This window comes from Coturnix japonica, chromosome 1 (assembly GCF_054131305.1).
Source record: "Coturnix japonica strain WE chromosome 1, WE-NBRP24, whole genome shotgun sequence".
Classification (NCBI taxonomy): Eukaryota; Metazoa; Chordata; class Aves; order Galliformes; family Phasianidae; genus Coturnix; species Coturnix japonica.
The window spans coordinates 23,610,260-23,754,438 of record NC_140663.1 but is presented as its reverse complement, the minus strand read 5'-3'; the positions used below and the strand labels follow the sequence as shown (position 1 = coordinate 23,754,438).

At 39.5% G+C, this 144,179-nt stretch overlaps 2 protein-coding genes and 1 long non-coding RNA gene across 10 annotated transcripts; 1 reads left to right on the top strand and 2 right to left on the bottom strand.

Moving 5' to 3' along the window:
• Positions 1 to 26,944: 26,944 nt before the first annotated feature.
• On the bottom strand, positions 26,945 to 32,624 carry GPR85 (G protein-coupled receptor 85). 2 transcript variants are annotated; one of them, XM_015853895.3, is made up of 2 exons: positions 32,417 to 32,624; positions 26,945 to 30,931 (listed from the first exon to the last, which is right to left on the bottom strand). In XM_015853895.3, the coding sequence occupies exon 2, from the start codon at positions 30,754 to 30,756 to the stop codon at positions 29,644 to 29,646; it is 1,113 nt and encodes a 370-aa protein (XP_015709381.2). In that variant the 5' UTR covers positions 30,757 to 30,931; positions 32,417 to 32,624; the 3' UTR covers positions 26,945 to 29,643. The 2 variants fall into 2 exon arrangements, with proteins under 2 accessions (XP_015709381.2, XP_015709385.2); XM_015853899.3 differs by lacking the exon at positions 32,417 to 32,624 and adding an exon at positions 32,006 to 32,154.
• A 16,691-nt stretch (positions 32,625 to 49,315) lies between these two features.
• Positions 49,316 to 52,643, bottom strand: SMIM30 (small integral membrane protein 30). 3 transcript variants are annotated; one of them, XM_032442961.2, is made up of 2 exons: positions 52,489 to 52,643; positions 49,316 to 51,988 (listed from the first exon to the last, which is right to left on the bottom strand). In XM_032442961.2, the coding sequence occupies exon 2, from the start codon at positions 51,926 to 51,928 to the stop codon at positions 51,743 to 51,745; it is 186 nt and encodes a 61-aa protein (XP_032298852.1). In that variant the 5' UTR covers positions 51,929 to 51,988; positions 52,489 to 52,643; the 3' UTR covers positions 49,316 to 51,742. The 3 variants fall into 3 exon arrangements, with proteins under 3 accessions (XP_032298852.1, XP_032298857.1, XP_032298864.1); XM_032442966.2 differs by having other exon boundaries at positions 52,498 to 52,643; XM_032442973.2 differs by lacking the exon at positions 52,489 to 52,643 and adding an exon at positions 52,335 to 52,455.
• A 140-nt stretch (positions 52,644 to 52,783) lies between these two features.
• On the top strand, positions 52,784 to 99,058 carry LOC107309244 (uncharacterized). Of its 5 annotated transcripts, XR_014933626.1 has the most exons (12): positions 52,784 to 54,061; positions 54,450 to 54,567; positions 54,843 to 54,897; positions 59,902 to 60,006; positions 64,681 to 68,596; positions 73,657 to 73,919; positions 74,132 to 74,239; positions 77,052 to 77,286; positions 79,259 to 80,585; positions 86,766 to 90,740; positions 92,845 to 94,734; positions 97,986 to 99,058. It is a non-coding gene; the product is annotated as an uncharacterized LOC107309244 (long non-coding RNA). The 5 variants fall into 5 exon arrangements; XR_014933627.1 differs by lacking the exons at positions 52,784 to 54,061; positions 54,450 to 54,567; positions 54,843 to 54,897; positions 64,681 to 68,596; positions 79,259 to 80,585 and adding an exon at positions 56,384 to 57,548 and having other exon boundaries at positions 86,766 to 86,831; positions 97,986 to 99,048; XR_014933631.1 differs by lacking the exons at positions 52,784 to 54,061; positions 54,450 to 54,567; positions 54,843 to 54,897; ... (1 more) ...; positions 77,052 to 77,286; positions 79,259 to 80,585 and adding an exon at positions 56,386 to 57,548 and having other exon boundaries at positions 86,766 to 86,831; positions 97,986 to 99,048.
• Positions 99,059 to 144,179: the final 45,121 nt, after the last annotated feature.

Sequence of the window (144,179 nt, the reverse complement as noted above, 5' to 3'; positions counted from 1 at the left end):
ATTATAGGTCATCATTTTTTCTCTTTAAAATCACCTGCATGGTGGTGCCTTGATAGGAATATTTATCTTCCATATTATTCATCTCATCCGACACAGTCAGCTATCCCACTGTCCAAAATATCTTTCTAATCAAATCACAGTCCCCAGGAACAAATTTGCAGACTCTCCTAGAACATTTTCTCCAATACGAAATCTGAGTGTTACCAAATTTCACCAACACAACACGCTTGTAAGTCTACACATCTACGCAGCAAAGGTGTTTTCCTATACTCAATAAGAGGCAAGGTTCATCAAAGACCTCTTCTCCTGTTATATGGACAAGATTCTAGCCTTCCCCCTCTCTCCCAAAAGTTACCATGTTCCTAATCTTCCTAATCTTTCCCTTAGATTTTGTGAAGGTTAACCCTGGGAATGGATTAGAGATGTACAAATGCGGTTACTGAAAGCTCCTTTGTTTTTATTTATTTTCATGTGTGCTCACTCAGTTCTCCAAAATAAGTGGATATTGTACCAGGACACCTGGTTGTTTCTCTTGTACAGTCCCTGTTAGTCTGAAATTCATCACTGTGACTCCATATACCAGAGTACTCCATTCAAAGTGCCTTCAAGTTTCTACAAAGGAATCTTTTTCCCGGAGTCAATGATCCAAACTTACAGTAAAACCAATAAAAAACTGTCAACAACTGCTCTATTTTATTGATAAACACAACAATTCCAATAGATCAACAGATTATTTGTGTGTTTGTGGGTTGTTTTGGGTGTTTCTTGTTTTTTAAGCTTTTAATTACTTCTTACACCAAGAATGATCTTGAATTTGATTAAATCTTATTGATCCATAATTCCTGGGTCCACACTTTGAGTCTTTTTAACAGAAAAGTACAACACTTCCTCTACTCTAATCCTTATATATGTACAACAGATTATATATCACTGCTTACTTTTCCTCTTCTTAGACTTTCATCCTGTTTTCTATCTCCACCTCTTAGATATAGGTCACAGTATTTATCACTCCATGACTGGCAAGAAGCCCTGTATGTGAAAAATGACTTACAGGATTTGCACGGTAAACCTGTTTTCTTGGCTAATTTCAGAGAAAATAAGAAATGAAACTATTAAGATCTCTCACATATATTAATATTCAAGCCTGAATCAGAGCAGATGGCTTGTTCTTGCATTCTTATAGCAAATCTTACTGCTTGCAAAACATTCTACACCCCACATCACACTGTGATTCTTTCTAGTCAGTACTCCCTTACAGTTTAAAACTTGCTTAAGAGTTTTCCTTTTGATATATTTATTTCAGGCCATAAGTGGGAAAATAGATATTTTTAATAGATGATGTAGTTAAAGCAGTATTTTCAAAGAAGCTGTGACATAACTCTTCCTGTTGCTTGGAAAGGTTCCCATTCCCCAGAAACATACAAGTTTCTGGAACAAGTAACAAAATTGAAAGTACTCAGCTTTGTAAATCACTTCTGTAAACAAGGATGTGTTCAGATGTGCGCTGAAGTAGTTCCCCGAATTGCATTTCTCTGAGACATTTGTTTCAAAAAAAGTCTGTACGATCTTTACTGTTTCTTTGCTTATCTTAGAAGTTAAATATATAAACATTTATTTTCATTAATCATAGCTGCTCTCATTCAATCTTTAAAAATTTAATGATAATTTTAAGGTTAAAACAGATTAGAGATTTAGTAGGTATTTTTTTATCTCATACCAGCAAGGATTTTCTCTGGTGCTTTGCAATAAATCATTTTCGGAGTATATCTGTATCCAATACTAAAGGCAGCTATTGCCAGGAGTAAGAAATACCACAGTAAATGGCAAAATTTCCTTCTTATTTTACCCACATGAAAAAGGAACTAAAATATTTTCTGGAATGCAGTTCTGATTAATTTGCTGCTCATTGGAGAGAGCCTTCAGAGCTCCCAGAAGATGTCAGAGACACATTATAGAAAGGTGAACTTGTTATTTTTCAGAACAGTAAGCTTTATTTAAAAGAGTTCTGTAGAATTTGTTGACTTGAAATGACAAATAATCTTCATAAATTTACTGTTACAAAAAAGATATTTTACAACTCTGAAAGCCTTAATGAAACAGTGTCAGTGCTCATTCTATGGTGATTTCCAAAGCAAGTGATCTGTTCTTTATCATGTCTGAGCAAATCTAAAGAACAATTCTACTTTCCCCTAAATTCTCTATCGCTTTCCCTATGAGAAGACAGAACCACACCAACTTTTTGGAGCCCTAAGGGCCTTTAAGAAACAGCTCTGATGAAAATTTCTCATAGAAAAATACACAGATGGAAGAGTTTGCTATGATCACAGTTGGATGAAAACCATCCCAGAGATTTGCAAATGGCAGTTGGCAGGAAGTATGCAAATCATGACCCTGGTGCAGTACACACAGACATAAATTGGTTACGAGTTACTAATTTTTATAGATTCTTCTTCCTGGCTGCTTGTTTGCTTTAACTTGCTTTTATTGGAAGTCATGAAATTATGAAAAAACTTTGTGAGAGGGGCTGCAGTTACTGTTATTGTAAAAGGAGATGGGACTTTTTGTACTTTCTGTTTAACATCTGAAATAACTGCAAAGGAAAACAGGAGCAGAAATATTTCTTGTTGGAAACAACTAATTCTCTTCGATGGTGGTAGATGTGAAATAATATCAAAGATAACGGTGAGTTGTCACTTCAGACAATTCAAACCAGTGGGAAACATTGGCAAGCTACATCGACATCTGCAGCACTGAGAGATTATTAACAGCAGAGAAAAAACATTTTCAGAATGCTCTGGACCAGGAAGCTTTTGAAGTTCTCCACAACCTCTCTGGGCAAACTATTCCAGTGCTTTATTATTCATACAGTAAAGAAATGCTTCCTGATCTTCAGAGGTAACATCTTGTGTTCCAGTTTTGCCCATTGCCTCTTGTCTTGGCACTGGACACTACTAAAAAGAGCCTGGCTCTGTCCTCTTTGCACCTTCCCTTCAGGAAGAGGTGATCACTGAGGTGATCACCCTCTTTCTTTTCTTCTCTAGGCTGAACAGTCCCAGCTCTCAGCCTTTCCTCATAGACAATCATTTCTTAATCATCATTACGGTCCTCAGCTGGATGTCTACATTAAGTCCACATATCTCTTGGGAAGCCCAGAACTGTTACAGATGTGGCCTCACTAGAGCTGAGATGAAGGGGAGGATTACCTCCTCCAAGCTGTTGGCAACACTCATCTTAATGTAGCCCAGGATACCTACCATTAACCTCTGCCTTATGGGCACATTTCTGGCTCATGTCAAATTTGGGGTCTACAAGGACCCCTAAGTCCTCTTCTGCAGAGCTAATTTCCAGCCAGTTGGCCCCAGTCTTTATCAGATCGTGGGATCATTTCTTCTTCAGGTGCAGGACATCGCACTTCATACACTTTTGCTGAGCTTCATTTAGTTCATATCAGTCCATTTCTCCATCTTGTTGAGGGCCCTCTGCATGGCAGCACAACATCCTGATGTATCTACCACATCTCCTAGTACACTACCTTCAGCAAAGCTGTTGAGGGTACATTCTGCCTCATCTTCTAGATTGCAGCGAACAGTAATGTGTGCATGATTGACCCCTAAGGTACAGCACTAATTACTGGCCTCCAGTGAGACTGCATGGCATTGAACACATCCTCCAGATCAATCTATAAAGAGTTTGAAATCCATCTAATGCCTCATCCAGTCCATACTTCTTCACTGTGCCTCTAAAGATATGAGAAAAAGAGTAAAAAGCTCAACTGAAGTCAACACAGGCAGTATCCACTGTACTTCCCTGTTCCACCAAGTCAGTCATTTAATTGCAGAAGGATACTTTTGGTAAAGCATGACCTCCCCATTGTGATTCCATCCTCTTTTTGTCCATGCTCCCTCCCTTTGGTCCCACCACTCTTGCAGTCCTCCCTGCACTCTTCTGACAAGAGTTTTAATAATTCTTTTATTCAAAAAGTGCTTATATCCAGTGGCTTGGGCACCTTCCTAAGAGACATGTTGTAGCTTGAAGAGAATCAAAGTATTAATACACAAGCTTGATGTTTACTATGAAAATAGCCAGATTTAAGATATCAATAAAAAATGGAAAGCATTACACTTACATCCACTTAGAGATACTGTATATTAATTTGATATACTCTTTATACATACCATTTATTGCTAATGCAACATAATGTGAATTTCCAGGAATCCTGACAAGTCTGGGAAACCTGAATTAATACTGTGTATGTTCCAAGAATATGTCAAAGCTATCTTGAACCATATATGAAAAGTTATGTATGTGTTTTTAAACTACTCTTCCAACTTTCTTTTTAGTACTGTGCACTGGGCAACAAATAAAACTGAACGTTCTGGTAAAAAATTGCGACTTTTGGACTTTGAAGCACTTGCAGTTCATTTCCCTGTTCAATCTATTATGTTTCCAATTTAAACCCTCCATTAGAATGTTCAGAGTAAGTTAGCGTGACAGTTGTATTATTTTCAGAAAGGAGAGAATGATATTTTTAAGACTGTGAATTGAGATTTTGGGATGCCAAGCTTTCAGATTTCATTTAGACAGACAGTACTATAGTCCAAAAAACCACTGCTGTGGAATGCAACTCCTTGCCATAGGACCTGTTGCCATTTTCCCACCACTAATATACCATTATGAATGGTCATGTGATGCACAGTATAATATATTATCGGAATTAACTTATATGTTGGGTACTGCAGGATATAAGGATATGTGCAAATTTGTCCAGATCATTGTCAGACACCAAGTACAGGGTACCAGTGATCCTTGATTCTGGGATTTCAACTATAAACTCCACAGGATTGGCTCCACAGTTTATAGTTGTTTTGCATAAAACAATGTTAATTTCTTCTTCTTTTTCTAAAGAGAATGTACTGCTGCAACAGCAGCATTGTCTATGTACTTCTTCCTGAATAAACCAAGAATGTGTAATGTTTTGCTGGAGAAAAATGTGAACTCTATGTAGGCCAAACAGGATTATCTTCTTAATGACAGCAATTTGCATTACTTTTAATAGGATTTATTTTTAGTGGCTTGTAGAAGAAAATGAAAGAAATATCTCAGCTCTTTCAACAAGATGTTTCCTAAATGAGTTCATGAGGTTACATGTAATACCGGCATTGTATAGGCACCACTGTGAAATGGGGCTAAGTGCAATGGCATAGCCAAGAAGAAACAGGAAGGAATTAATTATTTTAGTCCTTCTGAACACAAGGAAACATTTTGTTAGTGAAAAGAAACCCTCAGGTAATTTTGGACATGGATGGGGCATGGAGAAATAAAGGCTTTTTGTGAAGAGCAGAGTGGAGCACCTGTGGTAGGTGCAGTACCTGTGGTAGGCACAGGGAGGGCCAGTGAGGATGGTTTTGCTCGGGCAGCAGAGCCAACACACCAGCTTCCTGCTGCCGATATTTTCTTCTCCACAAAGACAAAGCAATGGAACTGGGGAAAAAATAAGCTGAGACAACAAAGTTTTACTCTGCTTGATTGATTAAATTAATAGTACCTAAGACTCACACTCTGAACACCAGATAGGATTGTAATTCTGTGGTCTGTCAGATATTCGTGTTACCAAGAAAAGCATAAGAGCCATATGCCTCTGCCTCACTGCTTGGAAGCTGCTCTGCCAGCCTCCACAGTGAAGGTGAGGGCTGATGCAAAGAGCCTCCACTGCTGACATACAAAGCACAGCATAGAAAATATGCAACTTAATAGTAACAGTTTTTCAGATGTCATTTCATTTTTGTTATGTACCCACACACAGCCTGAAGTCTTTGCATAACTCAGGCCAACGTCTCTAAGTTGTGTCAAAAAGCAGATGCCACCTCTGTGCCTCACAGTGGGGATGTGTAAGCTGCATAGTAAAACAGCTAACCAGATAGCCTTAACTGTAAAACCTTGCTGATCTGTGAACTGTTGTTCCCCCTCTACCCTTTTCTTACATTTTATATGCTGTACAAATTTGCATTTTTAAAGATAAAGGAGATCAAGCCCAACATTTAACACAGTAACACAGTATCATATGGTTTAATGCTATTACTAGCTAAAATAAATTTAATGTATGTCATTGAAGAAGTTGTAACATAAAACTAAAGCTATCTGAAGGCAATTTGGTACAAGCTTCTTCAGAGGCCTCTGTAATCTGACCACAAAGTACTGCAAATATTGAACCATGTTAATTTAAATAGAAATATGATCTGCGTTTCACTTCCTTTACAACAATTGAATAGTTGATAAAGTACTTGTTTTAAACTGATACATTTAAATGAAAGAGACACCAATATGAAATACAAGCCTTTAAGAGGAACTGACTGCATGGCTTAAGTTACTGGGAGATGGGACTGGCAGTTGACTGACTCTGAATTCTTTTTTACTTCCAAAGTAATCATAAAAACTGTATCAGTAAAGTGCTGCAAGAATAAAAAATGATGCTTTCACAGATTCTCTCTTGTTTGAGTAAGCAGGCAAAACGTCAAATGGTTTCATGTCTGTATAAGACGCTACTGAAAAACTACAGGAGTATCAAGAAATACAGAGAGATGTTACATAAATAGTCTATGGTATCTGATTACTCTGTAGTCAAGAGCTTATTTGCTATAAAAATTGCTTAAGGAAGTATCCTTGTGTTACCTTCATAAAAGATGAAAGGAAATACTATGGGAGGGCAGGCTACTGACTACAGCTAACCTATCAGATGCTTTGGATAAGGACTAGAATATCATAGACTGTGGTGGCATCAGCTGTTATATGCAACAAAACTGCTTCACTGAAAACTCAGCAGTTACACCAGTCAAATCCCACCAGTCAAATCAGACTATTGAGGAAGGAGAAATTCACCAAGAAACTTCTCTACAGCATTTCTGTGAATGAGCCTGAGTGGACAAAGCCCACGAATCACCCAGACTTCATGGTGAAGAGCACAAACAACCACTAAGAATGAGTAAAAAGACACTTCGACTTGGCCTGAAAGCTAAAAATATTTCCTGTATCTCAGCTTTCAGGTGAAGTGCCAAAAGAACTCAAACTACTGAATAAATTCCAAGGAAAGGGGGTTTTCTTCACAATTATCAACAGAATGTTGTAGGCTTTTATGCGTGATATCACATATATAAATGACAAAAGAACCAAGTGGCCAAAAGGATTATCAGCTGTTAGCTGGCAGAGGTGGAGGCTGCGGTAAGGAGGTGTCATAATGCAATATAACCAGTCCATGGCACAGAGCATGTGCCCCTATGGATGGTACCAATGTAATCTTGCAAACCCCATTTAGTAGATATGGTCATTTTGAACTGACCTGAACTTCCTGTGTACTAAATATATGATATACACTCCTAATATGCTCAGAACAGCATAGGCAACCCTGTAACTCCACTGGCGCAGCAACTTACTGTCATGAAGCAAGGAGCTGTAACAGAAAATAGTTTCATTTTAGTAACAAAATCTTTTGCGTGACATCAGCAGAAACAATGAAATCTGAATTTGCAACAGAACCGAGATAAGACTGAGCTGAGTCATTTGCTTTTGAAAATATTAATGGCAAGCTCTAAGCCTGCAGTTTGCTTTAATTTCTTGTCTGTTTCAAGAACTATTTTAGCTAATGTAATTCTCTACTGTGTGCTCTAGCTAAAGCACAGCGATCCCAAGAACAATGAGAAAGCACAGAGAAGTCAGAGATCAGCCAAATGGCCTCTGCAGTGCCTTTTAGAGCTACTGCTATTCTCGGATACTGATCCTATTCCAGCCATCTCCCATTGCTGTGGCTGCATGTTCGCCCAGAGCACAGCACACCTGCACCAGGAATCCTCCCTGATTGCAGCTTCTGCCTTTGTGGATAGGTAAGGAAGGAATATTTTGGTCTGAGAGGACTTCTTTTCCTTAAACACCTGTTGCAGGTGGTGGTTCTTGTTCCTTGAAGTTTTTTTTCCCAGTTCAACTGCATGCAGACAAAATGTAGTGATGACAGAACCCCCGACAACAGCACAAAATGTGCTCGGTATGACCTCTGTGGGACAGATTGCTTCATATGTGTGGCTGAGGAGAGCAATTATGAGCTCTATCCTTGGGCAGGATCAAGTAGCAGAGTAAAATCCATTACGGTTAAGTGGCAATTGTGCTGTCTTACGACACAGAATAGCAGAAGCAACTGTAGAACCTGGGGGCTCCTTTGGTTTTGGCTGCTGAAGCAAAATGGGACTTGACACAGCACAGAAAAGAAAAAGAGGTATAATGAAGCCTAATGCCATTTTGTGTGAGAATGGCATAAAAAATGTAAGATATAAGACATCTGTGATGTTTCTTTTCATGTTTGTTACTGAGGATTCTTCTCAACAGCATGCAAGGATACAGACATTCACATTTTCCAGAGTTGTAAGGATGCCTGTAAAAATATTACCTGTTTCATCTTATCTGTGGAAATAGTTCATTTTTAATGGTAATGCTTTCAATAATGGATCACTTCCAGGGCTGGGAGTAAGAAACGACATTTTCCATTTGGTTGTTCGTTCTCTTCATTTGCAGAGGCCATGTAGGAATTCAGATTGAAGGAATCTGAAATGGCTGTTTTTTAAGATAGAAAAATGTAAACAACACATATAAAAATACTCTTACGATGGCTTGAGAAGACATGTATCCCTTAATGGAATCATACAAATTCTATCTACTTTTCTGCAGTTATTGTACTTTCTCCCTTCAGATGTGAATATGAGAAATAAAAACAGATCTGCTTTCCCAGTACAGCTTGAAATGAAATATTAAATAGTTGATTTACCAGGAGATGTAAGGTGTTTCCAAACAGTCTCTTTTTGCTTGAAACAAATTTACTGCAGGAACAGAAAAATGCATATTAGTCATCAAAAGCTGTTTATAGATGAGTTTAAAGCGCCATCAGCTAAATGATTCTCATCATGTAGACTAAATTCCAGACCAATAACACAGCAGAGAATTAGCAGAGTATGGATTAAATAGCCAGAGGTAACTGCAAATGAGGAACAGTAATAATTTGCATTTGGCTTATGACATAAATCCAATATAAAGGTTTGTATTATCTAACCTGGTGCGATCCAAATCCTACTTTCCATACTGAGGTCAACATTTCAGAAGTCAGTGTTTATTTTAGACATGTGTTTAGTGAAGGCCAAGCACTTTCCCAAATACATCGGGTTTTTGAACTTGGAAATAATCCTAACTTCCAGTGCTACTGTATCAGTGCAGGCTCCTGCTGTGAGGAGAGAAAGCAGAAGTCTTTAAATGGACAAGGCGTGAAAGCTGCATCTTGTCTGACGAGCATGGATGTCCTCTGCCCTGCAGCTCAAGGTCCCTCTCCTTCAATCCTTCACCTCAAGGGATCTGCTCAACTGTGTAGCAGCTTCCTTCCAGTCTCTGGATCCAGATTTCTATCCCTTCGGCATTCATTGCCCAGAGCCCTTTGCTCAGGCTCAACACCCACCATTGTCCTTCTCAAGGTGGAACAAGTCTCATGGTTTTACTTTAGCACAGCAAAAGTTGTCTGTAAAATCGAGTCTAACCCTTGTCCAGGAAGAAGGTGGCTTGAGTTTTAGCCTGCTTCATCGTCAGTGAGACCCAGTCTGTACATCAAAGCTGGAAGAAACTCATTTGTCTGGCTGTTTCTCAATTTCACACTGAGTCAGGACTTTATGGAAAGCAGAAAACTCTTCACCCCTCACTGCTGCTCTGACAACCACCTCCGAGAATGGATTCCTTCCATCACAGCTGTAATACTGTGCTTAGTACTGAGGTAAACTGCTGTCACTCTGCCTTAAGCTTGACCTAAACCTACTCCATGGAGCTGATGTTGGAAGGACAGAAGGTGGGGACATTCAAACAGTACTGCTGTAAATCCAAGAGAACGGTAAGATTTTCCTCCATCAGAATCCTCCTAGCAAAGGAGAATTAAGCATTTAAAATGAAGTGGTTTATTCTAATAGGAGGGGAAGTGGAGCCAAAGGCTGATATGCAAAAGTGAACCCATTACAGATGCCTGGGATGGTAGGAATGTTGGGGAGCAGAGGCAAAGCGGTTGGTTGAGGACTGAGATGGTTCTGTAGGATTTAAGTTATAAATTGTCCTTTGTGGTCCTGCCATCTAATATCTCTGTTCATAAATGTATTGACTGTAAGTAAATTAGATAAGAATACAGTATCTGCTATTGTGACAATGCTTTCTTGTGGAAGCCAAACCTCTCTCTCATCAACAGAAAGCTTTGCCAGAATTGCTATTACATTTAATGAACCAGAAAATAATACACAGCCAGGTTAATACTCTTCCAAAACTTCCACCGGAGGCCACAGCCAGGGGAAGGATACTGTATTAGTGACACTTTGCGGGAGGTCAATTACTATGCAAATTCATTTCACCTGGTAATATTTAGTGCACAAAATTTTGTCTGGCTTGCACTGACTGGAAGGCAGCTGGCACGTGAACACCCCACAAAACAGGGTTGTTTTGCAGTGTGTTACTGCATTACAGATGTTACCTTGCATTTTGCCATTTCCAAGCTAAAAATTGGTGAGGACTTTACCCTTTTAGTCACAATAATCTGTTGTCCAACCTCAACACCCTCCTCCCTATAGACTAATGTATTTAATTATGATTTTCCTCCCATTCTCATTTTTGCAAGCTGACGCACTTCCAGACTTAGTACTGAAATACTGCAGAAAAATACAATTTCCACAGGAAATCTTCTTTGACTAGATGTGAGAAATATTAAATGTTTCAGGACATTTTGTTTTAATGAGGTTAGGAACTAGTTCTGCTGATGGAAATGATTAAAGTAGGATATGACAAACACAGGGTTCAGATAAGCACCAAGGCAGTGCGGTGCTTACCTAATCTGACCTCTCTTTCTTTCGTCCACCTGGCTCTGCAGAGCAGAGAGAGCAGTGAGGGGCTGAGTTATGAGATCCTTCCTTTAATTTAGATTGTCCTTATGTGCTTTCGCTAGTAAAAACATGTGCAGAACCATTTGCTCCATCAGGGCCCCAACACTGAGACACTGCGGTCCTAACCCTCCTCACACACACACCGCTGACCCTCTGAGGACTTCTGGTACAGTCACTGATTCATCAGCCTTTCTATTGACTACAGACGGCTGATAAATTAATTTATCCCGGATGAGATTAAACAGTAGCCCCAAATAAAGCAGTTCTTGTAGATTTTCAGTTTAATAATCCTTTTTTGACTTTCTCTTAAGTACCAATGTGGGCTTCTCTAAATCTTGATTAGCTTTTCAGCATTCACCAAAGCAGCAATTGGTCACAGTTGTCTGCTGGCAGCCACGTCAGGACCAACTGTGCACAAGACAGCCTCTTTACTGGTGTTCTGCACTGCTTTGTTTGTATACTGAAGGATTTCCATGGTCTCCTTCAGCCACACTGGTGCACAGGAACCTGCATCTGCCTGACTATCTCCCAGGACATCAAGTCATCCTGGCAGTGACTGCACACCAGCACAGAGTTCCTGTTCTTCTCATACGAGCCAATAAACTGAACAGAATTATACACTGTTCGCTTGCACTGAGTCAGAAGCACACTCCAAATCCTTGCAGTGATCTGTCAGCCTCATTATTCACTGCTCCTCCATTTCTGTGCACTTTCTCAGTTGTGGTTCTTTTTCCCTTCCAGGTCACTGATAAAAAAAAAAATAATGGAGTCATCTGAGGCCAAGCACAAATCCTTGAAGGCCCCAGTAAATTTTTTCCTGTTTGATGCAGTTTCTCGGTCTACAGTTTCAGGCTGAGGTCTGTCAGTTACCTAGTTCTCAATAGCTTTAATCAGTTATTTTGGTGTCCCGTTTCTTAAGCAGAGTCATACAGGTCTAGGTCAAATGATGTGTAGAAATCTGTTACTTTCTCAACATCGCTTTTAAGAATTACATTTGTTATTTCATCTGAAGTACTGAAATTTCTATCTATAGGTCAATTTAAACTTTTAAAATATTAATCATTCATTAATCCCATAATGAATGCTGTCATTAGGACTAATTATTGTCTAGGTTGTTGTTTTGTTTTGTTTTGTTTTTTCCAGCTCTTCCTTTATGTGTTCTGACACTGGTATCAGGCTAATCACTTTGCAACTTGGGTAAACCTTTACAAGTATTCACCCAGCATAAAAGCTTCTTTGCAGGCAGTGATCCAAGTTTACCAGCAACAGTGTAGGGTTCTGTTTAGCAGGCAGGCTACACCTCTTAGCAAAGAGTGCAGAGGGATATTCACTGGGTTATATAACATCAATTTCCTCCACACTTGCTTTCCTTTTGGTTTCATCACAAAGCACTGTCAAAACAAGAATTTCATTTCAACAAATTATTCCATAGTCTAGTCTCAGGGCAAGGCATGAAGCAACTGAAGGTTGGAATTCCTTTAGACTAAAGAGAGATTGAATTATCAGATCTCTAATAATTCCTAGAGCCTTGTTTTAAATTTCTCTGGAGATGATTTTGTGTTCTGGATCCCCTTCCCACATGTATGACATAGCTGCCTTATTTTTAGTTATTCCAGTGCACCTCTGGAACCACAGACACTTGAACAGTCATTTTGGTTTCCCACTCCCTATCGCTGAAGTCAAGGGTAAAGAGTCATTCACTTTGCTGGCAGTGTGCCTGGGTGATACCCTGAATTCTCAGCTGATTTCCCTAATATCAGCAGACCTATGACAAATAAGGACTTACTCTCAGTCTACATTTTGTAAATATTATAACAAACGTTCTTTCTTTTCTAAATGTCACCATTCTGCTTTTAAGGAAAAGGTGGAAATTTTTCTATATTGAGTTATCATTAATCTTTCATCTCGTGTCACTTAAGTGCTGCACGCTCATATTTCCTGGTCAAATGAAAATATAATTTAATAACTATACTTAAAATTGTACTTAATTTTGGATTAAATTCAGTGGGGTCAATTCAATTAGATATACTGTAGACCTCAGTGAAAATGCCAGCTTCTGAAGAACGTAGTTATTAATCACTATGAGCCACATCATCTCTGAGTTAGCTAAATACATACACAGAGCTGGATTTAAACCAATATCCTTGAGGACAAGACCTTCAGCTCCTTTGAAGACTAGACCACGATAACAATGCTAATCATTTAGAGAGCTTGACTTGAGACAAATTTGACTGTGTAAACCTAGCAGGGAACAACCTAAAGTGTGACTGGATAATAATATAAAGCTGTTTGTGTAAATAATGGAAAGAAACAGAGGAAGTTCTGCAGTGATTTCTGATCACTGGTTCTACTTCGACAATTTTTTTTCTGAAAGGACACTCAGAAATAAGAAGTTTAAACTTTCTTCATTGTATCTATAAACCGAATATACAGCACTATGCATAGGGAGCATGGGAGGCAAAGAGCTCTTCACCTTGGAAAAACATCAATTTATCCTCCCATCTGGACTTTTATGATTAATTATTAACGTAAGAGTGAAATAAATAAACTTGTGAATACTGTACAGGAAATTTAGATTTTCTAATAAAACACTGAAATGAAAAACAAGCACCACGAATCTCAGTGATCTATTTCTATTTTAGGACAGGAATGAAGGAACCGGTCTACTTCATAAACCATCTTCCAAAAGCAGATAACTTCAAATCCTCTCTCATACCCAACCAGGACCTGTGCTCTACAAACCTTTTATTCCAAGATTTTGCAGTGAAGAGGAAAAGGTTTTTTCCAGTTTCTATCTCATAAAGCTTACACAATAATCTATGGGTGAAAGTCGCAGTTTTAGAGGGAAAAGGATTTTTTAAGAGACTCTTCGATATGCAGGTAATTCTGATCAGCAAAGCTGACCCATGGCATCCATTAAACATGTTAATGAAACAGTTCATTCACAGTAAAGATGAATTCTGCTGTTATCATTCCTATCGCATACTGCAGTGTTGGCATCAGTATTTTATGACTAGCCTCATAGGACAAAAGGCATAATCATTTCTCCTTCACTATTTGAACTGTGGTCAACAGCATAAAACACTAAACATGAATTTAAAACTAGTAGTGCCAAACTAGATTTTATTCCCTCAGTAGCAGAGAGAGGACAAAAGAATTTGTGTTATCACTTACTTCAAATATCCTTTCCCATGTGTGTATCAAAACTGCAAACATACATGCACATAATTAATTGCTTGCACTGCAGAAGTGCTACCGAGGCTAAGATTACTAACACTGTTACTTGACATTTTTACAGTTTTTTGTACTCTAACTTTAGAGTCAGCTTATGAGATGTCTTCAGAATTTCCCATTATTTCTAGAATTATACATTGCTGCTTGCTCATTATTAGCGGGACAGAAAATGTTATGCAACTTCTCCCTTTCTTCATGATACTTCTGGGTTTCCTTCAGTGTGCCCCAAAACCTTGGGGAAACTCTCACTTGCTTAAACAGCGACTAGATCAAGCCTGGAGTGAATCATTCAGGAGCTCTGTTCCTGTGATCAGACATTCACTTGCCAGGGGAATGCTGCTTCCCTTTTCTTGCCATTTCTGTTTGTTGCAATCCATTCCCCTCAGTCTACTGGTATTCAAATAACCTTTCTTTCAACTACAGAACACAAGTCATTTATTCCCAAGTCATTATCTCAGTTCTTTTCAAACATTGGCAGCTACTATTCTGCTGATAGTTAATTGCACTATGAATCCCTCTTGGGAGGAACAGCCCCATCCATCGGCACAGGCTGGAAGCTCTGATGTAAAGTTTGCAGAAAAGGCCCTTGGGATTTTGGTGGATCCCAAGCTGAATGCAAGCCAGCAACGTGCCCCTGTGACAAGGGAAACCAGCAGCCTCCTGGGCTGCTTTAGGAGGAGCAGTGCCAGCAGGTGAAGTGTGGGAGTCCTCTGCTTAGCACTCACTACTGAGATGCATCTGAAGTGTTGGGTCCAGTGTTGAGCTTCATGGTATACAACAGAGACCAAGAGATGCAGAAGTGAGTCCAGCTAAAGGCCATCTAGAAAACTAAAGGCTGTGACATATGGGGTGAGGCTAAGAGTTGAGACTATTTGGCTGAGGATCCCTAGGAAGGGATTTACCAGTGTGAGTAAATGCCTAACTGGAAAATAAAGAAGACAGGGCTTCTTCTTCTCAGCGGCAAGATAAGAGGAGATTGATGGGCACAAATCATAAAACAGAAAATGTCAGCTAAAAATAATAAAAAATCAAATCTCCTGTGTGGGTGGTGGAGCACTGGAGCAGGTTACCCACACTGGTTGTGGATGCTCCACTGTCAGAAGCACTCAGAGCCTGACTGGATGTGGCCCCAGCCAACCCACTCTGGCTGACCCCCAGCTGAGCAGACCTTTGGACCGGGTCATCTACAGTGGTCTTTCCCAGCCTCAGCTTTCCCATGGCTTCAGCTAAACAGATTCACAGGTGGGAAGCTGGTGTTGGAACGTGGTTCTTACAATGCTGAATCCAATTCCGTGCACATGTATTACTGAGAATAATATCTGCCACCAGGAGGACCAGCAGCAATAAGTTGATACTCTCTATATACTGTATTTGCAAGATGAAGCCCTTTGTAAATTGAAGAGACTCACTTCCATTGAGCCCATGCTTTCAATTACATGGTGTGGATTGTTCTTTAACAGGACTTAGCACAGGACTGCATTCTATACACACTTCAGTGGTTAGACAGGTTTGATGGAAGGAGAGAATCAATAATTTATGTTCTTTTAAAAATATCCATAAGTACATCACAGAGAATAGCAAAACTTTGGGGAAAGGTGATATTATTATTTAATGCCTTGTTGATGAGGTTTATTTTGGTAAGCTCTTGACAGCACAAGGTAACATATCATCGTTGTGTTGACACAAACACTATCAAAATGTGAAAGGATGCCTAGCAGTAAGAGATCTGCATCCAAAATAGATTTTTGAGAGAGAAAATTATTCTTCTCCTTCACAATAGCGTGTTGGTTTTTCTTTGTTAGAATCATGCCAAGACCTCTGAGCAAAATTAAAAAGCATTTTTGTTATTATAAACCATTCTCTCCAGGTCTGTTCAAAATTCCATTTCGTTCTGCCTTTCATTCAATGCTGAAAAATGCTTGTTGGTATTTGTGACAGGAATGAACGTCTTTATATTTTCATTGCTTTTGCAGTATAGCCGCTTTCATTACTCACTGCACTTGTGCTATTCATTTGTACATTGGAGACCAAGGCCTTTTTCTGTTTTTCTCCTGTTCGTCCTTTGTTTGGCTTGTAAGGAGAGTGATTCAGAATGCTCCAGAGGGCAGTGTTGCACTGAAAGCTTCGGTTCTGTGGGCTTTGCCTGGCTACTTTTTGGGCACCAAGAGACTTATTCATACGCAGACTTGCTAAATTGACCTTAGGCCTTAATTCCACAACAGCCTCAGATATACACATTTTACCATTGGGGCCCTTGCAACAAACATATATTAATTGTGATTGTGCACATATTGTGATCTTCAAGGTTTTTCAAACGCTGAGTGAGATGGAAGCAATTTAAAAAGAATATATGGTTAAAAATTATGGTAATCTTAAATAATGATGCGCTACTTTACCAAATTTCCCTGCTCATGTCATATGGGGGAAAGGGAAGAGAGAAATCATCCCAACAAGGGCACAAGACAGCGATGTTCCCACTCTCTCTGAGGAGCTCCGCGAAAGAACAGCATTTCTCAGTCCTGATTAAGGCCTCAGAGGAGCACACAGAAAGGCTGTTGGGGAAGTACTAAGTCACATATCTTTTCCAGTCATGGCCTACCATAATTTCCCTCTGCCTTCCCTGCCCTTGATGGAGTACGCTCCAGCACTGTTTGCTGGCCTGGAAAAGCCAGGGTCACTGGGTCCAATTGCCACTGAGCCCTAAACTCCTTGAGAACTTTCTAGCTGCATTTATCTTATTTCTTACGTATCTTTCAAATTTATCTCTAAACCAAAGACACCTTGGCTGTGCCTAAACTGTCCTCCTAATTAAAGAAAGGGTGGTCACTGCAAGCTGAAAAAAAATCAGTGAGGGACAGAAGAAGGGACATTGAACATTTTGTTCCTTAGCTTGCCCTTGAGCCTCCATATCACTGACCAACAGGAGGACTAAAGACTCTCCCCTAAATGCTTATGGATTTAAACAGTGCTAGCAAATAAAAGCTTGAAGTTGTCACCTGAGAGTGAGCAGTGCCATCCTGCAATGAGACACCGAGAAGCAAAGAGAGGAGCATAAAACAGCAGTAGCTCAAGCTAGGGATTTTTACTTGCTTAATTTTGTTGAACAGGGATGAGTAGTCTAGTTCTGCTGTTGCCCTCGAAGAGCACAGTTTCAAGCGTGTAGCATGGAGGAAGACAAAGGAAAATGATGACAGAAGTGGGGAGGTACTTGCACAGTGGAAGGATAATGCCCAGAATAGAAACACGTAACACCTGTACCTCTGGTAGCTACCAGCCTGCATTTACTTTCTTCACCTCAGTACTGGCAGAAGACTCTTATCTCTCTTATTTCTCTCCCAGCTGACCAGCCAAACCATCACTTGGACTGCTGGAGCTCTACTGAGAGCCAAGGGAACCCCAACAACTGCTCACACAGACCCCCAGGGGATGCAGCTGCAATCCACAGAGCTGCTGTTCCCACTGGGTTGTCTTGCACAGCCTTTTGTGGGTTGATCAGGTTTGAGTTCTAGCATTGTACTGATGCGATCAGTTTCAAATACTTAATGTTAGGCATCACTAAAATCACCTTAACTTGTGATACTGTTGCAGCCTGGCAAAAGCAATGAATGAATAAATAAATAAATCAGGTATCAATACTTGTATTTATCTATAATATTTTGTGGTAACCCAGATACTGAATTGCCCAGGCAACTGTGCTTTAATCGTGTGTAACTGCCAGCTTGTATTTTTGCAGGCATATCTACCCTGACAAAGGCTTTTAATATTTAAAATCATGCATATTATCTATTCAGTCCTCAGAAAACTCACTGTGATGAATTCAGTATCTCAGTTTCAGGCACTTCAATGCTGACACCTTTCTTCAGGCTAGAGAGAGAGAGACTTTATTAATTGTACTAGAAACCCTGTTCAAACATTTAAAAAATATTATTTAGTACTCAGTAAAATGTTTCTTTTATTTGAGTGTGCCACCATCTATCAGTGTTGTCACGAGTATCCAGATCTCAGAAGTCTTTTTTTTCTTTCCCCCACTCTCCTTTTAAAATGTATTTTTATTCTAAGTGCCTCTGTTTATGCAAATGTATCAGTCGTGTCTACTCAGAAATGCTTATATCATATCTGAGGTCAGGAATTCAGCTGTATTTAAATTATATGCCAGATGGATGGGCAACGCATAGATTTCAGTTCTCTGACAACTTAATGAACATATCTCTTGGCAATATGAGGCTATCTGAGCATCCCAAATCATCAGTCACAGTTGTCTCCTAACTTTTGGGCTGCAGTCTACTGTCAGCAACAAGAGCTGGCCACCACGCTATCTCATCAACCTTCAGCTGAAAAAGCTGTAACAATTATTTGCTTGCCTAGAGCAGCGACAGCCATCTTACAGGGCCTTGTCAATTACAGGGGTAAATCCAGATTTATAACGAGTTTCAAAAATCTAGAAACATTCGCTAATTAATTCTCCTATCCTTCCATTAAATGACATTATCAGTCATTCTATTCAACTGGCAAACTGTGCAGAATAAAAGTTTGAGGGGGAACCAAGCAAGCAAAATCCTGAACTAAACATTTTCAAGCTGACAAATTATCTGGCTATCTTATTTTTGGAAGTTTATCCTGAAATACTGCTTGGGTTAATCTACATGAAGATGTCAAGAAAAAGCAAGAAAACTTTTCTTCACATCATATCTTGAGCTTCTCAGGAAGGCAAATATCTGCAGCGAATTTAAACTTACACTTTTGAAAAGGCCAAGACTTAGCAAAGCACTCTAACCGTAACACTTTCAATCAGCTTTACCTCCTACATAGTAATTTCACTGACATAATCTATACTTAAGGGTGCTGTATCGCCATGCAAATTGGTTAACTAGTCTTAAACTAAGAATCCTCAAAGTCTTTGGGACGTTTAAAACTAGGGGATAACTAGAAAGTTGGCCTGTGTAAATCATGCAAGGTCACCCATACAATGATATTACCAGGAAAGCTGCAATGAAAACCTGGAACTTACTGGCTTCCTTCCTAATGGTCACTTCACCAGACCAAGATACCACCATTATGGGAGATAATGATAATAAAACACTGCAGTGCTCTAAAATTGCACAGAAATGGCACTTTCACTGTTCTGAAAAGCTGTCATTCAGTCTAAAAGTCATCAAAATTGCTGGGCCAACATGCTCTAAATACAGTGTCACTTAAGAAGAATATGTAGTTTTTCTTAGTAGAGTAACAAAAGTAGAATTACAAAAAAGAGAAAGAATAAGAATATGGGAATAAAACAGAAAAACCTATTAGAGTGTCAAAAAAAAGAGTGAACAGGTAAATAATGGATATTAACATTTCTTCAGGCTCCAATTGAACTCAGATATTATAGTGACTACAAGACACTGAGAGTACTGGAACCACAGCTGCCTGGGCACCACTGTTAGAAACGCTTATAATTGCTTTCTTTTGCCACAGGTTAACACAAAGTAGATCACAGAATCACAGAATTGTAGGGGTTGGAAGGGACCTCTAGAGATCATCGAGTCCAACCCCCCTGCCAAAGCAGGTTCTCTACACCACGTCACACAGATAGCAACCTGCTCCTGTCTGGGCAACCCTCATTCTGTTTCTTCCCAAATCTTTTGCAATACAGCAGCTCTTCACTTCTTTCACCCTCCCACTCTCCAATTAATACAATTCCTTTTCTCATTATTGTCACTCCTTCCATCCTTGTCAGAGTTCTTCATCTACTGGAATCTCAAATGCACATCTCTCCACTTTAACTCAAGAACACTAACTCAAGTTTGGTCATTCCTCCAACCTTCCCTTCAACTGTCCTCACCTCCCACCACTCTTCCAAATATCCATCAGTCTCTCTTGCTGGCTTCATCAGCATCTTTTCTCCTCTGACTCCTCCCATAACAATTCAGGGGTTAGGTAACTTCTATCTTAATCCGGAAAAACAAACATTGAAATCTGGTTTCTGTACCCCACTTATTCCTTATTTTCACAACTACCCTGCCATCTTAGTCTGCTTTTCCTTCTTAAGGTCACTGACTGCAGTCGCTACGTGGAATCAATCTCTTTGGCTTTCGCCAGCTGTTTTCACTGAGCCTTCCTTTCAACACGACCTCTGATGACCCCTTCCTACCTAATGCTGAGGATCAGTGGTTATTTTCTGTTCCTCATTCAGCTCCAATGACACTTCTTTCTGCTCTTCTTGGTCTATCATCTTTCTTTCTTTATCAAGAGGTTCCAATCTGCTCATGTTGACAGGCTATCACTGACAATTATCACTGACAATTACATTTTCAGGGAACAGCCTTTGTACTTTCTCCCAAGCTGCTCTTCTCTTCTGAAAATCCATCCTCTTGTTATTTTCCAGTCCTTTAAAAACTTGCCTTTTTATCATCTCTCTCCTCCATATTAAAAAACAAACCAACCAACCAACAACAAAAACCAACCCAATACACTGGGATCTATTCCCCCATCACGCTTACCAACCCTGCCTCAGAATTTCCTTAGAATCTCACTTATCTGTACCCTTCTTTTTGTGTGCTTTTACACAGATGCTGCTTTTTCACAGAACCTAATACAAAAAGGCACTTGTCCATAATGAAGCTGTTAAGCAACATGGTTATATAAATGTAAATTGCAACAGGAGTTCAGATTTCACTGCAGCAATCACCATATGAAAACCTCGATGTGATGAAAATAGAACCAAAATGCTTAAGAATGTGGTCTGGGCCTTTAAAACTCTTTTCTTAGACAATTCCAATACAAGCAAATCTATTGTCTTTAGAAATAAACGTTTATGCCTGACTTCACTGAAAGCAATAGGTATTTTATTACTAATTTCAGTATGGTAAGGGATTTTCCATCTGTCTTATCAATAGTCTTTTTCAATATTTGCAAAGAAGCAGTCAAATAGAAATAGTTATAGTTACAGCATTTCACACTTATATTCAGTGACTAGAAATTATCTTGACAGCTTGATTTCTAATTTTGTACTACGTTTGTATGCTAAATCTGACAATACCCAGGTAGAAAGCCAATGTTTAAAGGATCACAAACACGACTTAAGAAAACACAGCTTGTTTTGTAGTTTTACACTGCCTCTCCTGAACTTTAAATTAATACATTATTTAGTAGCCAGCACTTGTCCTTAGACAGCATGGTTCAGATATCAATACCACCTCAAACAACCACATTTGCCAAACCTGTTTTGTATGAAAGGGACTGAAGATGTTTGCGTAAGAAACACGTCAAAGCAGGAAATTAACTCCTTCAGCTGCAATAACTCTTACTGCATCAGCATTTAATTACCTAGAATAAAAGCATCACAATACTCGCACTGATACTGTGTTTTGCACTGAGTCTTGGGGTTCCCCCAGCTGGGAGAGGGCGATGGGCATTTTTGTGACACTGCCTTTAAGGTCGGATGCTAAGAAGCAAATTCCACATGAAATTTTAATCCAAAAGATACAAAACAGATTTTGTTTCCAATACAAATGAGTACAATACACCCCAGCCTTTATGCCAGTGTGCCTCCTACAGGAAGGTTATCCATACAGAACAGTCGCCATAAACAGTGATTTCTGTCTGCTTTGAGATTTACATTTACATTTTTACAAGGAAATTATTTGATCTCCCATTCACTCCCTTTGAACACACCTCTTTTTCACCTACGAAAACCAGAAACTACTCACAACAAATGCTGAAAGGTAAACAAGTTTCAAACATTTGAATAGCATGGACCGTGTCCAAACAGCCCATCTGGGCTAGCTCCTTAGGCTGATGGGCTTAGTGACCAGAGCCACTACACAAGCTGCTTGGGGCAGGAACCAACCTATGATGGGTTTAGATTCCAGCCCACCCCTATGTAAAGAAGTGGGAGCAAGGTTTGCCATCAGCATTCCACCCCTCCTTACTGCACACACAAGGGTATGGTTCCACTTAGGAACTAACAACGAGGTACAGAAATGAGTCCAAAGGCATTATCTACTAGTACCAGCACAGGAAGATGCTACTAAATGTCCCTCATCTTCCTTGTGCCTGACTTTATACTCATCACACTCCAGTGTGACGTTCCATGCCTTCCACAGGAGCTTGGAGCATCTCTACTCATTACTAAGTATTCTGCAGTATTTTGAGGAGTCTGAAAACAGTCCAGATATATGATATACATCCTCCCTTGAAAGCAATCGGCAGATTGCTTTTGCGCATAGCCTATGACATGGATCACTGCTAAAACTGTACCACAGCATCGTCTCACTGAGAACTAGTCAAGTAAAAAACATGAACGCTTACATTAACCATCACGATCTCTAGTCTTTATTGAGACAAGATTTCACAGAAGAGGGAAAATTTTCCTTGAAGAGGGACTGTAGGACTGTAGCCAAAGTTACAAGGATTGCATGTCAAATGATGCTCTATTTTTGTTCTTTTTCTTTGCTTTATGCCCCTCTTCCTATAGCTTTGTCAGAGTATATTAATTGTATATAACTGTACTTATTTGTGTGTTTACTTGTGTTTACTTTCATTTACATAATCATCTTACAAAAGGAGCATTTCTCTTTTCTGCTCGATTTCTTAGGATTAAATTTAAAGCTGCAGTTATCCAAATATGTTATTTTAGGAGCCCCATCACTATCACTTCCATTGCCCAGTCATTACCATAAATTATTACACAGAAGCTAAATATACATTTCCTGCCTTTGTGATGTCCAAATAGTCCCGCAGTCAGGGAGATCGAATGTTCCCTGCGGTGTGCCATAATAATCTGCATTGAGTGTTTTGGATCAAATAGGAGAAATTTCCAAAGCTTAAGGGCCTTGACAGAGAATGCAGGAAACATAATTGTAGAGTGCCTTAATTTCAGAAATAGGATTTGTGTTGTCTGTAACACAGGAATTGCTTATGGAAATGAGCAAGCACATGCTCTGATATATACCTCCATAATCAGTGCAAAGCTATGAATGTTTTACCATTAAGTATATATTGTAAAGACTATGCAAACTAGATTAAGCATAAAATCAACTTGTGAGGGGTGGGATGGAGAGAACTGGCAAAGATAGACAGAATACATTTTCCAATAAAATAAAATAAAAACAAATCAAGAGTAAACCAGATCTCAGTTACTTCTGAGGGGGCAACAGGGCATGAAACACCAACCAGCTGACATAAACATTTACCTGTGGACCTCTGCTTGGGCATTTCTGATCTCTGCTCCCTGCTCCATTTCACCCATTAATACCAGGGGTATGCACAAATGAAGCCTGACCTAAGATCAGTGTGGAAGTGGCCACAGGCTGGAGATGCAGTGGTTCCACTGGGGGGTGGTTTCACTGAAGGAAAATAGCAGGATTTTAGCTAACACATAAACAGCAGTGGAAAACTTATTGTACCCCCCACACCTGCTGCCTAATGCAGTCAGCATATATACATATGCTTCTCTTAAAGTGTCTCGAGCACCCATCCTCCAAAATTATGCAGAACTCTGTTTTTAGCAACTTTTTCGATTTGCTTAAGGATGTTAACATGCCTGAGCTTTATGATTACAGAATGAAAATCATATAGTTAACGGTAACATGAGAATTTAATCCTGCTTATAGACGCTAGCAAAACACAGACAAGCTGATAGAATATAAAACCATGCAGAAAATGCAATACATATACGATAACCTTTTTCACTGCAAAGATAACCTCATCTAACATATTTCTGGCTTGCTTCTCTCCAACACGCTTCTGTTCAGAGTTTGCCTTTGCTTCCCTAAAATTGAAACTCTAATACTCCAGGAAAATATGAGAAATAATCAGCTGGAAGGGTGAGACTGGGCTTTCTTTGTTTGTTTTCCTAAGCAATTGCTTGAATTTTTTACCCATAAGCTTCATAGGTTTATTTAAAATGTCACTGCAACCACTTAGTAAGTAGCAAACTAATTGAAATTCAAACATATCATTTCATACTTGGGATTTTTAATTCCACGTTACAGAATAACTCGTCTTAACCAAGAAATGACAGGATGACAAAAAAATACGCATCTTCGGCTAGATGGCTCTTTAACAAAGGTGAAGTAGGCTCTTCCCAAATTAGCACAGGGATAATTTTGAATAATCTCTGGAGACAGTAATTTGTCTAATATTTATTGTAGCTAATGCAATTTGTTGAAGATTATATCAGACAAATTCTGTCTTGAAAACCTGCGCTTATTATAAAGCACAGTATAAAAACTGTGATGTAAAGAGTAAGTCTCACTGGATAGCATCAGTCAAGTCACTGTCTAGAGACATTGCTCTTTAAGTGCATCAGGTACATAAAATCATTGAATACTGAATACGTTTATTTGTATTTAAATGGCTGAAGATCACAGAATCACAGAATTATCAAGGTTGGAAAAGACCTAGAAGATCATCCAATCCAACCATTACCAATACTTCCCGGCTAAATCATATTCCTCAACACCACATCCAAAAAAAGATTGTTGTTATTTGTTTCCTATTTAGACTATTACAAATGTAGCTTATTTACTGTGGCACTCCTTTGATCACCGTATATTTTATGTAATTACACATTTAACGCAAACAAAGAACACCACAAAAACTCTCTGCTATTTATAATGAGCAACTTCTAAAATTCATGTTTTTTCCCATACTGTGTAGTTCAAGACTTCATCCACTGAAATGGACAGTTTCATCATATTTTTTTCTAAATATAAAGCATGAGCTATTTTCAGGCCACTCAAGGAAAGTCGTGGTACGTAATATCAAAGTCTTTCATTTGTTGCCGGCATCTGCATCCCAAAATGCCATCTTGTCCTGCTGCTCATGGACACAGCCACAGCATGCTTACGTTCATTACCAATTCATATCACTGGTTTCTTCACACTCAAAATCACTCCAGTAAATAAAAGGAGGGAACATCTACTGAATTTTACTTTTGCAGAACAGTATCTTACAGTGAGCCCTTTCTTTTTTCTGAAAAGTCAGTCAGATTAGCAGTGTGCACTTACACAGCTCTCAATGAACATAAGCTGGAAGGAAGTTGTCTATGTGGTATGGAGAATTGCACAGTCAACTCCTGGTTATCTGTGGGTGTGTAACCCAGGTTGCACATTAACACAGCTATTCTAAAACAAAGCAGAAAAAAAGGGAAAAACACCCACCATTTTACTTTGAGTTTCTACTTCGGCTTTTTACTTCAGCTTAACTTCATTCCTCAAAAAAATGTAATAAACATGGGAAATTCTTGCAGTCTAGAGTGCGTACGCTTTGTATTAGCTATGATTTAGCTTTACGCAAGGTAGTCTACACCATTTCTATTGTCAACAATTGACATCTGACTGTGTAACTATGGAAGAGCCTGGCAACCCACAGTTCTATTTAACATTCGCTAAAAAACAAATGTTAGTCCAAGTACCTCTCTAATCTACCTCAAAAACCGTCAGACTTCCTTTTGACTTTATTTATTAAAGGCACGGGTAATAGCAGCTTGCTGTGACACTGCAATCCTGTAAGTAAAATGTTTTCACGCTTGAAAGGCAAAGCAAAGACAATACAAGCGAACAAACTCAATGCACTTAAAAGGAGATGGATGCAGAGGACTCCTCTGCCCCCGAGGCCTGGAGGATGGCTGAAAACCATTGCATAATAATCTTCTATTGCTGTACCAACAACCTTGCATTAATTTGCTAACTGTACATTTATTTAGAGAGTTCATGCAGCAACAACTGTGGTTTCTTTATGAAGGGGTTGGAAGAGAGGAAACTGCTTCCTGTTCCCTCTCCCCATCCTCGTTTTTTCTTTGCATAACACAGACAGCATCTACTTCATGATCAAAGCCAAAAGCCAGAGATACCCAGTGTGCAAGACAAGCACCATGGCATGACATCTGCAGCTATGAAGGCAGCAGGAAGAAACCAGTGGTCTCTCTGTATTCAGGAAGGAAACTTGGACACTGACAAACTTTGGTCAGCCACTGCAAGGAAGTACAGCTCGTCTGTCTGTTGTGGAGGAGAGATGGCTGAGATACTTAAAGAGCACTGGGGTAGAAAAAATGTAGGACTCAATATACAGAATATCTCACCTTGAATTAGTGATGGAGGCTGCCAAAGGGCCAGTGATGTGAATAGATGGAGGAAAAATCAGAGGTAGACATTTTTTTCTAGACAGCATCTGTTCTTACACTTTTTTTCTGCCACTAACTTCTCATTACCCACGAGCATTAAACATCAATGCAGACATAAGCCAGTGTGATATTCTTTGCTATTCTGAAATAGAAGAGTAACCTACCAGCCCAGTAAGCTTTGGCACCAATTTCACATCCATACTAAAACGAAAGCAGAAAGCTTTTCATTCTCTCATGCCATCATGTACTGAATTGGAAGGAAGCTTCTTGCTCCTCTGAATTTATACCCTAATGCATGAGGCCTGATGTGGCAACTAGGATCAAAATGACAGCCATGTCAATATCTGCAACTACTGCTTTGGTTCATGTATACGTGTAATTCTCATAGGAACCTCTCAACTACTCAACATCCTTTGCCAGTGAGTTCCAGTGAACAGTAACTTGGCATGAAATGTTACTTCATATGTTGTCACTTAATTTCTCTGTGTATCCCCTTGTTCTTTTAACACTGGACAGAACACAAGGAATTACATCTTACACAAGACTCATACTGGAAAAATACTAAAAAATCACTTAAAGTGCTTCTCTGTCAGGTAGTAACACACTTGTGTATCTTTCAGTTAGTCATTCTGTTGATATCAAAAGAAAAACATTTAGCAAAATATTTGCTTTCAGACTTGTTTACCGTTTATTATTTTAATTTACATCAGTTACTGCTTGCAAAACTTCCAGGGAAATAATTTTAAACTGTTTTTTTTCTTTTTTCTTTTCCCACTGCATAGTAAACACAGCCTTCTTAGCATTTCAGAAGCATAGTACTATAGAAACGTTGGGGCCTGCTTCTGCTCCAAATGAAGTGAATGGGAAAACACCAATTGACTTTATTAGGAGTTAGGCCAGGCCCCGAATATGCAGCTCTTGAAATGTCATCGTTTTCTGGCTAATTATCAGAACCGACTACTTCTACGACTATAACACTATTTACAACTTTATTTATATGTACTTCTTTATTACAATATGTAATATCAATGTTCCTTGTAAAGGTTACTATTTTATAGAAATTAGACTGAAGTTATTGCCAATCAACCTTTTAATAAACTTAAGTGGGATAACTTTCAGAATTTTTCTCAACACACGGTTCAGCTTTTATGCACTCTTTCCATCTTTGACAATTGCTTAACTACCTTAATTTCAAAGCCTTTTCCAGCGTAATAAAAAAGTCCTTTTGGTAGAAGTTTATTGGTCCCGTTTCAAATTATGTTCTGAAACATTCTCGCACTGATGAGGACTCGTCATTTCAGCAATTTTTCTGTTTCAACACAGTATATTAGGCCATGCCTCTCAACCAATCAACCTCAGTATAAAAGTGTAAGTGAGGTCAAACAGATTGCTCACTAAATCTTTGATCAAGTTGTCTGATCACATATAGACACAACTCTCTGAATTGTTGCATATGTTGTATACTGTTATCATACAAATTTAAGCATTTCCGTTATCGACTGCTGCTTGTGTACGTACAGATCAACTTGCTGATCATAAAACTACAACAAAGGACAAGATACACCAATACTGAATCAAGACCTCTAGTCTTGTCGCTCCGGAAATTAAGACAAAAAATCAACGTTCTTTATGATTGACTGACTCGTGATGTTGTGCTTCAAATATACACATTTTTCCAAAATCAAACTGTGAAGTTGATGTCAAATACTGTGTTGTAACTTTAAATATAACTGACATATTAAAACAGAGAGATGGGTAATTATGATAAACTACACAATAGTGCTACTGTAGATAATATCATTTATCAATCCTGTGGTCCCCATCATTCATGCATTTACAGTTTGGGAATACAGTGACTGCAAAGGATAATAATTCATAATGGCTACATTCTCAGTACTTCATGCTAGCTCACTAGACAAAATAAAAAAAGGTTAATTGTATAACTGGAAAAATGTAAAATTTTATTCCAAGAAAATTAACAAGCTACACAGGTAAATTTTGGCAAATGCAACTTTATATTGAAATCCACACATCTGTATCTTAAAGAAGGAAAGACTCACAGACTCTAATGTATTTCTAAAATACTAAGAAATCATATTATATGCTTTCACAAGTTAAAACTTAAATAATTTAAAACAACCAATACACCAAAATGTGCAGAAAATATAAACAAGACTGTGCCTTCAGTAGAATAAATGCTTCACAAATTGTGCAAGATATCATACTAAGGCTGCGGTCTCCCCATGACAGCTGTCTTAAAATATAAACATACATCAACTGCCTGTGTTTCTCAGAACAAACTAGAAAGGGCGGCACACCTAGAAAAAAATCGTCTCATCCCAGTGATGTGCATACTGATTTTGGGAACCATCGGAGTAAACAGGAAAAAAGAGGACTAAGTGATCGTTCATGCACTCCCAAATGACTGACCAGAGTCACTGATTCAATTTTCCTTGCTTATTTGCTTCAATGCTAAACAAAATGGAAGATACTAGATAACCCTTTAAGGCAACATGTGTTTATTCTGTATAATTATAACTGTTCAGTTATGACTGGATATTATCGTTAACGTTGCCTAACAGACTGATATCTAGCTTTTTAAAAAATATAAATAAGTGTCTATTAAACTTTATACCAAATCAGCAAAAACCACAGAATACAGTTAAATGTTATTATTTCACTGTTAAGGAAAATGGCATTTAGAAAGAGTAATATATTTGGGAAAAAGAAAAAAAAAGAAAAAAAAGAAAAAAAAGAAAAAGAAAAAAAAATGAGAACAAAAATACTGCTTTGGAATGCTCCCCAAAACTTACTCACAAGGCAAACAGATTTGTAAGTGTGATAATCCAATAATGCATGGCACATCTTTAATCAGTTACAGTACTTGAGTCCCCAGTTTTCAGTCTTTGCAAAACAATAATCGTATGAAATGTTTTAAAGGTCTTCAGATGTCTAAAATTAGTTTTATCAACACATTAACCTCATATCAACTTAATTTATTAAGATGTCCAATGCTAATGTTTCTGATGGTCTTATTTTATGTAGTGATATACACAGCATTTAGCACTGATACTTAGCACCTGCTACTTTCATAATCTAGATTTCAACCACATAAAGAAATTCAGGGCAGTAGTTCAGTCCTTTGTTCTTAATTACAAACCTTCAGCAGTGGTCAGCAGGAACATGTTTAGGTTTAAAATAGGATTAGAGGTGAGCTATTGCAAAGACTGCAGAATGTTGCCCAAATCCTTACAACTGCTGACATCCCATTCTTGATTTTCTTCTCGAGACATGGCTACAGGCCACAATTGCTTAGCAGAGAATGGTAGTGTTTCACAAGGCTAAAGATTTACAGATGCTCCCTCATATAACACAGTAAGGTTCCCTTGGTAACCTGGATTTTCTGCAGTAAAGAAGGGTTGTGCTGAAACAGCGCCTCAGCTCCCTGTTGGAGAAAATGCAGACAAAAGGATTGATTCCAGCTTGGGCAAAACTCATCCAGACAGCGGCCGTTAGAAATCCCCCCGGTACTACAGGCCCTCTTGCAAAAACTCTCCAGTAACAGGCTACCAAATAGGGACCCCACAAGGTCAGAAAGAGGAATGTCATGATGTAGAACATTCTGCTGATTCTCTTCTCCATTTTGAACTCGTCTAAAACCAGTAGCCTTCTCCTGCCCGTGGTGTTGGCGTTCTGCCTGATTCCCAACAAGGTTGGCGGTGTGGGACCCCTTCCAAATCCAGCCAGCCAATTAGCAGCTGCTTGACCGCTCGCTCCGGGACCGTGAAATGTCCAGTTCTGGCTCACCGCTGCAACAAACTGGACTGGCTTCATTTTCCTGCGATCGTGAACAAAAAATATCAGCTTGAGGTAGACAAGCTGTGTGGCTAGGAGGATGAGGGCAAGAAGAAGCATAAATCCCAAAGAATCGTTAGCCCTGAAGGAACGATGCTGGAAAGTGCATTGGTCTTCCTCCCTAATGAACGAGTAGGTGCCCACATCTAAAACTGGGGGGAAAGCCATGGCTACAGAGAGAGTCCACACCATACAGATCACGGCCAAACAAGTCCAGAAGGTCAGCCTCTTTGTATAAAAACGGTGGTGGGCAATAGCTAAGTATCTGGTGACGCTTATGCAGAATAACATGAAAGCGGTGTGAAAGCAGGACAAAACCCCCAAGAAGGCAATCACTTTGCAAGTAAGAGTCCCGTACGTCCACGTAGAGCCATTTTTTACAGAGGTGAAAACAAACGGGAAACAAATTGCAGATCTGAGGATGTCTGAGCAGCAAAGATCCAACAGGAAGTAGTAAGGAGCTCTATGCAAGGTCTTATCTTTGACTAGCAAAATGGAGATCAGAAGGTTACCCACCACGCTGACTCCTATTATGAAACCCAGTGAAGTCAGTTTCAGAAAAGCTGTTAAAGGAGAGAGATTTTGTAAAATGTTGTCAGCTGCATGGCTGTAGTTCGCCATAGATGGATGGATGATATGTATATTGCCTCAGTCAAGTCTCATGATCTATATATAAGAACAAGGAAAAAATAGATCCATACATCTTACTGAAAATGTAATCCACAAACAGAACTGATCTGGTGTCTAGTCATACAGTACATCCTCTTCGTTCTGATTTGTCATGCCATCAAAATATCTGAAAAAAAATCGAGCTATCAGTTCTTAAGTTAACGAGAAATGATGTCAGAAAGTGCTAACAAAGATGGTAATTTATGGAGAAGCAAATGAAGTTGTAAATTTGAGTACTATTGTTTGTTTTTAAAAATCACGAGGCTTTCACAGATACATACGTACATACTTACTGTGCAGCACGTTTGATCACTGGCATTGCACAGATCTACCCGGTTACAGTCTCAGAACTGGCCAGTGCCCCTTTAGCTTTGGTAGCGTATGTCATTTTACAGTCAAAGCCTCAGAGATTTTATGAATCGAAAGATCCCCAGTTTGCAAGCCCGAGAGCTAATCACTGCCATCCTTAACAAAATCCCCAAAGGCTGCTGGTATTTTGACATTACCTACGTTTATTTTACGGCTACGGTATTTTGCCAGTGTTTTAGAGGCAGCTGCTGTGTTGATACGGATCACACCCAAAGAAACCCTGCAGAATTTATGTTTTTTAACCCGAGTCACCAAAGCACATTAATCACGCCGTGTTGGTTCGTGCACATTCCAAGGGAAACGGTATTCGTTATCCCCCTCCCTTCCTCCTGCAAACCCTAATTTCATCATTTCGGCTTCCAAACAAACAGGTACGCCAGGCAGCCGATGGCACTGTGCTTCAGGGTCCCCCCCCTCTCCGCTTTAATGCAAATCTTTAAAGCCTCGACATCATTCGGAATAAGCAACGCTCGATGTAAATACCGAGACAAAACAGGCATCACACCCAAGACATAATGCCCATCCTTCGGGGAGGGCTGCACTGGGTTATGCTTAAGCAAACATCTCGTACATCGACTGCATCTTTTTATTATCATTATTATTATTATTATTATTGCTTCCCGTTAACTGGGGCTCCACGACGCCCGCTAATCCTCCCGGCGAACACATTTCATGCAGCAAAACGAAATAAACGGCACGGCTCTGCCCGCCGTTGTTATTTTTTTCCTCCCCCCGCACCGGGGACCATATCCCCGCAGCATCCCCGTGCTGCCCGCCGCCCGCACCGAGCGCCGCTCCCGCTGAATCCCCGGCAACATCCTTCCATTCTTACCGTCCACAAAAGAGCCCTGATTGCTGCTGTGTAAACAGAGGCTGATCAGATCATGGCATCGTTTTAAAACCATGAAATCAGGCTCCCCCTCCCCCTCCCGCCGCTTCCCCTCCTCCGCGGAGCCGTCCCCGCCGCGCGGCCCTGCCTCCGCGCACACACACACCGCGCACACACCGCGCAGCCCCGCGGGCCGCCCGCTCCCCCACCCCCGGCCGAGCAGGGCCGTATCGCACCGCACCGCTCCGTACCGCTCCGTACCGCACCGCACCGCACCGCACGCAGCCGCCGCCCGCCAGCCGCAGCCGGAGCCCTGCGGGGCCGGGCAGCGCTTTGTCCGCTGCCATCGCGGAGCGCTGCCCTCACGCACCCGCGGCTGCGGCAGCCCCGCTCCAGCCCTTTCCTCTCTCCTACCTGTTGGTGCCGGAGAGCCCCGCATGCCACGAGCCGCTCCTTCCCGCGGGATCCCGCCGGCTTCCTTTAAAACCCTCCTCGCTTCCCTCCGCCGTCTCTCATCCTCCTTCCCCTCATCCCTTTCTTTATTTCTTTCTTTCTTTTCTTTTTTCCTTTTCCTCGGTACCCTGACGGAGCGCCCAGTCAGCGGCTCGCCCGGCGCATGCTCGCAGCGCCTCCTCCCCGCGCCGAGCCCCGTCCTCCCCTGTCGCAGCGGCAGGTCCCCCCCGTACCGCGGTGATGGCGGGGGCTGCCCGGGGGCGCACGGCGCCTCAGTGCCGGCCGCTCTCCCGCCGGGGGCGCGGCAGCCCCCTCCGCAGCCGCCGTCTCCGCGGGGAGGGGAGCGCGGCCCCCGCCTCAGCGAGGGGAAGGAGGCGGCACGTCCCCATCGCGAAGCATCGCCGAGCCGGATTTATCGCCGTTACAGGAGAGGGAGGGGGAGGAATTCGGTCCCGCGCTCCTTGTTTATGCCTTTGAACTCCCCCTCCCGCCCCTTTCGCTGGAAACGGGGGCGAGGAAGCGGCCGCCTCGCAGCTGTCACCCGCTCGGATCCCGCCGCCGGCGGCCCCTGCCCCGTCCCCGCCCGGGGATGCCTTCCCGCCGGCCTCCGAGCGGGGGGGGGGGGTCCCTGAAACCCGCCTCGATTCGGGGAAGGCGTATTGAGGCGTATTGGCTGCGGGGTCGTCAGGGCGCTGCGGTTCCCCCGAGCCTTCCCACTGTGCCGCCGGCAAAGCGCCTTTCGCTAAATTCAGGCAGAACGGCGCAGAAATGCCAGCGCGCTGCATGGCGGCGGGGCCGGGCGCTCCCCTCACGCGGCGCGATGGGCCGGGCGCTGGGGCCACTCGATGGGCCCAGACGAGTGGTGCTGTCACCGGACGGAGCCGGCGGGGCCCGAGGCCGGTGCGGCCTAGATGCTGTCAGCCGTGTGGGGTGCCGCTGTCCGACAGCCTGGAGAAAATAGGAAGGGATTTGGGGGTAAATAAAACACACAAAAACCCTTGCAAGAGCCTGTTTCTCAGCCCTCTTGCCCCTTCAGGCTGTAAAGGAGTTTATCCAAGAAAAATAACATTTTTTTTTTTTTTTTAAAGGGAGTTGCACCCAATTTGCTTTGTCTTTTTGGTGGAACTTCTTTTGGATGGGGAGATTGGGGTCCTGAGGAGCTTAGAATCATAGAATTGTTAAGGCTGGAGAGGCCACTATGACCATGTAGTCCAACCACCAACCCATCCCTACCAAATCCACTGGCCATGTCCCTCAGTGCCACACCTCCATGGATCTTGAACACCTGCAGGGATGGTAACTCCACCACCTCCCTGGGCAGCCTGTGCCGATGCCTCACCACTCCTTCTGAGATGTTTTTCCTAAGATCCAGCCTAAACCTTCCCTGGTGCAAATTAAAGCCTTTCGCTCTCATCCTATTGCTATTACCTGGGAAAAGAGACCGACCCCCACCTCACTACAACATCCTCTCCGGGAGATGTAGAAAGCAATAAGGTCATCCCTGAGCCTCCTCCAGACTGAACAACCCCAGTTCCCTCAGCCACTCCTTATAACTTTCTCAGTGTGATCTTCCATTTGTGTCAAAATGGGTTACTCAGGGAAATAGATCTGCGGGGGTGCTTCATACTGTGTGCCATATCTTTGAGACCCTTAGTAGACTACAGGTGTCTTTAAAGCTGCTGTCAAAGTTTGGGTTCTTTTTGTCACTATCTAAAAATCACTGGAACCACAAGGCTGAACCACAAGGTTGGTTTCAGTGGCAGTGGGGTTAGTCACTGGACAATACAGTTACTTAGTAAATCAGTGTTTCATACGTGTCTTTTTCTTGAACAGAAAACTCACACCGAGCTCAGTTGCCACATATTTTTTTCTTTTTTCCATTAATGTAATCACTATGAAGCTGGTTGACGACTCATCTTTCAGGTTAATTTCCCTTTTACAAATACTTTTCCAGCTATTCCTGTTGTTAAATATATGCACACAAAGATACATCTACTATGACTTTTATAGTCATTCTCAAAGTTAAAATGTGGAGGACAAGAAAATGACTACCAAGCTGGTAAGAGCAATCATTTTAATACAGCAAAGAATTATCTGAATGCTTTATGAAATAAACACTTAAAATACCAGTTTAGGGAGCAGGTTGATCGTATCTGTTACGGGACAGCTGTAGTGTGTTCACAGCCAGCCTATTTGTAGACTCTTAATTTAGGTTTTGCATTAAGAGTAAACAATGTGACATTACCGTCGTTGTCACCATTCCAAAATAGGTGCCGTGCAGTAGTTTCTAAGGACAGATGAAGAGATCTGCTCTGAGTTCTTCAGAACAAACATTCTAGGGAATGGAAAGGTACAGAAAAAGAAGTCTGAGGAAGCCTCTGTTGCAAAGTGAGGTGATTAGGAAAGCCAAGCAGCATTTCTTGGGGCTTTGCCTCAAGAAGTGATCAAGAACTCAGTGTGAGTGGCCCATTCCTCAGCGTAAGTGCGGCAGCATTAAGGACAAGAAGGAGAACCTGTGTGCCGTGTAAGCATCTCAGAGTAAGGAACTGATTACTGTTGGGAAGGTAAATATCTTTCCCTCCCATCTTAACGAAGTGTCTTAAGTGTGCTTTTCCCTGGGAAAGAAGGGGAAGAGGACAGAGTACAAGTGAAGCACAGGAGCAAGAGGATTTATTTACCCCATGTGAGCTAACAGCAGAGTGATTAGAACATTCCTTGAAAGCTATCAGAGCCGAGACTATTCCCTGTATTTACAGGCTTGTGCATACCTACTGTAAATTAATTGACTTATAGTACGGAGCTCTTTCATTTTGTCCTTTACAATTATTTAACTTTTCATAAAGAAAGAATCGGTGTAGACTGCATTATTGCTCATAACTAAGGTTCCCATATTTGGACTGTTAACATTTTCTTTTCAGACAGCACTTGAGAAAAAAACACGGGTCTGGGTGCAGTGAATTGGACTTATTAGATCTGCTCCCAGATCAGGATCACCTTATTGGAGAGTCATACCCAAACATACAAGTTTAGGTGCATGGCACTTGATTGAAGAATCATGTACCAAAGTCGTGAGCAAGTTAGGCATGCTTGGTAGGAGATTCTCATGGTCTTGAGCTTTTTGCTCAGAATGCAAGATACTTTTTAGAAAAGTCTGGCACTGAGAAATCTCACTAATGGAGTCTGAGGTAGAGATTGGGCTGGAGCACAGGCTAGTGATGACAAGTGACTATCAGTTGAAAAGATGGAGTGAGATATTGGCCTCACCATTGTCAGTAACAACTCTCACCAGTTTCAGCAGAATCGGGATTTCAAGTCTAGGGCCAGACACTGTGAGTAGCTAAACTGTAAAATATTCGTGCCTCTGCTCTCTTGATTATTTCAGAAACTAAGGTATTTACTGGTGGATCGCAGATTTGGCAGTATGTAATGTCTGCTCAGTCTGCTAAGTGCAGACTGTAAAGCACTGTAGGATTATGTGACATTTCTTCAGAACAGAAGAGATACTCTGCAAGGTGTACCCACCTCAGTGCAGAGGCCAGCACAAGATTTATGTATTGCTTAAGAGACTGTGATAGATGCTATCAAAGTACATCCTTTTCAAAGGGCTCAAGGAATTCTTCCAAGGGAAATTTCGTGCCAGTGCTGTAGATTTCTGCAACTTTAGAATAGTATTTAAGTAGGACTTATGTAATACAGAGACCTGTGAAAGACCCCTGCACAGTGGAGAATTTCACCTGCAATATATTTGGTTCCCGTGCTTTGTAAAGTGTTTGCAGAGTAAAGACATCGTTGGTAGTGTCTGGCTCCCCGGTTGGCTCTGAGCGTAGACATAAATTTCCCCCCTTGCTGAAGGTGTCTGAAGTGGGCTCCCTCTCGGTGATGCCTATTTTCTCCTATAACAAAATTGCATTCACATGACTATCAAGAACAATTCATATGGATAATTATCACAATTTATTTTTATGAATTTTTAGCCAGATCCTCAGTTGTTTTTTAAATATTTCTCAGAAGTGTTTGATGACATACTTTAAAACTGTTTCCAAAGTGCCATCTGAAACTTACTTTTTGTTCTTGAAAATCGATCTGTGCTGCATATTTACACAGGGATAAATAAAGATTTAAGGGCAAATATACAAAAGGTTGTCTTCTGAAAATACAGGAAGTCTTTAGAGGAAATTATCTACTTTGTGTGACTGTAATGGAAAGACACCAGGATGCTTCTGAAAGTCCCATTAGTTATTTATCTGTATCCTCAGGCTTCTAAACACTTTTAAAGACTTTTTCTTTTCGATATTTGAGAGATGGATCACACATCTTTTGCATTTGGCTTTCATAGATAAACTACTAAGTAAGTATTTTAGTGTTCAGTTATTTTTTATGCTATTCAGGTAGTGTGGACTTGACTTCACTTCTATCAGATAGTCAAAAATATAAATGAACTTAACCCTGTCCATAAAGAGTTATCTATATGAGACTGCACTGCTAATTTATTTGTGCAAGTAAAGGAAGCAAAAGTTGTCCTTTTAATATATATGTGATTTAGGAAGAGAGAGAGGTTCATGCTGCCTTTGTGGTTTGTTCACCATATGTGTGCTGTCCTGTACCGAAGAATTACCAAATTATTTTCATAGCCAGGTAATGACAGAGTGGTAATAAAAACTGATCAAGGATACAGCTGCTCATATCCACAGTTATGCAAATCAATGATTTACAAGGCTTCTCAGAAAGCAAAGCCTCCTATTTTATGATGTTGGCCCATGACGTCAGAGGAGGATGTTGGCAGTAAAGATTGAACCTTCTGCCAGTATCCTGCTCTTGCCCTGTGACAGATGGCAGCAGAGGGGCAGTCTGACAAAATGGCGTCTGATATGGAAGTGCTATTAAGCAAAGCTGTGTCACTGAATTCCTCTGTGAGGAAAAAACAGCACCCACTGACATTCATAGATGCTTGCTGAATGTTTGTGGAGATCAACCAGTGGATGTGAGCACAGTGAGGCAATGGGCAGTGTGTTTCGTCTGTGGTAACTGACAGTGGGTCACTGATGCAGATGTTTATGAGTGCGGCCTGCAGGCTCTTCTCCATCACCGGTGAAAATGAAGAACAGCTAATGGCGGTGGCAGTGTTGAAAAACAGTGTTTTGTAGCCGAGAATATTCTCTGTCAAATAGTGTTATTGTGCTCTTTGTGCCTGTTGTAGTTTCCATGGGAATTAATAGGAGGCATTACTTTTGAAGTGATCTACGCAGTTCCACAGGTATAAAAATAATAAAAGGAACCTTATAGTAGCTGAAGGAGTCGTTCCAAGTAGGTAGATTTGTTGAGATCATATTTTTGAATGGTTGAGAATATTTGTCTGATATTGCCACTGTGGGTTCCTCAGAAATTGTACATATAAATTATGTCATATTTTAAATTAAGTTTTTGAATAATTTCTTCAGCTTACATTAAAAAAATAAATAAATAATAAGCAAAACAGTAAACACTGTCTTGTACCCATGTATCATTTCTTTAATGTGAATAACACTGCACTGGCAGTTTTGTTAGTGGGCAGAATTAAAATCCTCATTCCATCAACAGTTTTCAGTTAGTATTAGCAGCTGTGCAGTCCTCTGTGAGGTCCTGAGCTGCTGACCTTGGGAGGACACTTGCTATTCCTATATTATATCCTGTACTCATCAGTACTTTGCTTTAAGAGAACGTGGTCCAAGCTTACAGAAGTTTGTGCTATATACTGTCTGCTCTCCTCACCTGCCAGAAATTCCGTTGATGTTCTGTTAATTGAATGTGGAATGGGAAGAAAAAACTTTCTTCTTTCTCCAATGCGAGAAGCAAAACACCCTTTCTTGCAAATGCAGTAGATGGGATTTGTTGAAGCACACGCACAGACACTGGGGATAGTCTCACAGAAGTGACAACTCATGTATTTAATATATTTTCATCTGAAGTTTAATTAATCCAATTAATTGTACACATTTATTGTAAGCTTTATTGCAGTGCATTTTTCAACTACTATAAATGCATTCCTTGCACTCATATATTTTTTTCTGTGCACAGCATATAGTTATATGAAGTCATTATAGTGGTACAATTCAGCAACAAAAGTAGTTGAAAGGACCAGTGCTGAGCATGGGTATGAACTTGTGACTAAGTCCCCCTAGGTGAGTGGTATGACTTTTGCACGCGCCTTCCCTAACCAGTGGTACAAAAGCAACGTGGTTTGGAACCAGCAGAGGTTTTCAGACTCAGAATTCACATAGAAAGCTGTGTGTATGTCCTTCAGTGGGAAACTGAGTTGCAGTGAATTTAGAAGTGCAGCCTACAAGCTGAAGAAACCAATGTTAGACAAAAGCATGTGGATTTTCTTTTTCAAACAAAAGAAGTTTTCGGTTCTGGTTGTTTGCCCACTTTACCCCTTCTCAGGTGTTATGTTTGATGGTCCTTTTGGTCTGTGCTATTTTAACACTTGAGTTTCAATAAAATGCTTACTCAGAGGCTATGTCATGCTCTTGGTTTACTTTGCTAAATGGAAAATCAGGACTCAAAATAAGCCAGCCACTGCTGAAACGCACAGCAGCTCTGCAGTGTCATGGTCATTAGCAGTGCCAATCAGCATTCAAGAGCCTTTTTTTTATCACCATTACAGATGCCACTGGAACACTGTGGAGCAAAATGAATAGGGCTGGTGACATTACAGAGAGATTGCTTGCCTTGAGAGAGGAACCTAAAAGTGCTTGAGAGATGAGGGAAGGCTGGCTTCTTCCAGCTGAGCTCTGCCCAGCATTTTTATGCACCCAGTACGAAGTGCAGAAGGTCTCATGTTTGTGATGCATATAACTATACCAGTTATGTAAACCTATTCTATCCCATCTCTTTTTGTACTGTTGGCTCACTGGAGATAATTAAGGAAGTGGTTGGGGCCTAATGAGAGGAGTGATGATAGTTCATTATTTTTCATATACTTTCTATTATGAAGCTATATAATGACTAAGTAAATTTATGCACATTTCCTCCTTTTCACTGAGCCCGCAGTGAAGTTTTAGCAAAGTTAGGTACATGATCTCAGAGTCATGTGAGGTCCCTGAAGCTTGCCATGGAGTTTACCTTCTTCCCACTTGTATTCTCAGAACAACTTAGGGACATCCATTTCTAACCCAAACTCTTTGTGACCAGGCTTGGGGATGCATAGATGCGCAGCCTCTTTAGAACTGCAAGTAGCAGATACCATGCTAATAGAACCAAATACCTTGCTGGCTCTGTGATAGACTGAAGATATCATCCTGTTCATTAGTTTGATATCAAACTGATTAATAGTCACACTGCTGAGCTCCCCCTTGCTTCTGTTGCACAGTTACTGCTCCATTTCTTCTAGTGCTCAAAGAACTGTTTGCAGGGCTGTTATTTATGTACAGTGATATATCTCAATCCCTTTTTGCAGAGTTGAGAGTATCAGTTCTGCAATCTTCTGCCATCTTTAAGGTTAGGTTAGAGGTGAACCATGAATGGACAGCATGTTGTCGGATTACAGACACTATTTGGCAATAGCGTTTTCTATTTCTAGCAATATACTGAGAAAGGGATTTAAAAATAATAGGATAAAATAGGATAACCGTCACTGACAGCTTTCACAGAAATTTTAGGCCATGCTCAGGGACAAAAATTAACAATGTCAGTGTTAGAAATACCTATTTTTGCTGATATGGTCGGTTCACAGCTGGACATTAGACTACCTACTAATTCATTGTTTCAGTTTTCATTTCAGTATAGACATGTACAGTATATAGAATTTGGATTGATCTGAAGCTTTGCAAAACAAAACAAAACAAAAACAAACAACAACAACAACAAAAACAACCAACCAAAATAAACCCCAAAACAGTGGTCAAAAAGCAATATGTTGTCCTGAATGATAATTGCTTTGTATGCTTAGGATTCAATCAGTGGAGAGTCAAGCCTGTAACAACATCTGGGATGGGAAGTGAGTGCTGCCTTTGTGAGTATTTAGCATGAATATATCTCCTACTTCTGATCTTCAGGTCTTATGATCTAGAATGTGGAAATTCTCCTGGGTACTTGCGTGTCACCTGAGCTGTAACCTGTTTAATGCTACTTACTTGACAGCTGAAGTCTAGTGGCATGGTTTCCTTTAGTAAGTTTGTTGATTATTAAGTATGAAATGTATGTAGAATATGGAGAAATTTGTATGTAGAATATGGATAAGCCCCTTTATGTACTGAAAGAGGGGAAGACAGGAAGCATTAAGATACTTATGGTGCAGATGCAGGAAACAGCCTATGTCAGCAAAGGTAGGTCATCTGTAAGAAACACGAGTTGATTTCTGCAGATACTATCAGAGCAGCACTGTGACGGTACAGTGGGGAGAACTGCATGATTGCAGTTCTGTAATGGAATTTTAAATACAAAGTTATTACTGAATTGCCTATTTCATGGCAGTGTGAAAGAATGAATGTTTTATTGAAATGTCACCTACAGAACTAATTAGCCTAATGTTAGCAAATGGCAAGATCTGGTCCTTAATTGGACTAGTATTTGCATATAATTAGGCAATGTTTGAATGTCTAATGGTATTTAAAGAGTAAAAAACAGAGCAGCAACAGGATATTGTGTTGCACTAAATAAGACACTCAGATGGCAGGAGAAACACATGGGATCTGATCCCTGCTACCTGAATTGTTTAGTGATGTTTTCATTCTGTTTTCTGCTTGACTACATCAGGTCAGGCCATGGAGCAGCAGCCAAGACCTAAATCTTACTGTTAGAGGCAAGTGTCCTAGGCAGTGAACACAATAATCAATTTCTCTTTTCACTTCTTTTGTTTTGTTCTGTAGTGTCATTGCCCTTCTATTTTTACATTCAGAGAATCCAGAATTGATATGAAAGCGTGTGTTCCAGGATTGCAGCTCCTGGTGCTAAGTGGTGATACAGAAGGTGGGTTTCCTGCAGTATTTGTATGTGCTCTGGACTCAGCGCTGCTGCTGCTGCTGCTGCTGTCCCTTACTTGAACACATCAGGCAGGTGGGACTCTTCTAACGTGAGACTTTTTCTGGGAGGAAGACACATAGATCATCCTCTGTCTCACATCTGGATCTCAGAGATGTTTAAAAAATATCCATATTTTTTAAAGTTCAGTAAACTTATTCACTTTCTATTATTATAATAAAATGTGGAAATAAGAGGTCTAAATACTAGCTATCTGCTTTTCCTAATCTGGGATGTGTGCCTGGACATAAAAGCACTGGTTTCCTTTGATGAGTGAACATATCAGCTCCTTACAGTGCGGGATAGGCAGCCAAGGAAGACACCTGTTGGGTAGTTCTGTGCTGTCTTTGGTATTAATGTTATGCTTCAAAAACTAACAGAACATTTAGTTGATATACTGTATATCTCTATTATGTATAATATCTCCTCATAAATATGCATGTGTAACAAAACTGTGGCAATTTGAGGAATTTATGTAGAACTTACAAATTCTCTTTGATATCATGGGTCCTCCAGATATCTCTGTTTCAACCTGCATGCTCTGTACTGAAAAGAACAGGGTTTTTTTTTTTTAAGCTTTCTAGTGTATTGAATTTTCAAAGGGCCAACCGTGGAACATCATGCAATGCTGACAAGATTCTCAGACAAAAAGAGTTAGCAATTGCTCAGAAGGATTTATTTGCCAAAGTGGATTAGTTACTAAAATGTGAGCCACATCCTGAGGAAACCTGGTGATGCTGACCAAGAAAGAGCAGTTCAGAAAGGAGGAGGGCAGCCTAATGGCCAGTCTGGAATGAGGCAGAAATGAAAAGAAAAAGTGTGTAGCGGAAATGTAAGAAGTGTTTTTCTGCTGTCACTAGCAGCCAGAGGCAATTGAGTATGTAGAATTTGTGGAAACACAAGGCTAGATTTAAGTGTACTTTTGGCCAATTTGGGTGAGTTATATAATGGAGCTGGGATAGCTTCTGGTAGATACAGGGAGGAGGAGAAGAGAGCTATAGTTACAGCCTCAGTTTGAAATGTTCAGACATCTGCTTCACTTTGCAGTCTTGGAGTACAATTCTGGACCTGTTTATATCAAAATAATTTTAAGGCAAAGTGGGTTTTTGACCTTTAAGCCCACTAACTTTTACTTTTAAATCTGCTAAACTGAGGATACAGATAGTCAAATATAGCTCCTAATGAATAGATAAAGGCACATTTAAAAACAATGCTACATGCCTATTTTTTAATGTCATAACATGTCTTAAATCATGCCTAGAGATTTCTGAAATTGAACTATATAAAAAAGATGAGTAATGACTAGTACTGAGAATATGCTGAGATATAACCTCTGGGTTTTTAAGTACTAAAAGGAAGAAAGAGATACAGGTCTAGTAGACCTTGAATCAGGATCATGTCTTAAAGCTTAGATATGCTGTAATGTGAATAAAACTGCATGGCTTAGCAGTTTTAAGAAAGAATTTCTGAAGTGACTGCACCAGGGGATGGTGAAAGATTTGTCCTGGTCTGTTCAATGAGAAGACCATAAAAGGAGCTTTTTGAACCAGTGTACTTTACACGTTTTTATTTCTGTGGTACGTTTAGAGAAACAGATGTACTTATAAAACACATTGCAAATGTCCTAGTTCTATATAACCTGCACATTTTTCCATCGTGGTAATGAGACCAGAAATAGTTACTATGAGCTGGTAGTAGGGATCAAATTGTTCAACAAGGAAAAAAAAGCAGTCCTTCACTCATGAAGTCTACTGCCTTAGCTTTCATTTCTTCATGAGAAATGAGTGTAGCTGCTGCAAACACAGGGCAAGAGGAAAGTGGGTTTTTTTCCACAGCAGATAAAGAAAAGATGAAAGCTCAGTCCTGTGAGAGGATGTGGAAACCCTTCTGAACAAATATCTCAGCTGCTGCTACATGAATGAGGGTATATTTAAGGTCTATTTGTCAGCATCTTTCACCTTGCTATTATGACATTTGCTTTGCAAACATGCATTTTGCGAAGAACCTGTCAATTTTTGTTGTTCCGCATTAAGACAGATGTCACTGTGATATATTAAGGCAGAAAACTGATATCTAATAAGCATGGCCAGTTTCAGATAATTGAGAATTCACTTTGAAGACACTCAGTTTATTTTGGTGGTGTGCATACAGCGATCACATGCTGTTCATTCAGCAGTGGAAGGTCAGTAAGTCTCCTTTGGAAGCAGAAGGGATTTTGATCGTTATTTCCCATTAAGTCTATTGGGAGTTAAGCAAAGAAACTTCTGGCAAAACTCATGAAAGTTCAGATTTCAAGTGCTTTACATCTCTAACTTACAGCTACAATAATTTACTTGTTGGTCCTTCTGGAATTGAATGTATAATCTTTCTTACTGGGATTTGCTTGCTACTTCTGGATAGAAAAAGATTTACAAAGCGCTTCTCACTCAATACAAAGAACCTTATGCAGATTAGGTGAAGAGAGCTCTTGGAGAACTGTTTGACAGAGGCAAAACTGATTTGTCTTACTACTGGAATGATGGAGGAGAAACAAGACAGAAACATAAGCTGATGCACATCAGGGCGTGTGCAGCACACATGCATTAAAAGTGAGTGAACAGGCACTTTAAATTAGTCTGGCGTCCTTGAGAGTGGGCTGCCCTGTGGGTTTCCCTTTTCCTTGGGTGATAAATCTTGGGGGAAAACCAGTGGAGTATAAATTGAATATACGAGTTCTGAAATGTATTTGTAGAATAGGAGTGGGGAGAACATTTTTTTCCCAATATTTATTAAGATGTAGGTCAAATAATTTACTGGTAGCGGACTGAGAGGGAAAAAAAAAAAAAAGACAGCATCTATTTTAAGAACCAATTTAGATTTTCACATAAATGGAAATCAAGAATAATTCTACTGCATTACACAGAAGTGTAAGGGCTGGTGCAAGGTCAGAATGAAGCCTCTTGTGATTGCTGTTCAAAATGAATTTAAATCAGGATGACTGTACTGATTTCAGCAACTTCAAGCCTTTTCTTAACCAGATGAAAATCTGGCATTCAGTTAATCAAATAAATAATTTAGCTAATGTTTTCATAACAAATCAGATGTGGATGGAACCTAATGTGGCTGTAGTTGCCCCTGGGCACCATCTGTTGCAAGGTGTTCCGTGGGTCAAAAGATAGGAAGTCCTCAATCCTATTGACACAGCTGCTGCATCCAAACCTGCGTTTTGTCTCTGACCTTGTCCAAACCTCCCACCGATGCAACGTGAACACCGTGTGCGACACAGTCTTTTTCTCAGGCTGTCAAATCTTAATATTTTTGAAATGCTGAATTTGTCAGGAGTTGAGGTAATTCACATTTGAGGCTTTGAACTGAAGCACTGAATTCCATTTGGAGTACAGCACTAGCCCCATAAGCCCATCTCTAAAATTCTGCTCCGAAAAGAGGATTATTGTACATATGCTGTATTTGCTCCCTTTTTTCCATAACCTTTTAATGCCTCGGGGATTGAGTTTCACTAGACACAGTGGGAGAATCCTGGTACATCTGGTTTCCCTGTGGTCTTACATGATGACTGAACAGCCTCACAGCTTTTGTGGTCAGGTTCCCTATGGGCTCACACTGTGATTAGATTTATTCACCACAAATATATCCTTGTTTGCCATAAAGATACGAGCGAATTGAGCTGCTGTTTATGCATCCCATTTACAACTAAGATTTCATAGAATCACACAGTAAATTAGGTTGGAAAGGAACTCAGCAGGTCGCCTAGCCTGCTTCCTGGCTTGATCTCTTCCCAGATAAGATTTTTCTTTTCCCCTTATGAAGATGGGCAATTCAGAGTTTTAGCAGTGATCTTTGCTTTCCTACTTCTCTCACTTCCAAGTGAAGACTGCACATACAGTCTGTATTTGAAAAGATATACAAGGCTTGTAAAAACAAAGAGTAATATCCAATACTGAATTTTGAAAACTGAAATCTGGCATGAAAGAAGGTTAAAGACTCATAAGCCACGCAATTGTAACTGAGAGCATCTAAAAAAGGACCTGACCAACTATCCCGTTTTCATCATAGCAGGAGATGGCTCCTCAGAGAGAAGAGGTAGTAATGGCCTGGGTGTGCAGTTGGAACCCAGGGACACCCAGCCGAGTCACACCCCAGGCAGGATTTAAGGTTACCCAGCATCTCTGAGGCAACCCAGCATCCCTTACATCAGCACAGCCCGCTGCCAAAACCCTGGCATGAGAGATGGCTGTGACAAAGTTGTATGGGGCTCAAAAGACACAGTTTGATCACCCCTTTAAGAGAGCTTGATTTAATTTTAAGACAATAAAATATTTTGAGCTGACTTCACTGAGTTTTTCACCAGGGCCATAATTATTACTAGATAACACTGACTTGTTCTTGAGAAAGCACTTTCTGCCTATTCTTAATGTACAATGGTCTCTGGGATTTATGTTTTCTTTCTGCAAATACAACAGAATGAAAAACATGGCTGTGACGTTTATTGCCAAGTACTGGTTTCCTATTGGCAACTGCACTGGATATATGATCAACATCTTTAATTTTTATGAAGAGATGAGAAGTGATTTGTGTAAGGCCCATTGAGATACTACTTTTTATTGAGAAAGGACTTTTATTTTTTTGATGGATGTAGATTATATAAACACTGTTGGCTATAAACTCTCTCCAAACCTCAGGTAGACTTTTGGAAGTTGACCACAAATGGCTTTTCTTAAGAGCTCAAACTTTAACAAGGCATAGTTGTTCCTTGCCATTTGTGAAGACATACACGAAATAAATACACATTTGAGGAAAAATGAGTCAGGATGACTTCTGCTAATGCTCTAGATCATTAGATCTAGATTTAAGTAGATTCAGATACATTTTAAAACTGCTACATGTGACTTCTGAACAATCACAGCTAGATCATATTAGGTTAAAATCTGAGAAATAAGTGCAGGTATTTACGATGTAATTTCCAAGTTCTGAAAAAGGTTGGCAGAAAATGTCCTTGAACAGTTCTGGAATTAATTAAAGACATCCTGGTTTCATAGGTAACTCACAAAATAGAAAGTGAATATATGTTGATAAAAATGACAATTTTCCTTGCTTTAATTGTGCTGGGATTAAAATTGGCCATGTTTCAGGACTGCTGCTTTTCTGTGAGGGGGTTTGGAAGGGGCATGATGTTGTGTCATTTCATCTTTGTATTATAGCAATGTGCATATTAACAGAAGAACAAAAGACAAAGACAGATCCTTCTCTAATGAATTTTGGAGAACTGTGTTGCTCTGCAATATTTTGACCCCATTTGGAGAGAAAAGGTAATTTTCAAGCTCTTTGATTTGCAAAGTATCAACATGAAGATGTGCATGAGCATTTTTGTGCTGTGAATGAAGGCAGCTGGGAGAGCAGCTGGAAACGTGGATTCTAGATGAAATCTCCAACACAAAACAATTGAGAAGGAACTCAGCCAGCACAATGAAGCTCAGGTAGAAGAAAAACTTCAACCCAACCCACCAGCAAACCTTAGGATATGGGAACAACATGCTTTCTTCCAATTGCAATGGTTGCAGAGTAGAGATCTGTGAGGGGCCACCCTACTTTCAGGTCTTCCAAATCATCAAGAGCTTGATCTCTCTACTTAGCACTCCAATGGGCTGCTTCATTCTGATTTTCTCATCAATATCTTGGTTCTGGTAAGATAAACGATCCAGAAACAAAATGCTGTGCCAGCTGCCTGTTGTGCCTGCTCCTAAATTTGACAGAGCCTCCCACATATTTGCAAATATAGGGCAGCTGGGGAGACGAGTCAGTATCTTGAAATATTTTGAATATCTGTTTAATTTCATTGTTCTTTTTTTTTTGTTTTCAGTTCAGAATAGGTGTGCTTTTACAGTAGAGTCTCCATACCAAACCTTAGTATGTACATTCCTGCTTGCTTGCTGAGAAGCTTTCATTTTTATATTGGAAATATAGTATTTATGTACTCTTGCCTATTCACATGAACTGAAAAAACTTTGTAACTTTAAAGCTGGTTACATTCTCATACAAACTAACCCTTAGTGGTAGGGTTTACTTTTCAGTCATCATCCAACACATTGAAACTTTGTTGTGCAGAAGTTAAAAGAACAGTTTCACCAGGAATGAAATGTTTTGGTTGCTGTGTATCTTTAACATCATCAAAGCTCACCCTAGATGTTTTGCTGCTTTTAATTATAGATACTGGTCTTATTTTTCTAATCTGGTGAACAAACCCCTCTGAGTTGACTTCGCATCACTTCTTAGCTATTTGTTCAGTGTAAAATGGGAGGACAACCAGATCCAAGCCCTCCTCTCCACCACTCTTAAGATTCTCCTGACATTACATCAGCTTAGATCTGCCAAACCTTTCGGCAGATGTAAAAATGAATGGAAAGGTTACTTTTGTAGTATAATAATTAGAGCACTTACCATGGCAACAGACCTATTACAGTTCTTCCATTTAGTCATGCGATATCTTATTAAAAATGGTGAATTCAGCTCCCCTATTCCATTTTCACAATGCTCCTGTAAACAGCTTTTTTGCAAAGAACCTTGGACTCAGACTGTGCCTAGTCAGTACACAGTGTCTCTGGGCTAGTCCAGGGGCAGCACCAATTGCAGGGGCACACTGATAGCAAACTGTATGCACAGTATGCTCCAGAAATCCCAGTGAGCCTCCCCAAGATGCCACATGCTTCCTATTACACCACAGTGAAGTCACTCACTATTTCCACTTTTCTCATTCATAGAAGGAAATGAGGGGTATGCAAGGATTAATATCTGTAAACACACAACACTTACAAATGGAAGATGGCATAAAATAGCTGAGTGTCAGTATAGTACTAAAGCAGTGTCACCACCAGCAGCAGGATTTATCTGTGTGGGAGAAAGGGTTCACAGCAGTGTTTTGTCAGTTTCTGGCAGGGGCATTAGGAACTGGATGCACTGTTTGCATTCTGTTCTCAGGTACAGCTGAATGAAGAAAAGCAGCAAGGCCTGGCTGTTGTGCAGCACTTGGAGGTGCGCAATGAGCAAAAACGACATCTGTCCATTCACAAAGGGACTGTAGTTTGGCTGCTAAATGCTGTGGGGCAGCTCGTTTTGAGCTACACTGTTGTAAAGGCAGATAGAAATCACAGTAGTCAAAAGCTACTTGTTCCTCATTTACAACTTTCTTGCACTAATGAGAGGGTAGGTTGCTTGTTAAGAGGTAGGCGTTGTCAGGCTGTTTTTGCTTTCTGCTCAGAATCCAGCCACGAATGGTGTTAACTCAGTGCACAAAACTGCTTTGTGCACTACTGAACTGAAGTTCCAAAAAAACAAGAACCCTACTTTCATAAAATGCTGGGATAAAACAACCTCTTTTGAAGTGTAAAAAACGTATCATTCAAATAACTATACAGCACTAGAACATCTTTTCTTCAGAAGAAAATGGTCCTTTATATACTTGGGTCTCAGCTAGAAAACTGCCATAAACGGCTTTTCTGACACAAAGGCAACTGCGTAATAATGCTGAAAATTCACAGTCCAATAGAAAAATAAATGCTTCAAGTTTCCCTTGTGCCAGAGAAACAGGCTCCTGCACAACTGCAAGCTTTTACATTCAAAGTAAAAGGATGAGCCCCTCTGAAGTGCTTTCAAATAACTAATACCAAAATTAGATAATTTTCATGTGTAGCAATAACAGGACAGGGAGACATACACACATTTTACAGAATGGAAGAGAACGTCAACTTAAGTCATCTAACATAAGCAAAAGTACCCAAGAAAATATTTAATAAAAGGAATTTCAGCAGTTTCAGTCATTTCTGTCATCTCTGTTTTCCTCTTCATAAAAATTACTTCATCAGACCGATATCAGATCTTATGTGAAAGTTTATTAAAGCAGAAGAAAAACAGGGATATCAAATTTTACACTCAAGTCATTGACAAATGCAAGTCTTCAACAATAAAGCTTCTGTCAGAACCCAGGAAACAATGCCCCTATACTGTGCAGACACCTTTCAATGAAGTACATAGAGCTTCAGGCGAAGAACGTGGTTACTCAGTTCTCCATAGCCTGATGCTAATTATTCCACAAAGAAGTTGTACTACAGTGAAACTGTTGCCACGGATCTTTTCCAAATCGATGAGTCTAAAGGAGTCTGAGAAAAGCTGCTTGTGATAAAATTTCTACTATTGAAAGCATTATTTAATACTCTACTGAAATATAGGCAGACTTCTCAAATTCGGGGGAATACAAAGCGTACTGAAGTTGCTGGGTGCTCTGATGTTTTTAAGGGTAATAATGGTTTAGCCAAGTACAAATGCAGAAGATCACACATGATGTGTGCTTGCATCCACTCCACTGAAAAATCACATAGTGGACTTAGAAGGTGACACTACTATTCAGAGCTCATTTTAGGGCTGTCCCATTTTGGACTTGGGAAGCCATTAAAGGGGGTACCAGAAGAGACAGTCGGCAAGGCTTGCATTTCTGCAGAACAACTTTGTGACCAATATCATTCCAGTAGCTTGACAGCAGAAACCAAGATTCATGTGGCTTGCTGGGTTGAGTCCCAGTTTCAACCCCACAATATTTGGACACTTTCATTATACCTTCCTCCATTAACCGTGAGACAGAGACAGACACAATTACGAGACTGAAATAAACCGGGCTTCTCTCTCCAGCTTCTGAGCAGACAGAAGTCAGAACAGCCACATATGGTATATGGAATATCAAAATGTTAGAATTTGTAGAACATGAACTGCCCATCCAACTACTTATGTAAACCCTATTTTGCAGTTCTAGCCATTGCTTTGTGCTCTACTGAACAGAGGCGCTAACAGAGAAACAGGAGGAACAGTACCAACATACATAACTCTGCATCACATTTTACCTTTTTTCTCCAACTTCGAAAGATAAAAGATGAGATTTCTAGCAAGAGTGGCAGTGCCCACAGCACAAGATCAGAACTAAATTCTGTGAACCGCAGAGTTCACCTTCCTCCACTGTTCATTCTGCTACTTTTTTTTTCCCTTTCTTTTTTTTTTTTTTTCCCTGCTGTTATTTATTTGCTTTCATGTGCTCCTTCAACTAAGATGACAGTGAGAACATCCTCATAAGCCTGAGGGCTTTGTGGTTGACATTTTAGTAGCAATGTGGAAATGACACAGCTGAAAAGAAAGAAATGGGTTCTAGATCTGCTACCAAGTAGATTCTTTCAACCATATAGCACCCAGTTTGACTGAGCATCAATAGATTTCTGAATCAACATTTTTTCACTTTGTTTTTGGTCCTATTCTTCTGTGGAACTCTTAGGTATCAATTAGATAAGAAGCCTAAGTGCTTAACTAACAACACCGTTATCATGAGGAAGACACTCAAGAATTAACAGATTTGTCAACTAAACCCAGGATTTTAACAAAACAAGTTGTTTCCAAATTGCAAAAGGAATGTGCACAATTGTCCTGATAAAATTTAATAACTGCCTAATTCAGAAACACTACATATAAATTCCACACTAAAGCAGCTAAATCTTCATTTTGGGAAAAAGCAAACAAAAAACCAAAAGAAAAGACACCACTTTACTCAGCATGCTTAAAGTAAAACCGAGTGCTGAAAACAAAGCGACAACAAAACATAACCCCTGCTTGATTCACATAGCTTTACATGTTGAAGTAGAACAGTCCCACTCTGGTAACAAGAACACAGGCTACAGAAAAGGCACATTCTAAAATAAAAATAAAAAATAAATAGAAGAGAGTTTTCCATGTTTTCTTAGTTCTCCCCAATCTCATCTCTGTAACAGTGGAAGTGAGCTGTTAGGTGCTGTCATTACAAACCATGTGAGCACATGCAGTCTGCTCGCTACTTATCTCATCAGAGGTATTTCCAAAGCTCTCCCATCCTGACTGGAAGACTAATAGCTGCTTCCTCCTGATGAACCCCTGAAACTAAAATTGCAGAACTTACTGAAGGTCTCCCTCATACATTCCATTTATCACTGTCTCCTGTGAACCACTCTGCGGTTCTCTTCCCCCTTTCAAACAGTTCTCACCCTTCTCTAAGGCATTATTTAATCACAAGCAATGTAAAATCATCTTACTGTCATGATGACAGATCCTACAGATCCCTTCTACTGAGTATGGTCTTGATCTGTTGTACTGCACAGTAAGAGGGTTTGCAGGATTATCAACTACAAGTTCTCAAAAGTTATCCAGAATTGAAGCACAGTTTTAAATCCCAGACCTCAACCCCAAGCAACGTTAGGAAACACACTTCATTTAAGCATCTTCTTGAAATCACTGCTGTCCATTTCTTTTCCTGGCATACAAGCCAAGGCAGGCACAGAATCCGATGACGCTCACAGCGAGACCCAGCAGGAAGGCGATGGTATCTCCTGCATCCATGGCTTCAACCGCTGGCAGCACCAGCAGCAGTGAAGTGAGGACCAGGAGAAGTTTTGAGGTGCACCCGGTGGAAGACATGCTGCTGACCCCACAAGGAAGTTTGATGAAAGCAGTAGAAAGCAACTCCTTCAGCAATATCTACATGGGAAACAAAAGGAACATGATAGGACCTCCCTTCCTTCTCCCTTGGATTCTAGTCCCGAAAGCCAACCAATGAGATTGCTGTATTACAAACATCTGCATAGGAGGTAGAACAACCAGTTACAAAAATATGCAACTTAATGCCATCAACTTTTCACTTCCTTTGCTATTTGGCTGAAACAAATCTCAGAAGCCTTATGATGGCGGCAGGTCAGAGCACACTCGCTGCACGCTCCATCCTTGGGCTTTCAGGATGGATGGCCAACACAAACCACTGGCACGGCACGGCCATGGGAACTGTGCACACAGGACGACAGAGGCAACGTGGATTGTTTGTACGAACCGTCCGGCCCCGTTCTCCTCCAGGCCCGCAGCCACCGGGAGCCGCGGGGCTCCTTCCCCGCAACCTCGGTAGCGCTGAGCGGCCGTCGCCCGCCCACGCGGCCCGTCCCGCCCCGCAGGCCCTGCCCTCACGGCGGCCTCCGCCGACTGCGGACCTCGGTCACCTGGTGCCGTAGCGCAGCGCCGCTGACTCCGGGCCGGGCGGCGTCCCCGCTGTGCTCCGTGCGCTCAGATCCCGGACAGCGCCGCTTTCCGTCCCGCCGCCTCGTCGCGCCGCTGGGTCCCGGCCGCCGCCATGACAGGAAGGGGCGGTGGAGGGCCGGAGCCAGGGGCGGGCTGACCCGGCCGGGCCGCCTCCCGCCGGGCACTAGGAGCCGCGCCGCGGCCTTCACTGCTCCGCGGGGCCCGCCTCGGCTTCTCCGAGCATCCCGGGGTGCCGCCTTTCCACCCTGAGCCGCAGACGGGGCGCCGTGTCCTGTGAGGGCTGCGGGGCCCCGCTGGAGTGTGAGCGGCTGCAGCCCGCGAGCCTGGCATGGGAAGGATGCCGGCCTTAAGGCTGCACCGAGTGTAACGATAAGCTGCGCACTCGTCCCTCTGGAAATGAATAAATAGCGCGAGATGCCTCCGGTCGGAGGTGCCTCCTGTCGCTTTGGGTCCTGATGGGGCAGCGGTACCGAGTACTGATTAGTGCCAGCGTAACAAGAGCCTCCTCGCAGATGTTAAAACGTTATAGTGTGCAGAGCTGAATGGTGCCTTTACAACAAAAAAGATGTAGTGAAGCCGATTGTAATCAGGCAATTACTTGTGGACATCCACAGCACTCGGTCAGAAGTCCTGGTTCTTTCTGCTTCAGACAAAGCTGCTTGTGGGAGCGCTGTGTCTCACATAGTATTCTACTGCTGCAGAGCAGGGCTGAAATGTTTCTGTTATAAATGCACAGCAGTGTCCTCGGCTAGTTCCTTATGGAAGCTCGAGTTTCTGTTTATCAGTGGAAAATGTGCATGCTGTCATCTGTGCGAAAGACCTCTACGCAATTATTAGAGTTTTAAAGTGTGTCTCTTTGGAATGAGCACAGCAATAACCAGAAGCAATTGTGCCAAGAATTTGTGATGCTCGTTAAGCATTTGTTCGTGATAGACTGTGTTACCAGAGTGTTTTCCTATGCCTGTGCAAGAAAAGTTTCCGTAATCATTTCTCTTTTAAGAAACAGTTTCTGATGAGGTTCCTAAACAGCAGTAGAAACACAGATAGATTGTTCTATGTGCATCTAGCTTTGCCTCTGCTTTATATAATTTCACTGCTATTGTCCTTGAGCCACTCCTTGAACCACTCCTCATGCTTATAAAAACTTTTGAAGTCTGAGATGGAATGTTACTGCAGTGCTGACTGTAATTACATTCTTCCTGCTCTTCCTTTCCCCATCTGTCTGAATCCATCAGTTCCTTTAGTCTATAAACTTACAGGACTAGGAACAATCTTTTTTGCGCTCTTTTTGTATCAAGTGCTGTGGAAGCTTATTCTTTATAAGCTGGAGTGCCTAAACTCTGAGATAACAATAATAAAAAGATCAGCACAAATAATAACTGTTCCTTTTTATTCATTTCACAGCTTTTTTGATCTGAAAAACTTGATGTCTCTCTTTCAGTTCTGAAGGCATTTTCTCAAGAAGCTAGAACAGATAAACTTGTTACTCACCTAAGGAAAAACCCTGGAGCTTCTGATAAAAAGGTATCATGGCATGAAGGAGAGTAATGTCACAATGCCTGACCCATTGCTTAGCAGATCTCAGGCAAACATAACCCCTAGTGAATCTAGAGAGCGGCAACGTGAAGTGCAGGAATCACACACAGAATCACAGAATGAGCCGGGTTGGAAGGGACCTCAAGGATCATGTAGTTCCAACCCCCCTGCCTGGCAGGGCCACCAAACATACACCTTTACTAGATCAGGTTGCCCAGGGCCCCGTCCAACCTGGTCTTGAACACCTCCAAGGACGGGGCATCCACAACCTCCCTGGGCAGCCTGTTCCAGGGCCTAACCACTCTCCTAGTGAAGAACTTCTCCCTAACATCCAACCTAAATCTTCCCTCTTTTAACTTAAAACCATTTCCCCTAGTCCTGCTAGGAGGTTGGTGTCACCTTAATCATGGCTGTCTTCTCAGAGAGTGACCTTGGAATCCTGGCCCTCCAGGTGCCCTGCTTGGCCTGCTTGCTGCAACCTGCACTGTTGATAGGTAAATGTCACAGCATTCTGCATGTCAAGAAGTGTTCCTGTAGATCTCAGTGTTGTACCTACCAGCTAAAATGTTCAATAATTGTCATTTTAGTCCCACTAAACAGATGTGAGAGAGTTGAACAATGACTTTTTGACTCTGTGTTTTAGAACTAATCATGTCAGTACTGAAGAGTTATGACAACTTTGGACTTGCAGATTTAGAAGATGAGGAATGTAAAGTCCAAGACTGAATGTAACAAAATTAACTTACTTTCTCTCCCTTCTTCTCAACAGTTGACATGATGTAGAGAAGTACAGCAGAAATGTTATGGAAAATTTGGATTGTAAGGTATGTTGTGTATCAACAATAGCATGGAAGTGCCATTGAGAGTTAGAAAACAGTGTCATTTGGGGATGTATCTCTGGCTTATTAGCTCTTCCAGTGCCGTTGCATTTCTTAGCTTTGGCTTTAGATACTGAGTGCTTTGAAAAAATGCCAACAAAATCTAAACAGTGAAGGAGACTCTTGTGGTTTTTGTGCTGTCTGAATAGCAGAGAGATGTGTATTCAGCTTCAAGCTCTGCCATCAACTTCCTCCATCACCTCAGGCAAATCTTCCTTTTGACCTATCACTGCTTTGATTGTTGAGCTCAAGCTATTATGTAACTAATATTCAGAGGAAAAGCAGAGAACTCCCAGAGCTGACAAGTTAAAGCTTTGTAAATGCTGAGGCACAAGGCTAAGGAGGTATGCGGGAGACTGGAAATTGAAAATAAAGTGCACTTTCTGGAGAGGAAAAAGTTACGAGATAATCAGTAGAGCAGGGCTGCACCCTGAAGGGGGGATTCTTTTTTTTTTTGCTCCTACTCAGTTTGTCTTCTCATGAAAGCTGTTTGTTTATTGCATGGCCACTCTGATCTAAGAAGCTTTCCGATCAATTTTTGGACTTCAGCTGTAATGAGAAATGCTAACTCTGATTACTGATAAGACATTGACTATGGGGCAACAATTATCACTTTTAAACCGGCATGTTCACCCTTGAGCTACTTTTCCTTGGTGATACCGAATCTGACATTTTAGCTGGCTGTTGCCATATCCTCACTGCATCGCTTCACTCATCTCCATCCACTTTTCCTCTTACAAAAAGTTATGACTTGCTTTATTTGGCCTTCACTTCTCTTTCTTTGGATTCCCCATCAGAATGCAGATTCTACTTCATACACTTCATTTGCCTCTGCACTTAAAACACAGCATGATTTACTTCTATCGTTAACTTTTTCCACACGCTTCTCAGTCTGCTGTCACAGAAGTGTTGACTTCATCCTTACTCTTCCTTCCTCTCTGTCCCCTCCCTTCTTATCACGTGCATCTATTTTACCCTGCCTTATTTTTCCATTTTTGTTTCTTGAGGTTTCTTCTCAAATAAATGTCGGTAGTCACAGACCTGCCCTATCATGAAAGTACCAATTAGATTCCCTTCCTGTAACCATTGCTGGTTTTATTCCTGTAATCCCTATGATCTCCAAACAAGCTGTGCAGATTGCTCTAATTATATTACATATCTCCTTCAGTATGCTCCATCCTCCCTCCATCAGCTGGAACTGCTCATGTTGTTATCTCTAGTTAGTGTCCCAAGCATGAAGGCCCTAGTTTTGTTATCATCTTTCTATTTGATGGACTGCCTTGGAAACTTTCATTCCTCTTCCAAAATCCAGTGTTCACCTGCTTTCTTAAACAGCTTTTTTTCCTGATTCCTCACTTCTTAATCTTTATTGCTTTCTTTTCTCCTGTTGAGATAGTGATAGGTTTCTACTTGTTAATTTTCTTCTTAACTCTTGATTCTTCTTGACACTATAGATTGGCTGCCCTTATCAACAAATGTGTTTTTGGATATCAGTCTTTAGCTCCCGTTTTCTTTATCTTCCTCCTCCTTGTTCCCACCTGGTGTTGTTGGAGTCTTACTGCACCTGGCACAGCAGCTCTTCGGTAGCTCATTCCCCTCTGGCTGTATAGGCCTTGACAATGATTCTCTTTTGCCATGACCCCTTCAGCTTTGTTTATTCAAAGTACTGTTGCTAAGGTGCCTCTCTCTGGTTTGTCATTTTTTTTCTGTGTTCCCTCACTTCATAATCCTCTGGTGTTACATTTCCTCTTTTGCTGAACCAAAGATAATTTCTCCTGAGCCACAGAAGGCCTTTGCAGTGTAATCTTCCTTCATACTGCTTCATCCTATTGCCATGTCATGAGGTTAACTTCTACCTCTCTTTTGTCACCCTGGCGGACTCTTTTTGATCCCTCTGAGAAGCAAAAGTTACTGCTTTCTGAGAGCGGGGAAAGGCTTACAGAAGGAATTGTGCTACTTTTTGATACAAAATTCTTTCCTTTGGCACCACATGCTTCCTGCTGTCCTTTACACAGCCATGAAAATAAAGGATTAAATAGCCCAGTGATTCCTCTTCCCTCAGTCCTTTGCTCCTCTAGTCTGGCAGGGGATCTCCTCTGCTGCTGGAATCTCTTTGAGTTCTCTTGCCAAGACTTCAGAGATGTCTCTGTGCAGCACTGGCTGAAGCAGAGGCACAGAGGCAGCTGCCAGCCCTGCAGAAAAAAGCTCTGGAGTTGGTGCTGGCAGGAGGCGGGAGCTGTGAAACTGCAGGAGTGAGTGCAGAGCGTGCCAGCCGGAGTTAAACACCCATTGATTGACTTCCGTGCTGAACTCCGCAGGGGAATGGCAAGAGCTACTCATCAATACTGGCAAATCCAGGGATTCCCCATGATTATTGTGAGCAATGCCATGCCTCTTTTGGATTATGAGGGGCAGGCATCTGGGGTTTCTGTAGAAGTATAATACAGCAGAGGTGGAGATCTGCTGGAACAATGATCCCAAATTCCCTCCAGCTCTGAGTAACTTAAGACTGAATGCAGCCTTCAGTCTGTCGTTTTTTCTTTGTGCTGATGTAAACGACTGAGATGTTTTCACATTATTCATCAGCGTTTCCACTGGTAAGTTGAATATTGTGTTTTGTATGGTTTGTTCTCTTTAAGAAAAATGAATTAGTGTACATTATCAGGGAAATGTACACAGCACCAGCAGTTTAGCTTCAGAGGACCTGGGTATGCTGTGTTCATCAGTACTGAATGGTAAGCAAAAGAGGATACCATTCAATGCAAGAATGACAGAATGGGATTTACAGGGGGAGTAGCAGCTGTCATCCACACATTCTTTTGTGTAGTACATCTTTTTTTTTCCAAGTGATGCTGTCAGATGTTTTCTCCTGTGCATGTGCTTATAATAAGAAGTCTAATAAAAATAAAAACTGATTTAATAGATAATAAGCTTGAAAATTCAAGTGTTTTAAATCTAGAACTAATCCATATTTGGATGCATATTTATCTATGGAAACATAAATAGCCTTTTTTATCTTATCAGCTTTAGACATTAGGAATAAAGCTCGGCTACTTATGGAGTTCTAGCTATCTAAATCTGAATGTTTTAGTCATAGATGAGCAAACTGTTGTTATAAAATTGTCCCTCAAATTTGCATGCCTAAAATATACTTTTTGAGGATTGATGTCTGAAAAGAAGGTGGCTGAAATTAGAAAACAATTAGGGAAAACAAGATGTTAGTATCAGGCTCAAGGTGGTGTATCTGGCAAGTGGGGAAGAAGTCAGAATGATGGGCTGCGTCCCCTGCCCAAACTCACTGCCTGGGGGAAGAGGATCACAGAAGCAGGGAATGGGTCACACTGGAAAACGTGATGCCCTGTCTGGTTTTGAATTTCTCCAAGGGTGGAAACTCCATAGTATCTCTCCAATTGGCACCAGTGTTCAATCACTATCAAAGTAAATTGTATTTCTTATGTTTAAATAGCATTTTCTTTGTTTCAGTTTTCACCACTTGCCTCTTGCAATCTCAGCACATCCAATCTCTTCTAAAATGCCAGATGCTCCAGATCCTAAATCACCTTCTTTGCTCTTTGTTGGATACTCTTCAATAGTGCCATGCCACTATTGTAATGGAGAAGCCAGGACTGGCCCCAGATCTCCAGTTGTGTCTCATCAGTTAAGCTGAGTGAAAGGATCACATCCATCAGTCTGTTAGCAGTGCTTTACCTAGCACAGCCCAGGATGTTGTCAGCAAACATTATGACCCTACAATACTGCTATGTCCTCCTATTCTCCACTGACCCAAAGAACTGGGGAGTATTGGAGTAATTTATACACCTCTTGACAGCTGTTAAGTCATCGCACTCTTTAATGCTCTGTGATCTGGGACCTTCATTAGAACGTGTTTGGTATAGTCCTTGTAATGGGGCCTCAAGAGGATGGCTCAGTTTTTCCCTTAGCACATGCTCTGGAGGAACTTTTTGCATCGACGCAAACATTTCAGAACCCTTTTGTCAGAGTTCTGTGCCAGTCTCCAAGTCAGGGCCCAGGCTGCTCAGCTGCTGCACACAGTGAACAGTCCTGTCACAAAATGAGCAAGCATTTTATGTAAGTATATCTGAGGCGAGAAGCAATTAAATTTACACAATTAAAAATGAACAGAAGCTGGAGAACAAAAACAGGCAAAAGTAAGAGCTAAGTCACAAAGGGAGAAACTGAGGGTGACGCTGACTGGAGACAATCAGAGAAGATAATAGAACTAAATTCTTCAAAGGAAGAAGAAAACTTGATAGTTGCAGCTGGCCCTAATAAGAACTAATTAAAACGTTGAAATTCATCTTGAATATATTATTTATTTGGTGTTTTCGAGCTTGAATTCCATATTGGAAATATTGTTTCATTTACATATTGAAATTTTCCTGTGGCCTTCAGTGAGGCCGTGATTCCATGTGTACTTGAAACATAGGGGCAATTATTCTTCTTGTTATTGAAATTTCATGTTTTTTTCTGATACATGTGCAGCAGTCCAGTGCTAAAGGGAAAGCCTGTAAAAGATTCCTATAAACAAATAATTGCACTGAAAGTCATTTATCCTAAAATCGACATGTATTTATTTGGTAAATGCTGAAGTTTTGCTGTTGCAAGTTAACAAAACGTATTTGTGGAATAAATCTATATCTTATTTTGGTCACAGAAGGCTCTAAAAATACTTTGCAAAATAGAAAGTAAATCTGGATTATTTCAGTGCCAGACTAAAGGGAAGGGACATCATTCATGAGGGGCACATTTAATGAGCCAACTGTCCGCTCTCAATAGCTTGAAATTCATTCCAGCACTTGGTTATTTGGCTCCCTTTTCATTAGCAAAAGCAGTTTGAGTTTCACTGTTGAACTAAATACACAGCTGTTGCTACAAAAGACACCATGATTTCAGAAAAATATAATGGCTTAATGTCTTTGTGTCTCACAGATTACACAGACCTTTAAAGGAAAATACATTCATCTTCTGTGACCTGTCTGAAAGTTCGTGTGGTGAGAAAAATAGCTCATCGTGAGTAAACTGAGAAATACAATGGTAAATATATGTAATTAAATTTGACTTTTCTCACCTTATCTGCTCCAGTGGCCATGGTGATAAGAATGTGAGATATGTGAAAAATGGGAGCTATGCATATTCAGTGTATGTTTAGTAACTATATATATTAAAAATAATAAAATAGTAAAATAATAATAATTGCAGGGTTAGTATTATGGCATCAGATCCAGACTCAGCTATAAAAGTTATTGGAAAAGTTTGCACAGTATGAGTGGGTTTGGGATGGTGTTTAAATACCGTTTTTCATCGTGCAATGTGAAGGAGAGGTGGGATGGTTCCCTCATTTTACAGCTGGGATAAGTAAGGAGAAAGAAAAATACCTGGAATGATTGTGGAAGATCAACAGGACAGTCAAGAAATGATCCAGCGCTTTCATAGAATCATAGAATCACAAGGTTGGAAAGGACCTACAAGATCATCTAGTCCAATTGTCCTCCTATCACCATTACTACCCACTAAGCTAATAAACCGTATCTTATAGCACCTCATCAAGATGCCTCTTGAACACTGCCAGGGATGGCAACTCCACCACCTCCCTGGGCAGCCATTCCAGTGCCTGACCACTCTCTGAGAGAAAAAGTTTTTCCTTATGTCTAATCTAAACCTCCTCTGGTACAACTTGCAGCCATTTCCTCAGGTCCTGTTTGTTGCGTGGGAGAAGAGGCCAAACCCCTCCTCATCACAACACTCCCTTCAGGAAGTGGTAGAGTACAATGAGGTCTCCCCTGAGCCTCCTCTTCTCTAGACTAAACAAACTGCAGTGGCAATCTTCTTCCACAACACTTAAAAGGAAACTGGTGTTTCTTGTATATTGGTATGGTACTGATTGTGTCCTGAATAGTTAGTCTTGAAAAGGATGAAACTTCTTCTAGCTCTTAAATATCTTAATTATGTATAGCTCTGTGCCCTATTTGGAAAATAATTGAGGAATTATATGTATGTTGAAAGCCATTCTTAGTGACTTATTTCTGTTCCCACGTACCTGATTGTAACTATGTAAAGGAATGTATGTATGTGCATACATATGCAGACGTGTGGTCTTGCAGTACTTAGGAAGTTTCGCTTCTTCCTAAGACTGAGCACTGCCTTCACTCTTTGGCTGGCATCCTGTGAAGCACTTAATCACCTGCTGCCCTGTGAGTACATCCATAGCAGGAGGATAATCATTGAGAACATTTACATTTAGTCTTGCATTTGCTTTCCTGCATCAGGAGCAGCGTGTTGAGATCCCTGACAGATAAAGCCCTAACCGTGTATCCCAGCAAACAGAGGCAAACTGTTCCTGCAGCTGGCATCATACTTTTTGATGAAATGCTTCTGAGTATTAAGGCTGGGTTTTCACTGTACAGGAGCCAGGTTTTATGCCTCAGTGTTATGTGCTGTTGTGCACCTCTGCACAGAATGCCAACAACTGTTCAGACAAACTTTGCAATTATATAAAAGGCATCTACATTAAAGGCCACTTGAAAATGTATTCTAATGTATAAGGCTTTTGAGAATGTGGAGAATAAATTTTTAAAAGAAGAGTGACAGGAGATTACCAAGTTTGAAACCAATTTTTTATGAGCCTCTGCATTCTAACGATTTGACTAAATTATAAACACATTGTCTACCTGTTCCCATTGCAGAATATCTTGAAAGTATTTAATAGGTGGTGCTAATTGCTCACATTCATAGTCTCTGAGGACTCCTTTTGCCCGTATCTGTCATCCTCTGGAAGTGTCAAGCACTGAGGGATTCAAAATTTATTCTGACTCTTTTATGACTTGCAGTCCAAATAGAGATAATAAGTCATCGTTTCTCTTCACCAGCTCGTAGTAATGCAGCCTTTTATTTATCCATGATTGCAGGCAATTAGAAAGCATATATGCTTTAGGCTGCATATTTTAGAGCACAATAGCTATATGCAGATTGGCTTAGACATTGCTTTCCTTACAGATGTTGTCCTTCTGTTTCATGTCTTTTTGTTATTTTTCATGCATCAGAGACAATTTATGTGTGTCTCGGGGAGACCATAAAGCAGAAGGTTATGTGGGTCAAAGAGGGAGATGACAGGAGTATGGGTTGATATTTTAACAGTAGGTACCAGAAGAAAAGGTTGCATTTTGATTTAAGGAGAAAGCTATGACAAGGACTATTGACATTTAGGTGCCTGGAAGAAACTGTGGTGGAAGACTGCATTGCAATTTTCAGATAGTGGTTGTATTCTTCGTATTGTGGGAAAGAAAACAGCTAACTGATTTAGCTGGTGAGTTTTAACACATGAAGCCAGATGGAGGCAATCCAAACTTACTGTTTTAAATTAGTAATTCCTGATCAGTTCTGTCATTGCCATTGCCACTGGATCAGATGTTTTGTGCTATCGTGTTGGGGCTGTCCTACCAGCTCCCACAGTACCGGGCTTATACTGGGCAATAGAAGGGAAGGGAAAGAGTTAAAAAAAATCCAAACTCAATGGCAGGTCATAGTCAGCTGAGTATGGCTGTAAGAAGAATGCTGGATTTGGATTAATACACAGATGAGATGATGTGTAACCCATAAAAATTAGATGCTGAGAAATCTTCATTTTAACTGTTTTACTTTTAACAGGTTTGTATAGTGAAAGGTCAGCAACTGTTGAAGTTCTTTATGTTATAGTCCTTTGTCTTCCATTGGATCCCTTTCTCCTTTGTGTTTGCACTAAAAATCTCAACAATAAGTCACTGTGACAGTAATACATTTGTAAAACATTTCAGTGTGCACACAATGCTCTTAGGAGGGTGGAGAGTATTACCTGGACTGCTAATAGTCTGGTGTGTTTGTCTTTATTCCTAAAGTCCCCGTGGGGTGGGCCTTGTCCTGCTGAACAGGGACAAATGAAGGACAAATGATGAGCCTTTGGTGTCAGTTTGAGGTGCAGAAATGTTAGCATTGCAAATCTCAGGAAACAACTGATACAGAGATCAATGTTTTGGGCTGTACCCCGGTGTTCATGTGTGAAGAAGTTCAGTACTAAGTCTTTTCTGTTACTTAGCTAATGCTAGAACCATAATTCATTCCTTGTAGTGGAGTGTACTTACTGTTATTTTCCTTTCTAACAGTTTCCTAAGTATCTGCTCTAAGTTTAGGATCACGCTGAAAGCAGAATAAACCTTATTGACTAGTTTGGTTCACTTCCTTCAATTGACATTTCCAAGCTGCTAAGATGCAGCAATCATACTTCTCTGAAGATCTCAAAGTTACAGGCTCACTTAGCCTTTAAATGCAGTTGACCTTATGATGAGATGAGTAATGAGAGAATTAATGTTATTTAATCCTCCCTGTGATCATCTAAGGAAATTTGGCACAGCACAATTTCTCTCTTTGCTTATTCTTCATATGAATTACTGAACTGAGTTTCGAGTGTTGTTTTCAGTGCTTCAGTTGTGACATTTGATTATGAGTAATGAAATGCCTCATAGTTTCATTAATAATGATAACAATTTATTGGTAGAAAAGCACAAAACTGTTACAAATATAAAACCTTGACCTCAGCAAACTTAGGTGAAATTCATCAAGCAGACAGGTCCTGGATGTATCTTCATGTGACACCACTGCTGTTGGTACTACCCAGCTGCCTGTCAATCCACAAGTGCTTGTAATCCTGCCACTAGGCTATACTGCACTGATTAACACTTTGCATCCAAAAAGCTCAGACCCAGTTCTCCATGCTGATTTTGAGTAGGAACTTGAATTTGCATTTTCCACATGAGATGGGCATGTTCTGGCTGCCAGATTGCTCTTTCTCTTAGAAAGATAAAATATCCTTAGATACACAAAGATTTACAGGCTGGTGTTCCAGGCAGAAATGAGTGGGTGCTCCTGCAGATGTCAACTCAAGCCCAAATCCTTTTCTTGTGCAGTGAGGTCTTAATGGTCTACACAGCTTCTGAGGATGTCTCAGAGGTACCCCTGCACAACCAGGGATGAGGAACAGCTGGGGACAGTGCTATGTCAGGGTGGAACTAACTATGCTCTGGTGTGGTGAGATACACGTGGTAGAGAGCTCAGAAGTGTGTCAACCAGCCTCTAGTCATGACCAACAACATCCCAGAGGCAGGTGCTGCCTAAGAAACATGTAGTTTAACTATGTGTGCTACCTACACTAACAACGTTCAATTAATCTCTGCTTTGCTCTTGGATGAATGGCATTCCCAGTCCCCTCAGCACGTCTGCTTTTCCATGTGGTCAATCCGTATGTTTGTGCCATGGCTAATTGGCTGTGCTTGGTCCCTCTCTGGGGCTTTCTCTGGCACGTTTCTCAACCCTTCCTCCCACAGATCTCTTAAGCACCTCTGTCTGTCTCTAATGCTCATCTGCTGAGAATGACTCTTGTGTAATCCATGAGGCAACCTCCCAGGAAAGTTGTTGGTGTCAGTAGTTTCTCATTACAGAGATGAACAGTGTTATTTTCATGAAGAGGTGTCAAGTCCTAGAATAATGATATACCTCTTTTTTTTTTTTTTTTTTTAAACTAAATTTGTCTTTTTCTCACTGCAGTTCTTTAGTGAGTCTGACATTGTTTTCTAACTGAGCAGGTGTTTTGTTTTTGTTTAGCGAAGTGTCAGGAGCTGTCAGCACATGATTCATTGATATAATTTTGTGATTATATTATCTGTGCAATGAATTATAAAGAGCCGTGAAGACTGGTTTGAGCAGAAAGTGAATGGAAATGCTGCGGTGCTGAAGTACCAGAAGGAGCTACACAAAAATGGCACCTGATGGCACCTCTGTTAGAAGGTCTTCAGGATATCATGGAGTCTATACACAGCTTTTCTGACAGATCAGAAGACAAGAGACATAGAGTAATTCTTAATAAACAATGCATAAGGAAGAGGAATTACACTCTACACATAAAGAATATAGAAAAGCACATCCAAACCAGCATGTCACCTCCAGCCTAAGAAGAACCAAGAAGATCTGGTGGGGACTCAGTAGCTCTCACCCTCTGTGTCACCCAAGATGGGAAGGCTGACCACCTAGGTGCCTCCATTTCAGTTCTTGTGTGTATGTGCACATGTGTGTGACATGACTGAGTGAAACTGATTTTTTTTTTTTTTTTTTAACATAAAGCTGCTTGTCTCATACTCTCAGTGTCCTGCATGAGGTTTTGCTACGCTGATGGTTGACACTACTACACTGCTACACTGTACTGATGGTACATTAATAATTTCCTATCTACTTTCCCGGTACTTTTCCTGTTTGAATTGGGAATTAACATGGATGAACTGTCATACATGAAGTCATGTATATCATTTTAAATTGCCTAAATGAATGTCCTCCAAACTATAATCCTGTTGTCAGACACAGCTGTCAGTTATAGCATGTCTGGCAAAAGCTGTTTTGGCAGGAAAAGTCTTTTGCTTAACTGTAACTATCTTGGGGAACAGTAGTAGGAATACTTGTTTTTGCCAATCAGTGTAAAAATTGCAAAAAATCTAAACTAGTTAGATTTTATGGCATTATCATTAGCCCTTCATTTATTCATTTTGTGGTACCAGGTCTTCTTCAGTACTTCTCCTGGATATATTCAAGCATTTCATTATATATTTATTGTCATTGTACTTCAGGACTGATGGGTTTTTTTTGGCAACTTCTTGTTTCTTAAACTTTATTAATAGTAGTGTGTCATATCCATTGTGTCTTCCTCAAGATGTGGTTTAGCTTGCCAGTACAGACAGCTAGAGCAGAAACACTGATGTGTCTTAGAAGAAATCTTTGTGATTCTCCTTGTCTGTTGAAGCAAACACAATGGTTAATCCTCACATGCTTTGAAATATCTTTATATTCTTTATTATTCAGTTCTGTTCATTCCAGAAGACAGAATGAAAACTGTATATTACTCTTAGCACTTAAAGCTGTTCTTGCATTTTTCTTCAGTTGAAAATGTCCTTTATGCAGACCTCATCACAAAAAATAGGGTATTTTCTGCTGAAAGATTTTGGGTGCCAAACTGTAAGTCAACACCCTCCCAAGGTGTGTAACCTATGTGCAACAGGATTCAATATTCTTGAGAGAATTTGCAAGATCTTTGCATATTTGGGTCCATTAGAGAAGATATTAGCTAAAAATATTTCATAAGTTTGATAAAATATCAATCCTATTCCCTGATATTATAACCTGTAGATAGTGGTGATACAAAATGCTGTGGCCTGATTTTGTCTCAACTAGATGTCACAGGGCTCATGCTGACTGTGCCCTTCTTTAGCAAAAAGTAATCAGAGTGAGAAGTGATTGCTTGCTCAGTCCCTTTCTCACAATACAGTTTTAAGAATAGGAGTGAATTGTATCAGACTACTTTCTCATCACAGTGCTCAAGGCTGGAAACGCAGCTTTCCCGCAAACTTCATTACTTTCCGTCATGTGTACATGAAACCATATTTATGTCAGTGATTAATGAGAAGCACCCATGACCACTGGGGAGTGTATAACTGGTCACACATGCCAAGAGCCCTGGCCTATGTAAATCTCTGGTAGGACTGAGAGAAAGCTGGCCAGCCAGGTCCCACCTGTCCTGCAGAAGAAGGCAGCATCTGGCTGATGGCTTGTTCTGCCACAGCTGATTGAGCGCACTGCTGTGTTAAACACCAGCTGTAAAGTACCATAGTGCTAAAAAAAAAAAAAAAAAAAAAAAAAAAAAAAAAAAAAAAAAAAAAAAAAGAAGAAGAAGAAAAGAAAAGAAAAGAAAAGAAAAGAAAAAGAAGAAGAAAAGAAAAAAAAAAACAGGAAAGGAAGGGAAAGGAAAGCTTTGAATATCATATTATCATATTGTGTATGTGGCCTGTATGAGGCCTTGAAAGACAAAATCCAAGCTCCGGAACTAGCAGTAGATCTCATATTGTTGTGATGCATTAGGACGTTGGCAGGTCAGTTGACTGACTCTGAGCTGGACATGGCAGTGGACAGGGGACTTCTCTCTGTTCCAGCCTGGCTGAGTTTATTATGTGAACTCTGGGAGAAACTGAGAGTGTTTCTCCTCCTAGAGATGCATGCTAAAGAAATGGGGATCCCAAAGCTGGCAAAGAATAGAACCCAGGGAACTGTCTCTCTTTGTAACTCACAGACAAGGGTTCTGTGATGCATTTGATGTTCAAGGTCTCAGTTCTCACAGTGTCCTACTATGCAACCTTTTCTCTTACTGCTGGGAAATGCTGTGAGAAATTCTGCAGAAAGGTCAGAAAGGTAAAATTTTATGCAGAAGTAGAATTGTTGAAGTGAGGTTGTTAACCATTCAACAAAAACCACAAAACAACATTTTGGAAAGATATAAAACCATAAGGAAAAAATAAAACAGGTAGTTTGGGCAAGGGTAAGTCAAAATCAGGAGACGCTTAATTGTGTCAGTTGTTGTCACTGCTAGCAAAACTGGTAGGGACAGAAGCTCAGCATCTCCAAGGATCCCTTCCAGGCAGCTGCAGAGGATGAGCTCTTCCAGCATGCAAAAGCCTTTTTGGGGTGGTAAGCAAAATGGTTAGCTAGAGGAGACTCAAGCAGTTTTTAACAATAAATAGCCAGGAGGGGGAGTATTAAGGAGTTGTACCAGAAATCCTTCTGTAGTAGATCCGGCATTTGGCATTGCAGACTCTGAGCATGCTCCACAGGTACACCTGAAAGGTCTCTCTCCACTCTTACAATTTCACCAGGTCTCTTTCTTCTATGAGCATATTTCTCCTGCATACTGATAATCCATTGTAAGATCCTCCTGTTTTCACTTGATTTGTTGAGCAGCAGAAAACCAAAGGCCCCTTACCCATCTCAGGTTGCATGGTGATGGTTGAAGAGGGTCTCTAAAAGCTACGAGAAAGGTAAGTATTTAAACATTTGTCAAGTCCAATCAGAGGGAAATTTATATTCATAGACAGTGTACTCAGTATCTTAACTCAGTGTCCTGCTGCCCCATTGAGACTGATTTTTGTTGAAGCTTTCCTTGATTAAATCTTACTTTCTCAATCTTTCGTAATGCCCCTAAAACTTGTGTCAGTGCTTATTTACGTAGTTAATTCTTGTACAGGTTATTATGTGCATCTGGAGGATTCTTCATGAGAGATTTGCACGGCTGTCTTAAAATTGGCTTCGCTGTTGTTGTTAGCATTAAACGCTACCTGAAAGAACAAAAGTGAAATCCTTGTCTCTTTTATTCCATCCCATCTAAAACACAGATACTAATAAGTAATGCTGTTAGGTATTAGAGATGCTTACATTGATATTGTTTTGTCTTTGTTGATCTTTAGTTTCACTGTTCTTGCCACTTCTTCAAGGTTACCATTGTTTTCTGAGAGTTAGGGAGTTATTAAGTCACCTTTTGTTCTTTTTACTGTGAATGCAAAGGGGCTTTTCTTTATAGTGGCCTTGTTTCTTGTTTATGCCATTTTGTTCATGAAAATCCAAAGTCCTTAAGTTTGCTGTTTTAAATTTAGATATCCAGTTTCATTTATTTATATTATCCTTCATTTTCAGGTTTTCAAGAATTGCAGTACTCATGTGTTGCCCACGCATCTAATACGTACCATTTCTTAAACTTTCATGAGACATTATTGTCATTCCTGACAAGGTATTGACCAAAGTGGGAATGATACCTTCTGAAAAGTATCATTTATCATTTGCTCATGACAAATGGCAAGAACTAGAAACTTATGAAGGACTACTTGCTCTGTGGTTTCAGACTCTGTGACCCATATTTCCGTAATTTATGATGTCTGAAGATAAATATGTTTTCCTCATCCACAAAATCTAACATCTTTTGTAAATGTTGTGGACTTTGGCTATACTTTTCCATTTTCATTCTGAATACCAATAGATTTATACTTTCATTATTTTGCTATTGAACGCATAATTAGGGAAAGAACTTGAATGTGGTACTAAAATAATATCACTGTATTATTTATATGAAAGTAATTTGCTTGCTTTCCAGGACTAATGGAAATCTTATTTGATTCTTAAATTATTAAAGCTTACCTACACTGCCGATATATGGCTAACAGACTTTGTTATTAGGTTTCCACACACAATGTGAATTTTTAACTACTACAAGACCATGCTAAAGCTTGCAATTAGTTGCTTCTTGTCAACCAGTTTGGGTTTTTTGTTTGTTGGTTGGTTTTAATGTATATGTAGATATCCACAAAAGTATATTTCAGATGAAAAATGGATTTATTATGAGCTTCCTGAACCCACGTTTTGGATTACATGATAATTTGATGCCAGGGAGGGACTTCTCTTTTTAAATTGATTTCTATAAGAGCTGGTTATTTTTAAGCAAGAAGAATGTGTTGAAGTTGGAGGGGGTGCAATAAATCCTCATGTTTATGGAAATTCAACCCAAAATTTCATTCTGATTCTTCCAGGAGGATCACTATTTATCTAAGAAAATTAAAATGGTGTAATATTATGCTTGAGTTGCATTGCACTACTGGCAACACTGAATAATTTTTGTTACATTTATCCTTGGGTAGAGACAGGCAGACAATTACTACAGGTTGCTCAGTTGCAAGCCGATCCTAAGCCTACCTGCAAAGAGTTGTTCAGCTATTCATACTTGTTATAACATTGCTATATACGTAGCTACATGTGTATATAGATGCAGTTATAAATACACACATACATAAATATGCATATTCATTAAATAGATAGAGAAAGAGCATCATGTGATACTATTTATAATGTGTTACTCTTATAAACAGATAGCATTTACATTCAAGGAAGAAAAAAATATGTACCCAGAAAAACTTTAAGTTTAAGCACCTGTAGTATAGCTTGTTATTTGTCTTAAAGACTGCATAGTCAGCGGAAATGTGTCCCTGTCTGGCTTAGAGACAAGGGCTTGTACAGCTCAGTCTTCATAATGTCTACACTTTTGTTAAAAATAGTCACAGGTCTACTGCTCTGCTTCCCTTTTTTTTTCTGCCATATTGTGTCAAAACGGGGTATCAGGTCCAATTGCAGTGTTATCTCACAGCAGTCCACGTGACAGTGGCAGATGTCAATGTTTAATTGGAGAATCACAGAATTGTATGGGTTGGAAGGGACCTCTGGAGATCATCCAGTCCAACCTGAACTAATGACAGCATGCTATGTAGAAGTACATTCTAGGGCACTGAAGATGGACCAAGGATTCTTATTCTTCAGGGATCTGATTAATTTTAAATTTATTTCTTTCCTTGTGTCTATATTTAGTGTAAGAACAAATCATTTTCATATAATTTTCTGTTCTGGTTACAATCTTAAGAGTGTCAAGGGACTGGATAAATGGATAAATGTTCTGCTATTTTCTCTTTATTATTATAATTTTTTCTCACAAGATTGAGAAAAAAAGGGAGAATATAATGAGAATAAAAATGCACAGTATTGAAGCATTAAAATATGGTGATAATTCATTCCTGTGACAAACTACAGCAAGTACAGAATGCAGTGTAAGATATATCCATTCTCCTGACAAAACCTGTAGAAGGAGTGGGAAATGGTATAAAAGTAATTTACTCCTATGCCACTTGTCCTAAGGCAGCACTCCATGTCCCATATCCCTTGTGCCAACATAGCTGTGGATATTGTATTTAAAAGTGCTCATTAGTTCAGATTTATTTCTGAAACAGCACTGTTTTGTGCATAGGCCATTAGTTCTACTTTAGGAATCTGAATATCAGTTTGCCTGTCAGACTATTTAAATGAAAAGATGTCTTCACTCTGCATTTCTAGGTGTTGACATTTATTTAGCATTTTTTTATTGGTGCAATCTAGCAAAGCTAAAAACAATCAGGTTTTGACTTCTCATTGCGTGGGTTTAGTTCTGAAGTACTGTATTATTTACATCAATGAGAGTAATAATAGTTCAATTTAGAATTTTGGTCCTCAGTTTAATCTCACTGCAGTCACTGAGATGTGGAAAAATAGGGGACTTTTTTTCCTAGCAGTGTTGGTGTGAGATTTGTGGGCTTGAAATATGTCACTTGAAATCACATGTCCACAGAAAATTTAGCAATAGCAAACACTGAGATAAAAACTATTAGAGCAGAGAGCAGTATCTGTTTCCCTAAATTGATTCGGTTGAGTTTGATGTAGTTTTTTCTGAGAAATCGTCCCAAGAACTTTAATGTTTGGTGATTAACTAATAAATAGCATGCAATAGATTTAGTTTTAGATAGTGTTTTCTCTGTAGCGGATTTCTGAAAGTGCTTTGCCAAACTGGATGTAAATGTCTGGATGGACGTTGCTGTAGCCTCAGTAATACCTTGCATGCTGTTGGTTGATTAGCAGATTTTCTTTTGTGGAGACACAGAGGGTTACACAGACCCTGGCCTGAAAACCAGGAGGTAGCTGAGCTCTCCTTTGAGCTGGGAATCAAGGAGCTGCAATAAAGGTGTCTTTAGTGTGTGCTGAACAGCCAAAGCCTGCCTCAGAGCTGTGGAAAAATAGAGGTTGTGTTATCTCACAAATGGTTGTCATGAGATTAACTTGAAAGAAATCTAAATCTAGTCATCTGCCACCCTGAAGGATTCATGTAGTAAGGTATTTAAGGTAGCTAAGATTAGAATAGCTTCATTTGCAATTTAGATTTGCTACTGACTATTTTTTGAGAGCGTACACAAGAGTCCTAGGATGCGTAGTACAGTTCAGCAGCGGGTTATACTTGGATGGAATTAAGGTAGTGTTTCTCAAACAATTTTTTACCCATATTTGGCTTCTCTCCCATCAAATTTTTAAGGGAATATGAAGGGAATATGTACACAAACCCCATACCCTGGTTTCTACTTCCCACCCCCATTTTTTCTCCCCTTTTTCTTTCTTTTTTTTTTCCCCTCTTTTTTTTTTTTTTTTTTTTTTTTTTTTTTCAGGGAGGCAGAAGGGCTCAGCAGTGCCCACTTGCAGCTGAAGGGCTGGTTCTAAGCTGGTCCTTTCCCAGCTGGGCTCTTTCAGAATCCTGGCCCTGAGCCTCTCAGGTCATCCTGCACACTGCAGAGGAAGTCTATGGGATTTGTTTAGGATTTTGGATTCCAAGCAGCTAAAAAATGTTGCAATGCTCTGTGTTGCAGAACTTAAAGTTTTTTGTTCTTGAATATGACCCTGAGCTGCTGTTGGCCCCTAGGAACACACCAGCTAAGAAACTGCAGTTTGGAATTGCAAATCATTAGTTACTCATTCTTTTTGCTGCTTTATCAGGAAGACTTGATGGTCTGTGATGGTACAGGACCCAAACAGGGACCAATTGTAGTTTTATTTCCTGATTAAGTCTCTGTTCCTGTGTGCTGGAAATCCATAAACCAATGTACTCTTGTCTTTATCCTACCACAGGCTCTCCAATTCTCAGCATGGTAATTTAATCCCAGGTGATTTAACTGGTAGAAAGTGTACCAAGACCTGGGTGCTCCAGGTGGCACTATCAGGTTGAAGTAATGTTTTTACTCAGTATAGGTGATTCTGAAAGTGAAGATTATCTTTGTATAATCTTGCAAGAGTACCACAGAGTCAGTTCTAGCCTACTGTAGTTATGAGCCTGCATGATAGAAACTGTGTCAAGTGGAAAACGTTACTGATGGGAAAGATTCATCCGCCAATATTTGAACAAACAAGGATTTTTACTGTAAGAAAGAGGGTGATACCAGCATAACGGGATTATTTCATGAGTCTTACCTCGCCCCACTATCATGAGATCTATGATGAGGTCCAATACTCTGCAGTCACTGCTAATACACACCTCATTTTGTCTCCAGACTGCCTCTGGGGCAGGTGTTAGATATTCTGGGGCAGGTGCCTAAATACCAAAAGCAGTTCTTCCTCCACCATAATGATAATTATGCTTTGCTAATATTCTAAATATTGATCTTTAAGTCCTTCCAGTTGCTTTAGATAAATGATTGGTAATGTTTGCACACCATTTTTAGTGTGATCCTTGCATTATTATTAATAGCCAATATATTCTTTCAGCTACAGCTCCCGTGAGTCAGACTTATCCAATAACCAAAGGCAGAATAAAGGCAGTCCAGCACAACACAAAACAAATGCTGTTAGAGGTCACATCAAGGATAAAGCAGGACAAGCAATTGGCTCAGGAGCTGGAGAAAAGTGTCATGAAAAACAACCAAGTGAGAACAGGATATGTAGCAGGACAATATTAATTCCCCAATTATTATGATACTGTTTAGACTGTTTACTATAAAACCCATGATGTACTAACATGCACTTGTTTTCCGAGAAAGAACATGTTTGTGGTAACAATGAATGATGATTGCCTGGTAACAGTGCAGCATTTACAAGATGCCAGAATGTAGACAAAAGAAGTTGAATTTATTTCACTTCTTTCAGGTAGATGAAGAGTCAGGTAGAGCAGAGCCTTAGACTTCAGATTCCGAATTGCTAATGTCTTCCACAGAGTTAACAACCACTGAACTTATTTTAGTCAGCGACTGGAAAGGAGATAGTGTCTGTGAGAAAATGTTAGTCCTTAGATCTTGAAATTGATGTCCCTAATTTCTTGGTAGAGATTAGACAACAGTAAAACAGTGTTTTTAATCTCAAAGCTTCCCTAAAAATCTACTAACAGGGAAACACTATAATGAAAATCCATATCATGCTGATTGCACTGTCAATAGTAATGAAAATGTTTCTGTTGGTCTTCAGGGAAGTGGGTTAAGATGTTGCCGCATCTCTACATAGAAGTTGCCAGCTAAGTGCATTTTTTTTCCTGGAGCCCTGCTAAAACCTAACACGACAGTATGTTCCTTCTGTGTGAGATGAAACAGTGACACTGCCAGTAGGAATATGTCAACATGGTAAATTTTCGCCTCTCTGGAAGTGGGCAGCTTGATGACTGCAGCCTGACTGTGACACCAAGGAACATTACTGTCGGCTCTTCTACTTCAGACCAGAGAGGAAATGCAAAGGTATGCCAGCTTTGGTAATCTGTAATGTGGTTTTAAAATTCAGACAGTATTTCAGTCCTCTGGAAAGACAAATTGCATGTCAAAGGTATCACCAAGTACTAAATAACTCTGTGATGGTTGGTGCTTTTACCACTGTTCTAATTTGGTTCCAGTAAAACAAATGTACACACTAAACAATTTGCATTGGCACTCTCTCTGTATTTCCTTGTTAGCAGGCAGGTCTCTTGATTTAGCATCTGCAGACACATCTCCTGAAGCTGATCTGTTGTGCCCATCTGCCTGCCGTGGCTGCATTGCTCTTTTGATATGTCCCTTAGAAGGTCAGTCCCTGGGGGAATGCTGTGAGCATGCTTTCTCTCCTACTATTCTTATTTTTAAATTAACTTTAAAAAAGATATTTTTTTTTCTAAGAAAGAATATTATAACAGAAAGCACTAGAAATTACATTTTTTAAATGTTACTTTTCAAAGAATATGAAAATTTTCATATTTATCAAAGAATCTCATAAAAACATTTTACACTTCTGTAGAAGTTTGCATTCATTGTTCTCACGAGCCGTAAAACTGCTTTCTAATGTATGTCTTTACATGAACAGATTAGCACAAATCTAGGCCTGGTGAATAGACTGACTCGTGTAGTCCTGTGTCCATCCTGTACCATGCTGGGGAGAACCAGGGGGGAGTGGGGAGTTTAGAGGATGGGGACAGAAAGTACCAGAGTGAGGGAAGGAGAGGTGTAAAGTTTTCCCCAGCTTTCCCAGGAAGTCCTGGTGTCTTCATGTCAGTGTGAGTGAAGACATATTGCAGGAAGCAAAGCTGTGCAGGCACTTTTTAATTCAGTTGCTGTAAATGATGTTTGGTGGTGGTATGGCCAAGTATGAACAGTCTGAAGAGAGTCTTCATGGTCCATGAAAACAGTTGTGTCTATGCAGCCCCCATAAAATTCGGTGCTCTTGTTCTTCAAGGAAAAGCCTATGTGTCAGCAATACATCACTCAGGGCCTTACACACACACTTCTAGCTGTAGATTATAGGAGTGACAGTGCGCTCCTAAAAACAGATTTTGGCAGCTGAAGTTTGAGGAGCATGATGGCCAGAAGCCACCTCATCCTGTAACGGGAATCATTGTAACTGCTGAGTGGATCCCACTTCTTCAGTAGCAATTTTCTCAATGGAGCAGCTTGATTTCCTCCCACTATGTTTGTAATAGGTTAAGACTGGGTACAAGAAATAGACTTTATTTCAGCAACCACATTTCAGAGAGAGCTCCTGATTTTCCTGGGACTTCCTGTATTTCCTTTCCAGTTTTCCTTAATACTCTTAAATTTATACGTGTGTGGTTCGGAATATTCACAGCTGCCCTACTTTTTTAGGATTTGTTTGAGAACTTCTACATTGTACTCCTTGTGTTGTGTGTTGTCAAACAGACTGAATAGAAATTTCCTTGTTCCTGCTTAGCATAAGTTTCCCTTGTTAAGCTCAGACAGTTCTGAATGCTCGCAACCTGTCACTTCTCTACATAATTTAGAAATCATCACCAAATTTATATATGCTCCTATGGAACTTATGTCAGCTTCTCTGAATTTCCTTCTGGTGGTTCATTAACTGGAAATGAGAACACACAAAAAAAACAACTAAACAAAAACCTACCTAACCAGCCAGCCACCCAAAATCTACTAGCCTATATATTTTTCTTTACATATTTTTTTCCTAACATCTGACTTCTAAATGTACCAAAATTTTAATTGTGAGTTTTGCATATTTATGTGTCATCATGAAGATAAGAGACAATTCCTGATGTCCAGAACCTATTCTCAGAGTCTTATTCTTTTTCATATTCCTCATGAGACAGCATGCCCTGGCATTTTCTTTCACGGCCATAATTAGGATCTCTATTTAAAACTACCCTCCTCAACTTTCAGCTCAGTGCATTTTTTTTGGTCCAGTAATTACTTTGAAAGCTGGTGACCTCTTTTTTTTTGTGGCTTCTTCTTCAGCATTATCTCCTTCAGCCTGATCTTTTACCTTTAGTAGGTCCAGATCTTTGTAGCCCAAAAGAGGTCATTGTTCAGCTGGCAACGTCTCTTTGGTTGCCTGGAAAACATTTGCTCTTTTTCCCTTCTTACTGTGTTGAAATTAACTTCAACAGATTAATTACCTGAATGCTACCTATTACACTTTGTATCTTTTTTGCTAAACGGAAGTCTTAAAGCACTATTTTCACTATTATAATCTTTTTTATGATCATAAATAAAAGAATGGTGCAGTTATTTATGAAAACAGTGTCTGCACCATTTTCCTCACAAGTAATTCTACACTTTGTGGCATATTTTGAATGTTTCTGTGGAAGTTAAGCTACTGTCGAGTAAGTGTTGATGGATTACTACAAGAACAGGATTTTTGGCAAGAATTAAGCTTAACATTGGCAAGTTGCTTGATAATTATTAGAGTGTGAAAACCAGCACAAATACAGTCATTATACAGGGAGCTCAGTCACAAACTATATTTAAAGTGATACATTCCTCTTGGAAGAGTTTCTAGAAGCTGAGGTTATGCTGTTTAATTTGAAATATAAAATAAGGACATGTATTTTTTGTAACACTTTTTTACTTCTAGAACATGTAAAAATAAATTAAATTGCTTTCAGAACGTGTAGGATGTCTTCTTCAGCTACATTTGTTGCTAAACTGCTTCCCGCTCCTCTTCTTTCTCTTTGGTGATTCTGCTAAGATATCTGTTGGATGAGTTTCATTTTATTTTTGTCGTTATTGGTTTAATTGTAATTTAATATAGAGATTTCAGTGAAGATAACCACTTACAATTTGGTAAAGACTTTTTAACTTAGAAAGATTAATTATATTTACAAAGTAAAGCTGAAAGTGTTTTTATCTTAAAAAAGAAGGAAACTTTTCTTGGTAAAATCTCGAGGACAATATAATGAAAATGAAGTCAAACGAGATATAAAACAGTATCTACTTTGTGATAGTATATGCAGGAAAAAATAGTAATATTGCTATCCAGAAGTTTCAGTCCTGTAAATAATGGCTTTTGGACACAGAAATTCACTGCATAGCAGTTTTCTATTCTGCTCATTTGTTTTTTTGTGTATGCTTTTGTTGTTGTTGTTGCTACAGCAGGAGTTCAGTTTTATTCAGCCAAGCATAACTTCTTATATGAGGGCTGTTCTCTCCTCCGATATCCTCCACCTTCTTCTGTTCAGCATCTTCTGTCTGCTCCACCATATTGTAGCCTGACTTGAATGAGGAAATAAGGATCTTTAGAAGTGTCTCTTCTTAATGTCTCTTAGAAGACTTTCTTGGAATGAGACACAGACCTTTTATAGATGCCTTTTTCGCCACTAGTCATTGGGTGAGTAACTCAAACTTTGACATCTAAATGACATCATATTATAATTATCAATGTCTAAACTACATAACGTTGATGCCAATGCAAATCAGAAACTACCACTGGGAGAAAAATTTGTACAGATGCAAAATAACATGCTCCTAGAAAATAGGATTCTCAGGATCCAGATTGATAGAATGTAGTAGGTACTCAATGATGTACTATTTTGTGATTTAATAGTTCAGTGGTTTCTTGTGTTATGATAGAATAGATAAGTAAGCATAGAATTGGCTTGTTAGTGTGGCATTTATCTCCCTTGTACCTTGCTCAAACAGTCCAGGATTGGGAAAGGAAAAATCTTGCCTGAATGTCTTAACATCTGGAGAATTTCAAGGCAATCTAAATCAACATGAGGATTTTAGAGCACTTAGAAAAGTCTGAACATAAATAAAAAGATCAACTTGACATTGAGTGTGATGGTTGGATGAACCAGTGAAAGCTTCTGAATTTATTAATGGAATGTATACAAAGGTTTTGTATTTTCTAAATTCAATAGATACTGCTACACTTGCCCATGAAGATTTTCATTTGTATTTTCCCCTTTATTTGGATTAGACATGAGGTAATGTTCTCTTCAGAAATCCTTGTGTTCTCTGAAAATGATGATCTTGGCATGGCCATCTTTAAAAAGAGGTGGGCTAACTGCACAAAAGCACATCAGCTGCTAGGTTGCTGTCAAAAAGAAAAGATTAGATCATTCAGTGACTGTATTAGGATCATTCAGTTTTCCAAAGAAATGGAGTAACTGTAGTTTCTCCATTGGGATCTGAGGTTCAAAAATCCTTAAACTATGGAACTCTGGCTTTCGTGGAGAGGGTTTTGTTGGTTGTGGATCACTGCCTAATTGCACTGTGAGAGTTGAACAGGAAAATACTGGAAGACATGAAAAATAATACAGCTACTTATGCAACCATATTCTCTGATACTACTGTACCACATGTACAGCTCAAAATCTTAGATTTTTGGTAGGAAAGATACTTCTGTGGATGGATCAAAGTACAAATCGTGTGCCCCGGTGGCGCAGTGGTTAAAGACGCCGCCTTGCAACACTGGGGCCCGAGTTCGAATCCCCCCTGTGGCGCAAGTGGTAGAAGTGCCGCTCTGCTACACAGAGGCTCGAATCCCGGGGGCTGGACTCGATGATCTCTAAGGTCCCTTCCAACCCGCATGAAACTATGAAACAAGACAATGGGGCCAAGGTTTTTTTAAAAGTATATACATATTTGCTTACACTCCCATAGTTTTACTTTGGATTTTCATGGCCTACCATGAGGTACCATCTTCAGAACTTAGCTGAGAGATATTCACACACATTCATTATGAATCGAATGCATTTGCTATCTGTTCACCAAGAACACAGTTATGACACAGCACAATACACATCAAAGGATGACAGAAGGGCGTACGGGGAATTTCATTTTCCTGCCTTCATGAACAAGGAACTGATTCTGACATAATGTGATTCTCATATAATAGATGATTGATTGTCACATGTGTTGCAAGACCTGCTATTGTGTCCTCCTCTATATAAGGCTAGAACTGACCCAGTGTATCTATTTTTAGCAGTGAAATACAGCCTAATTAGTGATGTCCTTATGCATTATTGCTGTAGTGGAGAAATAACTCTTATGGAAGCCTTCAACTTTGTAGAACTTATGTTTATTTAGTTTTTCCATAGTTATATTATCTAACTATTGCTTTTATGGTTCAGGCCATGGATTATTAATTGAAACAGTAAATTAAGCAATCATCTTTGGTTGCCATAGCAAAGCTACCCAAAATATAGTTGCTGAGGAAACCAAACTGAGAATATACACAATAGGTAACCTGATAATGTTGACATACAGCTTTAAGACTATGGTGATACAGAATATACCTGCACTCTTTCTGGGAGATTAAATGTTGAATCTGATGCATGCTTATTCATTGCTTTTAGGAAATCTTCCTCCTGCACGTGAAGATACAGCTTAGCTACCAGATATGTTATCTCTCACAAGATCTTTAGTCTAAGTAATGGTTTTTAAAAATACTGCTTCATCAAGGGAAGAGAGAGACTTTGGAAAAAGATTCAGATCATAAATGGATGAAAAGGGAATAAAAACCATCATGATGAATTACTGCTTTTGTAATCCAAATAGAGCTCTGCAACAATGCAAATTAGTAATAATTAGAAAATATAATTTTTCTTCACTGCGTTTAGTTGCTTTATTTCTAATCATAAGAAAAATGTTACAGTGACCTCTCTCTACCACAATGAGATCTTTAGCACATATTGTACCTTTCCTGGCAGATTTCAGAGCCTCCCTGTGTAATCTGTTTGAGGGCATTGTTCCTCCACTGTTAAGAAGAGTTTCTGAGCATCTACCATGAATATTCACTGTGGCTGCTTAAGCTATTTATTTCTTGTCCTGTGCATCATGGACAGGGTATTTCATTCCTTTCTGCATTCCATCCCATCCTTCAGTGTACATGAAAACTGTTCCCATATTTCCAAATTAGTCATTACTCTTTTACATAACCACATTCTTCATTATTTTTTTTTCTCAGTGCTTTTTGTTTAATGCTTAGATTGCCATAACTTCCTTGAAAGTCCATGCCTAGAAATGGATTTAATTTCTCAGCTCAAATCAAATCCCTGCTAGACAGAGCAAGGGAACTATTTCATATCTTCACATATTCCTAATTATAAACCCAAGTATATCTAGCTGTCTTTTTCTTGGGAAGAAGACATTGTTCGCTTATGTTCAGCTTGTGATCCACTGTAATCCCAAAGACACATTTTTGAAGAAGAGCTACCTAAATCAGATGAACATCTGCATCTGTGCAGTCAGATATTGCTAAGAATAGGAAATTGCTTTTTTTGAGAATTTTTTTGAGAATTTTTTTTCCTGTTCTTCTGTTGTTTATTTTTTGTTTGTTAATATTTAATCTCTGATGATGCCAACCCATTTAGTTTGCAGACCCTTTTTTATGTGTCTTATACAAACATAATAGCAATTATAATTCAGTGCTTTTAAAAAGCATAAGAAGCCTTTTGAATTAATCTTCAGGCTCTTAATGAAAATAGTTTTTGCTACTAAAGCCAAGATGCGCTACTGCAGAACTTCAATATATCCTTCTGATTTTGACAGCTATCTACTAGCAGCTGCTAGACTCCTGTTGTCCAACCAGTTTTGCATCATGTGGTAGGACATCCAGCAAGACCTGTCTGTCCCGCTGGGCTGTTTTTCATAGACATTCAGCCAGTTGAGACTTCCCTTAAGGTATTACGCTTACTTTTACTCTCTGTAGACAAAACCCCCCACAACTTATTCTCTCTTGTCTGTAATCAGCTGTTCCTCATCACTGTACTCCTAACCTTTATTAAACTGTGTTTCACATGATTCAGTTTTCTCCATATTCTCAGTCTCCAGGCTAGAAGATAGTAGCTGAGTGTACAAGGCAACATATCTTTGTTTGCTTACTCTGTGAAAAAGCTGTATCCTTTAATATTGACAAGTGAGTCATCTGTGTGCTTTTCCACGGAATGTATGCTGTGGTTGTTTAGTCACTTCCTTAATCATGTAGCAAGATTCCCAGCTCTTCTTATTTGGTTTGGTTTCACACTTCTTGCAATGATATACAGACAATTTGGGTATTTAGCAGATCAATTAATCACCCTCTCTCTCTCCTGTGCTCTATTATGGATAGATTTATTTTTAATACTTCTTCCAGTCTCTTTCCAAGGCCAGTAGTGCTGTTCCTGTCTATTGTGATAACCTTTACACAACAGATTGGCACGTGACATGAGGAAAATTCTGCTTTTGCCCAGCATCACAGTGAAAATGACTGTAGAAGAAGTCATGTTCCTCCTGACAATGCCTTCTGTATGATTGTGCATATACACACACACCTAGCCCTTCCCCTGCCCCCCAGGGACCTTACAGATATTGACCTGGGTTAAGCCAGGCTTGGTCAGGAGGGGGCTAATGGATGGAAGGGGCTGGGGACATGGTCAGGAAAGCCCAGTGCCCTGTGGGGCCGCGAGGCAGGTATGAGGCTTTGCTGGGAAGCCCAGAAGGCAAGTCAGGGCCACGATCAAGGCCATCAGCATCAAAGGCCACCTGCAATCAGAGCAGCAAGGTGTCTCCAGCAGTTGGGGGCTTGAGCTCTGTGCAGGTCCCACTACGGATGAGGACCCAGAGGAGGTTGGTCACGACCCTTTCTCACAATGTGGCTGTTTTCTGTGAAGCTGGATCCCAGGTTACATGCCTGCAATAGATCAGGACAGACCTCGATTACAAACACTTAAAAGCTGAAGGACTACAGAAGAAGTTAGAGATAGGTCAGTGACGGCCTGTTATTGTTCCCATGCCCTGCTGTTATTTATATCTATGGTTATCTTTATTGCTCTTGTGGGTGAGAAATAGTGGACACAAAAACCATGCACATCTTTTAGCTACATCTTCTGATTAACCTCCTGGAAGCTGACACAGTTCTTTGGTTTCCAAGTGATGCCAGAGTAGAAATAAGGGCCAAAGCCATGGCAAGCGCATGTTTTACAACATTGAATCAATGCTGAAAACTAGTTATCCACAGATCAATAATTTTAACCAGAAGCCTCAATAAGAGTTTTTAGGAGGCTGAGCTTATGAGGTTGTACAGATTTTTTGCCTTGATTCTCCCTCAGCAAAACCTGGGTAGTCTGGAATGGTTCTGAACTGTGTAAATGAGTGATGGATGAAAGATGTGTACAAGGCAACACCGTTGACCCAAATGATTCCTTGAAAGCTATTCTGGTTTATCGTGTCAGTGATCCACAGATAATAGGTTTCTGGGATATTTTTCAACCAGGTTTTTCAATTCATGTGGCAGTAGGGATGCTCTGATTGCCAAGTCTGGGCAAACTTTGGCACATCTTGAAGTGTATTTGAAGGGCTTAAAGCAGTGTCTCACAGACTTTTACTGAACTTGTAACAGATTGAAAGGAGGAACAGTAAGGAAATGCAATAGTTTTGGGCTGGGGGAAGGCATGAGTGGGAGGAAAATCATGCAATGCTCAGCCAGATTCTTAACTGTAGAAACAATTTTCAGGCACAGAGTTAAAGAAAACGGTTTCACATATTTTCAGGCCTTGCAATAGCTGCACAATGTTCCATCAAAGTTTCTGAATTGCTGCAGATTCACAGTAGACTGTATTTACATTCGCCTGCTAGAGTGTGAAGTAATCACACAGTAGTTTCACAAGCAAACTTAAAAACATTAACAGTTCTAATTTCTGAGTGATAGCATATTGATAGTTTTGTTTCATGTAATTAAAAAAAGGCAGAAGGAAAATCTCAGACTTAATTGCCACACTTTCATATAATGATGTGTTACGGAAGTAAGAAACTTAGCCTTGAAAACTGAATAAAATCTGTCAGTGATGGAACTGGCTTCTGAAAAACACTTACCTCAGATAAGACATATCTGCTTGTTCAGTGTGGTTAGTGCGGTACCCCAAAACCTGGCCTTACCTCATTATTGTTTCTTGTTTCAGGTTCACAAGCTCCCAAATTTAATTCTCATATTACAGAACTGTTATTAAATAAACATGGCAAATGAACGTATTGCTTATCATGCTCACATTACTTTTTAGAGATAGCTTTTATGAGTAAACCGTGGCATTCAAAAGATTTTGTCCTTTAGAAAAAGCCTATTCAAAATGTACATTTGGGTGGATCATTTAAGGTATTTTCTTTTTCTTTTTCTTTTCTTTTCCTTTTTCTTTTTCTTTTTCTTTTTCTTTTCCTTTTTCCTTTTCTTTTTCTTTTTCTTTTTCTTTTTCTTTTTCTTTTTCTTTTTCTTTTTCTTTTTCTTTTTCTTTTTCTTTTTCTTTTTCTTTTTCTTTTTCTTTTTCTTTTTCTTTTTTTTTGCCAAACTCTGTATTTTCAGAAACCTAAAATGCAATTAAGAGGTCTCTCTACATTTTAGCAACTTGTGGATGAACAGTTAATGAATGCTGTTCATGAATTGTTATTATTCACAAGTCCTTGTTATTCATGTCTGGATTCTTGCTTATTCAACTGGAACAAGATTAGTTCAGAACGTGGACTGAGCTCACCAGTCTTCAGTGCTTGCTGTGTCTTTGCAAACAAATTTCTGATTTTTGAATCATCCTTGATGTGGTGAATCATTATGAATCCCAATGTGTTGCTTAGGCTTTACTCACACAGCTTTCGGATACCCCTTCAGTGTTTTAACACGAAATGTAGTAACTATAGTGCCTCTCAATAACAAGTGGCAATTCAACAGCATACACTTTCATAGCAATAGATGCCAACTATAAGAAAACAGGATGGCTGTATTCTGTCAGGCTAATAATGTGAATGACAAGTGTCACTCTTCCTTAGTATCCAAGGTGGCACAGCATAGCTGGCACACAGTGCTTGTGCCTGGTCACACAAGACATTTAGTTAACAGGTGGCCTGCATCAACTAAAATAGATGTGTTTGAAAGGTTGCATTGAAATGCATGCTGCATACCTCTTTCTTCTAATCTTTTCCCATTGCACAAGCACTTTCTGTTCTATTAAGTTCTGTTCTAAATGAACATTGTGCCCTATAAGAATTACAGCAAGAGGAAATTATTCTCAGTTATCACATTACAGAAATGTAAAGCTATGAACAATAATGTCAAATTATTTTTTCATGATAAGTTTCTTCATGTGAGGTTGCACTTACTGTTTTGCATTCATAGTTTCAAAGTTGTGCCTCCATTACATTACAAGATGCAGGTGGCCTAATTAAAGCCAAGACTTATTAACAATCAAGTGGGAAGATCAAATTGTAATGAAAGAAATATTATGAATAATATATAGTCATTTATACAGAGAAGAAGCTAAAACAGGTAGGCAAATGTTGAATTAGTTATCTCAAATTCATAGAGAGCACTTTTCCACTCTCCCATTTGAACTTTCAAAGGACCAGGTCTGTAATATACCATTCATGTTTATTGTAGCCTCTTTACCTTTTAATTTCACCTGTAGTTCTGTTGTTCTTCAATGTATCTGTACTTAAAGGAATGTATAGGCTTTAAAAAAATTGTGTGCATATACATCCTAAACACTTAAATGGTACTGGAGGCTGACCTTAGGCAAAGACTGACCTTAGGCAAAGCAGAGAGTAGCATATGCTATGTGCATACACTGGTGGTAAGTGGCTGGGAGATAAATACACTTCAAAATGGAAGCAGAAATAAATGCTTCAGTGGTGAAACCTCAAACTGTAGCTGTGTTCATTGGCATGCCATGCAGCCTGCATGTATGTTGGAAATGCATCTGTCTCGGATTCTGTAAAGGTTGGAGAAGAGATTTTGTGGCATGTTGCATCCTGCATCTCTGTTTCACTGTGATGCCAGTCATGTTAGAACATGTGGCAGTGACAGGACATAGAAATGCAAAATGTCCTTGATAAGCCCCCCCTTTTACTATTTTCCTTAAAAAAACAAAACAAAACAAAACCCCCAAAAAGTAACAGATGAGGCAAACATTTAAAAACGTACAGAATGGGCAGATTGAATTCTATAAAGAAAACTGTTGCATTCACTGCAGTGTTGTAGAGCTGCAGTGTTTTTCTGCACAGAGCTATTTCCCACATTTTTTCCCTCAGCAATATTTGTTGGATGCAGTCCTACGGGACACGATCAGCTGACAACTCATGCAATTGATCCAAATGTAACTACAGCCATTGCTGGCAACATCTGTAAACATGGGCATATATGGTTACAGAGTAAGACAAGCTTATGCATATCTTGGAAGAAACAAATAAATCCACAGCTTTTTGAATCATTATTTCATTGGCCAAAAATGAACTGGTGTCAGTTTTTAAAATCAAATCAGAATTCATGCCACAAGACATTATGAATTCAATTTCTGATAGACTCATTCTGAAGGGATTTGTGGTGGAGGACAGACGGAGCAAAACAGTTTTAAGCCTATTGGGAATTGCTTGTTCCCAGACCTTATTTACAGTCATATCGTATGGAAAGCTCTTTGAAGAACTCTCCTTAAGGACAGAAATGACTGGAAATAGTGCAAGCAAAGTCCATATAAGAGGGTTTATAAAGACATCATAAAGATGAAAATTGTAATGGAAATAGTATCCCCATGCAATGACCAACACCATGTGGTCTTCAATATATTCTGTCATTAAAAGAATTTTTGCAAACCAAATTCACTTTTATGCATGCTCTGTATTTCCTTCAGCTCAGGCAGTGAAGCCCACATGATTCTTTCAGGTAGTTTGATGTTCTTATGCCTGATTACAGCGCTGACTCGTTTATTCCTACCGCCCTGAACTAGGCTGTGTCTTTAGGCACAGCCCTGAGCAAGACGAGCAGCGTGGGCTGGAGCACCACAAAAGCAGCCCTCCGAGGCACTGTGCCTCAAGGAGCCTCCTCTTCGGCTCATATGAAAACAAGAGACAGGAAGAAAATGTAGATCATGTCATCAAAAGTAGTATCTGACTGCCTTGCTTGAAATGGTCAGCTATTCTGTCAATGGAGTAAGCAGGTGAAGACAGAGCACCTTTGGATGGTATTAACTAATACATACATTTCATTTTCCATCTCCAAGATTGTTTACAAACCCAGACCTGCTTTTATGATCCCACAAGACTTGCTTTTCTTTTCACCAATGAAATAGAAGGAATAGGCTACGTCACACCACAATGAGTGTTTGATGTGGGGTGGAATAGGCCATTTGGCCTCAACTCCCACTTCTAAATTCTACATAGGATGAATATGAATGACTTAATGGCCATTAGGTTAATTCTGATGCATTATCAATGGTTCCTCCTAATTTTTCTAAGTCTTACCAGTCCTCAAAGAAGTGGAAATTTGCAGTTCTGATTAGAGGAGGAAATCTGAACAATCAGTAAAAGTGCAAATGAGAAAATACTTCTAACTGCTGAATATCTTTGAGATGGCAAAGTCCCATAGGACTGGAAGGCAGCGAGTCTGATCCTGCTGAGTCTAAAACCCTCTGTATGTATACTGTGGCTAAGCAAGACCACTAAGACCAGTTCCTATTTCTCACTTGTGTCATCTGCCACGTGGCCATGGAAAACACTTTGATCTCCCTTTTGACAAGAGCTGTGGAAAAGTCTCACAGTGGTACACATACATGGTACCCACTTCTGAAGAAAGAGTAGGTGGATTTCTAACTCCTATCCTGCTTCCAAATAGACAACGTTTCTCCCTTTCTCTGTCAGGGATTCTCAGGATGCACTTGCACAGCCCAAAGCATGGCTCACAGAGCCATCTGTGCTAGCCTGGATGGCAGAAGTGTGTAGCTACCCTGGTTCTCTTCCAGAGCAGATATATCCTGTTATTAATGAGCATTAAATATCCCATGCACAGTGCTGTAAAAACTAATGTTTAATCATGTCTTCCGCATGTGAGCTAACTTGGCTGTCTCTTCACAGCAGGGAGTTCGACGTATGGATATTTCCAAAGGAATTTAAGGACCAGCCTGCAGGAGCTCTGGCAGAGTAAGGATCCCAGGTGTCCAATTCCCTCCTGGCCTCAGCAGCAGAATAACTTTTATTCCACTAATATTTGATGAAAACATTTAATAGAAGAGGATTGTCAATATAAATAAAGTGTTCATATTTGTAATCTTGCTTTCCCATTTCAGAAGCAAGAAACATCCTCCCTTAGAGAAGGCATGATGAGTTGGCTAAGGGCACTGATCGCTTCTTGGCTCAGATGTGGAGGAGGAAGCAATAGAATGACAGTTACACATTTTAATAGATTTCCAAGGAAGCCTCAGTGGTAAAGTTATTATTTACTTACCCTTGCATAAAAGACTGTTACATTCAGTTTAAAGTAACTTTTAAATTTGCTTTTTCAACATAGTTTGTATGCATGATTCAGGCCTTTTTAAAGAAAATGATTCTGCTAAGCCAACATAATGTATACAAAACAGCTAGAGAAAATTATTTAAAAAATAATATTAATCCCTTGCATAGAGTGCAGATCTTATGCCAGGAATCAAATGGAGAAGACTGCTTCCTCTTTCATCTTTAATAAACAAAGTGTGGCCCCTGAAGACTGAAGGTCACTGCCTGTAATGCTTCATAATGTGATCTGCAGTGCCAGCACATAACGCTCCAGCCTGATCTCAGGGGCAGATGGCAGGAGTCACAGGTACAAGTATACAAACTTCAGTTTCATGCTGGTTAGATCATGATGAAATGCTGCGTGATGGCACCTGTAGTCTCTGAAGTCTTCTTAGAGTTTTTGCTCTGCATTACAAATTAAAAGGCACATAACAGACTGCTGGTCTGCCTTCCTTTTTTGTGGTTATTCTGCCAATAATCATTTGTCCCACTGCAAATATTTTGAAGTTACTGACTAATTTCCCTAAATTTTAACTTAAATGGATTCTCAAAGACAATAAGCTTTTTAAAATGGCATAATAAGCAGTGGCTGAGTAGAGTTAGAAGTTGTCCCTCTCTGAACATCACTCTCTCAGAGTGCACCAGCACTGCTCACAGCTCAGCTGTGGCAGCACTGGGGCTTTGTTGGAGCAGCTGGAGCTGCTCTGCTCTGCTCTGACATGGGACACTGTGGGGCTCTGCTCACAGAGGCCACCCCGCAGCCCCCACAGCCAACACCGCAGCATTGACACCCAGTACAATATGCTAAGCAGTTTGACTCATTAATACACTTGAGGATTAGAACATAACAGCAAGCTCCATCAGATTCTTAAACAGTCCAAGGAACAGCAGCACTGTGTAGAAGTGAAGTAAATGGTTTTGCTCATAACTTTCAGGCAAAAATTTAGGATATCCGGAGTTGCTAGACCACCAAGAGCTTAGGCACAGACTTTGTGGGTTATGTTTTGTTTCCTAAAAATTTGGACAGTTACCCTGCACAAGGGACAAGCATTGGGGTCCCCAGTACAAGAAAGACATGGAGCTGTTGGAGAGGGTCCAGAGGAGGGCCACAAAGATGATCAGAGGGCTGGAGCATCTCCCCTATGAAGACAGGCAGAGGGAGGTGGGCTTATTCATCCTGGAGAAGGCTATGGGGTGACCCCATTGCAGCCTTCCAGTACCTAAAGGGAGCCTATAAACAGGAGGAGAGTCAACACTTTCCAAAGGGAAATGGTTTTAAGTTGAAGGAGGGAAGAGTTAGGTTGGATATCAGGGGGAAGTTCTTTACCAAAAGAGTGGTGATGTGCTGGAACAGGCTGCCCAGGGAGGCTGTGGATGCCTCATCCCTGGAGGTGGCCAAGGCCAGGTTGGATGGGGTCCTGTGCAGCCTGGTATTAGATATGGAGTGTTGTGGCCCTTCATGCAACAGCAGGGTTGGAGCTTGATGATCCTTGAGTTCCCTTCCAACCCAAGCCATTGTATGGTTCTGTGATTCTATGATTCCATGGATCTTGTCAGTGGCAATTGCCTTTCAGGAATGCTAAGCACATACTGCTCCATAAAGAAAGAACAGTTTTGCTTTTAATCCCATTTGGCAATAACCTCACTGTTTGCGAAGAGGAGGTAACGATACCTCCTTATCTCATTAATGTTGTAAGGTCCTGACCTTTAAATAGGAAAATTAAAGAGTTTGTCAGTAGAACAGGTGTGCTGTTACTTATAGCTAGTACTACCTGCGTGATCACATTCCCTAACTGTGATTTAGAATGTCTTCCCACTGCACACTTTCTGTCAGAGTGCTTTAATACAGAGACTCGTACAAAATATGTCAGTATGCACCTGAATGTTTTAACAAAGAATACACTATTTTAGCTTTGCCTCAGCTTACTCACAGGTCTATGAGAAGTTTAAGTTGTAACAAAAAAAAATCCTCCCCATGTGGTGGTCTTAGGGCTGATTTTTTTTCAGTATTTCCAAATGGGACGTGAGCAAAGAAGTCCTGGGTGATTTCAGAATTCAGTCACTGTCACATTAGAATGGAGCGATCAGACCAACTTAGCACGAGGACACAGCAAAGTGCAAGACAGAGTGGACTAGCAAGTGGAGAGAGTTCTGTAAGTTTGTGCTTTCAGTGCCTCAGGAACTGAGGGTATTTTGCAGAAATCATCCCTCTGCTCTGTTAAATAAGGCAGAACTGAGGGTAGGAGGAGAGAAAAAGGGATAAGGAAAGAATTACAGCTTTTTCCTTTTTCACAAAGGAATGAAACTTTGTTTAATCTCTGGCAGTTACATTGTGCAAGTAAAGGAAGAGTTATGAAGAGAATATAGAGAAACAAACAAACAAAAAAGGGATTAACTGGGAATGTATTTGTTTTACAAACTGTGACATTTGCACACCAAAGGACATTTTCACATCAGACATCTTTTAACTGAAATGTGGTCAGACCTTGTATGGCTTCCAGCTCCTCCCTCCCAAGATGAGTATATATCCCTTTTAAATCCTGTGGCATATTGGCAGTCCCACGCAGATATCTTGGGCAGCTTAGGGTATTTCTTATGGCACTAGATACTCATTTTTAAGCTATTAAATTGTCCCCAAAGACAGGTTAAGTGAACTGAACTATGAGTTGCACTGACTATAGGCAACTCTCTGCTGGCGATGATTCAACCTTTGGCAGGTACATACGCATGTGGACATCTAAATTTAGAAGTCAGTCTCAAAATGAGCGCTCTTAAGTGAAAGGCTGCATTCAGCTGTTTAAACATGGATATTTATGGCCATTCAAGATACTGTTTCATTTCTGGGCCATCTGTGGAGATCTTGCACCTCAGCCAGCCATCGTGCTCTTCTGGAATGACAATGGGAAGTGAGGTGTCACACCAAAACATACATTGAATGGCAGTTAGGTCCTACATTCAGGCAACTGAATCAGACTTGAAGCCTCTGATGTAAATGATTTCCCTGTATGAAAAAGATGGGAAAAGGTAACTACCCAGCTCTACGACCAACGCACTGCTGAGGATGCTTCATGTGCTTTGCAAGAGTTTGAAGAAGAAAGATCTGATGTGTTTCAATCATGATGCAACTGTGGTGTATAAGGCTTACCAGACAACAGGATCAGGGCCATATCCTGTCTAGTGTATGTCACTGGCTCCACAGAGTGCTTTGCACATCTCACAGGTAAATCTACTCTGTGATTTGGATGTGTGGAGTGATTTTAGAGATGAGAAAGACAACACTGTAAAAGATATGGTAGGTGTTGCTGTATGTGATGAAAAAGTTCATGTGTTAGATGATGCAAGAGGGACCCGCAAAGCTGAGGAAGAGAGGAAGGAGCCAGGGCTGCTGTGGCGATGCAGTGCCTTTGGACCCGCCACTGCTCAGGCACTCGCTTTGCTTTGTTTAATGATCTGACTAATAAAGTTTGTTTCCTTTTTGTTTCTTGTTGTACAGAGAGTTATCAACAAGGATAGCTCTCCCATCCTTGAATCTGCCTGTGTTTCCTATGCAAAGCCTAAGTAAGCCTTCAATTATTTTTTTTGCCTTTGGATAAAAGTCTTTGAAAATAAAATTTCAATACGAATGTTGAAAAGCTCTGCAGTGCGTGAGGTGTGTTGTCCATGCACCACTATGGACATGGTATGGTAAAAGAGACCAGTGTATATTTTACATTCTTTCTTTTCAAAGATGAATATGTTACAGGCCTTGTGCAATTGAGGAACTTTTTTTAGTTTTGAAATATAAAAAGCAAGCTCGTAGAATCATAGAATGGCTTGGGTTGGAAGGGACCACATCAGGCTCCAGCCCCCTGCCACAGGCATGGCCACCAATCTTCACATTTAATACTAGTCCAGGCTGAACAGGACCCCATCCAACCTGACCTTGCACACCTCCAGGGTTGGGGCATCCACAGCCTCTCTGGGCAGCCTCATTTTGTGAACCTGCTGAATAAGCTCACAAAATTGCACTAGAAGTTCTTTAGAAAATGTGGCCTGCAAACACATGGAGAGGCCTTTGAGGAAGGCAAATGTGGCTTTCAGTCTAACCAACAAACAATTAAATTACTTTGCAACATGCTGCTGTCCTGAAAATGAATAGAAGATGTCTGAAAGACCTTGCTGATGCTGTACCATGTGTTGTCAGTGTTTCTTCTTCATCAAGATATCAGTCCCTGGCTACTGAATTAATGCCATTTTTCATACTAAGCAGCAAGATTCCCTCACAGGATGATCATGTGATATCAGATGTTCTTTGAATCATCATCATAGAAATGGTGCAGAAAATTGTACAGCTCTCCCTTTGGCCTGGACTGGATATTGAAATGAAAGCCAGTCTCAAATTTTGCTGCATGAAGGTCACATTACAGGACAGCAGCCACGTGTTGCACTGTCATTCCAATTTGTCATTTTCCCTGATTCGTTTTAAGAAGAATTTGTGAGTGATATCATAGGGCCATTTGACCTTGCAACATTTCACCATCTCTCTGATAAATTACTTCAGTAAGGGATCAGATGTAGTGCTAGTGCTACTGCTCACTTTTGGCAACCAGAATTCTCCTTTAGGTGTCCTGTGTTGCAGGAAGAAATTCTACTTCCAAAAGTATCAGTGTCTGGCACCAAATTGCAATATGCTTTCTCAAGATTTGAAGCTTTGCTCAGAGAGTGATTCTGTTTTTCTAGAGGGTTGACAAGATACTATTTTTAAGGTTGTGGAGGTATTGAAAGCTTCAGTATATGTTTGGAAGAGGTTTTACTGAAGCTAATCTAGGAGAACCTTAGGAGCCTTCACTGATTATATGCTCTCTCCAGAATTAAGTCATTCAAAAGGAAAGATGGAATTTTTGAGCCTATGCATGCTGGATCATGTCAGTTTTTCATCTGTCAGCTGCACAACCTCTGGAAGTAGGATTCAGGAACACTCACTCCTACCCTGTCCCAAATGAGTGCCCTAATAGCAAGTGCCAGTGCTACCATCTTCCTTTCTTACTCAACTTTTGATCACATGCCCCCTGTTGCCTTGGTTTTGTACTGGTGCTACTTTGACGGGAGAGATGAATGGAAATTTTATCCAAATGAGATCATCATCTCATACTCACTGCTCCTGCCTTCCTCAGAAGTTTGAAACATCTCAGCCTAAAAGAGAGCCTAAAATGCATGTTTCACTTTCTGTGTGAAATTCTGGGAAACGTTGACAGCAGCACCAATGCTGTTACCTCTCCTCCAATTCTTCATTTCAAAAGTAGATGTCATAAATTAAGAAGCCACTCCTAGAAGAGATTCAGGCTCCATAAAGGGATGGGAGTATCAAGTAAGCTGATTTCTGATGCTTTGTTTTCACACTCATTTCTTGGCAGTACCTGAGCTGGATCTTAATTTCTAATTGGTTCTTGAGGTGTCAGACTCCTTTAGCTTCCATTCCACTTTACTCAGTACAGCAGTCCTAAGGTTCAAAGATACATAAAAGTCATGGAATATATTAGAAATGAAAGTTTTTAATTATGCCGGGCACTCCCTAGCCTATTGCCATCAGTAGTAGCAAAGTGACAGCAATATGCATGGGAATGCCAAATGTAATTAAAAATTTGGGATTCAAGTAGATTCTGTGATTTTTCTGACATTGCAGTGTCACAGTCTTGAAATGGATCTCATGCTGCCTGAAGGTGACAAGCTACCTGAACCTTGGGAGGGGAGAATCAACTGGGATAACATGAGAACTGTGCCAAATCCTTGTACTTTGAAATCTGAAACATACTTTTTCTGAAGTCTGAAGATGCTCTGTTCACATATTCTGTGACTGGTAGTTAGCTTAGATAGGTTAAAAGAACCTAGGAGTTCCCATGAATACCAATCTGAACACAAGTCAGAAATGTGCATTTGCTGTTAAGAAGGCTAACAGTATTCTGGGCTGCATAAGGCAAAGTATCACCAGCAGGTCATGTTGAGCCTGAAGAAGAGGAGGCTCAGGAGAATCTTTTCCACGTGTACAAAGATCTGCAGGGAAAGCACAAAGAGGAAGGAGCCAGGCTATTTTTTGGTGATGGTTGCCAGTGCCAGGACATGAGACAGTGGGCACAAAGCGGAATACAGGAGGTTCCATCCGAACACCAGAAAGCACTTCTGTTCCATGCAGGTGATGGAGCACTGGCACAGCTTACATTGTGCAGTCTTCCTCCTTGGAGATCTTCAGAAGCTGCCTGAACGTGGTCCTGGACAACCTGCTCTGAGTGTCCCCACCTCCTGAGGTACCTTCCAGTCCTGAGCATTCTGTGAATCTCTGTTTCTGTTACAGTGTGTTTTTCTTGTCCTCCAAATAAAACAAGAAAGAAGTAAAGAAAAGAAAAGAAAAGAAAAGAAAAGAAAAGAAAAGAAAAGAAAAGAAAAGAAAAGAAAAGAAAAGAAAAGAAAAGAAAAGAAAAGAAAAGAAAAGAAAAGAAAAGAAAAGAAAAGAAAGAAAGAAAGAAAGAAAGAAAGAAAGAAAGAAAGAAAGAAAGAAAGAAAGAAAGAAAGAAAGAAAGAAAGAAAGAAAGAAAGAAAGAAAGAAAGAAAGAAAGAAAGAAAGAAAGAAAGAAAGAAAGAAAGAAAGAAAGAAAAGTATGCAGTGTCACAGACCAGAAGAATCTGCTTCTCCTCTATGGACTATAAAAACTACAACTCATATCTACTTTGTAAGTGGGTATAGTGATGAATTTGATGAATTGAACTCCCTCAAGACCCTAGGTAAGTGTGGTATCTTAAACTAAATTGATGGTGGGTCACCTTAAATCTCTGTATTCAAACTGTATTAATCAACAGTAAAGCCACTGAATATGCTGGAATTACTACTGATCTAAACTTAAACAGTAGGTTTGAATTATTTATTTATTTATTTATTTATTTTATATCTCTCATAATTACTCGTACTTTGTCAAAACAACCCCTTAGAAGAGTTTTGGATGACATCATAGAGTCATGGAATGGTTAGAGTTGACGGAGATCTTAAAGATCATATAGTTCTAACCCCCTTCCTTGGGCAATGACACCTCCCACCAGATCAGGATGCTGAGGACCCCATCTACGTTTCCCTGATCTAGTAAACGTGGAAGTTTGGTGGCCCTGCCTGGCAGGAGGGTTGGAGCTCCATGATCCTTGAGGTCCCTTCCAACCAGGGTCATTCTGTGATTCTGTGATCCAGGCTGGCTTTCAGCACCTCCAGGGATGGAGCACCCACAGCTGCTCTGGGCAGCCTGTGTCACTGCCTCACCACCTTCTTAGTGAAGCATTTTTTCCCAATGTCTAACCTAAACCTATATTTTTTTTAGTTTAAAGCCATTATCCCTTGTCCTATCACCACATTCCCTGATAAAAAGTGTCACTCGCCATCTTTCTTATAGGCCTTCTTTTAGGTACTGTAAGGCAGCTATATGATATCTCCAGAGACTTCCCTTCTCTAGGTTGAAGAGCTCCAGGTCTCCATAAGAGAAGTTCTCCATCTCTCTGATCATCTTCATGGCCTCCTCTGGACCCACTCCAACAGGTTTGTGTTCTTCTTGTGCTGTGGGCCCCAGGGCTGAACACAGTACTCCAGGTGGGGTCTCATGAGAGCACAGGAGAGGGGGGACAGTCACTTGCCTTGACGTACTAACTACACTTCTTTTGATGCAGCCCGTGACATAGTTGGTTTTCTGGGCTGCAAGCACACATTGCTGACTCATCTATCAACACCTACAAGTTGTTCTTCTCAGGGCTGCTCTGAATCCAGTCTTCATTCAGTATGTATTTGTGCTTGAGATTGCCCTGATACTTGGCCTCATTGAACTTCATACTGTTTGCAAGGGCCCACTTCTGAAGCCTGTCCAGGTCCCTCCCTCCAGCACGTCACCCACACCAGATAGTTTGGGGTCAATCAGTTGTCATCTTCCTTTCTTTAGTGAATTTTAAGAATTGGCTAAGATATTGCTAAGCTAGCATTGGGTGAACCTACCACAAGTGAAAGTGTAGAAGGAGAACCCATGATTTCATAATATAATGGACTTAGGAGTAAACAATTTAGGGTTGAATTAATGCCTTTGTCTTTTTGGTTTGAACCAGAGCAAGAATGTAGAAGGAAGGAGATCTCATTCTTAGTGACTTGTATGCTGGTGAAGGAATTGTTAACTGCTTATTTAAAAAAAAAATTCAGCTCTGCAAAATGTTCCTCCAAAGCTGCTACAGGTCAATCAAGCATTACAAATACACTTTACCTCCTCCCACAGTAAAACTTTAATTTTTGTTGATGCTTTACTGGCAATAACTGGGTTCTTGTTTAATATAGGTATATTATAATTGGACTAAACTGGAGGTACTTTTCAGTATACCTGAGCTTACAGGCACATTTAAACCATTTAAATATCACTGCAATAAAATGATTTCATTTTAATTATCTGACATCTATCTGTACAGTAGCTGGAATGAAATTGTTTATTTTCCTGGGGTAAAATTAGCTCTTTGGCTGTTACTTGAATTGCATAACTTCTGCACCATCTGACTTGCTAACAAGCTTGTCACCTACATACATTAATGCCAAAGATCTGATGTCAAGGACACATACCATGTTGGTACAAGCTGTGCAGTCCATAAGCTGATATGCTCACTCTCTGGGGTAGGCATCTGTCTAGCCAGTGTAAGCAGCATGCCCTGCTGCCATTCCAGAGGGGAAAAATGCTAAGTGACAGCTTAGAATGAGTTGAAACGATGAGTGAGTAAGAGGGAACAGTGGGAGAGAGAAAAACACAAAATAGAGTCCCTCTCAAAAACTTCTCCTTATTTTCTGAGAACCCAAATTAAAATGAGTGTATTTCTTCCTGACTGCCTGCCAAAGGAAATTAAACTCTTTTCTCAGGTTTGTTTTAGAGAAATAAATAAATAAATAACACCACAACAGTGCTATTATTAATTCATTTCCCTCTTAGTAAAAAGTACCAGGTACTGATTATCAGCCAAACAGCACATTTACTGTTTCCAGATTATTTCATCATTCTGTCCAACCAGCTAAAGAGGTCAGAAGGTTGTAACCTACAAGATGTGAGAAAGTATTAAATGAAAACATGGGAATTTGACAGAGCAGTGCTAGAGAGGGCTGGCTGACTAGTCAGTGAGAAAAAGGAAAGAGCTGTAGGAGAAATTAAGCCAGACCCAGGTCCAAGACGGAAGTGAAAACTATGTCTAAAAACTGTACTGATTGAATGCAATTAGCTTAATGGTAAAGGGGAAGTAGGCAGTTGTTAAAAATGAAGAAAAGCTTTTTATCTGTACCGTTTTAAAGGAAAACATGCTGCATGGGTCAGATTCAGATAACCTGGCTTCAGCAGTGATCCTATCTTTTCTCTGAGTTTTCACCTTTGCGTGGTTTCTTTTCATACTGATTAGTTGATTGTTATTATATTCTTCTTGATACTATGTTTCCATGAATCCTTTTGACTAAGAGTACAATCCAAGATTTACCTTGACTGCACAGGAAAGCTGCTGAAGGGCTATAGGGCATGACTCCTTCCTCTGCCACAAGTTTGGGCAGGATGCGGTGCCTGGTCTTCGCCACCATGGCACTCCCTCCTTCGGTCATTTTCTGCAGTGCTCCAGCAGTGTCTCAAGAACATTTCCTATAGACATTCTTCTGTTGGACAGCAGCATTCATAGCTACATTCTGTGATTTATTTCAGGTGACACCTTTTGGTGATCTTTGTCCTCGCTTTCAAGTAAAATGTTTCATTTGCACTGTTGGTATACCAACACAGGCTTCATACAAGCACAATACTACGGCACTCATACAGAAATAAGCAGGATTAGTCCACTTTTGCTAGCAAAAAACCTCTTTTGCTGCGGTTACACTGGCACTGAGGGTAGTTACTTCAGAAAGTATGAGCTTCAATTATGTCAGCCTGCAACTGCAGATCAGACATAGCTAAAGTCAGATTAACAATTCATGCAATGCTGATTTTATTTGATATAATTGGTGCTCATAAAAAATCCACCTCCTGATAGAGCATACTCAGTTTTAGACAAATATCATGTACTACAGAGAACTTGCACTGCAGGGAGTCACAATAATCTTGGTAACTTTCACTAAATAGGCGTTAGGCACACATCCTTCTCTTGTTTTGGGTCATATTTTATTTACTTTGTTTTCTGTTGTGCCTATTTCTTAACCTGTGTTTTCTTTTATTGCTCATTTTCTTCGTGTCAGTTGTAATTTTCCAGGGCTCTTTATTCAGGCATCTTTCTTCTACAGGAAAAGAGTCTCTGCAAATAAGATATATGCAATGTATGAGGGTTATTCTAAAAGTAATGCCTTCTATGTTATTATGCTGGCATATGACATCAGAGGCAGATGTTGGTGGTATGGCAGTAGATGATGAAACCTCCCACCAATATTCCATTCCATGTTGTTGCCATGCGACAGATGGCAGCAGAGGGGCAGTCTGACAAAATGATGTCTGACATAGAAGTGTGTATGGAGCAAAGGTGTGTCACCGAATTCCTCCGTGTGAAAAAAATGACACCCACTGAAGTTCATCTATGCTGAATGTTTGTGGAAACTGAACAGTGGATGTGAGCACAATGAGGCAGTGGGTGGTGGGTTTCAGCAGTGGTGACAAGGACAGTGGGTCACCTCTGCTAGGGCAGAAGTTAACGAGTGTGACATGCAGGTTCTTGTTCAGTGCTGGTGAAAATGGGTGATTATGTTGAAAAATAGTTTTGTAGCTATGACTTTATCAAACAGCGCTACTGTGCTCTTTTTATCTGTTGTAGTTTCCACGCAAAGAAAGAGGAGGCGTTATTTTAGAACAACCTATGTACAGCAGAGTTACATGGTAGTTAACACTCACTGCAGAGCCTTTGCTGTCCAGCAGTCATTAGTCACATGGGAAAGGTTGGACTCCACTGCCCCTTGAAGTGTATCCTCAGTGGTGGTGAGTCGCCATTCTCTGGATCCCTGATTTTTTTCCTTTTATTGTTGATGTTTCCACTTTTGAACTTTCCTCATCAAGCTACAAATAACCTCTGACTCTGTTTGTAATTTTATGTTCCTTATGTAGCCTGGCTCTGTTCCTGATGTCTTCTCAGTGCTCCTTCTCACAGTTTCACAGTTTCCTCAGCAACCTAAGCCAAGATGTCATGGCCAGGCTGTATCAGAACTGAGCCTTGGATTGTAGAGAGCCAAATCCTGATGGAAGTCACACATCACCGTATCACTCTCATGCTGGAGTGTCACTGTTTCTAGGACCATCCCAGGGGGAGCTTCAGGGGTTTTTCTGACCAGCTGTAATCTTATTAGAAGATACGTGTTGACTTCCAACGGGTTCTTTTCTTAACTTTAAATCATCTGTGGCTTACTATTCATTTCTAACACTGTTTTTTGGGTACCTCTTTTTATTCTTCAAAATGCTTCCAAATCTAAAACAATCACTTTCAAGTATTCCTCCCCTCAAAAAAAAAAAAAAATAAAAAATAAAAAAAAATAAAAAAAATCCCAGTTGTTTGTTTATGTTTGTTTATCACTGAAGAAAACTAACCACATCCTCACTCAGTCTGTACAGTTTGCAAGTCTACATCAAAATCAGCAGGAGTTTTGCTCTTCCTGTAATCAGAATCTATAATCAGTATCTATCAGTATATGTCAGTGCATATTCTATAATCTATAATCAGGTTTTGTTGCAGGACTCAGATTATACACAATTCTAGGTAAGGCCAGAGCTTTTCAAGATCTTCATAATAGATCTGAGAAAGAAAGTACCTTGTAAAGGTGCATGTAGGGCGTGCACCTTGTGCTGTGCCTATAAAATGGTATTTGATACACTGGATCAATTAGCCTCAGAGGTTTCCTTCCAGAAGCAAGTGTTTTATACATTTGTTTGTAGACATATTGTTTCCAAGAATCTCCTGCTCTGATTCCACTAGAGACAGGTCTTACAAATGATGGTAGAAGTAAAAACTAAAAACATGCATATTCTTGATTCCTGCTTGAAAGACAAAATGTAAAACTAAATTGCATTTACATTATATTTAAACAAATTGTTTTCCTGACATAGATAGCAACCTATAGCTGTTTGGGTCTGAGAAGTATTCCACATATTACTTCTCATGTTTTCCCATATTTTCCCAGTAATGAATTTACTCCAATGGACTCATCAATTTTGTAAGCCAAAGAATGGAAGCACTTACTCCTTTCTCAGCTGTAAAAAACAGAAGAAATCAGGTTTTGATAGTAAACAACATTTGACACGATAAATGGGCCCATACATCAGTATGGGTAAATGCTTGACAATCACATTAATTACCATGAGAGAGCTGGGTTACACAAGCAGGCACTACACTCTGGAAGTGCTTGGGCGTGCACTGCTTTCTGAGAGGGATCTGTGGTTCTAGAGAATGGCTGCATGCTACTAGTCATCCATGTACACTGTCCATTTACAGCAGCGAATTCACAGCCATTTGGCCTCGATGAATCCTGACAAGCAGAAATGGAGCCATATTCTATTTTCTGAAATGCCTTCTCTCATTATGCTTTGGTGTTCCTTTGACAGCTTCCCTTCCTGCTGTCATAACTGCTTCTGTCATGCAGCTTCCAATCCAAGCTCAAACAAAAACTCTGAATTTTTTCTTAACTAATAATTGCTGAAGTTTGGTGCTTCTATACTCGTATTATCAGTGCAGAGTTCTCTTAATTCCTTTTTCATATCATGTGACAGCACAGACACAATATTTGTGGTATTGAGTTTCTGCAGGTTTGTTTTTTTTTTTGGCATATTGCAGTGAGGTGCATTTAGCAGGTGAGCATCACTGTCAGAAGAAGCCAAGTAGGTATTTGAAGCTTTACATCCAGTCTGAGAATGACTGACATTAATCATATCTCTGTCTTCAGGGAAGTAATAGTTGAAAGTCTGGTCCATTAAAAGAGTAAATAGAATTGAGCCATGTGTTTCATACTCATCTCTTTAGACATTGTAATATTTTGTTCTAAATGTGAAGGAAAAATTGGAAGAAATATTTCTCAGGTTTTTTTCCCCTCATGCTTTCCCAACAGCAGCATGGTACATCAAGATAAGAAATCAGGATAATAAATTTCTAATAAGATAAACAAAAACCTATCAAGTCAATCTATGTTACAGTTTCCCAGGTGGGATTATGAGACAACTCCAGAAGCATTAGAGTTTTAATAACATTTCCCAGCTCTGTCATTATTAACAGTTAAAGAATATTCAGTCTTGGCGTTAAGCTTTTTGGGGACAGGCTGTCCTGTACCTAACACCTGAGATACCTGAGAATCCTCTACATTTTTAGCATATTTTCTTATACTTTCGAACCATTAATGTTAAACGTTTTTTTGTTTGTTTGTTTGTTTGTTTGTTTGGATTCCAAACAGTGTCAGATATTTCTATTACTTGCCACCCTTTTACTGCCACTTCAGATCTAGTCAGTGACCCAAGATTAAGACCCAAGGATGTACTGTGGTCAGGGAATTAATCACTAGAAAATCTGCAGTGTATGTTTAAAAATGTCGCTCTACCCTGTACAACTGAAAGTAGTGAGCCAGTACTGCAAGGAAAAAATAAATCCTTCTGCTTAGATGAGGACTGTCTTTTCAAGGCTCTGAACACTTGAAGCCCCATTTGGCTTCAGCAGGAGACAAGTGTATTCGAAATCACTGAAAGTCAATCCAGCTGAAACTAGACCATAACAGTCAGTATATTGTTGTAGCTGATTACTTCCCAAATCATGTTACAGAATGAAACACTATTTAAAAATGACTCATCTTTCATATTGAAGAAAATGTTTTAATGGATTTTTGTGGAAAAAAAAAGAGAGTTTTCAGTCTTCCTAAAACACAAACTTACATAAAAACTCCTTTTGAAATACGATAGACACAAAATGTAGTCATATAAAGACACTAATTACTTCAAAATATTGAGTTACATAAAACAACGGAGTATCTCACAATGCACAGAAGATGACAACTTTGAAACCTAGTCTAAATTTTAGGACTGGTAAGTGATATTTTACAGAGAAAAAGGATTGAAGAGGTGGGCTAGGATTTGTGGAGGGTCAGACCCACAGAACATTCTGCACCTGCAGTGGTGAAGAAAGGCGAACAGAAAGAGATGGTGCAACATACTTTCTGTACCTCAGTAAGAAAGGCATGACAACAAATGGCTTAATAAAATAGCCAGTACAATAAAACAGAATAGAAAGAGGAGCATGGGAGTCAGTACATCTGTTCCATCAGACGATAGGTGCCTCATGTTTGCACAGCATCAGACTGAGCCCAGGTGAATTTTATCAGTGTACTGCGCAGAACAGATACTGTCCATAGAGAAAAGCTCCCACTTTCTTGCCATTTTACATTTTCCTTAGAAGAAAACAACTCTGTTCATAACGGATATTCTCATGCAAGCTTGTTGCTTCACTTTTATGTAAAGGCATGGCCACTCTGGTGGTGAAATCACCATCACCAGTTGAAGATGCCTGCAGGCTTCTCTGCTCCTCGCAGTGAGATGGCTGAACTCATCCTGCAGCCAAAAACTTGTGCAGCATGATGTTAAGGTTAGCCCTAGGTTACAGTATTTTTGCTCAAGAAAGGAGATATAACCTTTACTCTCTACTCTTTTACTCTTTACTCTTTTTCACTGCTTTCTGAGGCTCAGTAAGTCTGGAAATTTGATCAGAAGATACACAGGTTTGAATAGATGCAAACGTAAAGTGTTCATCTAATTATAGCTACTAAACCATTTGAGTTCTACTGTAGCAGAAAAAGCAAAAAGAAATGGATACCATATTAGCTAATGCAATTTTGGACAGCGTTGAGTAGCATGATTGCCTACATCTGGAAAAAAGAGAACTATAGCCACTGAAGAGAAATATGGCTGAGAAGGCACCAGATAGTCAGAGCCTTAACAATCAGGATTGGAAAGCTAATTATATAAAAGTAATTGGAAAGGAAAAATTCAGTGTTGTGCAGGTGATTTTGTATATCAGAACAGAAGGCCAAGGGTTTGTGCATGTCTCAGAATACAAATGCAGAACAGACACAGCTGCTTTGTTCAAGGGTCAGAAAAGGTGGTGAAGAAACTGGAACATGGGAGCATGGCAGGACTGCAAACATACTGGGCTCAAAGAGACGATTGACTAGGGAAAGCCTTACCTCTGGGGGAGGTACGGTTCTTGGCAGAACAGATGGGCTTCGACCAGGCTGCTGTGAGCTGTAATGCAAACTGCAAGAAAAGCAGAAGGCTATGGCTCTGCAAAGGTCTTTGTGGCTAATGCATGGTGTTCTCAGATCTGTAAGAGCCATAGGAGTGGAATGGATAATGAATATGGCCTGTCAGCAACCCTTTCTGATAGTGATGAGAGAACTGTTTTCAAGATATTTCTTCTCCCATGAATCTTGTTTGTGTTCGGGTCTGAAGTACCTAAATGGAAAAACACGACATAGGTATTTTGTTTCCCCTAAGTCACCTGGTTTGCATAATTATTGATTTTTAAAGTTTTAGTTAATTTTAAAACAGGACAATTCCATTCAATACTTCAGAAAAGTTAATTGTTTTTCTAAATAGCACTGGGATGGTTTATTCTTACCACAAAGATATCTAATCGTTGATTGTTCTTCCATGTGGATTCCAGTACTGTAATAATTCCCATTTAGGAGTCTTTTACCCTGATTTGTTATTGATTGTAACATTTTTTACAGATCTGTTGCTCCCCATTCATCCATGAATCCCTGAGTATTTAATACAGCTGAAGTCCCTGGGTTTGCTCAGTTCAGAGCAGAGGAGCTGATGGGAGGCCTCATGGCGGCTGCAGCTCCTCACAGGGGGCGGAGGGGAGCGCTGAGCTCTGCTCTGTGTGACAGTGATGGCATGGAGCTGTGCCAGAGGAGAGGCTGCTGGGGGTTAGGAAAAGTTTATTCACCAGTGAGTGGCTGTGCCTTGGAACAGGCCTCCCAGGGAAGAGGGCGCTGCCCCAAGTGTCAGAGTTCAAACAGCATCTGGACAGTGCTCTCAGATACGCAGTCTGATTTTGTGTGGTCCTGTGTGGAGCCAAGTGTTGGACTTAATGATTCTTATGGGTCCTGTCCAAATGGGGATATTCTGTGATTCTATGATCCGAAACTGCAGATCTGAGATTTGTATTTGAGTTTTGTCTTGTTTCTCCCATTCTCTAGAAGAGTTTTTCTTTCATAAGGTTTAAGTTCATCTGCATTCCACTAGATACATGTACCCACCATTTCAGTCAGTGCAGAAGCAAACTGCAGATATGATACAGAAGGTGCATGTTACAGGCGTTTACAGATACGGCTCTTCTGGTTGAATGAAGGATATGGATGGATAGAGTTGGAGCGTCAGTAAGAAATATGTGCCTTGCTGGTTACACACTTCTTAGGGCTACTCTTTATGCTGACAGGCACTGATGAGGTAGAGATAAAAAGACCTGTCTGCAAAGGACTTTGCAAAGATGCTATCAAGGCTTGGTTTTTGCTTCTCTTTTTAATTATTTCAAAGGAATGGACAAGAAGCCTTGAAGAAGAAAGTTAAAGGACAGTTGATCTAAAGAAATGTTTCTCCCCCAAAATAACTGTTTTAAGAACATCTTACAGGTAAAGAAGTTTATTTCCAGTAACTTCATTTGTAAAGCAGAATTTGTACTCATAAGTTTTAACATTAATTTCTTCTCTGAAAACTTTACAAAGCATATCAAATTCCAATTATCAACATGGAAAAAAAAATCCTCTATTCAATACACAGGATAAATTTCATTATTAAAATTGGTTTTAAATGTTCAGTTCATGACAGGTATTAATTGTCTTTGTTTAGGGGCTTTAAGTTTAATTTAAATTTCATCATGCAATATATCCCTCAAGAAACTTTATATTACTTTGTATAATCACATTGTTCATTAATTTCTAATATATGCATTTCATTAATGACAAATCCCTCTGTTTGTAAATGCATTATTATTATTCATTTTTCAAGATCAAAGCACCCCTTATTTAATAAATCATAATGGTATTCTGACATAAGCTTTCTTAATATACCTTATTGGAAGTGCTATTTTTGGTACAGATACCAAGATGTGATTCTTGGAAGAGTGAGAATGGGAGAATGGAAGGAAGGGTTTCAACCTAGATTTTATGCTGTGCTTCTCAACACTGTGTCTGTGGTATTGGCTGTAGATAAAAGCTGTTCCACTTTGATTTGTATCTAAGTTTGAAATCGCTGAAATGGTTATTAATTTATTTCAACGAAGGCTCAGATAGATGAACAATTCACCCCAGCAGGAAACCTTTTATTGCCAGAGGAACATATATGTAAGTTTGCAGTTTATTTTTCAAAAACAGAATTGTAGTCAGTGTAACGTGGCATAAATTGCTGTGAATTAGTATGCAGCAAGCATACTTAAGTCTCAGTGAGGACAGGTAATGAACACTCTGTATACCTCTCACCTACAATGGGAAAGATTCTCTTGCTATATTCTTCCAGCACACTAACCTGAAGTTTCTTCTGTGAAAGTATGTTACCTCAGACTACGCTGCCCTCAAATTGAGTGCGTGTACTCTATAGGTAACAGCAGGTCTTTTCTGCCCTGGCAGTATTTTGGGATGTTTCTTAATTCTTCCATTTTTTGTTTATAATTCTTGATTCTCAGCAAGATGTTGGGTTGAAGTACCAGATGCTAGGAGAAAAGCTGTGTCCATTTCAATAAAGAAAACATAACTTGGAAATATCCTTAGAAAATCAGTTCCTATACCATTTTCATAGTGGTGCTTTGTCTGTATGTCAGATGTGCCCATTTCTGAATGATATTTCTGATGCGTACTTTGAATATATAAAAATTCAGATGCATACCTGTTCCTGCTCCTCTCCACAGGTGCTAACTTATGCTGGATGCCAAAGCAGTTCAATTACATTTTTTAAGTACCTCAGTGTTCTTGCAATTGCCTCAATTTCCGTTATCCTGTAATTTATTTTTATTGAGTATAGGAGAAGCACTCCCTTTTTTCTGTCAATGGCTCTTGGAGAAAGATGCTTAACAGTGGCTTTAATGGTTTGCTGCTTAAAGAAATTTTCTGGTCCCAAGGGCACTGGATATTACAACAATTGACACAGAGGTGCTAGCATCAGCAACACTCTGCTTCTCACTTTCACTGCTAGTGGCATTGATGGCTGGCTTAGAGGGGGCTAGAGAATATCAAGTGAGCAGCCTGGGGACTGAAGTGGCAGCTTTTCTTCTTTTTTTATTTTAGATTTATGCATTTTAAGTCACTCCTCATTGATGTCTGGAAAAGACTCCTAGCAGAAAAATACTTGAGAGAAAAAGTAGGCTTGCGCAGTACACCACGTAAGAGTTCCTGGAGGTAGCAAGGTCAGTCCAAGAAAATAATTAATTAAACTCTGCAAGATCCATTTTTGTTTCAGATTTTAAGTTGATGTTTTAACAATTGATTTACTATGCTCAAGAATGTATCTTTGCAGAGTAAGAGAATTAATGTTTCTCATTTCTTCTTCCTTATTCTTTACAAAAAGCAGGGAAGAGACATTAATAAAGTTTTCTTGATTCTCCAGTCTCTTTATAGAAAGACCAATCAGAATTTATGTCTGTCGTTTGCATTCTTCCTATATATTACATCTCTTTAAAAATTGTCACAAATGACAGATGGCAGCAGTGGATTCACCTATTGGCCAGATGGACTAAAGGCCCGGGGCAACACAAACTAGGACAACAAGGAGTAGTCAAAAGGAAAAAAGCAATAGCCTCAAGATTAAAGACAGCTTTGCAAAATTTGGCTCCTCTTGTCATCTGGGGTGAACATTTTCTTTTTTCCTTAATGAGTGGAAGATTATCTTCAAAGCTCCTGCTTTTTGCCACAGTAACTGAAATTAAGGATAGTGTGCAACATTTTCCGTGGCTGAAGCATGTGATGCAGGTTTCCTCTTAGGAGAAGTGAGCTCTGTGCTTCTTTAAATAAATGCTTTGTCCATTGGTTCTTTATCAACTAATTATAAGCATGATTTCATGTCTTGTAGTGCAAGAGTATAATGAATATTAAATATTACTTATTCTATTGATCAGACAAGAAAAAATGAGCACCTAAAAGTAATGACTGCAGTTCCACCTATCCTTCCCTGATGGTTGTGTGTGTTTTCGGCAAGACAGAGCACCATTTTGGTCAGAATCCTGAGTCTGGCAGTACCATGTTGGGCTGCCATGTTGGCTGTCAGACCAATGTAAGCAGATCATACCCCTGGTGAAACTTCATCTCAGCATCAGCAAGGTGGTAGTGCAGTGTAGGACTAGCACTGGGGCAGAGGACATGCAGTGACGTGGTGGACTGAACTTGTAGGGCTGTCATGGCTTGAGAAAGAGCATGAAGAATTAGCCATGCTGGGATGCACATACTCACTACTGAGCTGCAAAAATACCTAGAGAATTAAGGGCAAATATTTGCAGCTTCACAATAGATAGCATAGAGATTAATTTAGCCTTTATTTCACTACTTTGTGACAGAAAGTGTTACTTGATCAGCAAATTAATTCTTGCTATTAATTTATACCAAGTCTTTGATATTGCTAAGAGCTTTGTGGCACATAGCTTTCTACTGAAGCAGGATATGAAATGGATAAATTGATATAACTGTCAGCATGCTGGTGGCGGAGAGCCTTTATTTTGTAAGAAAAAAGTTTTTCAAACTTGCTGCTCAGATAAGCAATTCTTCAAAATGCTGTGAATGTCTTTTTAGCATTCAAGGGCTTTTATGAGTGCGTTATTCAGACCAAATAACACAGTAGGTTTCATTTTCATTCTTCAGGTGACTTTCCTTGGAAGTTGTATGGAGTTGTGGTTTCCTTGGCCTGCCTGGAGACACCTGCTGGGTGTTTCTGAGGTTAGCTATGCAGTGACACAACATTGCTTACAGAGTAGTGTGGCAAATGAATAAAGGGCCCTGGGACATCTTAACAAGCACCCATTACCCCTGTACATCCATTGTAGCCAGAAAGGAGCAAAAGAGCCATGCAGGCAGCAGAGGGGGGAGGCACCACTACCAGAGGATTTTGTACTGTATTGTATGGGTGTACACTGTGACAAAACATACTGTAATCAGAGCAACAAACATCCTGACTACAGAGGGATTGTGGCTGTGGTCCAGAGTCTTGGATTAACATCTGCTGAGCAAAGAGTTGCAGTTGTCTGGGACATGAGGGGTCTGCAATGGAGAATAATTTGATGCTGTTAGAGAGCACCTGACTTGTCTTAGCTGGCCCAGTTTGCAAATTGGTGTGTATCACATCCTTTCACAGCAGCTCAGGCCATCAGGCAGCTCTGTGTATTGGAGTGGCTGATGGGTAGGAAGGAGGCTATTAATGCATTTAGCATAGGAGTGATAGCCCTCAACAGAGGCAAGAAAACAAGCAGCTGAGGCTGATAATGATAATTATAATGATAATCACCACAGTAAGAATTTCCAGCAGTCATGTGTTGGAGCTCAAGTCCCCTACAGACCAGTGCTTTTCCTATAATATAGACTTGTTGTATTACAGAAAGAAAAAGCCCTTCTGTGTAGTGCTAGTTGCTTCCTATATACTTTCCCTTGTCTGATGTTTGTCTCTCAGCCATCTACAGACCTCCACAGCGGTCCTTCCAATCACTTATCGCCACTGTGCTTGCAAATTATTTCCAGTAAGATTGAAAATAATAATAATAATAATAATAATAATAAGAAGAAGAAGAAGAAGAAGAAGAAGAAGAAGAAGAAGAAAGAGCATTGTTTTGCCTAGTTTTTCTTATGATCTGATTGATTGACACCATTATTAGATTTAAAAAAAGCAATTGAATTGTTTTTTCCAATAGGAACAATGTTTTTAACAGAACAAAATTCAGAGTGTCAATCGTCTGTGAACTCTGAGCAATTTGAAGAAAGGAAACCAAGTATGAATGGTCTTAAACTTTTGGCAAAAGAACAATTTTATAATTTATTGTTTTAAATGTGCAGGAAAAAAAGTATCTTGCAGTCTTTGATAAAAAAGTACTTTTTTTTTTTTTTTTTCCCAGAGAGAAAAATAATCCATATAACTGCTCTGACTAGTTTAGTGTTAGCGAAATAAAGAAATTTATGTTGAAACAAAACTAGTAAAAAAAGAATGGGAAGGATAAGTTGTCATGAAGCTTACATCCATCTAAACACGCTTTCTCATAAGAATAGAGAAGTTCTGCACTTTCTGTAATACAACAGTAACTCACTTCACACCTGCAAATGGAAAAGACTTAATGCAATCTCTTCCCCCCTTTCAGAAATCTGCTTTATAGCTTCCTTACCTTACCAGAATGTAATTGTTTCTTTTTATCTGTACTTGACTCTTTGAAGACCAAAAGCTGCGTATGAGACATTCTGCATGTTCATCAGGTGAATCTGGAACAGAAAATAGATCCCAATACATCCATGCAGATCAGTACTGAAACAGACACTGCAAAAATAACATATATATTAGTCAATGTCTTTACAAGTGGTATTAAGGTCAGTGATGACTGTAGTTTATATTCATTTATGCAGGTAAAGCTTTTGAATCTTCCTAAAATTGTAAAAGTTTGTGAAGAGTGAAAGAGGTAAATAGAAGAGGCATAGAAAAGAGAAAAAGAAGAAACTGTATCATTATAGTAGGGATATCAACTAAGACTAGTTTTGAGATGAATGAGGAAACAGGCACAAGAAAACACTGTTGGTAGAGACAGATGAAAAGGAGAAAATCCTCAATGAAAAGAGACATAAATGTGAAAAAGAAATTCTATGGAGAGAGCTGAAAAAAGCACATGAAAAGAATTCTTTACATTATAATGGATGTTTCAGATTTAGCATGTGCTTCATGCAGCCAATGACAGAATTCACTATCCCATACTTGTTATTTCTGTTATTTCACTCACAGTCATGGACAGGATGACAGTGTTCTAAGAATTAGGAATACAGATTAAAAGTGTATCTGTCCTAGAGTGCTTGCAGTCTGAAGTCGAAACAAAAGATCACATGATACAGACAAAAGGAGAACATGAGGAAATGTTTAGATAGAAGTGATTGAAGGTGTTAAATGACTCACATCAGGTGTTTCTAAGTGGAATTTGAAGGACACAATGAAGTAGATTTGAAGACAATAATCGAAAGGTCTTAAGTGTGTGGAACAATAAGGAAGAAAGACCTGAGGTAAAAAGTTAAGAAGCAGTTGTGATTGAACGGTTAGTGGCTACTGAGTCACCAGTAAACCAGCAAATACAATTTGGTAGTGTCAAGAGATTGAAGTGAAGAGTAACCCTGAAAGTGGAGATGACTAAGCTGTGCTTGAGTCTGAAGATGAGAATATGCTAATAGAGAAACAGAGGATGGAGAATAGAAGGAATAAAATTCTGCTTTTGCAACAGTAATCTCAACAGAGATGAGCAGGACAAAACTGCATTCATCAAGACCAACAAAGCAGATATTACAATAACAAAAATAACAAAAAGTGATTAGAGTCTGGGCATGACTTTCAACTAGGTAGTTAGATGAGGGTCACAGTGGGTGTTTTTATGTAGAAAGAAGTTTCTAGGTGTAGCCCTGTGGCCAAAGAAAGATCTGAGTCAAGGACAGTGCTCTGTTTACATTCCTGAGTAAGGAATGAAAAGGTGGGACTACCAATAGAGATATATGAAGAACATCACGGAGAGAGATTAATGGTGAATGTATACCCATTGGTTGTACAGCTTGTCTGGGGCAGAGCCTATTCCAAAGGACATCTATGTAAAAAAGAGGCTTGCATTGTCTTCGCTGAATGGTATGCAAAAGACACAGGTTATTTACTCAGCATACGTGAAGATTTCTGATGGAGTCATTTGTTAGCAGAGTATATATACTACTATACTATACTATAGCAGCCCTATGCTACAATGAGAGTTTACTATTTTTAAGAATTTCTGGTTTGAACGGCTTTTCCTAATTGTCACTATGGATTTGAATCTCAGCACAAAATGCATTCATTGAACAAGCCTTCAACAAAGTGATGAGAAGAAAATGTGCTCACCATTACATTAATGCTTGGACACTTGAGATAGTAACAGATGGTAGGAGCAGAAGATGCATCTTCTGAGGACTACGTAGGGACTTGCTGCAGCTGACCTTGAAGTTCACATCTTTTCTTCATGGAAGCAACTTCCAAAAAATATACTTAGGCTCAGGAATCCTGTTCCACTCTTTCATCATCAGAAGAGGGATGTTATTAAGGCTTTATCATAGCAGTCACACATTTTTCCCAGTGAGTGATAGTCAGAACCACAGACATGAAATTATTTTAAGAACTGGGCTGAAGTATTATGCTCTGGTAAGTACATCTGACAGCCCTAAAAGACATTAAGCATCTCTGCATGTTACTCATTGAAGTTTCACAGAGTTTTACCAGAACACCGATTTTCTCTTGATTATTAGGTTGTGTCAGGAGTTGTAGGGCAGAGAAACTTTACAGCCTACTTTGGCAAATGTCCTCAGTCCAATGTCTAGGGGCTTTTTCCAGATATTTTTGCCAATAGCAAGACTGAAATGAAAATTTAAATGTAGAAAAATGAGCTCTATACATGAAGTTACACTGGGGAAGTGAAGAGGTAAATTTAATACCTACTGGGGTAGAAGAGTGAAAAGTTACTCTTTATGAATTTGTGCTTCTTATTCTTTCTTGGTTGGCCTTGTAAATAACAAAGTAAATTTTAAATTGTAAAGGTCAATGTATTCAAAGAAATACTTTTTCAAAGAACAAAATAGGGAATTAGTCACAGGTGGTGTTTATTAATAAAATTCAGTGAGCACTTTTGCTGAAAAAGTTCAAATATACTTGATCATCTTCTGCGAAGAAAATTTAAGACATTTGTTCTCAAACCTTGTAGTTGGCCTTTTTCTTCAAACAGATATTCATACTTACTCTGTGTGTGAACTGAGTGTAACAATAAGACTATTTCATCTAAACATAATGTTCTCTTTATGTGGATAATTATCAGCGTTGTTCTCTTGATGCTGCTACAGGTTTTAGTTTGCACTCTCATAGTAATTTTACCTGTTTTTTTCCCCCTACTTGTTTTCTGAAAACATTTATTCAGAGGGGACATTTTTATGCCTCCTGCAACTCATATATTTCATCATGTGATTTGAACAGAGGCAGATACATATGGATTGATAATTGTCATAATAATTCTGCTGTACAAGTTCTGCAGATTTTTTTTAATGTTTACTGCATAGCTGTTTCTCAGTTCTAAAATACCAAACAAATGAGAAATGTGTTTGCTTTGGGTCTACCTGTCCTGCTTTTGTATTTGCTTCCAACTGCTCGATTTTCAGTGCATGGCATGGCCCAGGACTGGCACCTTGAACGTCTGACAGGTGAAAAGGTATATAAAATAAGACTGTCAAGTTTGCGGGAGTGAAGGATCCTCCCTCAAAATCAGTTCTTAACTCCAGATACTGGGACTGCTATAATAGCTAGACAAAATTCTCTAAAATTCTCTTTAAGCAGATAACACAGATAGGTGTTGTTGTTGTTTTTTTTGTTTTTTTTTTTTTTTTTAAAGTCACCAAGTTAATGCAGAATTTTCACACTCACATAACTTTTTATTTTTTTTTTTAATGTATTGTGTACCTACTGGTGTACACACACTCAGACACACAGCTCTACATATCTACAGGAGATATATGAACCTGATGGAGTGTGTTCAGAGGATGGCCGCAAATATGATCCAAGGGAAGGAACACCTCCTATGAGAACAAGCTGAGGGAGCTCGGGCTGTTCAGCCTGGAGAAGAGAAGGCTTCATGGTGACCTGATAGTGGCCTTTCAATATGTAAAGGGGAGCTACAAGAAAGAAGAGGACAGACTCCTTATCAGGGTTTGTCATGTTAGAACAAGGGGAAGAATGGCTTCAAGCTTAAGGAGTGGGGAATTTATAATGGCTATAAGGAAAAGGTCCTTTACAGTGGGGGTGGTGAGGCAATGGAATAGGTGGTTGATGCTCCATCCCTGGAGACTTTCAAGGTGAGGCTCAATCAGGCTCTGGGCAACCTGATCTACAACAGCATGTTCCTGTTCATTGCAGGGGAGTTGGTCCAGATGACATTTAAAGGTGCCTTCCAACTCTAAGGATTCTATGATTCTGTGATTCTCAAAGGGTGTGGTCAGTTGCCATCTGGAAGGTGACAGTAATCTCTCAAATCTCCCTTGTAGTGACAACTTCAGGTTTATCAAGTGAAATTCTATAAACTGTTCCAAGTCAGCTGGGCCATGGTCCTATGAAACCACTGCACCATATGCGTGATCCATTCCTGCTGATTAGCTTGAATTCACCATAAAAAATGTTCCATCGTAACTAAATACAGTATTGTTCTGTGTGATCATTTCTATATCTGCAGGTACAGGTACTACTGACTATATAAAATAATCTGTATAGAATTTGGTCAGTGCTACAGTAGAAAGTGCCTGGGGGAGTCCCTAGGACAGTCAGTTTCTCCGCCCAGGGATTTAATCAGCATGTCCTGAGCATAAAAATAGTGTTTAGTAATTGGACTAAGCACAGCAGGAGCTGTCTGGTTGAACAGACTGTCCAAAATTCCCACATGGAGTGTATCTATAAGGGTCAGTCAAATGCTTTGTTGTGGAGGTCAGTCAATCATAGTCTTTCAAGTCAGCATAGGTATCAAATAAACTCACGGAGTCATCTACCTCAGCCATGTAGAGACTACCTGGTGAGTTCTAGGGTCACCCAGGCTCCCACGTCCAGTGAAAATTTCTATTCAAGCCTACTGAAATGTAGCTTCACACTTTTCAGTTCAATAGGAATTTCCTTTCATCTTGAAGTTACTGTAAAGAGCGTATCCTTTTTTTTTTTTTTTTTTTTTTTAATCAACTAATTCAGATTAGTTGGAAGGTTGAAAATGTTTTTTGACACAGCCCTACTGTCACTGTCAAACTCCAGAGAAAGTGCTTTATACCTTAAAATTAAAACAGTTATAGACTGTCCATTAGTTTGTGATTATGAGTGATTCTGGCAGCATTTCTCTAAAGACATTTCATTAAAATGGTAGCATATAATTTCTGTGTATGTATAAATGCTGATAAATACTTGTAAGATGTTATAACTTTGTGTGTATCTTTGATGTTTGAAAGTTTCAGGGATTACAGTTGTTCATTTGTTGATGTTTAATTGTTCCTGTAGGCTCATTTTAATTGTTTCTGCAGCAGCAGTCAGTGAGTGTCAAATTCAAAAACAGTGTAGCAATTTAGTTGTCCTCTGGAGAATTAGTTTGTTAAACTTGAACATGAAGTCCTGTATTTTCAGTGCAAAATAATGACATTTTAATCCTGCAAATCTCGAGACATTTAACTATGAATTAGCTACTGATGTCTTCCTATGCTGTCTGCTCCTCTGCTCTGAAGAAAAAGATTCAAAGTTATACAGCAGGAAATGCAAAAAAGTTCATGATGGGGCTGGAAATACAAAAAGAACTTCTTATACCTGTTAGGATGAAATGCAATCTTATTTGGAAGTTGAACTTCTGCCATATTGAAGGAAAGAGAAAATATTTGTCTTGGAGGCTGATTTAAAACACTCTCAGCCATCTTTCAGATGGCCCAGAGATTTACTGCACCAGAGGCATTCCCAAGTGAAGCACATTGGCATAAGCATAGGCAGGGTAGTCAAAGGGCAAGATGTTGTAATTTACTTCTTGTCTGTCATCAGTTCATCTTCGCATAGATGAAATGTTGCTTTCACTAAAGCCAACAACAAAATCCTTGTAAAAGATGCATGTGCTTATGTGTCTATGCATGTGCTCATATATTTGTGGATATATATAAAAACACACACCAGCAGGAAAGCTTTTCTTCAGACTTTTGCTCATTTTAACAAATGGAGGTATGATGTCATGATTTCTATCCATGCAGCTGAGTGTTGAGTGATTAAGTATGTAGTTATATTTCAAGTCAAAGCACGTGTGTGGTGTAAAGGTAAGGTCAATTGTGTGTGTATGAATAGTGCAGATACAAGCCAGTAATAGTATATTTATGTGTGTGTGGAGGGTTAATGTTAGATATGTGTCACACTCTCCTGATTTAGAATCTGAAATAGTCAGAAGAACAGAGAACACCTGCTGCCAGGTGTTACTCCTCTTTTGGACACCCCCTCTATAACAGCAAAGGCACATACCGTATAATAGTGATGTTATTATTTCTTTGCCATAGAAAACAATGTTAGAAAAACAATGGAGAAGTATACCAGAGAATTTGCCCTTATTTAGACACTAAATTTTAGGTAGTTTATATAAATAAGAACTGTGCCCATAGGTACTAAAGCTGCTGTGTGTAGAATTCAAATTGCAGGAGGTCTGTGAGAAGCATTTAACAAAAAATAGAGATAAAAACATATGGAGTCTGTTTCTCAGTTTAGATGTATGTCAACATAAAGAGTTGACTCACTGAACTGACTTCAGTGGGATTACTTATAATTGATGTCAGCATAAACACAAGAGAATCACCCTGGTTATATCCAAATATTACTGTCTAGATTGGCTCACATTTCTGGAAAGCAAAGCATAATCAATCTTAGTGAAAGGAGGTCAGTGGTACTTTAAAACATCCATTTTATTGCTGGGAGAACTGGCAAGGTAAGAGAGGAAGTTTAGGAAGACCAAACCACAAATGGCAAAGGAAGAAGTTCTTGGAAGGACATTTAGGGGGACTGTCAAGCAAAAGCAATTAAACTCCAACAAATGTGTTTAGAAATAGTTCTCTACTTAATCACCTTTGTGTGTTAACTGCACAAAGGTTCTACATGGAGAGTAAAGGAAAAAAAATATTGAGAAAAAAGAAGTCAAAGAGAACAAAGGAAACCACCCAGAAGAAAATGAACCAAAAAGAGCAACAACAACAAAAAGAGACAGGAGAAGAAAGAAAAATAAAAAAAAAAAAAGGAGACACAAAAAAGGAAAGAATAAAACAAGGGAAGGGTAAGGAAAGAAAAGAGAAATATCTTGTCTTTTCCACTAAAGCAAACATATCAGTTAAGTCTCAAAGTGCTGTCCAGAGAGCAGCTCAGTCAAGCTGACAGGAGATTTCCTCTTTGTGTTTCAATCTTCCTTGCATTTACATTTAATGCAAAATTCTCCTGCTTTAAGAAGGAGGCACTGTGGCTGACATCTACAGGTGTATTTATAGTCCAACACTTTGCCAAGTATTTGATTTACAGTTCCATAGTAACTATTAGCAGAATCCAGGCAAAGAAAACATTCACAGCCATTACTCAACAATTACACTGCCACATAACCAGTATTGTTTCATCTCATACAGCAGTTTAAAAATACATGCTTATCAGTTATTTCAGTACAGTGTGTAAGACCTAGAGTATCTGCCAATGTAATATACTAAACCATACAAAAAAGCTACTCTGTGATCTGGAGAACCAGCAGCGACGGACTTATAACAGTGTGCAACAGGCATGCAGGTGAGTAAGCAGGGGAGAACCTAATGGAGTGGCTAAGGGGACAATAACCATAGGTTTCCTCACATGCGTGTAGTGTGGTCACAGAAGTCGCAGATGACATCCAGCATCCCCCTAGACAAATATAAGTGACCCGTTGGCACTGATGTAAGAACAGCTGTGAGAGAGAACTTAAAAAGTTGAGATATCAAGCAATGATGACATAATGCCTTTTTTCAAAAACTCTTATTCATATTGAAGTTGAGGAATATCAGTGAGAATAAAGGATCACTGCTGGAGACAGAACAAAATGAATAAGTCTTTTTTTTTTCTCAGTGAGAATTAAAATCAAACTGGTCCTGTTTTCATAAGAAGAGTGGACCAAGTGGATGGGGAACTACAGGAGTGGTCAGATAAAACAAATTGTACCTTCTATAGGCTATTGCTGAGATTTTAAAAGGGATCTTTTAAGCTTTCTTTCTGCCAGCCACTGAAGTGAAGGTTGCATTCAGGTCCTTTTAAAGTCAAGGGTGAAAAAATGTGACTTTTTTTTTTATATCAAAAATTGTCTCTACAAACACAAGTTCCTTTTTTCAGCATCAACTATCATTTTCTCCTCAATGGCCATGAAAAGAAGTGGTTGCCTCAGGTAATTATGTGTATAGGAAGATATTCTCACTGCTTACTGAATATCACCAAAAACACGTTTAAGTGATTTACTGTACCTTGTAATTGGTTTTCTGAAAATATGAATATTTTACTGCCACTGTGGCAACTCTCCACAGCATCTATAATAGTGACATTCTTCAGGACATGATTAATGAGTTTTATTTTTTGCTCTGTCTAGAAGTAAGAAGGCTAGAAGTTTTAAAATGATTTTCTTTATAAGATCACATTAAAAGATTATAACGCTGCATCTGATAAATTTGTGAGAATTTTTCCGAAGGGCCAAGTGACCAAAGTAACAAAGTGAATATTAAAAACAAGCTAGAGGAAGCCCATCAGGCATAGAGTAATGCCATCTTAGTATCACATACACCTTTACTGACAAATTTGGGATAAGAAATTAGCTTTTCTTTTGTGCTATGATGTGAGAACAGGAAAGCAGAGAAGAATGCCCGTGAAAGTTAAATCCTGTTTTAGTGGATGTCTTTGAAATCACAGAATCATATAATGGTTGAAGTTGTAAGAGAGTTCTGGAGGTCATCTGATCCAACCTCACTGCTCAAGCCGTGTTCCCTAGAGCATAATACACAGGGTTGTGTCCAGATGGCTTCTGAATATCTCTGGGGAAGGGGAATCCATAACCTCTCAGAGCAGTTTGTTCCAGTGCTCCATCAACCTCAAAATAAAGAGGTTTTTCCTAATGTCCAGAGGGAACTTCCCATGTTTCTGTTTGTGCTTGTTGCCTCTCATCCTGTTGCTGGGCACCACTTTGAAGAATCTGCTCCCATCCTCTTGACACATTTCCTTCAGATACTGAAACACTCGAAGCTTTCCCTTCTCGAGGCTGAGCAGGTCCAGTTACCTTAGCCTTTCCTCGTATGAGAGATGCTCCAGTCCCTTCATTTTAGTAGCCCTCTGCTGGGCTCTCTCCGGGAGTTCCAGTTCTCTTGTACTGGATACAACAGAACTGGATGCAGCATTGCAGGTGAGGCTCCACCAGGGCTGAGTGAAGGACTACTACTTGCAACCTGTTGGCCATATTCCTCCAAATGTAGCCTAGGATACCATTGGCCTTCTTGGCTGAAAGATTACACTGCTGGCTTATGCTATTTTTTACCAGGATGCACAAGTCTTTCTCGTCAGAGCTCGTTCCCGGCAGATATGCCCTCAGCCTGTAGTAGTGCATGGAGTTATTCCTCCACAGGTGCAGAATCCTGCACTTGCCTTGGTTGAATTTCAATAGATTCCTCTTACCAACTCTCCAGCCTGTGGAGATCCTGCTAAGTGGCAGCACAGTACTCTGGTGTATGAGGCACTTCTCACAGCGCTGTACAATCAGACTTCCTGAGGAGGTACTCTATTCCTTTGTCAAAGTAATGACTGAATTACGCTGAACTCATTTTTGACCTCCAGGGGACACTGCTAGCTTCAAGTCTCCAAATAGACTCTGCACAGCTGATCACAACTTTCTGAGACCTGCCATTTAGCCACTTCTCAACTCACTTCACCATCAACTCGTTCAGTCTGTGCTTCCGGAGCTTAGTTGTGAGGATATCATGGGAGATGGTGTCAAAAGCCTTGCTGAAGTCCCGGAAGACAACATCCACTTCTCTCTCATTTATCCAGCCATTTGTGCCAGCACGGAAGGCAGTCAGGTTGGGTAAGCATGATTTCCCTTTGATGAATCCACGCTGACTACTCCCGATCACCTTGCCTTCTACATGCTTAGAGATGGCCCGCAGGATGAGCTGTTCCATCACCCTAATATGTAAAAAATATATGTGGAGTTTCACATTTGCTACTATTTACAAGATGGTTCACAATTATTTGTGCATCTTCTACTGTATACTAGACAGTCTGATAACATTTGTAAAGTTTTAAAACATTTGAAGGAAAAGCTACAAAGAAACAGGTGGAAAATAAGATAAAAATGTATTGGGGGATTATATATGACAGATCATGCCAGACCAACTTGGTCTACTGACATAGCAAAAATTATGCACACAGGAAAGAGAGCAAAATCTTGAAGGATATATTCAACTGGTCTAAAACACAGTCTGTTGGGGATGATGCAGCACAGTACAAGAGCTGTAAAGCAAGGAAAGAACCTGGCTAACTAGAAGACTGCTAAAAAAGGGAACAGTGCTGCTGGAGGAGGGCAACTAGTGTAATTCCTCAAGGATAGGTCTTGAGTCCAGTAATATGTAATGTTTTTATTGGTGACCTTGGCACCAAGAGTAGCAGTGCACTGATGAAATCTGCTGATGATACAAAGCTGAGAGCAATAATCAATACAGAGGAGCATCAGAATAATATACAGGAAGAGCTGGATGACCTTGAGGACTGGAATAGTAGGAACAGGAGGATAACATGTAGTAGGGTACCAAGTGCAAGGTCATGCACTTGGGAATTAATAAGAAGGGCTGCTATCAATGGGAATGCAGCAGTTGCACATGAGAACAGAGGAGCAGATTTTGCATATTTAACTACAAAATGTCTATAACCATCAAGAAAATACATCCAATGTATTTCCAGCAATGACAGAAAAGCACAAAAGCATTACTGAAGTGGTCAGAAAAAACTTTTCTTATAATATGTTCAAGTAAGTACATGAAATTATCTTTAAATATTTTAAGCCAAATAGGTGCTGTGGTAGGCTGCAAGTGAGTTACTGCAAATTTGGAAGGAATGGTGCTTTTCTAGTTAAACTAAATTAGTTTCTGCTAAGTATTTGCCTGCCTGCTCTTGCCTTATGATAAATTCAAAGTTTTCCTTCACTCTCACTGAAAGAAGAGCTGCCTTGAACTATTCAAGGAGAAAGATTATAGCAGCTATCATAAGGTGGCTAATGAAGTATATAAAGGCATGAGTTCTTGTTATCAGATGCTAAGTTCTTTTGCCGACACTAGCCAAATGTCTTGATTTTGTCCAGAATAGCGATAATTTTCTTCATAGAAACTTGATGATGCTGTGTTTGGAATTTTTTTATGACAACATTGGTGGTAGCACACTACTGGTTTTAGTTGCTACAGAGCAACACTTACACTAGGTCAAAGACTTTTCTGCTTCTTGGGCTGCCCTGCCAGTGAGAAGGCTGGATCTGCGAGAAGGCACACCCACTGACCCAACTGGCCAAAGAGATATTCCATACCATATGGCGTTGTGCTTAGCAATAAAATCTGTTAATAGATGACAAAAAGTTTACATAGAAAACTGTCTTTTTTTTTTTTTTTTTTTTCCTCAACAAGTGAGCGGTAGTGTCTGTAAATATGTAAAGATAGCAGACACCAGAGGTGAAGAAAGGCTCTTTAAGTTAAAGTAGTCTCAAGACTGAGTAGCATTTAGTTGGCTGTGAGTTATGCTCTGGATGGAAATTACCGATTCTGGTCATGAGAAGAGTGGGTTGTCACAACAGTTTTCTGATGAGCATATTGAATGTAAGAAACCTAAGTGCTTTTGAATATATAGCTTGAAAATACCGTAATGACTGCCATATCTGTATTTGCAGTTCTTGTTAGTAAGGTGCTTCATGTGTGGAAAAAGTATGAGATGGATATTTGGCTTGTGAAATTGTCTAAGGGCAGGACACTTCTCTAGGAAAAATTCATTCCCTTTTCTGCTTTTCAAGTACTTCATTATGACAAATGGAGACTCAGTACACTGCACTCCTATGGTGTATTTTTTCCCCTCTATTATTCTAATCCTGTTTCCTGAACATCTTTTAATGCTCCAGAGCATTGTAATGAAAAGAGTATTTGACTTGAGTCTATTTAACAAAAATAGAACCTCTGTATATTAATAACAGTGAGCAATGAGTGTATGACTCTAAGCACTGATGAATTTTAGTGTTACTTTACATGCCAGCATACTTTTTTTTTTCATTTATACTTTTAATATTGTTTTAAAAACCATGATTATGAATTGCTTCTTTCCTGCAATGCAGGAATGAAGGAAACTCTTAAGATAGTGACTGATTAGGCTAAGGTAAACAAATGTTATTAAGCAAATTGCAGATTATACACATAAAATACATTAAAAATAAGTATAGTTTATTTATTTATTAATTCAACAAATGAATGAGTAGTCTGAAGAGGATACTGAAATGGAATTTCCCATAAACAAAGAAGAAAAGCAGATGTTCGCATTCTGTGTTGAGTGTCTATGGCCTGAAAAGTAAAGCGATTAGAAACTTTGGAAAAAAGACCGAAAATGCATTTCTAGTAATCGTGTGTATTAATACATTTGGGAAAACAGTTATGTCTTAAAAATGATGCCACCCATCATGTTGTCATGGATACAGCAAGATTTTAAAATATTTTTAAGGCTTATATTTTGATTGTTTTTAACTGAGATATCAGGTCAGAAAAGCGTATGACTATCTACTTAATTTTATGTACAGAGATGATAGATTTGAAGTGAGAAAACAGAAGTAGGGAACTTCTGTTCACATGACTTCAAAGATGCCTAGAGAGAGAACTGAGGTTGGAGGCAGATAAACTTCCTGGCTGTCCGGATCTGATATGTAGTTGCTCCCTCCTGTCCTTCTTACTGTAAACAAGTTGGATTGTTTAATTGTCAAGAGAGCTTCAACCCACCTCATAAGAACGTGTGGAACAAGAATTGAGAGGAAATGTGTAATCACTGATGATGAAAACTCAACAGAACAGCAACAAGCAGCAAGAAGTCCAGCATACTGCTCCATTTCTCCTTCTGGCTGCTTTGCCCGTGAAGAACATAAAGATGTTACTTCATGCTTCATTTTCCAATCTTCATTAGCTGGCTGAAGAAATCAGTAAATGGTATTCTTGTCTTTTCTCCATATTGGGTGTATTTATCTGAGAGAAGTGCTGTTTGTAACACTGAACTGCTGAGTTGTAAACAAGTCTTGCTATTCTGAAGCATCTTTTTATTACATAATAGAATTCTACAATTAAAATTATTTTCAGTGTTTCCCATGATAAGGAGCTTCCAAAAACTTAACATGTAAAATTTGATTACTTAAAGAATATGTCTGGAAAGGAATCTGCATTTTCATAGTAATTTTTTCTCTTTTTTTTTTTTTACACTTTTACAAAGTTATATAGTATTAAGGAAAATGTTTATTAGGAGAGTTAAAGCAACCATTAAATTTCCTTCAACTTCAAATGTTTTCTCTCCTATTTGTTTTCTAGTGAAACAGCTGTACAGCATGAGTTTGTTTGTTTTCCTGGTTTATCAACATTGATAAACATTTTTGACCAATTGCAGATATTTGTAATAGCTTGGAACCAAGTGATTTTCAGGAGCACAGCCGATAGGTTTCTTTCCAAGTAAACATCAGAAACCAAGCAAGACATTTTTTTACACTTTTTCTTTTTTTTCTTTTTTCTCTAATTTTTATGTCACATTATTCATGTACAATCCTAGCAGTCTAAAACATAATACTTACTCTGATAGAATATTGCCAAAGTGAGGTCAACCCCACACATTTTATGGCCAGGATATTTCTTAGTGAAAAATACTAATGCACATAATCAATGTTCAAGTCAACCTAATTATTAAAAGATACTGTGTGACAGTGCAGTTCCTGGCATTAGTGAAAATCATGGAATACAATTTCATGGTTTCTTTTAAAAATTCTTTCCTACATAGATAAGCGCAGGTAGTGTGATGGTTTAGTTAACCAAGCACAAGTTTTACTCATATCTTATGTACAGAGATGCCTTGATGGATAAATTGCATCAACAAACTACAGAGAACACTTCTTTCAGAGAAGAGAATGAAAGACTGAAGGCAAGTTTGGCCCCAATGGAGGAGAAGCTGAACAAAGCGCATCTGGAAGTAGAGCAGCTCAAGAGCTCTGTCAAGAATTATGAAGAGTTGGTTGAAACCTACAAGTCACAGGTGCTGGAGACCCGCATGGAAGCAGATGATGTGGCAGCAAAACTGGAGAAGTGTGATAAAGAGAAGGAGGAACTTAAGGATGAAATGAACAATTTCATACTAATAATGTGAAATCCTTTTCCTAGGGGAAAAGCCTATGCCTGATGTAAGAGTTTGATTAAATAACAGTTTTCTGGTGCTGAGCTTTATTTGATAATTCTAAGGCATTTTACAGCAAAATTCTTCTTTACGAAGTGGTTTTCCATATAAAGTGAGGTAAAAAAAAATGTTTTATAAATCAGTTGAAGCTAATAAAATTGACAGACTTTGAACTGAGTTGCCTCATAACACAGAGGCTACATCTTTAGTGTCTTTGGCCCCACTCCTGTATCCTGGTTGGTGCTAATTGTATGGCAGAGCCACAGAGTGGAAGAGGTAGGCAGGCACCTGTGTCTGAACTGTGTCCAAGTGGGGCCAGCTGCAGTAGTATACTTGTGACTGTGTCCAGTTGGGTTTTGAAATTCCATTGATGGAGATTCCAAAACATCCCTGGGAAATCTGCTCAGGATTTTACTGTGCTCACTGCAAAAAAAAAAAAAAAAAAAAGCTCCCCCCCCCCTTCCTCCCCCCCCCAAAAAAAAATCTGGTATGTTATACACTTCTTACCTAATGCTTTCTAGTTTCTTGGTATGAGATATAATTTAGGCCAAAAAAAGAGGAGTTACATATTTTAGGCTTAGTCTAGAAAACCCAGAGATGGGATATTGTTTTGTACTTCAGCCATGTCTGTTTGGATAAAACAATCCCGGTGTGATGTTCTTGGACAGCAAGGTGTGCAGGTATGAAAGCAGTGTTTCCATGCATCCCCTTGGAGGTCTCTCAGCCTCTGAAACCCTGTGACTATGTGCAGTGAGGGTGCTGGCCCTGCATGCTGTGTCTCCAAAACCATGCCAGAAGCTGTATGGGAGAGAATGGGTTGGTATATGTGCAGCAATCACAAAAGTGCCATAACATCTGAGTGGCACCCAATCCATCACTGAGCTGAACTGCATAGCTGCAGCTGGACCTGCATGGTGGACAGGTTAGGTGATATCTTAAAATCCCTTTCTGTGTCTCCAAAGTGATACAAAGCCTTATTGTAGTACAATAGTAAAAACTGGGTTTTTCACCGAAATCCTTACTGAGACAAATTTAAAAAAACGAAAAAAAAATAAATCTTTTTCTTTGTACAGTTTTTGATTTCTGAAAAGTCATTTGCTATAGTTTTTTCTTTAATATGATTTTTAACTGACCACCATTAAACAAGTTGAGCCAAGAGAGCAAAATATCTTTATTCATATATGCACACATAATGCACTGTTCCTTAACCACCCCCATATTCAGACCCATCCCTGTCCCCCAGATTCTAAACCCTATAGCTGGGCTGGGGCAAATGTAGTGGTGGTCACTGTTCAGATAATGGCTTATTTTGCTGCCTACTCAGGAGTCTTCCCAACAAATCCTGGATGCTTGGGAGCATCCCATGCTCAGGGGTGACCCTGACATTCAAAATTCTGACAAATGCTAGTAAGGTTTACATTGAATTAATGTTCATGTGGATGTGAGCTTCAAAATACCAAGCAGTTGTTTGTAATACAGACCTGCAATGAGTAACCACTTCTATTACTTTTGGAACTTGATCCTGAGTTAGCTTTGATTGAAATTCACCAGCATGCAGTTGCTTAGTGTACTTACAGATAGGAAACACCAGTAGCAAGATAAGCAGCTCACAGCCTTTATCCTTTATCTGCTACAACAAGAATTTCACCTCACTGGTATAGAATTCCCGTGGAAATCAATCTATGGATTCAGTAAAAATAACCTCTCTCTGCTGAATACACTAAACACTGTTTAGTAATGTAGCTGAGAATGTGTCAGTCCTGATTTCCTTTGAAGACTTCTAGGGCTGAGCAAACCTGAATTTTGTTGTCTAAAGGATGCTGAGCCAAGGCTAGATCAGGTTTGGGTTCCTCCTCTCAGTGGGAAGTGAAGGCACAGCATGACAAGATGGGTTCTGGAGGAAGAACATCAGAAAATCAGAGCTGCTGATCAGCATGCTTAAAGGAAAGGCAGTTAATGGGCTACTACTGCTGTCCCCCACACACTGAAGCCTCCTTCAGGAGCAGCAACCAAGGACATAACAGTGTTCTTCCACAAAGTGGGCAGTAGGGAACTCTGCAAAGGCTGTTTGTGAAAAATAACAATATTCCTTAACATTTACCTTTGTTGTGAATAAGGAAACTGAGTTTTACCCTTAGTGTTTGGGTATGTGCTAGTTCTAATTACTATGCGAAGCACCAGTAAACCTGTGAAGGATGGTGCTGCATTTCTCTCCTGGTAAATGAAGAGCTGGCTGATGTTATATCACTTTTAACTTTAGAAGTACACAGTTCAGTCTCAGCACTCCTCAAAGTATGATAAATCATGGCACCAGTGTGCTCCATCTTATTGATAGTCAAAACACCCAACTGAATCACAGCATTCTTTAAGCATTTGCCTCTAAATTTTCAAAACAAGGAAGGTAATACAGCCCACAGCACATTTCATAGCTATCTAGTCCAGGAGGAGGATATATGGGGACTTTATTTGTTGGTGGTATTAAACACAAGCTATTCAATCTAGTGTGTGAGATACAGAGCTAAGAGGCGTCACTGAGATCCACCAAGAAAAAGAGTGAGAATTATGATTAATGCTGGATTCACTACAGTGGGTTCTTCTCTGTGATGTACTCAGGGAGATCACACAGAAACGTGAATTTAGCAGCTCAGTTGTTATTAAACTTAATAGGCATTTTACACTATAATGGCAATATATTCCGTGAAAATGTAGTCTTGGATACTTATGACTTGGACTTTCAGCATATCCCAGATGTAGTATTAGTAGATGTGTATCTATGTATCTGAGAATAAGGGCTGTTTGAGCAACTAGCAAATGTCAAGGTAGATAATTAGCCATTGAAAAAAGCAAAAATCTTCAAAATATTCAGATTATGTTGTTTATCTATTTATAGAGCTGGCTTAATAAAGGCCTCTGAAAAAGTTATACAATAACTGCCAAAATTTACAAAGACTTCTTCATAAAAGATATTCTCACTAGCTCTAAATAGAATTTGGATCTAAATCATTACCACAGAATGCAGTGTGAATACTGAAAACGAAGGGTTCATTTATATCCATTGCAGAGATTATATCACTTGAGTACTCTTGATAAATGACTGATTATACTAAAGGAGCAAAGTGATAGGTATCCAAGGAGGGGCTTAAGTTGGAGTCTAGATATTTATGTTTCTATCTGTAATCTTTGCTTCTCTGCAGGCACTATCATTTTTATTTTACTGTGTCCTAGCAGCTATAATTAAGCCCAAACATGGCTAATCTTTTTGAAATTGGGTTTTTCATTGCTTGACATAGACACAAAAAATGAGATCTCCCACCAGAACTCCCAGAAGGAGTCCGTTATCTATTCTCACTATAATTTGTGGGTTAACGTACATGTAAGACCAAGTCTGTACAAAGTAAAAATAATGATGTGGCTGGACCTTTTACATCATTAACCTGTGGTCAGGGTGCTAAATGATAAATTTTCAGATGTCAGTTTTCTTCTAGGTGCTTGTGCTTTTAATACATTTTCTACTTAATGTGAACTACAGGGCTAGAACTGGGCCTATGAGCCTATAGCTCATAGCTGTTGATGGCATTTTCTCTGAGGTCTGAGGGAAGAGGTACAGAAGTCTCCCACTTTCAAGGGCAGCCCTCATGTAGAACTGGTCCCTGAAGTACAGGCAGCAACAACCTCACTGTTGGCAATATATGAGCTTACTTCTCTGAAGGGTATATCACTCAGAAAGAGTTGTGTGAGAAGACATCTCAACATAGGAGACTAACTGTGATAGTGCTTTTTTGAGAAGAAAAAAACAAAGGGCATTTCTGTCGAGCTGCAGCTCCCTGCAGCCCAGGAGAGGACCAGGAGGAGCTGGTCATCCCATGCGGCCCATGGGCACCACGCTGAGCAGATCCCTGCATGCAGCAGGGCTGTGGGACAGAGAGTGACCTCAAAGGACTGGCAGATTATGAAGCATTATTGACTCACTGCAGCTTTCATTGCCCTTGCTGTGCTTGGGGGGAGGAAGCAGAAAAAGGTGGATGGGTGGGGAGGGTGTTTTTTCATTTGTTTGTTTTTCATTGCTCTAGGCTGTTAGTAATAGGCTGTAAATTCTATTAACCTCCCTCCAGAGAGTCTGTTTTGCCTGTGATGGTGATTAGGTGAGCAATCTCCTTGTCCTTATCTCAACCCATGAGCTTTTTCTTTCATCATAGTTTCTCCCTCTGTTCATATGAGGTCGGGGAGTAATGGAGTGGTGTGGTGGAGCTTAGCTAGCAATCAGGGTGAAACTACCACACAAAGTCATTTCACTAGGATGATATTCCTATTAATCCTAGGTATGTTTTTGTATATATTGACCACTAATACTGTTTTGCCCCTGACAGGCTTGCAAAATGTCTTTCTATGTGACAAAAGACACTTGAACAAGGTGATATAAATATATTTGGTTATAGTACTAGATAGGAAAGTCAAAAAGCCTCTCTAACTTTTTTTCTGTATTTATCTCAGACAAAGACCTGTGAACCTGTTGGCATTATGTGAGTTGGAGCAGTGATAACGAGTGCCTGTGGGTAAAGATCAAGGGGAAGGCCTGTAGGGGTGACACCTTGGTGGGGGTCTGTTATAGACTGCCTAATCAGGATGAAGAGGTGGACAAGGCATTCTCTTCACAGCTTGCCAAGGTCACACTATTGCCAGCACTCGTTCTCTTGGGAGACTTCAACTTCCCTGATATGCTGGAAATATAATACAGCATGAAGGAAGCAGTCCAAGATGTTTCTAGAGTCTGTTCCTGATGATCTAGATGAGGGGATTGCGTGTACCCTCAATAAGTTTGCAGATGACACCAAGTTGGGAGGTGGTGTCAGTCTGCCTGAAGATAGGAAGGCCCCTCAGAGCGATCTAGATAAGCTGGATCACTGGGCTGAGGTAAATGGGATGAGGTTCAGCAAGGCCAAGAGCTGGGTCCTGCACTTTGGCCACAACAACCCCATGCAGTGCTACAGGCTTGGGGATGATTGGCTGGATGACTGTGAAGAGGAAAGGGACCTGGGAGTCTTGGTTGATGTTTGCCTGAACTTGAGCCAGCAGTGTGCCCAGTTGGCCAAGAGGGCCAATGGCAACCTGGCCTGTATTACAAATAGTGTGGCCAGCAGGAGCACTGGTAAGGCTACACCTTGAGTACTGTGTTCAGTTTTGGGCCCCTCACTACAAGAAAGACATTGAGGCCCTGGAACGTGTCCAGAGAAGGGCAGCAAAACTGGTGAGGGGTCTGCAGCACAAGTCTTATGAGGAACAGCTGAGGGAGTTGGGATTGTTTAGTCTGGAGAAGAGGAGGCTCAGGGAAGACCTCATTGCACTCTACAGCTTCCTGAAGGGAGGTTGTGATGAGGAGGGGTTTGGCCTCTTATCCCAGGCAACAAATACGACCTGAGGAAATGGCCACAAGTTGCACCAGAGGAGGTTTAGATTAGATATAAGGAAAAACTTTTTCTCTCAGAGTGTGGTCAGGCACTGGAATGGCTGTCCAGGGAGGTGGCAGAGTCACCCTCCCTGGCAGTGTTCAAGAGGCAATTGGATGAGGAGCAACAAGATATGGTTTTAGTAGCTTGTGGTAGCAGTGATGGGAAGACAGTTAGACGAGAGTATCTTATAGGTCCTTTCCAACCTTGTGACTCTATATTTCTATGATTCTGACAAAACAAAAAGACCTCAGTTTATATCCTACTTTGATTTTGGTAGATTTGAAAGCCACTCCCAGGGCAGCATGTAGGCTGGCTGACCACTCCAATAACATTTTCTTGGTGTCTTTTGTGGATGTATTTGCAAGATGGGAGTTGCACAGGTTCCCATCTGGAGGAAGATACTACGAGTCAATCAAATGCTGCAACCAAGCAGCTCAACCCTTCAGCATAGATAGCTCCTTACTACTTGCTGAGCTTTAAGGATCTATTTCCCATGGATCTATTTTCCAGGATCTATTATATATATTATATTATAGGATCTATTTCCCACATCTTTGATATCTGCACTCCAAAATGCCTTTGAGATTCTTTCTCCAATCCAATTAATTTTTTATATTCATGACCTGCTGTTTTGCCAGTGCAAGGGGTCAGCACAGAGATCACAGACACCAGTTTAAATCAGTGCCTTTACTTACATTTAAAGCAATGAGAAAATAAGTGAAATGACAAAGCACAGCTGACGCAATGCACCTAGCCATTATTACATGAACATAGTGATAAAGAAAAATATGTCACCTGTTGCCCTAATACTTTACCATCATCCAGATCCACCATCACTAGGGAACTCCAGTTGCAGTGAAGATTTGCAGAGATTTTCCTGGCAACTGGGGAGTTCTACATAGTGCATCCATTTAGAGGTGAGATCTCCTACTTTGCTACAAGAGGGCCCAGCTTTTATACTGTTGAATAAATAAGTTTATGTGACCATCAGTTGGAAACATCTGGTTTCATTCTCCCTTTGGATTCCACCTCAAGCCCGGATGGGGCTCAATGAGAAACCAAGGAAGTTTGTATACTAGTAGGCCTTGACACTGTGCTTCTAAATAAGGAAAGATTAGTACATTCTCGTAACACTTTATCTAAGCTACACCTCTTGCTAAAGAAATATTTTGCCTAAGATACATATTTTGCTAACACCAGATACTGATGCTATATAATGCTTACTTGTGAGATTCATTTGGAGGTCAACTTTGGTTCAAGTCCATTGTTCAGACCTTCATACTTCACCTGCCGTAAGCATGCAAAGAATATTTGTATATTTAATCTGCCAACATGATTAACATGATTAAGATCTTTATTAAATGAGAACTATAACAATACTATACAAAAGTATTGTTATAAGGTGTAGTTATTGAGTTAGGTTATAACTTGACCACATTATCCTCAAGCCTATCTGCTCTGTTGCTAAACTTTGCTTTAAAAATATTTAGCTTGCATCTCTTAAATTCTGTCAAACACAAAATGTCTTCTCTTGCATTAAGGCATATTCACTGGTCTGAGTCACAGTATTTCTTACTTCAACCGTGAACTGGATTTGACAGCCAACTTGCATTAAATCTCTAAAAATAGGACTGCTTAATGAAAATGCTGACAGACCCTTATCTGGAGTAACATTAGTGGGCGCTACTTTAACCAAGAAAATGTCTTTCAACTTATTTACTGAAAATGAGATCAGATGACCAGTCTTAATTTCAGTTAAAATATGCAGTCATGCATGGATATGAGGCTCAGATGGCCTTTTAATAAGTTCATAATTTAGTTATCTCTCTGAGAAGACTCAAGAATTTATCTCAAATGTAGAATTTATATTAATCTTTTTTAACGTTGAAGAAGCTACTTGGGAAGGACTGTTTATTAGTTAGAGTTATAACTATTGGGTTTATCTTGGGAACTTCTCAAGTTTTCATTATTGGATTTTAACTTATTATATAGCTAGGCTTCATCTAAATCATAAGCTTTCATTACCACTGTTAACATTGATTTCTACAAGACTTCAAGGCATAGTTGACCTCTGGACATGGAGGCATTTCTTTCCTCTTTATTAAAAAGGTGATCCATACATTTTATTAAATCTTTAAAAAGCGACATTCATTTATAAAATGAGAAAACATGTCTGCATTATGGAACTACAGAGTTACCCCTTTCATTTAGTTATAATTCATTCCATATAGTTGTTATATGTCATACATTTTATGTTATATGATATTATACATCATATGCTTTTATATAGGAAATGGATCAGACCCTTACGTGGACTTCAGAGGAAAACAGCAGAGATGTTGTCTTATGTCCTCTCACATCATGACAAAATCTCAACAAAGATTCAGAGGAAGAAATTCTGAGCTTTCATTCCTTGATTAAAAAATATGTATATCTATTATTTAAATTTTAAAACACCAGGGGAATTCATAGATTAGAATCAGCATTTTATATTTAAATGCTATTAAATATTCTTCTAACTTTTTAAGAACTATACAGCCATTATCAGTTACCAAGGAACAAAACATTTTCTTAAAAACATAAGCTTCTTTAATTGATAGACATTTTCATCTTTCGTATTAATTTCCAGTCAGTAACCAAGCTTCTTTATTGAAGAATTTATTACTGTTCACCTATTAATTGGATGATGGCAACTAACAATTTGTATGTAGAAACTGTATTTGATTCCTTTTGAAAAAAAAAAAAAGATAATCTTGTTAATTATGTGATAAATTATCCCATGGGAAAATTATATTTAATTTTTTTTCTTTATTTCCCCATTCTCTATTCATTACATGTCTGGCTTCTGGTTTAGCTACTTGAGGTTGTCCAAATTTGAAATATGCATATGTATATTCCCTTGTGTTTTTTGTGCTCACAACCTTTGCAAGACCTTAGGTGTGCACCCAAAGCACACATGGTTGCTTTTCAGACATCAAGTGTAGTTCAAGATCATTTTCCAAGTACAAACTCAATGTCTTGGCCAGGGCTTGGATGCATGCCAAGGGAAGAGTACCACACAGTTGTCCTTTTGTGATATTCCTTCTCAAGCCGCTGGTCCCTATTAGAGACAGCAAATTGAGCAAAAAAGTCCTTGGACTGGAGGTTTTCCAGAGATGTATCGCTTGGCTGAGCCTGGGCAAATTTTCACAGGTCTGATAAAATTTAGTGTGAGAAGTATGATTAACTCTTCTGACCAGTGTCAGCTGCCACCTTGGAAGCATGAGGTCAGGAGAGGTTTATGGTAAGACTGCCAGGCTTCATGTAGGTAAAGCTGTATACTGCAGCTGCTCTCAATATTAGAAATGACTGCATCATTCTTGATTAAATTTCCCAGACAAAAAACCTAATTGGACTCAGCATGAAAAATTCTGCTTTATTTTAAGATGCGATCCTTCTGTGCTCTTTCCTGTGTGGACTGAGCACAGCAGAGCTAGTAGGACTGAAGGATACCAAGATTTTGAGGTGCTTGCTGATTAGATACGCATCAGTACTAGATCTTGTCTCCTTCAGTGGTATCTTCATACAGAGCTAACACCGATGACAGAATAAATATCAGAAAATCTTTCTTAGATGAAATATAATTGCATGAGAGTGTGTGCAGCCATCTGAGACCAATTTCTGCGATGTTTAGGTTATGTTACATGTTTTGAGATCTCCCTGCCTCTTGTGCACTGCATTAATTCAGCTCCCAGGAATAAATTCAAAGGCAGTGTTATGCATCTGTACTTTTCCCTAAATGCACAGGGTAGCTCAGGACTATGTACAGGACCAGGTGGGTGCTGCACTGTGGCTCAGTGCTGTATCAGGGGTTGCTTATCTCCTAGAAAGAAAGGAAGCAGGCAGATGGAGGCATTGCATTCCCCGAGGCTCACATGACTCCAGTTTGGCTCATATAGGATTTGGGGAAAAAGTGATATTTTATTTTTATACAAGCAAGTTTGTAAAATGAAAAACACAATCAGTTGAACTACACAAGCCATTTATTTCATAAAAAAATCAAGTATTACGGAGAATGGTCACTGTAGATTCTTTTTTATATTCAAAGACAAACAAGGTACCTATTAAATGCATCTTAATAGCAACATCTGGCTCTGATGTGAGCTACTCAATTAAGAAAGAATCTTTTCCCCTTTAGGCTAAATGTGTTTTCCATTGCATTTAAAATATCATGTTTTTATATTAAGAGATTATATAAATTCAGATTAATTCATCCGTATCTAAAAGATAAGATAAATAAAACATACTAACTAGCTTGTTTCTACTTTCAAGCTAAGTATAGATCAATATAGGCATAAATAAGCCTCAGTAGCCTGCACTCTGGAAATCATTTCAGTCTGACAATTGATAATGTATTAGACGAGTTAATAGACAATATATGAGATTCATATGACTCACACATACGTGAGAGAGGGAATGAGAGTAAGCAAACTCTTTACCCAACCACATTTTAATTATGGGTCTAATGGCTTTAACTTTCCAGATAAAAGCTGAGAACCTTTTAAATTCTCATAAATTGCATAACTGCAGTAATGAATGAACCATCAGAATGTCATATTTTGGAAAACAAAGATCAAATAGACAGTACTAGAATTTTCTGCACAGCTCAGTTTCATTTGGGAGTAAATTTGTCTGGGTTGGTTTGAATTGAAAACTTATTTCTGAAAGCATTTTAAATGTTGCTAATTTCTCACTAAACAGCATTAGTGTCGAAACAAAGCTAAAATTATTTGTTTCATCAATGTTTTGCTATTGTGTGCCTGCTGCCAAATTTTACATGCTACATATATATAAAAAACATACTGTTAAATACAGATGTAGAAGCCTAAACAGGCGTTTGCTGTTGGTGTCAGTTCAATTTCCTGTGAAAATCAAGTCTGGCACAGGTTACTTTGGATCACTATCATTAGAGAAAATAATCAGAAAATGCCAGTTCAGAGCATTAAAGAAATGAAGGGAAAGGTGCCTATTAATGAGACTTTGTTTTCAAGACACTACAGTTTGAGTTATTAAGGTGTTCTCTGAACTCCTGAAACCAAAGTGTATGCTTTTTTTTTTAATGAAACCAGAGACTCTCAGGTAATAACGTAGTGCAGAGAATCAAAGTCTTGGGAAAATGATGAACATCTCAAGATCTATGAAAAGCCTTGTAGAGCCAAACACTGCCATCTATCTTTTTCTTTCCCACTTGTCAGTGTCTGTGTACTGGCAGTACTCAGCTGGCTGACTGCCTGCTGATTTTGCTCAAAGGTGTGTAACTTTTTTGTTTGTTTTTTCTTTTTCTTTTGGGAATTGTTACCCTCTCATTGATGTTCTCAGTAATCTGATAAGCAGTTCAGTACATCAAAAAAATTGGTGCTGAGTCTTCTATCCTGTATGTCTTTATGGAGGGTTTGCTGCTGTGGACACTTGCCCATCATCTCAGAAGAATTCAGACTGACAGGAGTGGAAATTGTCTTTTTGCATGTGGGATGGCTCTGGAGAATATTTTACCTGCCCTAGAAGGTTCAAGTGCACCCTGCTCATGCGAGGATGTTCCATATGCGCTGGGGAGTCAGAGCAGCTTTGTCTACTCATTAGTTCAGACTTCTGGTGTCTCTTTGAGGCTGTTGATTGATAAGTAAGCTTCTAGGTTTTCTAGCTATTGCCCTAAGTCCAAGCCACTAGGTGATAAATGGAGCCATGATTTCAAAACAGAACTGTGCCAACCTAAAATGTTAATCTCGATACAATCTGTGTTATCATGAATATTTTCTGTAATCTTGTCCCTCTGTTATTTTAATGTATAAAGCCACAAGTTAAGGAACATTGAGGTAATGTTGCTAATTAATAAAACCACTTATTAAATGGCTCTGAAAGCTCTGCATTTTTCTAAACTCCAGGTTTTAGGCATTGGCACTATCATACTCAAATGTACTACTCTGTAAATAACTATAATTTTTAAATGTTAAAATTGGGCATGAATTAGTGCTGTTTGGTGACTTAGTGCAACAAATAATTAGTAATGTGTGAGTTAGGAGAAAGGGGACTGCTAAGTATTTTGTAATAGTTGAGTACTGTGAAGGCATCTCAGTCTCCTTTGGCCTCTGTCTCCTTGGGCTGAGTTAATCATTCCTTAACAGGAATGTTACTTGCTAGGATACTCACCAGCTATGCTCCTCTTCTCTTGTCCCTCCAGATAAGTAAAGCAAAGATTGAGACATCACATTTCCTGTTGTTTCTGGAACAGTCTTCATAGAATTTAATTGCAGATAGCAATTTAATTGCCAATAATCTCTTATTTCTTCACAGTAAGATAAGCCTTACCTTACTATTATCTAGATATTAAGCTGCCAGGTTTGTTGTCTGTGCTGAGGGTAATGCAGTTGTAGTTCAGACTGACAGCAGAGCAAAAGTATTTCAGCTGGATGTCATAAGAAAATAAATACACTGGAAAAGAAAAGCTGATGTTTAAGTTCAAAAAAACTTCAGCTACTACAGTGCCTTGAACTTGGACAGTGACCCTGTGTCCAAATACATTGACTCCTTCTGCATGGCATGAGGTCTCCTTAAGAAGACCATCAGGAAAGGAAAAAGTGGAGGAGAGGAGATAAGAGGAGAGGAGAGGAAACAGAAAAAAGAAATGAGATGTGCTGGGTAGGATGAAGCTGCAGAGAAGGCAGTGATGGTTCCTTGTAGGAGCAGAGTGCCTCCCTGAATGGACTGAAGTTGTTCTTACTGCTGCTCATGACTTTGCCTCATGCTTTTTCAGAACTGCAAATTGACTGAATCAGAGATTAAGCACTAGAAACACTGCAGATTGTGCAGGAGAGTGCTCCTGACTGTCAGGAACAAAGATCAGTCTGTGAAATTTTTGGCATTTCCAGCATTACACTCTGCATGATTACAGCATTCCAGTAGTACCCCAGTGGTGTTATTTTCCTGCAGCCACCCTAGAAGCAGTTACAGACAGGAATGACTTCGAAGAGTAGAGATGCTGGGAAGGGAGCTGCCATTTCTCACTCTGTCTGCCCTGATCGCATTGCTTGAATTTCTCCACTGAAGATCAGGCTGCCACGAGCTTGCACGTCACAATTATACTGCTGTAAGTGCTATTGCACTGGTTCATGACAAGAATCATTACAGAAATAAACATGTATAGAGATAAGTACTTTACTTTGCACTTGTTCTTTGTATGTCCCTCCTGGATTTAGTCTTCTAAGCCTGTTTGCACTCAGTTACATTCAAAAGCATTTTATAACTTTTATATAGAGAGATATGGGTGAGACAGGAATTTTGCAGGCAATTGTGAATTATCTGCAGACAATGAGGAACTCTTGTCATGTGGCGACCAGTCATCAACTTGTTCAAATCTGATTGCCCGAGGAAAGGTTCTTGCCTTTTCAGAGATCTTCAGAGCGCTAACTGAACTGTCTTAGCTTTGCATAACCTTACTGCTCTGAGTTCTTAATCATATATGTAAATTGGTCACATTAATTTTGCTCATAGCTGAGGCAGGCTCAAATGGAATTTTGGAAATACTTCTGAAACAATGATATATTGCTGAGATGTTGATCACCAATGTCATGTGAAGAGTGTAAAGAATTATTATCTAGATTACAGATTCATGAGGGAGGGAAGAGTTTTTGTTATGAATTTAGGCTGTACAGAGCATATCAGGGTCTTATTCAGTTGTTGAGTTCTACAGTCAGCAGTACAATACGTACAACATGAATTTCAAATAACTTTTGTGAGGCAAATAATATAATGGTAGATAAAAATAAGTTTTTCTTCAAATGTATCTACACTCTCCATGAAGATGCAACTCTGAAAGGACAGGCAGCTGAATAGAACTGAGAGGAATAAGGTATCTGGGCATGTGTACACTGAAGTTTTGACCAAGTAAAGGGGTAGTAGCTCCATGAATTTGCTCATTAATTTAAATTTTATACAAAGATTCTTTTTCTCTAACTCTGGATGTAGTGTTAACATGTTACAGTGGTTGAGCTGGTGAGATTGTTCTGGTAGTCTAGAACTTCTCACAAATCTTCAGATTTCCTTCAGAAGAACGTACAGTACTTCATTCCCTGTATCGGGGGTAAGGAGAGAGTTCCTTGCAGCTGGATGGGCTCACATTGACCACTTCTGCTAACTCCCACTCTGTGTATAACCAAAGCAAAGATAAGTGGGTTGGAGGAAGGACAGATTATTTCAGTTCTACTGGTGCATGTACAAATGTAGAAGAAATTGTGAAGTGGGAAATGCTTGCCTGCCTGCCTGCCCTCTGTTGCAGTCAGAGTTCTGGAAGGAGAGTTCAGTCTAGTCCTTATTAATAATGATCAAGTGATTCCCTCATTGTAAATATTCTTATAGTTTGCTGTTTTGCAGCAGTACTCTGTCAGGGTGGACTTTGGTTTGGTTTGGCTTTCCTTGAAATTTATATTTAAATAAGATTTTGATGCATTGCCTCATTCTTACATTTAGAAAATGTTTTCAAAAGAAGATTCCTGGCAAGTTTATAATTTTTCCACTTTTGTCTTCTTGGTCTCATTGATATATACATATACATACATACATACATACATACATATATATATGTATATATGTGTGTGTGTGTATGTATATGTATATGTATATATTTTAATATGTATACATGATATATTGGTATTTGGTCTATAAACCGTCATATTGTTGTAACATAAAGGCTTACCCATGAAATGTTTTGCATGCCCTGCACTCAGAAATATCGCAAGCCTGTTTGAGGTAAAGAGAGATGTGCAATATTTTATATTATCTGGTTTAGCGTAGTTGTATGCACAGTGAAACTAAAGTAACTGTTCTTTAACTGTTTCAAGGAATCAGATGTCTGGCACCCTCTCTGTGGCCTGAAGAGACCTGGAAGAACTGGCACCTAGCAGGCCATCCTCACCTGTATAAACTAGAGTGTACTAGTTCTGACCTGTGGGAATAGAAGGCAACACTTTGGATCATGTTGATCTTGAACCATTGGAAAATTATGTAGACATACTGGTGATTATACTGGTGATTTGCAACAGAGCTTGAGGAAGAAAGAAAAGACCAATTCTGTTTTGTCTTTCCTTATATAATATCTTGTCCTCAGAGATTAAGAAATGTCAAAATCATGACATCAGGCTTGACTAATATGTTTGAGGAATATATAGCCCTTAGTTGCCAATGGATAGATTGCCAAGAAGTAGCGCGTGAACAAATTAGTGTTTGATGTTGTTTGTCTCTCAGAATATGACTCTCTCTCCTATTATGACAGTACACAGTTCCCTAGCAATAATAGCTGCAAAACTGTCTTAGTCTTATATCTGGTGCTTAAAATGTAATGGCATTGCCCAAAATAATGCATAATAAAAAAATTTTGCTTTTATGGTTTTCCCCTTGTGTTATGACTTTGGATGATTATGGAACAATACTAACAGGAGGCATCCCATTGTTCATCGAATAGTCACAAAAACATTGACACAACTAATAAGTTACTAAAAATCTATCAGGACATTATGTCACAGCTGAATTAAAAAAGAATTAGCATACTTTGTATGTGTGTCTATCTAGGCATACGATTCTCATTTGTGACATCAATCTTTTGAGATATGAACTGTCTTGTGAAAGTAATTGATGCTACCCATCAGGTATTATTTATATCTTAATTTATGTCTTCACCATTAAGATTATGTAGGCTTTATGAGTAATGCTTTCATTCTCATCTGCAAAGAATGGTTTTCATACAAATTGCTTATAAATGGTATGCAGGATGAATGTATGTGTACTAGTCTAAGACAAGCTTCCAATCTTCCAAAAGAGCCATACCAGAGGCCATAACACCTAATGCTTATAACACTATGCATCATGTATTTCTGAAAGGAAAGGCATTAAGAAGGTCTGCCTAACAAACTCTTTTACTGTTAGTATGACATTTTCCTGCAAAGCGATTCTGTAACAGTACCTCAGAACAAGGTTATGCAAAACTCATTTGAAAATATATAATTGGCAAGCTGCTAGAGTTGTTGATGGAAGATTTTACATAGGAAACTCTTCCATATTTCAGACATGACAGCAATGTCTGAATTGTTCCCAGAGTGAGAAGTAAAACATCCAGTTGTGTGGGATTTAAAAGCAGTTCTTGTCAACAGATTTAATCTACTGATTACTGTGGTCTAAAACAGCTTCTTCCACTATTCCTAATACAAAGTTAATTTGGTAAATAGTATCTCAGTGTTAGCACATGAACAGTGTGGTCTTGTACGGTCATACCTATGCAGATTTACACATGCATCTATTAAATGACAGTTTCCAATTTTCTTCCAATAGGTGTCACTGCCTTCAGTTGACTAAAAATAGTTATCTTTCACATCATTGAGGTTATGTGTTCCAGTGTGAAAGTAAAAATGCAGTGGTGCGTGTGAAAGATTAACCTTGGCAGCTCTTTCACAAATGTAACTCTTTTTTAATATATTGTTTTGAGAAAAGACTTTCGCAATTCAAATATTTTGGCACAGGTAGTAATTGAATTATGACTTGATTGAGACATATGGCAGCGAGAAAAAGCATAAATAATGTCTTGAATGACTAGTGCATGAATAAATCTTATATATTTGCTAATTGTAGCAGCTGTAGTTGTACCCACTCACAATTTATTTGCTTTGTACACACACCCATAAAAAGTCTGCATTGAAAAATTTCAATTACTATTGGCATTGGAAGTCTTTCTGGAAATTCTTCATGTAGATTACTATCTCAGTACTGCAGCAAATATGTATATAGCTGTAGCATGTCTTCACAGTTTCCACTGACAAAATATTGCGCCTAAAGCAGAAAAATGCTCCGAGGAGTTTTGGTCAAAGTTAGGTTCTTATAGACATTGCCTAACTCCAGGCTTGTACATTAAAGCTCCAGTTTTTCTCTAAAAGTAGTTTAACATCAAGGACCATAATATGAAATCTAAAAAGAAAACCCAAGGTCGTGATCCCATGCTCATTAAACCCAGCAGGAGTTTTGCCAGCATTTTGAGTAGGAATAGGTTCAGGTTGTGAGTGAGTCTACCTTTCAAACAGCTCCTTCATTTCAAATCACTGTCCCGCTTTTTGTTCTGCTAGGAGGTTTCTGTGAAGATTGCTTTTCAGTACTATCTTTCTTGTAAAACCTTAAAGAACTCACCCAGCTAGGTCAAACTACAGCAAAGAGTTCTTTGAATCATCAAACTGCTGTGGAAGAAAAAAAACCCATAATTTTGAAATATCTTAATACCCAGAAATGTACTAAATCAAAGTATTATGTGAATGATTTCTTTATACACAGGTATATTCTGAGAGACACTTTAATGTAATACTATCTTTTCTTCCTCTGTAGTATACTGATCATAATTCAATTCCTTTAAAAGTTTTTATTGTTCCATATGACTGCTGTATTGGATAGTTTTACACTTCTGCTATTTCAACTGTAGCATCAGACTTGGTGTGAGATGCAATAGTTTTGAGCCACGACTGTTTCTTTTCTCATTTAGATATTAACAGTACTGTGCTATGCTGCTCCCACTGAGCAAAGGTTAAAATCTGTTTTGTGATGGTGGGTTTCAGTGCTCTTTTCTAATCATTCTTTTCTTGGTTGTTATGGAGATAAAGCTTATGCAGTCCCTTTTCTGCTTACTAAAGGACATGCTCCTGGTCCAATACCACAGTAAGCAATGCATTACGCAACCTATTTGTCTGTGTCATTACTGCAAGTTCAGACCTCTGTTATTTAAGGTGTGAATCTTTTTCCAGATATGTCTGTTTGGAAGTGATTCACTTTTATTTCAAATTGTGCTTGCTTGAGGGGAATTTTTTTAAATAACAGGAAAACTGTTTTGCTAAATATGTCTTTCTCCCAAAATGTGTCAGTTGTCAATCAAGCTTCTTTCAGATACTAAATGCAATATTATCCAATGTAATACTTTGCTCACAAAATCATAGATAACATATAAGGCATTTTAGATTACTTTCCCAATAACCTCATTGAATTTAACTGTTCCAGATCTGTTTTTTTTTTTTTGTTTTTTTCTTTTCTACCATCTACTTGTAGTTAATAATTACACGAAATTACAATTTAAAAGAAATGTAAAGGATAACTTCACTTTCTTCTCTGCATTTTCCACTGAGAAATTAGACATGGTTTTCTGAACAAATAATTGCTCAGATTTGTGATGTACTCAAGAATCTGAGTAGGTATAAGTCCTTATTTTTAAATATACATATGTATAGTACGTAGATGAGATGATCTGCACTTCCTTCCTTCCAGAGAAATGTCCTGGGTCTGATGTATTTTTGGTCACTGAATGTTATCCCCTGGGAGATATAGATGGGTGGCAGTCTCACCTGTGAGCTAGGCTGGGCTTCACCCAGTTGGATGTCACTACCCAGCACAGGCTGCAGCCATCCCATAGTGACTCCTTGCACCAAGGTGTTCATCCATCCTGGGATAGGGAGCTGGACACCTTGCTCAGCCTACACTGGAGAGTCAGCATTAAAACAGCTTGAGAACATGTTTGTGATGAAAACCTGGTTCTCTTCAGGGGATAAAACAATTCTCAAACACTTCTTTGAAGCCAGGATTCTGCTGAAAGCTTGAAGGTTTTTAATTCCCTACAACCTCTGCTGCACTGAAATGTCTGAACACTGAATTGCATTCATAAATTGCTGGAAAGTCTTTGTTCAATGAAAAAAAAAATGCACTTCTCGCAGCCATAAAATAAAATACACAGAACACCTTCACTGCTGTATTCTGCTCCTCCGGGACCGCATTAAGCATGAAACATAAACCTTCCTCACTTCCTGAAATTTGTTATGTATAAAAAGAATTGATCCTAGGAAAGGCTTTGTGAAAGAACCCTGCTTACATAAACATGACATTAGATTATCATATTAGGATTCAATGATAAGGGAAGAGGGGAGGGGAGGGGAAGAGGGGAAAAGAGGAGGGGGGGAGGAAGAGGAAAGGAGAGGAGAGGAGAGGAGAGGAGAGGAGAGGAGAGGAGAGGAGAGGAGAGGAGAGGAGAGGAGAGGAGAGGAGAGGAGAGGAGAGGAGAGGAGAGGAGAGGAGAGGGAAAAAAGGGAAACAGAAAACCTTTTTAGATTTCTCTTTTTCTCCATTCCGGTAACTTCCATCATGGATTGTTCTATTGTGGGGCTTAATCCTGTAGATAAAATTACTCTTCTTTATGCTGTGCTGACTTGGGTATATTACATTATGCAGTAATTTTCTTTTAATCCTTATTGAATAAAGGACATGCTAGGGCAGTTTTGTTTAAATAGCTATCTATTATTGCTTTATTTAGTTCCAGTTACTATCAGCAGTGACGGTTTAAAAAAACTTTTCCATGACACCTCAGCAATGAACATACAATACGTTGTCTACCGCTTATAACATAATTTCTTCTTTTTTCCTCTAGAGGAATTTAACAGAATTTGTAGAAAGTAGCCAGACTGTGAGGACAACTATTTTTAGCATCAGTTTTTCAGTCTTCATAATGTCAATGGAGTGTGTTCGGTCTTGGTGTGGGATTCAGTTGAATTGCATCAGAGTAAATCAAGTCTGCGTCTAGAGTAATAACGTTTATTATTATATTATGTGATTTCATAGTTTGTGGGGAGGCTAGTATTATACTGCAGTCTTATGGATGCTTATATAAGATACTGTGCATTGTTACAGACACATCGCATGCCATGTAATTTCTCATAAGTCTTTGTCTTTATCCTACACACACGCATGTATCTGCTCTTTTCTACCCCACAGGCATTCTTTTTTTTTTTCTTCAAAATTTGAGCCATAGTTAAGTTCTTCATTAAGATTTTAGTTAAGAAGTCATACTAATAAGGTGCCATTCTGGATTTTCTGCATGTTGGTGTCCATTTTTGCTATCCCAGAAAAGCTGGGCTGAGTGGCTCTATCTCTGAAAGAGGTGACAGCTGGTCTTTCGGCTCATCTTCAGCTCTTGGTCCTCCTGTGGAGATTGGCACCAGCAGAGCTGATGCAGGAGATGTGGGCATCAGTCTCAGTGGAAATGAGCAAACTCATCGCGTTGTGTCAGTGTTCTCTCATGAGTAGGGTCTCTACCTCCATTTTGTCCTCTATGGAGGGACTCATAGTAAGTACTGGCCATTAATAAAGTAGTATCAGGCAGGACTCATTGTTGACTGGCATTCAACCAAAAGAATAAGTGCAAGTTGAAGCTGATGGATAATGAGTAATCTCAGCACCATCTGTCTGTGTTACATCTGTCCAAAGCCTGTGGTTCGGCATCTTGTCTAGCACCACTTTGGACATGGCTGAGCTGCCAACTTTGCTGCATCTTGGCTTAAAAAAAGAGCTCTTTAGAAGTGAGCTGCTGTATTGCTAAAAGGTTCCTGCTGTTGAGATGTTAGCGAAAACTATACACAACCATTTCAGCAAATTTCAATTTTGTTCTCAAACAACAGTTACGTAGAAATATTTCACTAAAATAAATTGCTCTGCTATACATCAACCGTGTCATATCGCCCAGACTCCCTGACTGCACAGATTAATCTTGGGGAGGGAAACACATTTCCCATGCATTTACTGTTTGTAGAATCTTATATAGAGAGCATAATGGTAAGGTATATGGTTTAGTCCTCTCACTTTGGAGAGGTGCATATTTCTCCAGAGAGATGAAGCCATATATAAATTAAGTTGCACAGAATGAATACTAACAAACATACCCCACCACCATACAGACAGCATGTGTTTTACAAAAAGAAATACATCAGAGTTCCCCAAAATATTCTACTTTAATTCTTCAAATTAAAAGCCGAGGTTGCCTTAATGCAACCTAAGAAAGATAACCGTAACTATTCTTAAAACAGTTCTGACAGCTTTCTCATATGCAAGGCTGTCACAAGCTTAAATCTGAATTGCAAAATCTACCAGAAGAAACAAATGTTGCATTGTCATCTCCTGTCAAAGCTGATTTTTAAATCCTGCTTGTAGACTCACCTATCCAAGCTTCTGCTCTGTAGGGGAGGAGTAACTTTAAGCCCTTTTGTTCAGATAACTCAACAATCTTCTTGCTCTTTCTCATAGGCCCACAATGTGCCCTCTAACTCCTTTGGCAGATGAGCCTATGGGGCATCTGTGATCTGCAGGTGGGCAGTGTGACAAACTGTGGAGCTTCTCTGAAGACCCCCTAGGGGACTGTCCCTGGTTACAGTGCCATTACATCAGCCTTGCTTTTACTTTGCATTGAGTGTGGTGTGGTCACTGCAGTGCATTGAGAAGCTGCACAGAGATTCAAAAAAGCAGGAGAAAGGAGCAGGTTTATCCCCCCAAATCACCTAAGAACACCTTCCTTTCTGAGGAAGAAGCATGGCTGACAGATTTTGATACTGGGTCTGAATTTTGTGGTCTTCTCATCTGAAAGATAAAACTGTACATACCAGACCAATGAAAACAGAAAGAAATGTGTCTACATTTCTAATTGTCTGACATTTTCTAACCCCAGTTGCAACAAATGTCACCAACATAAAGTTACACCTGGCTTTAAAGTGAGATTTAAGTTAGCTAGTTTGGGCTGCATAAAAAGAAATGTTAACAGGACCAATCATCTGAGAGTTGGTTGGTGATCTTGCACAGATTGTAGTGTTTCAAGGTAGTCACTTAAAAACCAAGCCACCAGAGTACACTTGACTTACCCAGAATGTGTTTAGATTAACGAGGGAGAGGAAGTGTAGTTTTTTTCTCATCTTGGTCCTGGTAAGTGCAAGTATTCTGATAGAACACAAGCACAGGAGACCTATATGCACATTTATGGGAATTCAGAGATCTTCCATAATTTAACAAAGTTATCATTGAGACTGCTGCAGGAAAGAGTATTTTTATGGAAAAAAATAATTTTGCTGCTTCAGCACTCTGTCACTTATCTATGGACTTTTTCAAGAGGAAAATGTAGTGTTATTTTTTATCTTTATGCTGATATTTTGGGGCTGAAACATGAAAATAATAAGGCACAATGAGATAGTTTTGAGTGAAAATATTCAGGTAAGCAAATATGATGTTAATCAACTCTCCTTCGACTAGATTTCCAAGGAACTGGCATACAAACTCTTAATTGCTTCTGAGCCATAAATGTCCTCACAGCAAACCAAGTTCAAAATAACTTTTTCAGTTCAGTGTAACTTTTTTTCCTGAAAGTCTCCTTCCTAATTAAAAAAATAAATAAATAAAAGAAAGAAGCACAAAGACAGGAACTAGGTGATCTTTAAAGTCCCTCCCAACCCCAAACATTCTGTGATTCTATGAAATCTACAGCC

Coding starts and splice junctions, on each gene's coding strand:
- SMIM30 (XM_032442961.2), bottom strand. CDS start 51,928: ATGTCTTCCACCGGGTGCACCTCAAAACTTCTCCTGGTCCTCACTTCA.
- GPR85 (XM_015853895.3), bottom strand. CDS start 30,756: ATGGCGAACTACAGCCATGCAGCTGACAACATTTTACAAAATCTCTCT.